Source organism: Phaseolus vulgaris, chromosome 11, assembly GCF_051622355.1.
Source record: "Phaseolus vulgaris cultivar YP4 chromosome 11, ASM5162235v1, whole genome shotgun sequence".
In the NCBI taxonomy this organism is placed as follows: domain Eukaryota; kingdom Viridiplantae; phylum Streptophyta; class Magnoliopsida; order Fabales; family Fabaceae; genus Phaseolus; species Phaseolus vulgaris.
In genome coordinates, this window is record NC_143508.1 from 51386208 (window position 1) to 51489888 (window position 103681).

General features: G+C 37.7%; 6 protein-coding genes and 1 long non-coding RNA gene across 12 annotated transcripts; 1 reads left to right on the plus strand and 6 right to left on the minus strand.

The window, feature by feature from the left end:
- Positions 1-30463: 30463 nt before the first annotated feature.
- Positions 30464-33857, plus strand: LOC137827997 (LEAF RUST 10 DISEASE-RESISTANCE LOCUS RECEPTOR-LIKE PROTEIN KINASE-like 2.1). Its single transcript, XM_068634393.2, is given in 5 exon segments — positions 30464-31372; positions 31459-31512; positions 32308-32331; positions 32430-33632; positions 33635-33857. Coding segments are annotated over 5 exon segments (2160 nt in total). The 5' UTR covers positions 30464-30540; the 3' UTR covers positions 33682-33857.
- Positions 33858-36990: 3133 nt separating this feature from the next.
- Positions 36991-37977, minus strand: LOC137809799 (cytosolic sulfotransferase 15). Its single transcript, XM_068610877.2, has one exon. The coding sequence runs from the start codon at positions 37975-37977 to the stop codon at positions 37009-37011; it is 969 nt and encodes a 322-aa protein (XP_068466978.2). The 3' UTR covers positions 36991-37008.
- Positions 37978-41044: 3067 nt separating this feature from the next.
- LOC137823740 (cytosolic sulfotransferase 15) lies at positions 41045-42163 on the minus strand. The gene has a single exon (XM_068628995.2). It carries the CDS (start codon positions 42147-42149, stop codon positions 41133-41135), a length of 1017 nt encoding a protein of 338 aa, XP_068485096.2. The 5' UTR covers positions 42150-42163; the 3' UTR covers positions 41045-41132.
- Positions 42164-56403: 14240 nt separating this feature from the next.
- On the minus strand, positions 56404-58139 carry LOC137809811 (isoflavonoid 7-O-beta-apiosyl-glucoside beta-glycosidase-like). Its single transcript, XM_090297370.1, has 6 exons — positions 58027-58139; positions 57415-57632; positions 57198-57229; positions 56997-57099; positions 56757-56865; positions 56404-56658 (listed from the first exon to the last, which is right to left on the minus strand). The coding sequence occupies exons 1-6, from the start codon at positions 58035-58037 to the stop codon at positions 56472-56474; spliced, it is 660 nt and encodes a 219-aa protein (XP_090153496.1). The 5' UTR covers positions 58038-58139; the 3' UTR covers positions 56404-56471.
- A 1804-nt stretch (positions 58140-59943) lies between these two features.
- On the minus strand, positions 59944-63672 carry LOC137823721 (putative disease resistance RPP13-like protein 1). Of its 3 annotated transcripts, none has more exons than XM_090297362.1 (2): positions 62920-63655; positions 59944-62833 (listed from the first exon to the last, which is right to left on the minus strand). In XM_090297362.1, the coding sequence occupies exons 1-2, from the start codon at positions 63031-63033 to the stop codon at positions 60020-60022; spliced, it is 2928 nt and encodes a 975-aa protein (XP_090153488.1). In that variant the 5' UTR covers positions 63034-63655; the 3' UTR covers positions 59944-60019. The 3 variants fall into 3 exon arrangements, with proteins under 3 accessions (XP_090153488.1, XP_090153489.1, XP_068485063.2); XM_090297363.1 differs by having other exon boundaries at positions 59944-62843; positions 62920-63654; XM_068628962.2 differs by having other exon boundaries at positions 59944-63672.
- A 1654-nt stretch (positions 63673-65326) lies between these two features.
- LOC150023379 (uncharacterized) lies at positions 65327-66928 on the minus strand. Of its 4 annotated transcripts, XR_016517394.1 has the most exons (3): positions 66613-66928; positions 66415-66493; positions 65327-66331 (listed from the first exon to the last, which is right to left on the minus strand). It is a non-coding gene; the product is annotated as an uncharacterized LOC150023379 (long non-coding RNA). The 4 variants fall into 4 exon arrangements; XR_016517391.1 differs by lacking the exon at positions 66415-66493; XR_016517393.1 differs by having other exon boundaries at positions 65327-66493.
- A 27564-nt stretch (positions 66929-94492) lies between these two features.
- On the minus strand, positions 94493-95827 carry LOC137830511 (putative disease resistance RPP13-like protein 1). Its single transcript, XM_068637916.2, has one exon. The coding sequence runs from the start codon at positions 95825-95827 to the stop codon at positions 94493-94495; it is 1335 nt and encodes a 444-aa protein (XP_068494017.2).
- Between the last annotated feature and the right edge of the window lie 7854 nt (positions 95828-103681).

A 103681-nucleotide genomic window follows, 5' to 3' on the forward strand; every position in this document is an offset into this window, starting at 1 on the left:
TGGAGCATCATCAACCGGTTGACATGCGGAACTATTCGATCCTGCCTGTCCAGAGAGCATAAGTATGCTGTAAAAAACGAGATTTCTGCACACAAACTGTGGAAGGCATTGGAGGACAAGTTTCTGAAGAAGAATGGTCAGAACAAGCTCTTGATGAAGAAAAGGTTGTTCCGATTTGACTACCAACAAGGTACTATTATGAATGCACACATCACTATGTTTAATCAATTAGTTGCAGACCTGTTGAATTTAGATGTGAAGTTTGAGGATGGGGATTTGGCTTTGATGTTGTTATCATCTCTTCCTGATGAATTTGAACATTTGGAGACTACGCTCCTTCACGGGAAGGAGAATGTGTCGTTAGATGCTGTTTGTTCTGCTCTATATAGTCATGAATTGAGAAAGCAGGATAAGATGAAAACCAAATCAACGACATCAAAAGAAGCATTGGTGACAAGAGGTCGTCAGCAAAGCCAAACAAAGGGGAGAAGAGAGAGGTCTAAGTCTAAAGGTCGAGCCGTTGCCAAAGATGAGTGTGCTTTCTGTCATGAGAAAGGACACTGGAAGAAAGACTGTCCAAAACTGCAGAAGAAAGGGAAGGCTCCACAAGATGCAAATGTTGAAGAATGCAAAAGTGATGTGAAATCAACTATTTCTTTAATTGTCTCGCTTTCAGCATCATTGTATCCAAATGAGTGGATATTGGATTCAGGTTGTACCTATCATATGTGTCCCATTCGGGATTGGTTCTTTGAATTTCAAGAACTTGATGACGGGGTTGTTTACATGGGTAATGATAATCCATGCAAGACAGCTGTGATAGGTTCAATCAAGCTGCGGAATCATGATGGATCCACCAGAATTTTGCGAGATGTACGGTACGTGCCAAAGTTGAAGAAGAATCTCATCTCATTGAGGCTTTAGAATCTAAAGGCCTAGTTGTGACGATGCGAGATGGAATTCTTAAAGCAACTTCAAGAGCACTGGTGATGTTGAAAGGCGTGAGGAAGAACAATTTGTATTACTACCAAGGTAGTACAGTGGTGGGGACAGTAGCGGCAACAACTTCTAACTCTAAGAAGGATGCTGAGGCAACGAAGTTGTGGCATATGAGGTTGGGACATGCTGGAGATAAATCCTTGCAAATTCTTACCAAGCAGGGATTGTTAGAAAGGTACGAAGGCTTGCAAACTTGAATTTTGTGAGCATTGTGTTTTGGGAAAACAACGAAGAGTGAAGTTTGGCATTGCAATTCACAATACCAAGGGTATTCTGGATTATGTGCATTCAGATATGTGGGGACCTGCCAAGACTCCGTCAATCGGAGGTAGGCATTATTTTGTCACTTTTGTGGATGATTTTTCCAGGAGAGTTTGGGTGTTTACTATGAAAAACAAAAATGATGTGCTTGAAATTTTCCTTAAGTGGAAAGCTCAAGTTGAAAACTAGACAGGAAGGAAGATTAAGGTTCTCCGAACAGACAATGGAGGAGAATAAAAGAGTGATCCGTTCCTGAAGGTATGTCAAGATTGTGGCATAGTTCGACACTTCACTGTTAGAAAAACACCACAGTAGAATGGGGGTGTCGGAGCGTATGAACAAGACACTTGTGGAGAAAGTTCGTTGTATGTTGTCTAATGCTGAGTTAGGCAGAGAGTTTTGGGCTGAGGCTGTGACATACGCTTAACATCTCGTCAATCGTTTTCCATCATCTGCTATAGATGGCAAAACCCCGTTAGAGGTATGGTCTGGAAAACCTGCAACTGATTATGATTCTTTGCATGTTTTTGGTTCTATTGCATATTATCATGTGATTGAATCAAAGTTGGATCCACGGGCAAAGAAAGCTCTTTTCATGGGCTTTAGTCCTGGAGTGAAGGGATACCGTTTGTGGTGTCTAGAGGCAAAGAAGACGATTATCAGCAGGGATGTTACCTTTGATGAATCTGCCATGTTAAAGAAGGTAAATCCAGAAGGAGCTGATAGTACTCCGCAACAGGTGGAGTATGACCAGAAGCAGGTGGAGTTTGAGCTGACAGTGGTGATCCCAACACGAAATACCACAAGTGACTCTCCTATGGCAGAAGAAGAGTCAGATGAGGAAGAGGTTCCTACCTAAGAATCTCAACAGCAATCAGCGCCAATTGCAGTTAGAAGACAGAGACAAGATATTCAAAAGCCTGCTCGTTTCATGGATATGGTTGCCTATGCACTTCCAGTTGTTGATGACATTCCATCCACTTACCCAGAAGCCATTATGAGTTCAGAGAGTGGTAATTGGGTAGGTGCGATGGAAGAGGGGATGCAGTCTTTGAAGAAGAACAAGACGTGGAAGCTGGCACAATTACCAAAAGGTAAGAAGCAATTGGGTGCAAATGGGTATTTGAAAAGAAAGAAGAATTTCCTATTAAAGAAGATGTTCGCTACAAGGCAAGGTGGTTACAAGGGCCAAGTTTGAACACTGTTTAGACTTGGTTAATATCTTGCACATTTGAAGTTGGCGCCTGGAGGCGCAAATTTGAAGCACTGCAAAGTTTGGTTTTGTTATGTTTTGAGAAGATTTGTTTTAGGTGGGACTTGAAATTAAGCCAAGGTGGAGATTTGTTGATTTTGGCTTAATCCCAAGTCCCATATCGGTGGGTTCATTGTTTGGGAAGGAGGTTTGAGGGTTATAAATTAAACTCTTCTCCTTCACTGTTATATATCCCAATTTGTAATATCTTCTCCCATAATAATAAAAGTGAGTTGTTTTTGCTGTGCTCGGAGATTAGGCTAAATTGGCCGAACTCCGTTAACAATTTTCTGGTGTGTTTTTTCTCTTTATCTCTTTTATTATTCCGCTCTGTTTATTCAATATTATTTGTCGGGTAGCTCTGTTAGGGTTCTGTTTTAGTGGGGAAATTACCCGTTTTTCCCAACAGACTGTACGTCCAACTTTACAATGAACAATGCTTCTAGAGAGGGATTGTCTCCAAAAGATTAGTGAGATACATCCTTTTTATATTTCAGTTCTGATTAATGGAAGCCCTGCTCGGAAATTATTGCCCACAAGGGGTTTAAGACAAGGGGATCCGATTGCTCATTTTCTCTTCTTGGTAGTTATTGAAAGTTTAGATGGCCTAGTAAGACAAGGTGTAATTCAAAATAGATTACACGAGGTGAAAATAGGTACTAATCAGATAGAGGTTTCAATATACTCTGGTCTCAATTTAGAGGCCCCTATCATCATTATGATGCCATGACTGAGAGGATAAACTATCATGATGGACGAACTTTAAGGTAATTTTAATTTTTAAGTATAATTTCATACAAATAAACCAAAATGGCAAAATTGAATGTTTTCTTGTTTTTTACAAAGTAGAGTCACTTGGGCACCTCAGGATGAGTGGTAGATTAAAAAGGTCTACGAGTCCAAAGTCAAAAAACGGCTTTGTGACATGTTGACCAAAGTTAGGACAAAGGCCATCTGACCTACATGGATAGGCGAACATACATGGGCTGAACTTCTGAACTATGGGGATACCCAAAAGTTCAAATAAAAATCAACTTAGAATAAAATTAATAGGGCTTCAACTCATGTTGGAACATTGCATTCCACAGGTTGAAAATCACATTTAGATATTGCAGTGACATTGGTAAGTACTCGTTTCTTTCTTACATGTAATTCATTTTACTTCTACAGCATATACTGTTTCTAATTGTACAACATTATTAGAAGCGCCAATATGGTCATCCCCCTGAACTTGATGAACTCTTTATGGTTACCCACACAAACAAGAAGGGTGATTGGATTGATACTCATGCTCGTGAAACTTATATAAGTTATTGTCTAAGGTTTTTTTTAATTTCCTAACATTTCCATCTCCTAATGACCTGTGTAGAAAAGCTATCATGAGCGCTTGAGAACCCTTCAAGCAAATAGTTCTCAGGACTCAAGCACTGATGTCCATCAAGTAGATCATACAACAAAGCTTCAAGCTTGAAAGGAAGTTGTTGGAAGAAAGAGTAGAGGTTAAGTTTATGGTACGACAGACTTGGCTGGTAACTTCCGTCAAGGACTCTCTTCCCTCTCGGCCTTCCTCTGGTTTTGATGCTTCTCAATCTGATCAATTGATTGAAAATCAACAACTTCGTGCAGAAGTTAGTATGTGGGGTCAAAAGTATGCATTCTTGGTAACAACGTAGTAATGGTTTCATTTTTACAAGTCAATTGCACCATCAATATGCTCTAGAGTATGATGACCAACTCATTCCTTGAAGTACATCCCAGATTGTAAGTTGAATTATTTTACTATTCTATTATATACTAAATATTTTAGTTATTCACACTGTTGGTACATTTTTACAAGTTTTTATGGATCACATAAGTGGTATTTCTACTTCATAGGACACATTTCATATTTTTATTTGTAGTACTTTTTTATGAGTATCCCAACCCATATACATAACTACAAGGTTAATTTTTTATGACTTAGATAAAAAACAAATATTTTAAAACTTAACCTACAGTTTTACAGATCCAAAACTAGTATAAAGGAGCATAAACAAGTCTGCATCAGCTCTTACAAAAATCCTACATCTATTTTTTTTTGAGAGAGGCCCTCTTGATATTTGTAAAGATATTTTTTGTGGTTATGCAGATGATTAAAGTTGTAATAAAAAAAATAACTTACAGAGTAACATTCTCGTGAAATCATTTATCACAATAATTATTAGTTATGGAGCTACAAAGAAGGAGCAGCAACAAGTTTCCTTGCACATCTAAGTGCTTTAGCGGTGCTGTAAATGTTGTGCCAATTATGGACTTGGTGGTTTTTTGTTAGCAGTAAACGCCTCTCTAGGTAGCAGTAATCGCACTCCAGTGACACTAGAAGAGTAAGTGAAAGGCAACATCGTTGGAGATGTGAACATGGAAACAGTAGAGTAGAACCATGCTGGTGCTGGTATAGGTGGTGTTGGTAATTTTTTAAGAGTGTAAAATGCATCTTTGGGTGCAGTTTTCTGTGAGGGCCGAGAATGGGACTGCAGTGCCAAATCCTCAGGAAGCTGTGGCCAGGAAAGTACCTTTCACAAAGCTTGCTAGTTCAAGCTTCACTTCAATATCATTGCCAAGCTGCTGAGGCTGCTGGAAGCATACGCTGCTGGATTTTTGAGGTCTGCACCACATTCAATTCCATCTCCCGATGGTGTTGGAAAGAAAAATTTTGGGTCATAAAGAATGCTCAATGTGTTGTGGGTGCAGTGGATACTAGGTGACTATCCTTAGTGAATTGTTCAAGGGGTTTTTTAATCTCTTTTAAAAAGATATCTTGGGAGATGTGTTGAATTCATGTAGAATAAATTCAGGCAAGTGTGCAGGTGCAGGTTCGGGGAAGTTTTTTTTTATGAAGTGGAGTTTGGGTTTAAGTGTTCTTTCACTTTTTTTTTTACCTTGGGCTTGGTCTAAAGTAGATTTTAGATGGGTTTGGTCTATTTTTAAGGGGGAATTGTTATGTAAAGTTTGAATTTTTTTAGGAGTTTTAGGATACTTTTGGTATGTCCTAAGTTCAATAGTGGTTGATTTTGTTGATTTTTTTTTTACGGTTGAAATATCTCTTTAATTCAATTTTATTCTTTATCGATAAAAAAAATTATAAATATAATAAAGTAAAATATTATTTTATCAATAATAAATAAATAAATTAAAAAAATATTTCAGAGTGTCACAACGCACTCATCTTTTAAATTACAAATAAAAAAATATAACAAACATAAAGCCTAGATTTCATTGACACTTCTCCTCTTGCTTTAATATAACAATAATAAAGTGAAATATTACTTTAAAATACTATTTATATTGAGAAAACAATTGGACAATTAGTTAAATTCTGGAGATAGATTATTACAATAAATATTATTATTAAAATAAGAGTTATAGGCCTGTTCACATAAATAAAGAGAAAATAAAATTTATGACTCTGCATTGTCAAACCAAATTTATTTTTTTAAAGAAAATAAAAGTCATAATCCCCTTGTTAACACATAAAAGAAGATTATTTTTGTGCTTTCTCTTCATCAACAAGCTCCCAAAAAATAAACGTGTATTATTATAATTGCGTACAAATATCATTACGATAGAAAAAGGTTTTAACAAAATTATTTAGCCGACTTAATATAAATGTAAAAATTGATTTAATTAATGGAGAATCTTTTAACATAACTTTCAAAAAGGTAATTTTAAAGGTTTCAAATGTTATTTTAAAATAGTAAAACAAGACAAATTTTTTTATAACTTTACTTAAAAAAAAATCAAGAATCAAACTATTAGAGCAATATTGAATTCCAGAAGCAGTGAGAACAAGAATCCTAATCATAGAGAACATAGAGAAGAAAGTATATATAGAAAAGCAGTGCCTAAACAGTTGAAAAAAAAACAGAAAAATAATATGGGCCTAAAGGACCAGAAGCTTTAACAATAAATATTACTGGAATATATATATATATACCATGGGAATGAAAACAACATTGGGGAATTAACCATTTTTTGTTAGCATTATACAACATCATGACTAGTATTGATTCCTATGCAATGAGTTCAAAAAGCAATCCGAGTAACGTAAATACCTAAATCCAATTGAAAGGTGAAAATTACAACGAATGAAGATATGTTATGTATAGTACTCAAGTCAAAGGGAAATGGAAAGATATCATCTTATCTAAGTATGGCATGGTGCATAGACATTATCAGATTCCTTCGAAGTATCAGTCATGGTGGTGGAGAGATCTTTGTAAAAGCTGTGGTGAGGATAAGGAAGAGGATTGGTTTCGAGGTGCATTAGAATGGAAAGTGGGAGGTGGGGATAAGATTAGATTTTGGGAGGATGTTTGGTGTGGTGGTGGTTCTCTATTATCTAAGTATCCCAGGATGTTTTTCCTTTCATTGGATCAAGGGAAGAAGGTAGCAGAGGTAGGAGGGTGGGAGGATTCAGAGTGGAGGCGGCGACTTGGGTGGAGGAGAGCTAAGTTCCAATGGGAAGAGGAACAAGAAGAGAAAATGTACCAGTATATATCCACTGTCTGGTTCAGTAAGGAGGTTAAGGATGCTCAGGTATGGGGAGGTGATGCATCAGGGGAGTTCTCGGTAAGATCTGCTTATGCCTGCCTAGCTAAGCCCCTATAATAGTTTATTCAAGATTCTCTGGCAAGCCAAAGCTTTTCCAAATATATTGACAACAGCATGGAGAGCCCTCATGGATAGAATTCCTACAAGAACGAGTTTATCTAGAAGAGGAGTGTTAACTCTTTTAAATTGTGTGATGTGCCAAGACTCGGATGAATCCTCGCAACATCTTTTTCTTGGTTGTATCATTGCTCAACGGATTTGGGTTCAGTGTTTCAGATGATTTGGGATTACGTTTGTCCAACACAATGATTTGAGGAGTCATTTTGAGAATTTTGTCTTACCTTACGACTCTCTCAAACAGAACCTGGTGTGGAAAGGTATGTGGGCGAAATTTGTGTGGTGTATATGGGATCAAAGGAACCATATTGTTTTTAGGCAAGGAAAGGTGGACGCGGAGGAGATTTTCCAAATGGCACAATTAAAAACATGGCTTTGGATGAAACACAAGATGGATGTTTTTAACTACTCCTTTTCTGACAGGCATTTGAATCCCCTAATTTGCATTAAGAGTGTCCTATGAAAGAAAAGATTAGTGCCAGTTTGTAGAGTACAGATTTGATGGGCAGGGAAGAGTTGGTTTATGCTGCTGGAACCTGTTTTTCTTGAAGGAAAAGCACAAAGGGGAAACCCTCTACTGGTTTTGAATGATGCAATTCTTTGTTGTTTGATTCTTTTTCGGCTAAAGAAGATATGTTGTTTTTTTTTGCTGTTTAGATGTTAGTTTTCTGCTGCAGTTTTGGTGCTAGTTTTACTGGTTTTATGTTCTACAAATGCTGGTTTTGTGCTGCAGTTTTGGTACTGTTTTGTGCTGCAGTTTTGGTGCTGGTTTTGCTGGTTTTATGATGTACAAATGCTGGTTTGCTGCTGTAGTTTTGGTATTGTTTATGCTGGTTTTATGCTAAAGTTTTGGTGCTGGTTTGGTGCTGTTTTGATGCTGGTTTTGCTACAGTTAAGGTGCTTCTTGATGTTCTTTTTGGAGCCTAGGCACTATTGTTTTCAGGTTTAGTAGCAAGGTGTTAAACATAGTTTGTTTGAGTGTGTCCTTGTTCTTTGGGAATGTTTGTAGTCATCTGTTATGTAGATGATCTCTTTAGTTTTAGGCTCTTTCTTGTTATGTTAAAACAAGAGCCAAAGGAACCTAGATCGTTATGCTTGTTGTTTTGTAAGATTTCTTTGTATAAGGGTTGAGACACCCCTAAAGTGTTCCTCTTTAATTCATTTGTCTATTGCTGATAAAAAAAACTCAAGTCAATATTCTCCAAGCATTAGGACATAAAGGTACAAAAAAAAGTTTGATTGATTCTTGTTGATTTTTCTCGGCAAGTGTACCGAATCAACTGTAATATAGTACTCTTTAAAGTACGAATGTCGAACCCACAGGGAACAATTCTAATTAAGATGTTCTGTTTTAAAACTCATCAAGTATAGACAATAATTTTGATTGTTGAGAACTTGTTCATTACCAAATTAAAGATTTCACAAATAACTAAGAGATATAGGGTTTGATTCAACCAAATACAAAACTAACTTACCAATTATAGAGAAAGATGCTTGGGATTGAATTGCGTTTATCTCAATCATCTGTATTTTGAATAATACAATATATAATACTCAAAACTACTTATTATTGATGCTTAATTTAAAGTCATTCATCTTGATTCCTCACAGATGAAATTCATAAGATAATTTCTCAAACACTGATTCCTCAGATATTTAACAAATCATCCAGCTTTAGGAACAGAATTATAATGCAATCAATAACCTGGAATCTATTCCTAGCATTACAAGTTATCAAGTATTTTCGTTTATTTCAGATCCTTAAAGGTACTTTCCAGTTAAATTTAAGGATCAAAATCAAGACTCTATTGATCAGACAGAATCAAGCAATAAGCATAAAACGAAAATACCAAGAACAAGTAGAAAAGAGAATTTTATATATATATATATATCACCAAGAATACATTTGATCAAGATAAATTACATTCAATCCCAAGTTAGAAAGACTTAGCCACTCATGACAGCTCCTCCAATCTTCATTCTTGATCTGAATTGCTTAAGAAGGGTTGATCTGAGCAAGTTCTTCTCCTAAGAACAGAGGTTTCTTCTCTTTCTCTCACTAGTCTCTCTCTATAAAAACCTAATTTGTTTTCCACCGCTGGTTTTGAGATATGTTTCAGAATTTATATAATCAACTTTAGCTTAAGCTAGCCCGTTTTAGCTTAAGCTAGATCTTTCGATGCATTTTTAGCTTAAGCCAGCGATTCTAGCCTGAGCTAGATCAGTACTGCACCTTTAATCATCTCTGGACAGTTTTAGCTTGAGCTAGCGATTCTAGTCTGGGCTAGAATTGTACTGCACCTTTAATCAACTCTGGACAGTTTTAGCTTGAGCTAAATCTTCTTGTGATCCAATTAAGTTTTTACCTTTTTTTCTTTCAATGCCAGCTTGAATACATTCTTTCAATGCTTCATATTCATTTGCAATTTACACAAAAATTGAGATTAAATTTCTTCATTTGTTTCTTGGTTCAAAAAATATAAAATCAGATTCAATAATTCTCAGATTAGGATAATTTTCTTACATTAAGCAACAATTAAGTTCCAAAGTGTTCAATTGTCTCAATCATAAAAACTACACATTGGCACTTATCAATTCTGATATAAAAATGGCAATTTGAATGAAGAACAATGAGCTAGATTATAGTTAGCATGTTGAACTCTTATAAAGGTGATGTCACTCAATGGTTGATAGGCAAAAAAAAAAATTATTATCATGGATTATTGACACATGGGCTTCGCCTCACATTATATTGTGTCATGTTTGGTTGGGTTTTTACATGGTGCAAAGGCCACATTTTTTAATGAAGGAACTCTGGTTTTGGAAAAGAATTTGAAACTAGAGTATGTTCTTGTGTCTTAAATTGAAATGCAGTTAGATTTATGTTTAGTTCCTACTTCATTCACTACAAGAAACAAGAAACAAGAAACTAGGTAAATAGTGTAGGTTATAAACGGACACAAACAGCCAAAAGTCGACACAAAATTATTGTTAGCGTCCGTTTAACGTCATAAATAAATTGGAAACTAATACCTTGGATGTTAACACTTTAGTGTGGGCTTCAGTAGAGGACACAATTTGAGTAGGCTAAACCTTCGCAATTTGGAAGGTAAATACACTAGCGTCACCTAGGCCACCACAAAATTAAAATTTTTATTTTATAAATTTAGGCTAGCGTCGGTGTAAACTACGCTTCTTGGATGCTAATTAAAATAATGAATGGGCTTAACCCACACTATGGAAAAATAATTTAAAATGTTAGTGTAGGTTAAGCCTACTATAAAAGTGAATATATATATATATATATATGATAGAACGTTATTGCTAAAAAAAAACATATATAATAGACGATATATATAATCTTGCACTAATCTTCCATAAAGCTGGCTTCATCAAAATTGGTGTGAATGTTCCATTATCTTTTAATAATCACAGTCATTGGTGGATTTCAACAAGGTATGGGAGTTGAATAATCCAAAGGGACATCATTAAATTAAATGAGTTATTTCTTCTCTCAAGTTGTGACTCGAATTATCTCTAGATCTATTTGAAAAATAAAAATCCATCATATAATTATAATTGTAATAATAACTTCTAAAATAAAAAAATCCACAATGTAGTATATATTTCTAATTGAGTTAAAAAATCCAAATAAAAATTCAAATTCAAGTCAATATCTAATGCAATTGAAAGTAAACAATATTTGAAAACTAAAATGAATACAAACAAATAAGTAAGAAAATAACATGTCCATCATCATCACCAGAGTGAATACAAAATTAATAGGACCTGTGAAAAAAAATGAAACGATTAGTAGAATAAATAACAATTAGTACATTAAAAGAAATATATAAACCTTAAGTAAATAAAAGGCCAACTTTTATTTCTTAGAGTAACAACATAATGTAAATTGAAAGCTAGGAATAGAGAGAACTTCAATCACATGATTTCTCATATTCTCCAAAGCATCAAGTTAATTGGACTAAAATCTCAATTTGTTAACATCAATGAAAAAAGATTGACTGAATCACTACATTTTTAGCAAATTTAATTTGAACTTCCTTAATAAGTAAATCACCTGATTTGTGTTATGAAAACAACAATCCTTTGACAGTAGCCTGAACATTTTGTACGCATCCCTTCCATATCTTTTTAACTCAATTGACTCAACCTGCAACATGGAACATAAAATAATTTTATAAACAACACAAAGATTAAAACCTCCTCATTTTGAGCCCCTTCAATAATTTTCTTCAAATCTCAAAAAAGGAAGACTTCTAAATTACAAAGTATTGAAGGAATCATAAACCAAGACTATGAAACAGTTCTTCGACATTAACAAATAAGAAAATAAAATTATAAATATTTTATATCACAACACAATTAGTACTTAAGATATTTCATGAATAAAATGTTGTGTGAGAGGCATGGATTCGCATGACATTTCTCACCACTACAGATATTTCGCAACTATAGTGTTGAATGAATACTAATGTCTTTGTGCCTGTGTGATTATTTAAGAGCAAAATATTAATCTGGTGAGAATATATATATAAGAGTCTTCTGAAATCCTGAGCAAAAGCTACACTGACATACACAGACTATTTCACTTGTGTTTTATAAATTGTTTTTTAAAAATAAATATACAAAAAACTAGTATTAGGCCCTAATAAAATATATTCATTGTGCAATTTTAAATTAAGACGTTTAAGAGATATTTTAATCCGTGTAAAAAAAACAAAAACAAGTAAGGTTAATGAACCTGATATCATCAATCTCTTACAAAATATTCCATTATCAAAATATATATATTCTTTCGTAACACTAACCAACTTGTATTCCACCCAATTCAAAATGAGCCCCTGTTCTAATTACATGCACTGACATGTTGACTCTGTTTTGATATACATCTGTATGAATATTAAACCTCTAGTGTAACATCTGCCATTTTGCATCTACTATTTCTCACTTCCATTAGCTATCTAGCACATTTTCTACAAATGATGAATGCGTTTAAGTGTAGAGGAGCTTGCTTTGTCACCACTTACATAAAATTGTTGATTTGATCAAACTTAGTCAAATATCTTTGCCGGTACTTTCGTTGTTCTAGAAACCTGCATCTATATGCCACTAACCTACATAAAACATCGTTGTACATGTTGTCCAGCTCTCAAATACTAATTCCCCCTAAATTGACATTGGCTACACTCTTATATGCTAATCTAAACTTATCCTAAAACTTTTGAACTAGTAAAAAACTTATCCCCAAAGTTTAAAGTGATTTTAGATTGGACAGAGAAACCAATCAGAGAACGAATGAGAATGAAACATCACATGAACTGCATCAACACAAAGTATGCACAACAAAAGAACAAATTTTGAGCATTAAACTTCTCAACCTATTAATCAAAAAAGGAAAAATAGAAACATGTACCTCAAAATTACATTAACATTAATTAAATATAGCACCTCATAAACATTTACTTAAATAAACATATTGAGTTCTAATATCAGTCCACTTAAGGAATTATTTCCCTTTACTTTCTGATTTATGCTTCAAGCACCATTAAAGTAAATAACATAGTATATATAAGTGCTAATATTACATATAAGGTAAGTTTATTATGAGTATGAAAAATATTTCATACTATGCAATAACAGATAAGGAACTGATTCTTAGCAAGTAAGCGAAAAAGCCTTAGATAGTGTATGAATAAGCAACATGTTCTTTATTAAGTAATACAGCCTAAATATAAGAAAGTAGCCTAAGGAATCTGGTTCACCTGAATTCTCCATTTTCACTTTTTTCTCTACAGTTTTTGTCGCCTCCAATACCGCACTCAAGACAATAGCAGTTTCATCTTCATGCTGATTTTTATATTCTCAATCATTGCCTACAATACGCATATTTAATATTCAATATTATAAAAATAATATTATAAACATATTTTCATTTGGAAGTACATGAGGAATTGCATGAAGGATTCAACAAAATTGGAGAAAAAAAAGATGAAAGTAACAAGAAAAAAGAATCAAGACTATGCATATTGCTATACTGTTAAATTTTTCACTGAAATCAATATTTAACAGTAACATGTTCAAAACATAACCAAATCCCAATCGTAATTGCAATTCATCACAATAATTTCAGTAACTCCATCTAATTCATTCTTCGACATGCAAATTTTTTAAAATATTACAAACTATTTTCGATTCCTAAAACTAACTTGCTATAAACTAACCTTTATAGCACTCCCAACACAACTTCCGGTTCCAAACGACAATCCTCATACAGCGCCTGTGTTGATTTTGGCTTAATCCCAAGTCCCACATCGGTGGGTTCATTGTTTGGGAAGGAGGTTTGAGGGTTATAAATTAAACTCTTCTCCTTCACTGTTATATATCCCAATTTGTAATATCTTCTCTCATAATAATAAAAGGGAGTTGTTTTTGCTGTGCTCGGAGATTAGGCTAAACAGGCCGAACTCCGTTAACAATTTTCGGGTGTGTTTTTCCTCTTTATCTCTTTTATTATTCCGCTTTATTTATTCAATATTATTTGTCGGGTAGCTCTGTTAGGGTTTTGTTTTAGTGGGAAAATTACCCGTTTTTCCCAACAAGTGGTATCAGAGCCGAAGGTTCGCCTTGGGTTGTTTGAAATTATTTGTAATATTGAATATTATATTTTGAGTTTGTAATGGCAAATCAAGAAGAAGAAGCCAAGGATGTATCCAGAGTGTCGGGCTCCTCTTCATCATGGTCGAGGTTCCCGGTGTCCACCTTGAAATTGGCGGTGGAAATATTTGATGGCACTGGACATTTTGGCATGTGGCAAGGAGAGGTCTTGGACTCTCTTTTTCAGCAGGGTCTTGATATTGCTATTGAAGGAGAGAAACCAAAAGAGGTAGAGGAGAAAGATTGGAGCATCATCAACCGGTTGGCATGCGGAACTATTCGATCCTGCCTGTCCAGAGAGCAGAAGTACGCTGTAAAAAACGAGACTTCTGCACACAAACTGTGGAAGGCATTGGAGGACAAGTTTCTGAAGAAGAGTGGTCAGAACAAGCTCCTGATGAAGAAAAGGTTGTTCCGATTTGACTACCAACAAGGTACTACTATGAATGCACACATCACTATGTTTAATCAATTAGTAGCAGACCTGTTGAATTTAGATGTGAAGTTTGAGGATGAGGATTTGGCTTTGATGTTGTTATCATCTCTTCCTGATGAATTTGAACATTTGGAGACTACGCTCCTTCACGGGAAGGAGAATGTGTCGTTAGATGCTGTTTGTTCTGCTTTATATAGTCATGAATTAAGAAAGCAGGATAAGATGAGAACCAAATCAACGACATCAGAAGAAGCATTGGTGGCAAGAGGTCGTCAGCAAAGCCAAACAAAGGAGAGAAGAGGGATGTCTAAGTCTAAAGGTCGAGTCGTTGCCAAAGATGAGTGTGCTTTCTGTCATGAGAAAGGACACTGGAAGAAAGACTGTCCAAAACTGCAGAAGAAAGGGAAGACTCCACAAGATGCAAATGTTGTAGAATGCAAAAGTGACGTGGAATCAGATATCTCTTTAATTGTCTCGCTTTCAGCATCATCGTATCCAGATGAGTGGATATTGGATTCAGGTTGTACTTATCATATGTGTCCCATTCGGGAATGGTTCTTTGATTTTCAAGAACTCGATGGCGGGGTTGTTTACATGGGTAATGATAATCCATGTAAGACAGTCGGGATAGGTTCAATCAAGCTGCGGAATCATGATGGATCCACCAGAATTTTGCGGGATGTACGGTACGTGCCAAAGTTGAAGAAGAATCTCATCTCATTGGGGGCTTTAGAATCTAAAGGCCTAGTTGTGACGATGCGAGATGGAATTCTTAAAGCAACTTCAGGAGCACTGGTGATGTTGAAAGGCGTGAGGAAGAACAATTTGTATTACTACCAAGGTAGTACAGTGGTGGGGACAGTAGCGGCAACAACTTCTAGCACTAAGAAGGATGCTGAGGCAACGAAGTTGTGGCATATGAGGTTGGGACATGCTGGAGAGAAATCCTTGCAAATTCTTACCAAGCAAGGATTGTTGAAAGGTACGAAGGCTTGCAAACTTGAATTTTGTGAGCATTGTGTTCTGGGAAAACAACGAAGAGTGAAGTTTGGCACTGCAATTCACAATACCAAGGGTATTCTGGATTATGTGCATTCAGATGTGTGGGGACCTGCCAAGACTCCGTCAATCGGAGGTAGGCATTATTTTGTCACTTTTGTTGATGATTTTTCCAGGAGAGTTTGGGTGTTTACTATGAAGAACAAAAATGATGTGCTTGGAATTTTCCTTAAGTGGAAAGCTCAAGTTGAAAACCAGACAGGAAGGAAGATTAAGGTTCTCCGAACAGATAATGGAGGAGAATACAAGAGTGATCCGTTCCTGAAGGTATGCCAAGATTGTGGCATAGTTCGGCACTTCACTGTTAGAAAAACACCACAGCAGAATGGGGTTTCGGAGCGTATGAACAAGACACTTGTGGAGAAAGTTCGTTGTATGTTGCTGAGTTAGGCAGAGAGTTTTGGGCTGAGGCTGTGACATACGCTCAACATCTCGTCAATCGTTTGCCATCATCTGCTATAGATGGCAAAACCCCGTTAGAGGTATGGTCTGGAAAACCTGCAACTGATTATGATTCTTTGCATGTTTTTGGTTCTATTGCATATTATCATGTGATTGAATCAAAGTTGGATCCACGGGCAAAGAAGGCTCTTTTCATGGGCTTTAGTCCTGGAGTGAAGGGATACCGTTTGTGGTGTCTAGAGGCAAAGAAGACGATTATCAGCAGGGATGTTACCTTTGATGAATCTGCCATGTTAAAGAAGGTAAATCCAGAAGGAGCTGATAGTACTCCACAACAGGTGGAGTGTGTTCGGAAGCAGGTGGAGTTTGAGCCGACAGTGGTGATCCCAACACGAAATACCACAAGTGACTCTCCTATGGCAGAAGAAGAGTCAGATGAGGAAGAGGTTCCTACCCAAGAATCTCAACAACAATCAGCGCCAATTGCAGTTAGAAGACAAAGACGAGATATTCAGAAGCCTGCTCGTTTCATGGATATGGTTGCCTATGCACTTCCAGTTGTTGATGACATTCCATCCACTTACCCAAAAGCCATTCTGAGTTCAGAAAGTGGTAATTGGGCGGGTGCGATGGAAGAGGAGATGCAGTCTTTGAAGAAGAACAAGACGTGGAAGTTGGCACAATTACCAAAAGGTAAGAAGGCAATTGGGTGCAAATGGGTATTTGCAAAGAAAGAAGAATTTTCTAATAAAGAAGATGTTTGCTACAAGGCAAGGTGGTTACAAGGGCCAAGTTTGAATATTGTTTAGACTTGGTTAATATTTTGCACATTTGAAGTTGGCGCCCGGAGGCGCAAATTTGAAGCACTGTAAAGTTTGTTTTTTGTTATGTTGTGAGAAGATTTGTTTTAGGTGGGACTTGAAATTAAGCCAAGGTGGAGATTTGTTGATTTTGGCTTAATCCCAAGTCCCACATCGGTGGGTTCATTGTTTGGGAAGGAGGTTTGAGGGTTATAAATTAAACTCTTCTCCTTCACTGTTATATATCCCAATTTGTAATATCTTCTCTCATAATAATAAAAGGGAGTTGTTTTTGCTGTGCTCGGAGATTAGGCTAAACAGGCCGAACTCCGTTAACAATTTTCGGGTGTGTTTTTCCTCTTTATCTCTTTTATTATTCCGCTTTATTTATTCAATATTATTTGTCGGGTAGCTCTGTTAGGGTTTTGTTTTAGTGGGAAAATTACCCGTTTTTCCCAACAGCCTGCACCACCTCAACCAAAAACAGAAAAACGCAAAAATTAAAAATCAAACGCTAAATCAACAATGAACTCACTGAAACCAAAATCAACTAACCTTTTAAATTAACCTTAGAGGTTAAGCTACAAAGAATCGAAGCCAATACAAAAATTCAACATCATCCTCTCAATAGCCTCACTAGCTCACTCACTACAAAAACAAATCATCCGTGCAACAATAGATGGGGACAAGAAGAAATCCAGGTTTTAACAACTGCTTGATTAGAAAATCGCGGCAGGAACAAATGGTTTGGCCAAAAACGCAGAAAAGGGGTAGGGTTTGCTCTTAAGAAAGAAGAGAAAAGGGGAGAAGATTCTAACTCGCGCTAAAAACGAAAAAGAGGAGAAGATTTTATCTCACGTAGGAAGGCCAAAAATGAAGAAGAGGATCTAGGGTTTGCTCTGAAGAAAGAGTGAAAAAAGGAAAGATTTAACCTTGCGAGTTTAGTTTGAGAAAAAAAATGAAAGTTGGAGAAGATTGAACTTGCGGGTGCTCTGAAGAAAGAGGTGAAGGATTTATTCTTTCACAGGAAAAAATAAAATAACTAACGGTTTCCAAAATACACTCTAAGTCTAATAATATTATTTAATTAACTGAAATAAATTTTGTAATAATTTATTATTTTTAAAACTGCTAACGTGGGTTCAGAGTGTTTTTTTTGACCCATACGAATTATTGTTGGGTCGCTGTAGTGTGGGTGGTGTTGTCTCTAATAGTATCTGCAGTTTGGTTCACACTAATTTTTTTCAGCTAATTCAATGATTTTTTTTAGTGATTATTTTTGTTTTGTTATCCAATTAATTAAAAAAAAATTGTGTTAATCTATAGGTGTATGTTAAACTTTTTTCAGTTTTTTAAAGTTTATAATTAATCACGGAGACTATAAAAATGACCAAATGAAAAATACTTATTTTGTGAGTTTCCACTGTACTCAAGCCAGTGGTAAGCAGAATCTGGTTTGGAAAGGCATATGGATCAGAGAAACTCAATCCTTTTTAATCAGGAAGTTGTGGATGTAGAAGAGATGTTCCAGATGACTCAGCTCAAAACGTGTTCTTGGCTCAAACATAGGACTAAATCCTTTAATTACAAAAGATTGGACCATTAATCCGCTCACTTGTATAAAGAGCTTTAAATAATATGGAGTGAATGGCAGAGGGATATGTACAAGGTTTAGGTACAAGGCTGAGAGGGATCATGGGTGCAGTTTTGGGTGATACGAAGGGCAGGCGTCAGTGAGAAACAGATCTGGAATGTTCTGTTTCTACCTAAAAGCTGGTAGGGACTAAGTTGGTGTGGGTAGCTTTAGCTGATTGCTGGGTGTTTGGAAAGTAAACAGATGTTGATGTGTGTATAGCAGAAGGTATGTTAGAAGCTGAATAGGAATCCAAAGACAAGGACGAATGTAGATGATGGTTGGAGGGGGTTATAACTGGTTCAATTGGCAGTTGCAGGGCTGTTTTTAATTCATAAGCACTGAAAGTCTGATAGATGCTAAAATAAATTTGCAACATTGACTTGGTCTGGTGTATGAAATGCTGGATGGTGTTTGACTGGTAGAGTAAGGTCAGGAAGTGCAGCTCACAGTGGTAAAGGCAGGGTAGTTTCTATTCACAACATTGATAGACTGGCAGAGGATGTTGCAATGCTGTCAAAGATGCTGTCAAAGATAGCTGGGTATTGGAGAATGAAAAGCTGGTTTGTGCTTACAGAAGGAGATTAAGGCTTAACCAACAAGTGCAATAAGAGTACTGTCTTCTCATGTGTTAGGGACTCTCGAATCAATTTTGGAGTTGAATGGAGTTGCTGGTTTTAAGGTTGTATGCAACGCTGGTGCCTGGCAGGTAGTATGAGGCCAGGATTGCAAATCTAAGTGGCAGAGGCAGAGCAGGTTTTGAGTCATAAGCATTGGTGGAGTTTAAGGTGTAACTAGTAAGTGCAACAAGTGCTGGCTTCCCCCTGAGTTAGAGGCGTCTTCAATATTGTTTTGAGTTGAAAGGAGCTGCTGGTTTAATTGGTGTTACCGGTGTTCGTTAGTCAGCAAAGACAGTAATCAACAAGCCTATTATGGGCTTGTTTCTTGGCAGGTTCATTTTGTGGCACGGAGGTGTTGACTTGCCAGATAATGGTTATGGCGCTGACACCAAGATAACCAAATTTCCAGGACCAGCATTTCAAGCACACTATGGCAGGCCTAACCAACCGCGTCTGTTCTTTGTGTAAAGCCAAGAAAATGTTCTGGCAAGATGGAGGTGAACAACGGAAACACTATTGGATATGAGGTGAGATGTATTTGAAAAAAGCCAGATGGGAGATATAACAAAGAAATCAAGGTTACAATCCAAAGCACCAGGGAGGAGCTGAAGGAATATGAAATAGGTGGCAGGTACTTGGATTATAAGGCAACAATCCAAGTGAAATTCTGGCTGGTGATTACTGATAGCTGGTTTATGCAGGTCTGCTTGTATGTCTCTGGTCTTGGTGGATTTCGGGAAGCATGTTGTCAGCTGAAGTAGTCTCTGAATACAAGCCACTCTTTTGGGTTTGTCATGTAAAGGTGGCAAGCAAGGTGGCACGAGGTTTGTATGTAAAATGGGAGGTCCAACTCAGGTGTTGTGGCTATGTTTTTGAAGGGAACTCCGAAAGGTGAAGCTGCAGGTGTTGTAATAAAAGGGCCCCCGTATAATCTGCTACATGGAAGATGCATGAGGAGGATGCACATGGAGGGTGAATTCTTTAGTTCGCTTTGTTGAGTGAAGAACGGGGAGTAAATCTTGGCCAGGATCATAATTCTAAAGGGTTGTTTGGTGCTGTGTGGTGAGAAGCAACCTTTTAGTAGTTGTAGGTTGGACGTTTTTCTGTTATCACAGTCTTTAGAAGAGCAGACGGACTGCCTGAATTGAAGGTGTAGGCCTGTTGGTTTTTGGTGAAGGTCTTCCCAACTTTCAAGTTCTTACCTATCTAGGAATAGGGAAGAAATCTCTATGTTATGAATTATATTCTGTATTATGCTTTTCTATGTATTTTGTTCTTAATATGAGAGAAGAGCGTTGGTTATTGTATAAGGGTTGGGATACCATGAAGTATCCCATAATTTAATTCATTATTTGATGATAAGAAAAAAGTGATTTTAGTAAGATTTTTTCTTTTTGAAATTAGAATAATTTGTAAAATAATTTAAACGTATCCTTAAAGAAATATGGAGTGTAATTTCCACTGTTTTTCTATTAAGATTGTTGAGTTCCTCTTAACTGACTTCCATTTTTTGGTCCAATCATTATGATATTCAAAGTTTTTTTTTTCACTTCTAAAGAGTTAGGTAACAGTATATATAGTTGTCCAAGTTCCGTCTTGTTAATATTTGCATTTGTGTTATTTGTTATGATTTACCAACCTGAACTCCTAATCCACCAACTTTCTTATTTTTTAGAACACTATCAAACGCTTTATTACTATTTGGCTTCGCTATATCTCTTTGGCACTAGTGAAAGACCTATTCTAACCTCTCTTCTCTTTCTAAATACAGTTCTGAGATTCATACTCATCTCTGTGTGTGTTCAAAGTGGCAGGATAGGAAGACTGCTATGGTCTGTGTGCTTCTTGGTTTCTAATGATATGTGTTAACTTGTTCCTCCTTCTAATGAATGGTACTATCTGTTGTAGTCCTAGTAAACAGATTTCAATTTGCAGCAAATGAAACATGTTACAGTGTGATGCATGCATGTGATTGCAAGAAAATGTGCAAATAAGGGGAATTTTTTTTAATCTTAAAAATCACAAAAATAGATGTTCTTAGACATGTTACTTTTATGAAAATTATTTTCCATATAATTTGAATATTAATAATGTCAAAGATCCAAACAGTCTTTCACTTTCTATTTCTCAACATTATGCTTAGATTTATGATGATGTTAATATGCAACCTCACAATCATGATGTTATTCATAATAATTCTGATGATGACAGAGATATTTTCAACAATAATATTGCTCTCACTACACCTCCCAGATAGTTTTCCTGCATCAGGAGACCTCCCGCATACTACTTAGAAGACTTTTAAATATCAACTTCCATAATAATATTGTAAGTACTAAATACCTTATTTTTTTTAAAATTATAACTCTTTATATGATGTTTTTTAAAAATACAATAATGTCTTTCATCCAATGTTGAGCACTACAATTATGAGGAAGATGCTAAGGATCCCCACTGAATACGAGCTATGAAAGATGAACTCGCTGCTATTGAAATCAATCAAATTTGGATACAAAACTTCTATTGAGAAGAAAACTATTTGTTGCAGATGGATATACAAAATTAAGCATCATGGATGGTTTTATAGAGAGATACAAAGCAGCACTTGTAGTTAAGGGCTATATTCAGTTAGAGGGATTAGATTATCTAGACACCTTTACCCTTCCGGCAAAATTAACCACCTTACATCTTCTTTGAGCTTTTGTACTGCCGATAATTGGGTCATCAAACAATTTGATGTCAATGGTGACCTTCTTGAAGAAGAATACATGAAGATTCTGTTGATTTTGGCTTAATCCCAAGTCCCACATCGGTGGGTTCATTGTTTGGGAAGGAGGTTTGAGGGTTATAAATTAAACTCTCCCCCTTCACTGTTAAATATCCCAATTTGTAATATCTTCTCTCATAGTAATAAAAGGGAGCTGTTTTTGCTGTGCTCGGAGATTAGGCTAAACAGGCCGAACTCCGTTAACAATTTTCGGGTGTGTTTTTTCCTCTTTATCTCTTTTATTATTCCGCTTTATTTATTCAATATTATTTGTCGGGTAGCTCTGTTAGGGTTTTGTTTTAGTGGGAAAATTACCCGTTTTTCCCAACAAGTGGTATCAGAGCCGAAGGTTCGCCTTGGGTTGTTTGAAATTATTTGTAATATTGAATATTATATTGTGAGTCTGTAATGGCAAATTCGGATCAAGAAGGGAAGGCTCTGCAAGATGCAAATGTTGCAGAAAGCAAAAGTGATGTGTTGATTGTCTCGCTTTCAGCATCATTGCATCCAGATGAGTGGATATTGGATTCAGGTTGTACCTATCATATGTGTCCCATTCGGGAATGGTTCTTTGATTTTCAAGAACTCGATGGCGGGGTTGTTTACATGGGTAATGATAATCCATGTAAGACAGTCGGGATAGGTTCAATCAAGTTGCGGAATCACGATGGATCCACCAGAATTTTGCGGGATGTACGGTACGTGCCAAAGTTGAAGAAGAATCTCATCTCATTGGGGGCTTTAGAATCTAAAGGCCTAGTTGTGACGATGCGAGATGGAATTCTTAAAGCAACTTCAGGAGCACTGGTGATGTTGAAAGGCGTGAGGAAGAACAATTTGTATTACTACCAAGGTAGTACAGTGGTGGGGACAGTAGCGGCAACAACTTCTAGCACTAAGAAGGATGCTGAGGCAACGAAGTTGTGGCATATGAGGTTGGGACATGCTGGAGAGAAATCCTTGCAAATTCTTACCAAGCAAGGATTGTTGAAAGGTACGAAGGCTTGCAAACTTGAATTTTGTGAGCATTGTGTTCTGGGAAAACAACGAAGAGTGAAGTTTGGCACTGCAATTCACAATACCAAGGGTATTCTGGATTATGTGCATTCAGATGTGTGGGGACCAGCCAAGACTCCGTCAATCGGAGGTAGGCATTATTTTGTCACTTTTGTTGATGATTTTTCCAGAAGAGTTTGGGTGTTTACTATGAAGAACAAAAATGATGTGCTTGGAATTTTCCTTAAGTGGAAAGCTCAAGTTGAAAACCAGACAGGAAGGAAGATTAAGGTTCTCCGAACAGATAATGGAGGAGAATACAAGAGTGATCCGTTCCTGAAGGTATGCCAAGATTGTGGCATAGTTCGGCACTTCACTGTTAGAAAAACACCACAACAGAATGGGGTTTCGGAGCGTATGAACAAGACACTTGTGGAGAAAGTTCGTTGTATGTTGTCTAATGCTGAGTTAGGCAGAGAGTTTTGGGCTGAGGCTGTGACATACGTTCAACATCTTGTCAATCGTTTGCCATCATCTGCTATAGATGGCAAAACCCCGTTAGAGGTATGGTCTGGAAAACCTGCAACTGATTATGATTCTTTGCATGTTTTTGGTTCTATTGCATATTATCATGTGATTGAATCAAAGTTGGATCCATGGGCAAAGAAAGCTCTTTTCATGGGCTTTAGTCCTGGAGTGAAGGGATACCGTTTGTGGTGTCTAGAGGCAAAGAAGACGATTATCAGCAGGGATGTTACCTTTGATGAATCTGCCATGTTAAAGAAGGTAAATCCAGAAGGAGCTGATAGTACTCCGCAACAGGTGGAGTGTGCCCGGAAGCAGGTGGAGTTTGAGCCGACAGTGGTGATCCCAACACGAAATACCACAAGTGACTCTCCTATGGCAGAAGAAGAGTCAGATGAGGAAGAGGTTCCTACCCAAGAATCTCAACAGCAATCAGTGCCAATTGCAGTTAGAAGACAGAGACGAGATATTCAGAAGCCTGCTCGTTTCATGGATATGGTTGCCTATGCACTTCCAGTTGTTGATGACATTCCATCCACTTACCCAGAAGCCATTTTGAGTTCAGAGAGTGGTAATTGGGCAGGTGCGATGAAAGAGGAGATGCAATCTTTGAATAAGAACAAGACGTGGAAGCTGGCACAATTACCAAAAGGTAAAAAGGCAATTGGGTGCAAATGGGTATTTGCAAAGAAAGAAGGATTTCCTAATAAAGAAGATGTTCGCTACAAGGCAAGGTTGGTTGCTAAAGGCTTTGCTCAGAGGGAGGGAATTGATTATAATGAGGTATTTTCTCCAGTTGTAAAACATTCCTCCATTCGAATTTTGTTGGCCTTGGTAGCACAGTTGAATTTGGAGCTTGCTCAACTTGATGTAAAGACCGCGTTCCTACACGGTGATTTGGAGGAGGAAATCTATATGACTCAACCAGAAGGATACAAGGTTGATGGTAAAGAAGATTGGGTTTGTAAACTTAGCAAATCGTTGTACGGACTGAAACAATCTCCGAGACAGTGGTACAAACGATTTGATAAGTTCATGAAGGATCAGAAGTACAAGAGAAGCAAATATGATCACTGTGTGTATTTGCGCAGACTTGAAGATGGTTCCTACATTTACTTACTCTTATATGTTGATGATATGCTGATTGCAGCAAAGAGCCAAGTTGAGATTGACAGGTTAAAGGCTCAGTTGAGTAAAGAGTTCGAGATGAAGGATTTGGGGGAAGCCAAGAAGATTCTCGGCATGGAGATAAACAGGGACAGAGAGAGGGGAAAACTTTGGCTGTCACAGAAGCAGTATTTGCAGAAGGTACTACAACGTTTTGGTATACACGAAGATACAAAACCTGTAAGTACCCCACTTGCTCCTCATTTGAAATTGAGTAGCCGTTTATCTCCGACGACTAATGAAGAACGAGAATACATGGCGAAAGTCCCATATGCAAATGCAGTTGGAAGCTTGATGTATGCAATGGTGTGTACAAGACCAGATATTTCACAGGCTGTGAGTGTTGTTAGTAGGTACATGCATGATCCGGGCAAGGGTCATTGGCAAGCTGTGAGATGGATTCTACGGTACCTCCAAAATACCTTAGATGTTGGATTGACATTTGAGCAAGATGAATCACTTGGTCAATGCATAGTTGGATATTGTGATTCTGATTATGCAGGTGATTTGGATAAGCGACGGTCTACTACTGGTTATTTGTTCACTTTAGCAAAAGCGCCAGTTAGTTGGAAGTCTACCTTGCAGTCTACGGTGGCTTTGTCTACGACAGAGGCAGAGTATATGGCGATTACAGAGGCTGTGAAGGAAGCAATTTGGCTTCATGGGTTGCTTAAAGACTTGGGAGTTGGTCAGAAACAACTTGAGTTATATTCTGACAGTCAGAGTGCTATTCATTTAGCAAAGAATCAAGTCTTTCATGCACGGACGAAGCACATTGATGTTCGCTATCACTTTGTGCGTGAGATTCTCGAAGAAGAGGAGATTGTTCTCCAGAAGATTCACACTACGGAGAATCCTGCAGATATGCTCACCAAGGTGGTTACAAGGACCAAGTTTGAACACTGTTTAGACTTGGTTAATATCTTGCACATTTGAAGTTGGCGTCCGGAGGCGCAAATTTGAAGCACTGTAAAGTTTGTTTTTGTTATGTTTTGAGAAGATTTGTTTTAGGTGAGACTTGAAATTAAGCCAAGGTGGAGATTTGTTGATTTTGGCTTAATCCCAAGTCCCACATCGGTGGGTTCATTGTTTGGGAAGGAGGTTTGAGGGTTATAAATTAAACTCTCCCCCTTCACTGTTAAATATCCCAATTTGTAATATCTTCTCTCATAGTAATAAAAGGGAGCTGTTTTTGCTGTGCTCGGAGATTAGGCTAAACAGGCCGAACTCCGTTAACAATTTTCGGGTGTGTTTTTTCCTCTTTATCTCTTTTATTATTCCGCTTTATTTATTCAATATTATTTGTCGGGTAGCTCTGTTAGGGTTTTGTTTTAGTGGGAAAATTACCCGTTTTTCCCAACAGATTCCTCGTGGCTTTCATTTCAACAATAAACCCTAAACCCTAAACCCTCTATGTTCTCAAATAGGCAGGTCTCTAATGGTAGGCTAAACTCTCTCAATTTTTAATTTTAAAACATTATAATTTTCCCTTTGTAACCATTCTTTGTTTTTGAAACATGATGGTGCTTCTATTACTGCTCTCACTACAAGAAAATATGGTTTTAACGACGGTTTATTTTTACATTATCTATGGTTAAGACCTCCATTAAATCATTTACCTAGGGTTGCAGTTTCCCTTGCTAAACCATCATTGGGAAACATGTTCCCCGGGGGTTTGTTAAACCTCGGGAAAAGTCTTTCAGAACCCTTGTTAAATACCATGGGTTTAAGAACCTCCATAAAATACCATGGGTTTCAAAACTTTCGTTAAATACCATGGGGTTTTTAAACCTCTGTTAAATACCATAAGTTTCAACCCCTTATATGAAAATACTGTTGAAATACTTATTATCCAAGATTAGTTGTTCAAATACTTATTATCTAAGATTATTTTTGAGTTTTTAAAATAAATTTTTGAAACTTTAGAAAACTTATTTGTAATGTAAATTTACACTTTCAAAATTTTAGAGAATTTAGTTATAAAATATATTAAAACAATGTAGTTTTTAATTATTTATTTATAAATAGATTTAATTATATTTATTTATAAATAGATTTAATTATATTTATTTTATTGAAGTTTGGAAAATTTGGAGTGTTTTATTGAGGTTTTAGAATAAACCTTTGAAACTTAACAAAGGTTAAAAAGACTTCCGTTAATTTGTAGAGTTGTAGAATAAACTTTTGAAACTTACAGAAAGTTAAAAAAACCCTCTATTATTTTGCTGAGGCTTTAGAATAAACCTTTGGAATTTAATGAAGGTTAAAAGAACCTTCACTATTTTGCCGATGTTTTAAAATAAACCTTTGAAATTTAACGAAGGTTAAAAAACCTCCGTTATTTTGCTAAGGTTTTAGAATAACATTTGAAACTTAACGACAGTTAAAAACCTCCGTTAATTAAATCAATTTCTAAGGTTATATTAACCTCCGCTAAATAACATCCCTTAAAACCTTTTTCTCTTGTAGTGTCTCCTCATATATGTTGATGACATCGTGTTGTGTTGACTTAATTCGGAAAGTGTGTCAAAGTCAGAAGTAATAATTTGTCTCAAAAGACGAATATCGAACTCACAAGAAATATTTATCTTAAGATTTTAATGTGTAAAACTCACTAAATGTTGAAATATGTGCAATAAATTGATTCAAGATATATGAACATTGTTTGAATAAAATGTGTTTGTAATTTAAATAAAAAGCATAGTAAATTATTATAAGAATTTGATTGATAAAATTGGGATTGAAATTAATCTTTCTCACTCATCTGTATTTTGGTAAATAAAAACATACAACATTCTTACTTATTTGATATTGATGCAACAAAAAGAGTCATTCACAGTCATTCACATTGATTCCTCAAATATGAAATTATTAAGATTATCTCATAAACATTGATTCTTCAACTATTTAGAAAAGTTCTTATCATTAAGAAAATATGTTATAAATCATTTTATATATTATAATCTATTCCTAATATTAAAATACCATCAAGTATTTTTATTTAGGTAAGATCATTAGAAATACTTCTCATTCAATTCCAAATATCTAGATCAATAATAAAAATTCAAGCTTTAAGCATAAAATGAAAATAACAATATCAAATAAGAACAAAAAGATAACTATCATCTCAATACATAGGAGTTTGAAATGACTACATTCATTCCCAAATGAAAGGAATTAGCCACTCATGGTAGTCATTACATGAACCAAATGAGATGGAAAGAAAAAGAAGAAGATCAATTTCGACTTGTCTTATGCACACATACCAGATCAATGAAGAACGAAGCTCGAAGACAAAAGCAAAAGGTATATTTTGATTGGATATGATGAGAAGATAAAAGGGTACAAGCTACTTGACCCGATAAGCAAGAAGGTGGTGGTGAGTCATGATATGCGAATAAATGAAGCAAGCGAGTGGGATTGGAACAATTTTTCGGAGGTTATCATTGAAGTTGGAGAATCATCGGTCGTTGCACCAACAAGTATACAAAAAAATTCTGAAACTACCGATGATGAGGATGAACCACGACAGCCCTAGATGGGAAGTTTTCAAGATTTGAATGATGTGCTTGAAGAAAAATTTACATCGAGCAACCACCCGGGTACATGAAAATCAGAGAAAAGAAGGTGCTAAAATTGAAGAAGGCAATTATGGGTTGAAGCAAGCACCGCGGGCATGGAATACTCGTATCGATACATATTTCAAGAAGAACGGGTTCAGGCAATGTCCTTATGAGCATGCCCTTTACACAAAGAAGAGTGGAGGTAACATGATATTTGTTGCTCTTTATGTCGATGATCTCATTTTTATGGGTAACAATGATGATATGAGAAAAGAGTTCAAGTTCACAATGACACAAGAATTTGAGATGACAGATTTGGGATTGATGAAGTATTTCCTTGGTTTGGAGGTTAGACAAGAAGAGATAGGTATTTTTGTATCACATGAGACATATGCAAAAGAGATTTTGGAGAAGTACAAGATGGAAAATTGCAACCCAATATCAATACCAATGGAAGTAGGTGTTCGATGGAGAAGAACGTGTCAATGCAAGTAGATACCAGAGTTTGGTAGGAAGCCTTCGCTATTTCACATGCAAAAGGCTGGACCATAAACCCTAAACTCTAAATCCTAAACCTTAATTTTTTTCCTTGGTTTGGAGGTTAGACAAGAAGAGATGGGTATTTTTGTATCACATGAGACATATGCAAAAGAGCTTTCGGAGAAGTACAAGATGGCAAATTGCAACCCAATATCAATACCACTGGAACCAAGGGCAAAACTCTCAAAATTCGATGGAGAAGAACGTGTCAATGCGAGTAGATACCAGAGTTTGGTAGGAAGCCTTCGCTATCTCACATGCACAAGGATGGATCTTTCATTAAGTGTTGGCATTATAAGTCGATTCATGGAGGAGCCTATTTACTCACATTGAAAGACATTGAAGCGAGTCCTACGGTACATCCAAGGTATTGTATCACTCGGGTTGTTCTACTCGAAAGAAAAAGATTATTAGTGGGTGGTGATTGGTGCGAAGACATAGACGATCGAAAAAGTACATCGGGATATGCATTCTCTATGGGCAACACAACATTTTCTTAGCTTTCAAAGAAGCAACCGATCATTATGCTATCAACGTGTGAAGTTGAATATGTGGTAGCATTTTGGTGTGTATATCATGCGATATGGCTTAAAAACTTGTTGAGCAAGATGGAGCTAAAGCAACTAGGTGCAACTGTGATACCAGTTGACAACAAATCAACAATTGAGTTGGCAAAGAACATAGTGAACCATGAAAGAAGCAAACACATTGAGTTCGTTTTCACTTTATCCGTGATCATGTGAAGAAAGGAAGTGTGGAATTGGTGCATGTGGCAAGTCAAGATCAAGTTGCCGATATTTTCACAAAACCGCTACCGAAAGTACTTTTCGACAAATACAAAAAGATGATTGACATGATGGATGGTAGAAAGATTTAAGTTTATGGGGGAGTTTTGGTAAATAAACTTTAAATGCTATTTTGTGGGTTTTAAATTTAGAAGTTAGTGGAAAATAAAAGAATGAGAGTTTCAATAGATGAAATGCCAGAGTTGTTAGTGGGGTTTTATGACCATAATAAAATTTTATTATGTTTTTAGTGGAGTTTTAAGGCCATAATAAGGTTTTATTATTTTTTGTTTTAGAAGAGCTTGCTAATCCTATTAATAGGTTGTTCTCTCAATTGTAAGATGTACAATGAAAAGATATACAATAGAGAGTAAAAGAAGAGTATTTTTTTCAGAAAATAGACTGTGACTGTTAACGTTGGCCAAATTGATTGCTTTTACACTGGCATGGTAAGAATAGGAAAGGGAGTGGATAAATGAAACTGATAAGGGACTGCAATGGAAATAATAGTAATAAGCTAAGTTTTGAATAATAGTAATAAGCTTGGTGGGCATTTTTCCACGATGGCTCGTCAACAAGCAATAGGTATCGAGTCTTTCCACGGCTCTGTCATTGACAAACATTACTGAATTACCTTTTTTATATTTTCTAAGACTTGTGAGTTATTACGTACAAGAGTAGAAAATGAATCACATGCATCCTTCTCCTCTTCGATTGAATGGGGTCCATGGAAGAACAAGATAAATAAAAAGAGACTGATTCATGATTACAGAGACTACTGAGATAATAATAAAAAAAGAAAGCTAAGAAAAGATAGAATAGAGAAAATAGTTGTATTTCCTTCTAAGTTAGATTTTAATCCATGGAAGTTTCACCCTTAGTAACCCCATAACAACGTAAATCTAGCATCATATTTGGTATATCTTTAGAAAACTACAAACAACATTGTTTAGTTTGTGTAACTAACCCCGAACTAATTAAAATAAGGATTATGTTATTGTTGATGTCACCATTGTTGACTTGGTGGATGTTATTATTTACAGTATATTACTCAAGTTATTGTGCCACGTGGGAGTCATAGATTTGAGAATCCCTTTCTGTAACATCACTTGTTATGAAGCTTGTTGTTTCCTAGAAAAAATGAGAATTGAATTGGGACGTGCACTTGTTCTTGCTTATCACACGCTTCCGTAGCAGAGACGTTGAACCACTTTGAAAGTTCATGATACTTGGTGGGTTAGTATTTAGTAGTTGTTTTGTATCAAAATTTCAACAAGTGCTCCTGCGTTATTAGTTGACTTTGGTGAATCATTTAAATCAGATCCTGTCCACTTACACGACCAGAGGTAAACCATGGTGGTCTTATCTTCTTTCTGCTGCTCTGCACAATCACTGCTTGCCCGTTTGGCTATCATTATTGTGCTATTCCCGCAAATTCACGGTGCCAAGGATCGTCCATTCTGTGCTCCTTCTTCCTGTGGGAAAATTGGCAACATAAGTTATCCTTTCCGACTGAAAGGCGACCCACCTGGTTGCGGCCTCCCAAGGTACGAATTAGATTGCGTAAAGAATGTGACAGTCTTCACTTTGTTTTCAGGCAAATACCATGTTCAGCATATCAACTACCAAACATACAACATCCAATTGACTGATGCAGGTCTTGAGGAGGACACTGCTTGCTCCATTCCTCGCTATTTCATCTCTACATGGAACTTCACTCCCATTCGTGGTCCTGAAAATTACGCCACCGATCCACTAACTTTCTGGAAAGGGGATAAGATTTCTGTTTGGCCTCCGTATGTAGCGTTTCTAAACTGTAGTGATGGAGTGAGTGATGATCCTCGATACGTGGAAGTGAATGGCAGACTTTGTGATTCTGGAGGCCATGTTTATGCTGTTCTTTCTTCTTCTTATGGTAAATTCACAATGATGGACATCAAGGTTGGGTGCCATTTAAAGGCTGCTACCTTTACAAACAATAACCATTGCAACAACGTTTCCTATGCTCATATCCATGACTGCCTGCATAATGGGTTTTCGTTGAATTGGGTGACACCAGTTATTTGTACAGACCAATGTGGAAAGGGTGTGAACTGCCTCATCAATCAAACCACTCATCAAATTACATGTCAACAAGATTACTATTGCAAAGTTTTGCGCTTAGAATTGGAAAAGAACCAGTGCGGTGAGAAAACATTATTCTACCTGCAATTTTTCTTTGTCTCTTTTGTGAAGTACAATATAAGCTAATGATTTCTTTTTCTGTTCAAGGAATTCAACACCAGATTCTTATATATACAGTTGCAATTCTATCCTATATAGCACGTAAGAGCTCTCTCCCATATCTCTGTTCTTTCAATTACTACTGTATTGACTACTTAAGTTCATCATTTTCATTTTGATTAATTAGCAAGCTATACAACTTCTGTACCATTCGTAAGAAATTTTGAAACCCAAATCGTTCTATACTGAACTCAACAAGTAGTTGACAGGATTTTCTAAACAAAAGCCTTGAAGGGATATTCAATGGGAGTTTTCAGAGCATTTCTATATTGCCATAATGCATCATCTTTTTTTTCTCAGAAAAAGTTAATTAAATAAAAAGGAGCATTTGAGGATGCTCAAACCCTTTTACACAAAAGAGGTAAAAAACCTCCTAAACAAACAAAACCACCAAGGCTATGATCCAAACTCAGAAAATTCTTCAAAACTCCTATACCAAATTCTGCATGAAATGGTTTGTACAGATCCTATTCCCCAGCTCCACAAAAAACTTACAATCCTAAAAACAAAGCTAATAATTCCCCAACCATAAGGCATCATCTATATTGCCATTATGCATTCACGATATTCCAAATTCATTTCAACATTAACCAAGCTATATTTGTTCGAAAAAGATTTTGGGAAAGAACCATCAACTCCATCCCCCAAACACCAGACAAATCAGAAACCAAAAAGTTATTTGAATGCATTGCATGACGCTAGAAATGCATAAAATCCTTAGAAATAGACGTTTGGTGGAAAAAAAAAACTTATTTTTTTTATACTGTATCCAAAGTATATATCCTTTGAATATTGAGTGTTCTTTTCTTTTGATGTTATTTTATTGCTATTTTGCAGGTTATGTTGCACTCGTCATAATGGGTAATGACTTCTCAACTGATTTCATATTTGAATAAACTTACCTATTAGACCAAGCATGGTTTATTTCCTTATACATTCCATGAAATTTATCCTCACAGGACTAATCTACAGAATAACACGTTTACATTACTTTTCGGAATGGGAAGGAGATTTTAATTCATTAGGCCCTATTTCAATATTTGTGGCTCCCAGATTTCTATTTGGAGTCGCAATTTTGTTTGCACTATTTATCCATACGTGGCGAAGTAGGCATTACTCGATGTATGAAAACATTGAAACTTTTTTGCTACACAACAATCTAAATCCTATTAGGTACGGATACAGAGAAATTAAGAAAATGAGCAGAGGTTACAAAGTTAAATTGGGTGAAGGAGGTTACGGATCTGTATACAAAGGAAAACTTCGAAGTGGGTCAGAAGTAGCAATAAAGATGTTGAAAAAATCGAAAGCTGATGGACAAGATTTTATGAATGAAGTGGCTAGCATTGGAAGAATACATCATGTGAATGTGGTAAATCTGATTGGATATTGTGCTGAAGGACAAAAGCGTGCTCTAGTTTATGACTACATGCCAAATGGTTCATTGGATAAATACATCTTCTCCAAAGAGGAAAGTATCCCTTTAAGTTATGAGAAAACATATGAAATATCTCTTGGCATAGCTCGTGGGATTGCTTATCTCCATCAAGGCTGTGATGTGCAAATTCTACATTTTGATATTAAGCCTCATAATATTCTTCTAGATGATGACTTCATTCCAAAGGTTTCAGATTTTGGACTTGCAAAGCTATATTCTTGCGAAGATACGTCTGTTGCTTTAACTATGGCTAGAGGAACTTTAGGTTACATGGCTCCAGAACTATTCTACAATAATATTGGTGGAGTATCCAATAAGGCCGATGTGTATAGTTTTGGAATGCTTTTGATGGAAATTGGAAGTAGGAGAAGGAACTCAAATCCTCATGCAGAACATTCAAGCCAACAGTACTTCCCCTTTTGGATATATGATCAAATTAAAGATGAAAAAGAGACTCACATAGAAGATGCCTCAGAAGAGGATAAGATTTTGGTGAAAAAAATGTATGTAGTTGCGCTTTGGTGTATACAACTGAAACCAAATGACCGTCCTACAATGAAGAGAGTTGTGGAGATGCTTGAAGAAAAAGTTGAAAGTCTTGAAATGCCTCCTAAGCCTGTTTATTATCCCCATGAAACAGTTGAACATGACTGTGGAGACAACTCAAACCAAACATCATGGAGTGGTTCAACTAGTTCTAGCGAATATGTTGGCAAAACCAACACTAACATCCATGGGAGAGCAACGATTTGACGAACAAGAAAATTGCTTAGAGCTAAATGTTGGTCGTCCTTTAACAGTTTGATTTGGAAGGACTTAGCTGTTAACAGGGAAAAAGGTTTTTAATTTTAGAGTTGTTGCTATTATATTTATTGTTCCCTAGTATACATCATGACCAAGAAAGTTTCATTTGATAATATATTTGAATAAATTGATTCTCCAAATTAAATGTACGTGAAGCTGTTGGCAAAACTTTGGGTTTCAAAGAACTATCAGTTGCACTTATGGATGACTAAAGACTCTCAGATAAAGTGAGTTTAATTGGACATGAGATAAAATCATGTCTATTTTGCCAAATTTATATATGCATACAAGTCTTTAGTTTTGGCATTTTGGCAATCTGTGCAGGCAAAGCTTCTTGAGTTCAGTTTTACATCATTCACCAAGTTTGCTGCCATGCTGATAATTACTCATTTTTCACTCCCTTCTGTTACACTTGCTGCACCTTTAATCATTTTTCTTTTTATATATGAACACTATGATATATGAAGATTCCCTAGTGATAGACACTTAAACACAAATGAATCATCTCTTGTTAGTTGTTTTCCAAAAATATGTCATTGTTTTTGTTCCAATTATCAGTGGCCTTTTTTCTGGCTGATGAACCAGCATTTAAAAAGGTTCCCCTCTCGATGTTGCAGTGCCTAGGGATATCCGGAATTAGCATGTTCATCAAATTTTATTTGAAATACTGGCTTTGGGGCCATAATACCAGATTTCTTCAATATCTCAAGATGAAATGTGACATGAAAGAATGGTGGACCTTTATCCTATTTACATAGATATTTTACTTTTATTGAATATAATACTTCAAGTAATATTTATTCATTTTATATAATTCTAATATCTTGAAAATAAAGAGTTATAAAATTAAATCCACACAAGATCTTGCTCAACTAAGTTTCAGACTCAAGCGAGAAAATCAAGAATGGAAACTATTTAAAACTTTCGACTCAAACTAGTTTTAAGATTTTTTTTCTCCTATTCTTGGAATAAATTATGCCATATTCATGTCAACGACAGTCTCCTATAATGCAATGAAATTAATTTCACATTACTCAACATATATGCATACTTCAATCAGAAATAAAAATGTACAAGGTAAAACCACTTTTGGCTATATTTAAGCTGTGTTGTGGCATAAAAAGAACGTTTTTTTTTTCTTGAAAATCAATTCTCATGCAATTTTGGAAACAAAATTAAAAAGTGGATTATTTTGTCTCAATAAATTCCCAGATCAGTGTAGCACATGAAAACCCTTTGATGATTATTTACAAAATCTACGAGTCCAAACCAAAAAACAACTTTGTGACATGTTGACCAAAGTCATGACAAAGGCCAGCTGACCTACATGGATAGGCGAATAGACATGGGTTGAACTTCCGAACTATTGGGATACTCAAATGTTCAAATAAAAATCAACTTAGAATAAAATTAATAGGGCTTCAACTCATGGTGGAGCATTGCACTCCACAGGCCGAAAATCACATTTAGATATACATTTAGATATTGCAGTGATCTTGGTAAGCACTCATCACTTTCTTACATGTAATTCATTTTACTTTTACAACATATACTGTTTCTAATTGTACAACATTATTAGAAGCGCCAATATGGTCATCCCCCTGAACCTGATGAACTCTTTATGGTTACCCACACAAACAAGAAGGGTGACTAGGTTGATACTCATGCTCGTAAAACTTATATAAGTTATTGTCTAAGGTTTTTTTAATTTCCTAACGTTTCCATCTCCTAATGACCTGTGTAGAAAAGCTATCATGAGCGCTTGAGAACCCTTCAAGCAAATAGTTCTCAAGACTCAAGCACTGATGTCCATCAAGTAGATCATACAACAAAGCTTCAAGCTTGAAAGGAAGTTGTTGGAAGAAAGAGTAGAGGTTAAGTTTATGGTACGACAGACTTGGTTGGTAACTTCCGCCAAGGACTCTCTTCCCTCTCGGCCTTCCTCTGGTTTTGACGCTTCTCAATTTGATCAATTGACTGAAAATCAACAACTTCGTGTAGAAGTTAGTATGTGGGGTCAAAAGTATGCATTCTTGGTAACAACGTGGTAATGCTTCCACTAATACAAGTCAATTGCACCATCAGTATGCTCTAGAGTATGATGACCAACCCCTTCCTTGAAGTGCATCCCATACTTTAAGTTGAATTATTTTACTATTCTATTATATACTAAATATTTTAGTTATTCACACTGTTTGTATTTTTTTACAGGTTTTTATGGATCACATCAGTGGTATTTCTACTTCATGGGACACATTTCATATTTTTAATTTGTAGTACTTTTTTATATAATTGTATCATGGTACATTTAGAGTTCTAGAACTTTTGGTTAATTTTTAATTTACAATTTTATTTTATACTTTATTTTATAGTAACATTATACATTTTAATTGCCAAGTTTTCTTTTATGCATTAATATTTAGTTTGACTAGAAATTATTTCGATATTTGAATGATTTTAATGGTTTGAATAAGTGGAATGAAATAGATAATTATCTAGATATTTAAATGAATTGGATGATTTTTCTGAATGAATATGAAAACTTTTTATCGGTGAAAACGAGTAGAGAAATAAAAATAAATTGCATTTTTTTCCAGATTTTATGCGTAAGCCAAACCCACACAAATCATTATTAATCCTTAATATATTTTTCTAGCTTGCATTTTTGTGTGGGTCAGACCCACGCTAGCTTTTATTTTTATTTTTATTTTTATTCTTTTTGCATTCTGCTTGGTCGACGCATTTTAGTGTTTTTGATACATTGCGTCGGTCTGACCAACAATATTTCATCCTCGTTTACGTCGATTATGTCACAATATTCGTGTTTGTCTCACTTCGGTTTAATCCATGCTATTTGCGTCATTCTCACTGGCCGACACAAATTAACTTTGCTTCCACGTTTTTCTTGTCGACTTCTTGATCGACGCATAACCAACGTTTATTTGTCGTTTTTTTCTTTAATTTTCGTCCATCTTTTACCATTGAAAAATGATGTTTCTGTTGTAGTTATTTTACTATTCCGAAAGAATTGTTTCTTCTCTATTATATTGCCTTATATACAACATTGAACAATTCTTAATACAGAACTCGAGAGTCATAGTTAAAAAAATTGTAAGAGACAAGAAGTTAGAAGGTAGATAATTTTTTTTATTGGTCTGAAGATATAAAAACATAGTTCTTTATTTATCCAAAGCGTAAAAACACATCTTTATTTATGAAAAGTAAAGATCACAATATCATTTGTTCTACACAATACGACATGTTGGCTCTTGTGGACTCGCATATTACATTGGAATCTAGGAATGCACTTTAAATGATAGACCTGATCCACCTAATTTTTCTTCAATGATTTTGGATAATTTTTCTATCATAGAAGGAGAAAAGTAATTCATCCAATCTCCTATTTCACCCTTTCGAAAGAAATTTTTCTTCTCAAGAACATCGAATATACATCCTGATTTGTTCACTTCCAAATCCTTCATCTTCTCAAATCTACATAGTTTTATTATGTTTTCAATCACTGTGCTACTCTCTTCTCCTTGAATGATAGGAGAGTCCAAAAACTTTGCAATTCTTTTCACATGAAATACTGTATCCTCTTTAAGATCTTCATACTTTAAGAACAAAACTTTGTTTGGTGTAGTTATGCTCTCATTCCAGTAACCTAACATATGACTCCACCATGGACCAAACACGGTTATTCCGTTACAATACTTTTCAAATGCTTCCTCGAAAGTGAATTCAGGCTTTATTTTAGTAAAGAATTCCCATGCTGAAACAAAAGTATCAAATGGATTTCTACATATATAAATGATCTTGCAATTGGATTTTGTGATGGATTCAGGTAATGAATGGAATGGTAAGTGGGTAGAAAGAAGTCTTGGCTCACTCATGTTGGAGAGGGAAAGAATTTGGTCATGCATATCATTAGAATACATAAATTCAGGGTAGGGCACAAGTTCATGAGGATTGGAAGAGAGTAATGGATGGTTGTCCACAGAGGAAAAACGTTGATGGTTTGCAATTGCAAAAGTAAGAGCTTTCAACCAGGTAGTACCTGACTTCGGAAAGCTGGCAACAAAAACATCGTTGTCTTTTGCATCAAAATGTTTTTGAAACTTGTTAACTCCTTCAACATAAAATGTTGGGCACCAAAAATCTTGAAATAGATGGAGATAGGGAGTTGAACTCAAACCCGTCTCCTTCGGAAGGGAGAGGATGAACTCATTTTCTTCATTTGCTTCTTTGTGACTTGCCAAAGCCATTGGAGTAGCTTCAATATGAATGATGAGTGAATACTAGAATTGGATGAAAACATAGTTTAGCACGAGATAGCTTTTATAGAACTTTTTAAATTAATTTCTAGATTTTCAGCTTTTTACTTGCATTAATTATGGTATTTAGTTTTTTCGGATTTACCTTTTATTCTTCCATATGATAGAAAAATAATTTTTATTCATAATCACAACCAATATTTATTAAATATTTTTTCTATAAAAAATATCAAAGAAATAAAATATTCCAAAAAATTGTGAATATATATTAATTTAAAAATGCAAATAATATTATAAAATATTATGTATAAATATTTTAATTTTAAAAGAACGTGAAATAAAATAATAATTTAAATATTTTTTTTATAAAAAATACTTTTTAAATTTTTTTAAAATTAAGTAAACTTTAAATCCTAAATCTAAATTAACTAACTTTAATTTTTTTTTTTTTCATAAAACCTAATCAAATTAATTAAATCTGGTCAAAAATTAGTTAAAGAAAGGGGTGGCAGACATATAATTGATAGGTTGGGTAAATGAGCAATCATCAACAAATAAATAAATTAAAAATAATATTTCAGAAATATCATAACCTGTTCATCTTCTAAATTACAAACCAAAAAATATAACAATCACAAAGAACTAGATTTCATTGACACTTCTCCTCTTGCTTTAACATAACAATAATAAAGTGAAATATTACTTTAAAATACTATTTATATGAGAAAAGAATTGGAAAATTAGTTAAATTTTGGAAATAAATTATTATAATTGCGAACAAATATCACTACAAGAAGTTATTTAACGGAAATTAATATGACTGTGAAAATTGATTTAATTAACTGAGATTCTTTTTAACATTTCTTATGTAGATGTTTTTTAACCTTTGTTAAATTTTAAAGGTACATTTCAAAATCTTAATAAAATAACAAAGGTTTTTTTTACTTAAGTTAAACAAAATCAATCAAGAACCAAACTATTAGAGCAATACTGAATGCGAGAAGTAGTGTGAACAAGAACCCTAATCATAGTGAATGAGAGAGAACATAGAGAAGAAAAGAATGATAAAAGTGAAAGTGAGAATGAAGAGTATTATATAGAAGCGTAAAAGTAATTCAGTGTCAAATAGAAAAATGAAAGAGTATATATAGAAAAACGGTGCCTAAAAAGTTGGCAAAAAAACAGAAAAATAGTATGGGCCTAATGGAGGTCCAGAAGCTTTAACAATAAATATTACTAGAATTATCATATATATATATATATATATATATATATATATATATATATATATATATATCATGGGAATGAAAACAACATTGGGGAATTAACCATTTTTTGTTAGCATTATACAACATCATGACTAGTATTGATTCCTATGCAATGAGTTCAAAACACAATCCGAGTAACGTAAATACCTAAATCCAATTACAATGAATGAAGATATGTTATGCATAGTACTCAAGTGAATGTTCTCCAAGCACTAGGAGCTAAAGGTAGAAAAAATATGTTTGATTGATTCTGATATAAAATTGGTAATTTGAATGAAGAACAATGAGCCACATTATAGTTAGCATGTTGAACTCTTGTAAAAATTTATTATCATGGATTATTGACACATGGGCTTCGCCTCACATTATATTGTGTCATCTTTGGTTGGGTTTCTAAAGGCAATTTCTTCCTCCACCATATCACTTTTAACCTGCACCATATCACTTTTTTTAAATTTCCAAAATTACCCTTATTTTGTATTTAAAAATCTAAAATAATAAATAAAATTTAAAACTAAAAAAATACATTCCAGATAAAAAAATCCAAAACAAAAAATTGAAAATATATTCCAGATAAGAATTTCTTAAATTTAAAAATGTGTTCTGGAAATTTAAATCCAGAATATTTCCGTAAAAAGAGTTTTGAAAGTAATTTTTATCCACACCCTCTTTATATCTAAGGTTATTTTCGTCATTTGTGGGGGTATTTTTGTCATTTTAAATAGTAAATTGGGTGTATGTTAGAATTGATATGGTGCAGGAAGAATTTGCCATTTCTAAATGGTGCAAAGGTCACATGTTTTTGACTGTTTCTTCCTACACCTCCATATTTTCTTCTGGCACCTCCATACACAACATGAAAATACATTTTTACCCTTCTTGTGCCACCTCATAGAATAACTTCCAGATTATGTAATCCGGAAACGCATTTGAAAAAAGACTTCCGAATTATGTAATCCGGAAGTTAAAAAAGACTTCCAGATTATGTAATCCGGAAAGTAATCATGCATCTGAAAAAAGACTTCTAGATTATATAATCCAGAAGCTAATTACAAATTTGAAAAATAACTTCCGGATTATGTAATCCGGAATATTATAGAGGAGCATTTTTGGAAATACGAAAATCTATGGAGGTGAGAGAAGAAGGTATGGAGGTGCAGGAAGAAGCAGCCCATGTTTTTTAATGAAGGAACTCTGGTTTTGGAAAAGAATTTGAAACTAGAGCATGTTCTTTTGTGTCTTAAATTGAAGTGTAGTCAGATTTATGTTTCGTTCCTAGTTCATTATTCTGGTTTTCTTATCCAATTAATTGAAAAATATTGTGTTAATCTATAGGTGTATGTTAAACTTTGTTCAGTTTTTTAAAGTTTATAATTAATCGCGGAGACAGTAAAAGACCAAATGAAAAATACTTCTTATTAAGTGATTTTAGTAGCTTTTATCTTTCAGTAGAGAAGATTTTTTCTTTTTGAAATTAGAATAATTTGTAAAATAATTTAAACGTATCCTTAAAGAAATATGGAGTGTAATTTCCACTGTTTTTCTATTAAGATTGTTGAGTTCCTCTTAACTTAACTGACTTCTATTAAGTAATGTTTTACCTTCAAATCTTTCAATGTAACCTCAACTACAATTTTCCGTTGAGCCTAAACTCATAATGACCATCAAATTTTGGGATGACAGGTTGAACAAATTTACGTGACTTAGACATCCTTCTTTCCTTTGTTTATGCACTCATAGTGTCTCCCAAACCTCACATAAAAATGTAAAAATAAACTAACAAACACATCTTTATTTAGCAAAAAGAAAGATCGAATATCATTTCATCTGCACGATACAACATGTTAGCTCTTATCTAGTTTCATATTACATTGGAATTTAAGAATGCACTTTAAATGATAAACCTGATCCACCTAATTTTTCTTCAACAATTTTGGATAACTTTTCTATCATAGAAGGAGAAAAGTAATTTATCCAATCTCCTATTTCACCCTTCCGAAAGAAGTGCTTCTTCTCTACAATATTGTCTATATATCCTGATTTGTTCACTTCCAAATCCTTCATCTTCTCAAATCTACATAGATTGACTATGTTTTCAATCACTGTGCTACTCTCTCCTCCTTGAATGATAGGAGAGTCCAAGAACTCTACAATTCTTTTCACATGAAATACTGTATCCTCTTTAAGATCTTCATACTTTAAGAACAAAACTTTGTTTGGTCTAGTTTTACTCTCATTCCAGTAACCTAACATATGCCTCCACCATGGACCAAACACGGTTATCCCGTTGCAATAGTTTTCAAATGCTTCCTCCAAAGTGAATTCAAGTGAAGACACTGACTTCATTTTAGTAACAAATTCCCATAACGAAACAAAAGTATCAAATGGATTTCTACATATATAAATGATCTTGCAACTGGATTTTGTGATGGATTCAGCTAAAGAAGAAAATGGTAAGTGAGTACCAAGAACTCTTGGCTCACTCATGTTGGAAAGGGAAAGAAGTTGGTCATGCAAATCATGAGACAAGATAAATTCAAGGATGGACACAAGTTGATGAGGATTGGAAGAGAGTAATGGATGGTGGTCGAAAGAGGAAAAACGTTGATGGTTTACAATGGCAAAAGCAAGGGCTTTCAACCATGTAGTACCTGATTTTGGAAAGCTGGCAAGAAAAACATCATTGTCTTTTGCATGAAAATGTTTTTGAGAGTTGTTCACACCTTGAATACGAGATGGTAGGCACCAGAAATCTTGAAATAGATAGTGATAGGGAGATGAACTAAAACCCCTCTCCTTGGGAAGGGAGAGGATGAACTCATTTTCTTCATTTGCTTCTTTGTCACTTGCCAAAGACATTGGAGTGGCTTTGATACTAGAATTGGATGAAAACATAGCTTAGCAAGAGGTAGCTTTTATAGAACATTTTCAACTAGTTTCTAGATTTCCAGCTTTTTACTTGTATTAATTGTAGTATTTAGTTTGTTCGGAATCACAACCAAATATTTATGAAATAATATTTTCTATAAAAGTAAAAAATCAAATTAAAAGAAATAAAATAATATTATAAAAAATTGTGAATATATTAATTTAAAAATGCGAATAATATTATAAATATTATGTATAAATATTTTAATTTTAAAAGAACGTAAAATAAAGTAATAATTTAAATATCTTTTATAGAAAATAATTTTTTAAAAACTTTTGAAATTAACTAACTTTATCCAAAAAAATGCTAACCCTACAAAAAAACTGACCACAAATGCAAATTAAATATGGTAAAAAAATTAGTTAAAGAAAGGAGTGGCAGATATATAATTGATAGGTAGAGTAAATGAGAAATAATGAAGAACACCTACCACTACTGTGGGGGCAACAAGCTAATGCTCACACACTTTTCTTTTTTGCTAATGTTGAAGGAATTGGAACCAAGAATCAAGTGGAATGGGGAGGCAATGACATTACCCCTCCGTGATGACTTTTTACGGTACGTGCATCCGTTGTCAGAATTAATAATTAGATAATGAAAGATATCAAACCAAACAAAAAAATATCAAGTAAAATATTTAGTAAATGTAAAATAGAATAATAAAAGTTTGTAAGTTTGTTGAGAGTTGTTATGATGGCATCGATTAACAAGAAAATAAGTTACATAGTTGTTACTTCAATTGGGAAAATAGGAATTTGATTTCATCCTTTTCACTTTTTTGTATTTTGATTAGCATGAGAATATTGTGCTCTTTGATTGATATTGATGTGCGTATAAAAATAATTTATATCGATTTCTCGTATATAAAATTATTAAGATGCTTCCTAACATGGATTCTTAACACTCAAATATGTTAAATATTATTTATAGTTTAGGTCAGAACCCTAAAATGCTTTCCAGTCAAGTATAAGATTCAATATTATGAAAACCAATAGCATTTAAAAGAAAAACAAAAATACCAAACATCAATCAAGAACAAAATATTATGTTTAGATATCACCTCAATACATAAGAGTTTGAACAGATTACTCTCAATCCTAAAGGGTAGAATTAGCCACACATGATGACTGTTACCAGGGAGATTGACGACTGACTGTCTCCTCTAATGTTTCTCACACTTCCTATTCTCCTAATTGGGTTACAAGTCACTCAATGATGTTTTCCTCTCAATCTTGCACACTAGGGTTGTGCCTCAAGCCCCCTATTTAACCTAATTTGATTGGGCTTAAGTGAATTCTCACTCAAGCGAGAATGGGCTCGCTTGAGCGAGCAAAACGTCGTTCAACCCAATTTCATTGGTGCTATCTCATTCAAGCGAGATATAGCTCACTTGAGCAAGCTCAACAGGTGGTGAGACGACTCTTTTGCTCATTTGGGCAACATTAGTGAGTGTTCATGCATTCTAGCTTTCTCTTTTTAGTTTTGTATATTTTTCTTTTACCCAATTATCTCCATTCTTCTCTAGAATGGTTAAATTAACTCAAAATCTAGAAAAAAATTGTTCCTATTCAATTAAAAATCACAAAATATGTAAAAATGTATAAATTAATAAACTATTAATTATTTCATACTTATTTTAACAATTAATATTCATAAATATCTATATTTTAATATAAAATATTACTAAAATTTAACATTACCCACAGAGACAACCTCAATTAGACCACCGTTAGTATCTAATTTCTTGAGTAATTTCTGAGGGTGACAATATTATTAATTATAATAGAAGGTTTTGGAACTCACTAGACATACTTGAACTTAAATTATAGGAGATAATTATAAACAGATAAAGATAAAATGGTCACTAGATATAGTTAAGTTATAGGAGATAGTTAAATAGATAAGGATAAGATGTGGTGGGAATGAAGAAGAGGTAATAAGTTAAATTAAATATCCAAAAACTGACAATAAATGTAATGTTTATCTTAAAAACTCAAACAGCCAAAAACTGAAATTTTTGAAAATGCAAATTAAATCTGGTCCAAAAATTTGTTAAAAAAAGGGGTGGCAGACATATAAATAGGTGGGGTAAATGATAAATAATGAACAACACCCCTGCTGCTACTGTAGGGACACCAAGTTAATGCTCACACACTTTTTTTTTTTTTTGACTGATAAAAATTAATAAATTAAATAAAATATTTATAAGATGTTAACCTTAGAGATATATGTGTTTCTTTCAAATAACAAGATACATCTTCTTCAACTAACATATATTTTTATGAAATCATTTACCACAAAAAAATCCTCACTATTAACATTATAAAAAAATTATAAAATAAAAACTAATTTTAAAGATCAAAATAATTAATTATTATACAATTAAATTAAATTTTTTATAAATTAAAAAAATTCTTAATTCTAAATTACTTTCTATTATTAATAAAATTTTATAAAATTATTTTGTTATTAAGATTTTAGTTACTTACCATTTTATATTTTAAATTAGTTTCTAATAATTTTTTTAAAGATTAACTTAAAATTTAAAATATTAATCGCTAAAATTTAGGTAATTAATTTAGATACAAATTTATAAATTATTTTATTAAATTTTATTAATAATTAATAAAAATGATTTAGATATAAAAAAATTTAATCTCTAATATCTAATTTAATTAATATAATTAATTAATTTTAATTTTTAAATTCGGTTATTATTTTATGATTTTTTTTATTATATAATAATATAAAGAAAATATTACATTAAATGATGTGTATCAGAAAACAGTTTAGAGACTAACATTGTCATCAAATCATTTATCAGAAAATCCTCTATTAATGATATAATAAAGTAAAATATTACTTTAAAGTACTATTTTTATTAGAAAAGAATTGGAAAAATAGTTAAATTTTAGAGATAGATTATTACAATAAATATTATTATTCAAATAAGAATTATAACCTTTTTCACACAATTGAAAGAGAAAATAAAACCTATAACTCTGTCCATTGTCAAACCAATCTCTTTTTAAAGAAAATAAGTCATAATCACCTTGTTAACACGTCTAGCCAACGAAGAAGATAGATTTTGTGCTTTCTCTTCATCAAACCAATTCATAGCTCCCAGAAAATAAACGTGTATTATTATAATTCCGTACAAATATATTAATAAGATTACTAACAAAGAAAAATTTATCAAAATTATACGCGTAGCATTGGTAAAAAATATATTTCCAACAACTATTATAATTTTATATAAAATTATATAGTAATAATAAGAATAAATCAAATTTTTTTTACCAAGATTTATGTTTAAAATAAAGGTTTTGCCAACTAAAATAATGAAATATATGATATTTATAATCTTAAAATTCAAAGGGTAAATATTAGGATAAACAAACTTCAAATTCCATAAAAAAACTTCAAAGGGTGATAACTTTTTTCCGAGAAGTCAGACAAAAAATGAATATTGCTCGGAACGGGGGTGGCGATTTGCATGTGTTATGTGCTGATTTGTCAGTAGTTTGAGGTTTGTGGAGACTTCATCTAGTAAATATTAGGATAAACAAACTTCAAATGACCATAAAAATACTTCAAAAGGTGATAACTTTTGACGGAGAAGTCAGACAAAAAATGAAAGTTGCTCGGAACGACGATGGCGATTTGCATGTGTTATGTGCTGATTTGTCAGTAGTTTGGGGTTTGTGGAGATTTCATTTAGTGAGTATTAGGTTAAAAAAACATCAAAATATGATATCTTTTGACGGAGAAGTCAGACAAAAAATGAAAGTTGCTCGGAACGGATTTTTCAACACTTTTGTGCAAACCAAGGCTATCCTCTACCTAAACTTGCGAAATTTCTCCCTACTCTCTGCAATTTTATTCTGGGTCCGTATTGCGTTGAAAAAATTCACACAAGTACTTTCATATGTTTTTTGCACCCAGGTAACGAGGCAGATCCATAAACAAATCACAAAAAGAAAATGCGGGGAAGAAAAGCTAGGACTTTTTGTTTTTGGAAAACCAGTTTTGTTCACTCTCGGTCTGGGACTTACTATGCCTGATTCCTTGGGTATTTTGGTCTGAAATTTTTACCAAACATTTGTCATTATATCCATTGAGTGTTGGCCGAGACTTGAGCACCAAATTCGTCCCAGAAGATTTGTAATAAATTTTTTATTCATCACTGCCAGGGCTGAAAAGAAGTTTCGTTTGTGTGTGAAACCGTTTGATTTTTTTGCTACGTGAATACTCATCCATTCCACCTGAAATTTGTCGCGTTTTGTCTCAAATTCAGTCAAGATTCTTACCTGAAATTTCAGGAAAAAACTATTTTGGGAGAATTTTACACAAACCAAGGCTATCTCCTCTACCAAAACTTGCGAAATTTCGCCTACTTTCTGCAATTTTATTCTAGGTGCGTATTGCATTTCAAAATTTCACACAAGTACTTTCATATGTTGTTTTCACCCAGGTAAGGTGGCAGGTCCATAAAAAAATCACAAAAAGAAGATACGGGGAAGAAAAGCAAGGACGTTTTATTTTCGGAAAACCAGTTTTGTTCACTCTCGGTCCGGGACTTACTACGCCTTACTCCTTGAGTATTTTGGTATGAAATTTTTACCTGACATTCGTCATTGTTTCCATTGAGTTTTGGCTGAGGCTTGAGCCCCAAATTCGTCTCACAAGATTTGCAATAAATTTTTTATTCATATCTGTCACGGCTGAAAGGAAGGTTCGTTTGTGTGTGAAACTGTTTGATTTTTTGGCTAAGTGAATACTCATCCGTTTGACCTGAACTTTATCGTGTTTTGCCCCAAATTCAGTCGAGATTCTAACCTGAAATTTCAGGAAAAAACATTTTTCGGAAGAATTTTCTAGAAATTTTGTGCAAACCAAGGCTATCCTCTACCAAAACTTTCAAAATTTCGCCCTACTTTTCGCAATTTTATTCTGGGTTTGTATTGCGTTGAAAAATTCACCGAAGTACATTCATATGTTTTTTTGCACCCAGGTAAGGAGACAGGTCAATAAAAAAATCACAAAACGAATATACGGGGAAGAAAAGCCATGACGTTTTGTTTTCGGAACACCAGTTTTGATCACTCTCGGTCTGAGACTTACTACGCCTTACTCCTTGGGTATTTTTGTCTGAAATTTTTACCAGATATTCGCCATTGTTTCCATTGAGTTTTGGCTGAGCCTTGAGCCCCAAGTTCGTCTCACAAGATTTGCAATAAATTTTTTATTCATCACTGCTGGGGTTGAAAGAAAGTTTCGTTTGTGTGAAACTGTTTGATTTTTTTGCTACCTAAACACTCATCCATTTGACCTGAAATTTTTCGCATTTGGTCCCAAATTCAATCGAGATTCTTACCTGGAATTTCAAGAAAAATATATTTTGGGAGAATTTTACACAAACCAAGACTATCCTTTACCAAAACTTGCGAAATTTCGCCTACTTTCTGCAATTTTCTTCTAGGTCCGTATTGCATTTAAAAAATTCACACAAGTACTTTCATATGTTGTTTCCACCAAAGTAAGGTGGCAGGTCCATAAACAAATAACGAAAAGAATATATGGGGAAGAAAAGCCAGGACATTTTGTTTTCGGAAAACCAGTATTGTCCATTCTCGGTCTGGGACTTACTACGCCTTACTCCTTGGGTATTTTGGGCTGAAAATTTTACCAGACATTCGTCATTGTGTCCATTGAGTTTTGGCTGAGACTTGAGTCCCAAATTCGTCCCACAAGATTTTCAATAAATTTTTTATTCATCACTGCTAGGGTTGAAAGAAAGTTTCGTTTGTGTGTGAAACTGTTTGATTTTTTTGCTACCTAAACACTCATCCGTTTGACCTGAAATTTTTCGCGTTTGGTCCCAAATTCAATCGAGATTCTTACCTGGAATTTCAAGAAAAATATATTTTGGGAGAATTTTACACAAACCAAAACTATCCTTTACCAAAACTTGCGAAATTTCGCCTACTTTCTGCAATTTTCTTCTAGGTTCGTATTGCATTTAAAAAATTCACACAAGTACTTTCATATGTTGTTTCCACCAAAGTAAGGTGGCAGGTCCATAAACAAATAACGAAAAGAATATATGGGGAAGAAAAGCCAGGACATTTTGTTTTCGGAAAACCAGTTTTGTCCATTCTCGGTCTGGGACTTACTACGCCTTACTCCTTGGGTATTTTGGGCTGAAAATTTTACCAGACATTCGTCATTGTGTCCATTGAGTTTTTGCTGAGACTTGAGTCCCAAATTCGTCCCACAAGATTTTCAATAAATTTTTTATTCATCACTGCCAGGGCTGAAACGAAGGTTCGTTTGTGTGTGAAATTGTTTGATTTTCTAGCTAGGTGAATGCTCATCCCTTTGACCTGAACTTTATCACGTTTTGCCCCAAATTCAGTCTAGATTCTAATCAGAAATTTCAGGAGAAAAAATTTTTCAGGAGAATTTTCCAGAAATTTTGTGCAAACCAAGGCTATCCTCTACCAAAACTTTCGAAATTTCGCCCTACGTTCCGCAATTTTATCATGGGTCCTTATTGCATTGAAAAATTCACCGAAGTACTTTCATATGTTTTTTGCACCCAGGTAAGGACGCAGGTCCATAAACAAATCACAAAACAAATATACGGGGAATAAAAGCCAGGACGTTTTGTTTTAGGAACACCAGTTTTGATCACTCTCGGTGTGGAACTTACTACTTCTTACTCCTTGGGTATTTTGGTCTGAAATTTTTACCAGACATTCGTCATTGTGTCCATTGTGTTTTGGTTGAGACCTTAGCCCCAAATTCGTCCCACAAGATTTGCTATAAATTTTTTATTCATCACTGCCAGGGGTGAAAGGAAGGTTCGTTTGTGTGTGAAATTGTTTGATTTTTTTGCTAGGTGAATACTCATCCGTTTGACCTGAAACTTCTAGTTTTTTGCCGCAAATTCAGTTGAGATTCTTACCATAAATTTTAGGAAAAAACTTTTTTCGGGAGAATTTTTCAGAAATTTTGTGCAAACCAAGGCTATCCTCTACCAGAAGTTGCGAAATTTGGCCCAACTTTCCACAATTTTATTCTGGGTCCGTATTGCGTTGAAAAAATTCACTGAAGTACTTTCATATGTTTTTTGCACCCAGGTATGGAGGCAGGTCTATAAACAAATCACAAAACGAATATCCGGGAAAGAAAAGTCAGGACGTTTTGTTTTCGGAACACCAGTTTTGATCACTCTCGGTCTGGGACTTACTACGCCTTACTCCTTAGGTATTTTTGTTTGAAATTTTTGGAAGACATTCGCCATTTTTCCATTGAGTTTTGGTTGAGACTTGAGCCCCAAGTTCGTCCCCCAAGATTTGCAATAAAATTTTTATTCATCACTTCCAGGGCTGGAAGTTTCGTTTGTGTGTGAAACTGTTTGATTTTTTTGCTACCTGAATACTCATCCGTTTGACCTGAAACTTTTCGCATTTGGTTCCAAATTTAATCGATATTCTTACCTAAAATTTCAAGAAAAATATAATTTGGGAGAATTTTACACAACCAAGACTATCCTCTACCAAAACTTGCGAAATTTCGCTTACTTTCTGCAATTTTCTTCTAGGTCCATATTGCATTTAAAAAAATTCACTCAAGTACTTTCATATGTTGTTTCCACCCAGGTATGGTGGTACGTTCATAAACAAATAACAAAAAAAATATATGGGGAAGAAAAACCAGGACGTTTTGTTTTCGGAAAACCAGTTTTGTTCATTCTCGGTCTAACACTTACTATGCCTTAATCCTTGGGTATTTTGTTCTGAAATTTTTACCAGACATTCGTCATTGTGTCCATTAAGTTTTATTTGAGACTTGAGCCCCAAATTCGTCCCACAGGATTTGCAATAAATTTTTTATTCATCACTGCCAGGGTTGAAAAGAAAGTTTGTTTGTGTGTGAAACTGTTTGATTTTTTTGCTACGTGAATACTCATCCGTTTGACCTTAAACTTGTCGTGTTTTGCCACAAATTCAGTTGAGATTCATACCATAAAATTTATGAAAAAACTATTTCGGGAGAATTTTTCAGAAATTTTGTGCAAACCAAGGCTGTCCTCTACCAAAACTTGTGTAATTTTGCCCTACTTTCTGAAATATTATTATGGGTCGCTGAAAAAATTTCACGCATGTACTTTCATATGTATTTTGCACCCAGGTAAGGAGGTACGTCCATAAACGAATCACAAAAAGAAGATACGGGGAAGCAAATCCAGGACGTTTTGTTTTCGGAAAACCAGTTTTGTTCACTCTCGGTCTGGGACTTACTACACCTTACTCCTTTGGTGTTTTGGCCTGAATTTTTTACCAGACGTTCGTCACTGTGTCTGCTGAGTTTCGGCTGAGATTTGAGTCCTAGATTCGTTCCACAAGATTGGCAATAAATTTTTTATTCATCACTGCCAGGGCTGAAAGGAAGGTTCTTCTGTGTACGAAACTGTTTGATTTTTTCGGTGGGTGAATACTCATCCGTTTGACCTGAAATTTGTCGCGTTTTGTCCCAAATTCAGTGGAGATTCTTACGTGGAATTTCAGGAAAAAACTCTTTCGGGAGAATTTTTCAGAAATTTTGTGCAAACCAAGGCTAACCTCTACCAAAACTTGTGAAATTTCGCCCTACTTTATGCTATTTCATTTCAGGCTCGTATTGCGCTGAAAAAATTCACACCATTACTTTCATATGTTGTTTGCACCTAGGTAAGGAGGCTCGTCCATAAACAAATCACAAAAAGAAGATACGTGGAAGAAAAGCCAGGACGTTTTGTTTTCGAAAAGCCAGTTTAGTTCACTCTCGGTCTGGGACTTACTACACCTTACTCTCTGGGTGTTTTGGTCTGAAATTTATACCAGACGTTCGTCATAGTGTCTGCTGAGTTTTGACTGAGATTTGAGCCACAGATTCGTCCCACAAGATTGGCAATAAATTTTTTATTCATCACTGTTAGGGCTGAAAGGAAGGTTCGTCTATGTGCGAAACTGTTTGATTTTTTTCGTGGGTGAATACTCATCCGTTTGACCTGAAATTTGTCGCGTTTTGTCCCAAATTCAGTGGGGATTCTTAGGTGGAATTTCAGGAAAAAACTATTTTGGGAGAATTTTTCAGAAATTTTGTGCAAACCAAGGCTATCCTTTACCAAGACTTGGTGAAATTTTGCCTTACTTTTTGCAATTTTATTCCGGGTCTGTATGGGGCTGGGAAAATTCACACAAGTACTTTCATATGTTGTTTGCCCTTAGGTAAGGAGGCACGTCCGTAAAAGAATCACAAAGAGAAGATATGGGGAAGAAAAACCAGCACGTTTTATTTTTGGAAAACCAGTTTTGTTCACTCTCGGTCTTGGACTTACTACACCATACTCCTTCGGTGTTTTCGTCTGAAATTTTTACCAGACGTTGGACACTGTGTCTATTGAGTTTTGGCTGAGATTTGAGCCCATATTCATCCCACTAGATTGGCAATAAAGTTTTCTTGATCACTGCCAGAGATGAAAGGAAGGTTCGTTTGTGTGTGAAACTATTTGATTTTTCTCGTGGTCTAATACTCATCCGTTTGACCTTAAATTTGTCGCGTTTTGTTTCAAATTCAGGGAAGATTCTTAGGTGGAATTTCAGGAAAAATATATTTCGGCAGAATTTTTAAAAAGGTTTGTGCAATACAAGGCTATCCTCTACCAAAACTTGTGAAATTTCGCCCTACTTTCGGCAATTTTATTCCGGGTACGTATTGCGTTGAAAGAATGCACACAAGTACTTTCATGTGTTGTTTGCACCCAAGTAAGGAGGCACGTCCGTAAACAAATAACAAAAAGAAGACACGGGGAAGATAAGCCAGGGTGTTTTGTTTTGGGAAAGCTAGTTTTGTTCACTCTCGGTCTGGGACTTATTACGTCTTACTCCTTTGGAGTTTTGCTTTGAAATTTTTACCAGACGTTCGTCACTGTGTCTGCTAAGTTTTGGCTGAGATTTGAGCCCCAGATTCGTCCCACAAGATTGGAAATAAATTTTTTATTCATCAATGCCAGGGCTGAAAGGAAGGTTTGTCTGTGTGCGAAACTCTTTAATTTTTTTCATGGGTGAATACTCATCCATTTTACCTAAAATTAGTCATGTTTTGTCCCAAATTCAGTGGAGATTCTTACGTGGAATTTCAGGAAAAAACTATTTCAGGAAAAAACTATTTCAGGACAATTTTTCAAAATTTTTTGTGCAAACCAAGGCTATCATCCTCTACCAAAACTTGTGAAATTTCTCTCTACTTTCTGGAATTTTATTCCGGGTCCGTATTGCGCTGAAAAAATAAACACAAGTATTTTCATATGTTGTTTGCACCCAGGTAAGGAGGCACGTCTGTAACCAAATCACAAAAAGAAGACACGGGAATGAAAAGCCAGGACGTTTTGTTTTCGGAAAGCTAGTTTTGTTCACCCTCGGTCTGGGACATAATACGCCTTACTCCTTGGGTGTTTTGGTGTGAATTTTGTACCAGACGTTCGTCACTGTGTCTGCTGAGTTTTGGCTGAGAGTTCAGTGCGAGAAATGTCCCACAAGATGGGCAATAAATTTTTTATTCATCACTGTCAGAGCTGAAATGAAGGTTCGTCTATGTACGAAACTGTTTGATATTTTTCGTGGGTGAATACTCATCCGTTTGACCAGAAATTTGTCGCGTTTTGTCCCAAATTCAGTGGGGATTCTGACGTGGAATTTTAGGAAAAAACTATTTCGGGATAATTTCTGAGAAATTTTGTGCAAACCAACTACCAAAACTTGTGAAATTTCGCCCTACTTTTTGGAATTTTATTCCGGGTGCTTATTGCGCTGAAAAAATTCACACAAGTACTTTCTTATATTGTTTGCACCCAGGTAAGGAGGCACGTCCGTAAATACATCACAACAAAAAGAGATGGGGGAAGAAAAGCCAATTTTGTTCACTCTCGGTCTAGGACTTACTACGCCTTACTCCTTGGGTGTTTTGGTATGAAATTTTTACCAGACGTTCGTCACTGTGTCTGCTGAGTTTTGGCTGAGATTTGAGCCCCACATTCATCCCACATGATTGGCTATAAATTTTTTATTCATCATTGCCAGGACTTAAAGGAAGATTCGTCTGTGTGCGAAACTGTTTGATTTTTTTCGTGGGTGAATACTCATTCGTTTGACCTGAAACTTTTTGCGTTTTGTCCCAAATTCAGTGGAGATTCTTACGTGTTATTTCAGGAAAAAACTATTTCAGGACGTTTGGTTTTCGAAAAGCCAGTTTTGTTCACTCTCGGTCTGGGACTTACTACGCCTTACTCCTTGGGTGTTTTGGCCTGAATTTTTTACCAGACGTTCGTCACTGTGTCTGCTGAGTTTCGGCTGAGATTTGAGTACTAGATTCGTTCCACAAGATTGTCAATAAATTTTTTATTCATCACTGCCAGGGCTGAAAGGAAGGTTCTTCTGTGTGTGAAACTGTTTGATTTTTTCGGTGGGTGAATACTCATCCGTTTGACCTGAAATTTGTCGCGTTTTGTCCCAAATTCAGTGGAGATTCTTACGTGGAATTTCAGGAAAAAACTCTTTCGGGAGAATTTTTCAGAAATTTTGTGCAAACCAAGGCTAACCTCTACCAAAACTTGTGAAATTTCGCCCTACTTTCTGCTATTTCATTTCATGTTCGTATTGTGCTGAAAAAATTCACACAATTACTTTCATATGTTGTTTGCACCAAGGTAAGGAGGCTCGTCCGTAAACAAATCACAAAAAGAAGATACGTGGAAGAAAAGCCAGGACGTTTTGTTTTCGAAAAGCCAGTTTTGTTCACTCTTGGTCTGGGACTTACTATGCCTTACTCCTTGGGTGTTTTGGTCTGAAATTTTTACCAGGCGTTCGTCACTGTGTCTGCTGAGTTTTAGCTGATATTTGAGCCCCAGATTTGTCCCACAAGAATGGAAATAAATTTTTTATTCATCACTGCCAGGGCTGAAAGGAAGGTTCCAATGTGTGCGAAACAATTTGATTTTTTTTGTGGGTGAATAATCACCCGTTTGACCTGAAATTTCTCGTGTTTTGTCCCAAATTCAGTGGACATTTTTACGTAAAATTTCAGCAAAAAAGTATTTCGGGAGATATTCTAAAAAATTTTGTGCATATTTTATTCTGCAATTTCGCACTACTTTCTGCAATTTTATTCTGGGTCCGTATTGCGCTTAAAAAATTCACACAAGTACTTTCATATGTTGTTTGCACCCAGGTAAGGAGGCACGTCCGTAAACAAATCACAAAAAGAAGATATCGGGAAGAAAAACCAGGAAGTTTTGTTTTCGGAAAGCAAGTTTTGTTCACTCTTGGTCTGGGACTTACTACGCCTTACTCCTTGGGTGTTTTGGTCTGAAATTTTTACCAGACGTTCGTCACTGTGTGTTATGAGTTTTGGCTGATATTTGAGCCCCATATTTGTCCCACAAGATTGGAAATAAATTTTTTATTCATCACTGCCAAGGCCGAAAGGAAGGTTTGTCTATGTGCGAAATTGTTTCATTTTTTTCGTGGGTGAATACTCATCTGTTTTACCTGAAATTTTTCCCGTTTTGTCCCAAATTATGTGGAGATTATTACGTGGAATTTCAGGAAAAAAATATTTCGGGAGAATTTTTCAGAAATTTTGTGCAAACCAAGGCTCTAGCAAAACTTGTGAAATTTCGCTCTGACTTTCTGCAATTTTATTCCAGGTCCGTATTGTGCTGAAAAAATTCACACAACTACTTTCATATGTTGTTTGTACCCAGGTAAGGAGGCACGTTCGTAAAAAAATCAAAAAAACAATATACGGGGAAGAAAAGCCAGGACGTTTTGTTTTCGGAAAGCCAGTTTAGTTCACTCTCGGTCTGGGATTTACTACACCTTACTCCTTGGGTGTTTTGGTATGAAATTTCTACCAGACAATCTTCACTTTGTTTGCTAAGTATTGGCTGATATTTGATCCCCAGATTCGTCCCACAAGATTGAAAATAAATTTTTATTCATCATTGCCAAGGCCCAAAGGAAGGTTCGTCTGTGTTCAAAACTGTTTGATTTTTTTCGTGGGTGAATACTCATCCGTTTCACCTGAAATTTGTCGTGTTTTGTCCCATATTTAGTGGATATTCTTACGTGGAATTTTAGGAAAAAACTGTTTCGGGAGAATTTTTCAGAAATTTTGTGTAAACCAAGGCTATCCTCTACCAAAACTTGTGAAATTTCGCCCTACTTTCTGCAATTTTATTCCAGGTGCGTATTTCGCTGAAAAATTTCACACAAGTAGTTTCATATGTTGTTTGCACCGAGGTAAGGAGCCACGTCCGTAAACAAATCACAAAAAAGAAAATACGGGGTAGAAAAACCAGGATGTTTTGTTTTCGGAAAGCCAGTTTTGTTCACTCTCGATCTGGGACTTAGTACGCCTTACTGCTTGGGTGTTTTGGTCTGAAATTTTTACCAGACGTTCGTCACTGTGTCTGTTGAGTTTTGGCTGAGATTTGAGCCCCAGATTCGTCCCACAAGATTGACAATAAATTTTTTAATCATTATTGCCAGAGCTGAAAGGAAGATTCGCCTGTGTGCAAAACTGTTTGATTTTTTTCGTGAGTGAATACTCATCCGTTTTACCTGAAATTTGTTGCGTTTTGTCCCAAATTCAGTAGAGATTCATACGTGGAAGTTCAGGAAAAAACTACTTCGGGATAATTTTTCAGAAGATTTGTACAAACCAAAGCTATCCTCTACCAAAACTTGTGAAATTTCGCCCTACTTTCTGCAATTTTATTCCAGGTCCGTATTGTGCTGAAAAAATTCACACATGTACTTTCATATGTTGTTTGCACGCAGGTAAGGAGGCACGTCCGTCAACAAATCGCAAAAAGAAGATACGGGGAAGAAAAGCCAGGACGTTTTGTTTTCGGAAAGCCAAGTTTGTTCACTCTCGGTCTAAGACTTACTACGCCTTACTCCTTGGGTGTTTTGGTCTGAAATTTTTACCAGAAAATCTTCACTGTGTCTGCTAAGTATTGGCTGATATTTGAGCCCCAGATTTGTCCCATAAGATTGGAAATAAATCTTTTATTAATCACTGCCATGGCCGAAAGGAAGATTCGTATGTGTTTGAAACAATTTGATTTTTTTCGTGGGTGAATACTCATCCGTTTGACCTGGAATAAATTGAAGAATAGAAGTATGATGATTTGATCCGTACAAATACATTGTTGAAATTAATTTTCTTAGCAGCAATTAATTGTCATATGTATCTATTTTGCCTTGTAGGAAATCTCTAAACCAAATGGCAGATAACTTTGGATATCTTTTGAGGTTATGGTAATCTACAAAGATTGTTCCAAACCTTGAAATGTACCCTAAATTCCATTCGAAGCTGTCAGTTAAAGACCATGCAAAATATCCTTTCACATTCACGCCATTCCTAATAAAATCAAACAAAAAAGTAATACATTATCATCATATAATTAGGAAGCTTTTTTCTGCCCTTAGCACATTTTGAACATGGTGTAAAGTACTTACTCGATTGCACTTTGAAGATAATAGAGGTGATCATAAAAGTAATCAATTCTTGAAGTATCTGCTAAGGCTTCTTCAAGTGATAGAGTGTGATCATTGAATTCATCTATACCTATATACACAAGTGAATAAATTGTTTCAGTATGAGAAGGGAAAACACATTATATCAATTCTCTCTCTTACTTCAATGATTTAAACTTTCATACATGAAAATTTCATGATTAAACTCAACTGCTACATTACCATTTTCAGTGATGTAGATCAAAGGGTTGTTGTACTTTTTTTTTATATACAGCAACAGATCATGAATTCCTTTTGGACAAACATACAACCATTTTGAAGTAGTCTGCAGAATACAACTTTCATTTTCTTCATTGAAAAACTAATTGAAATGAAGCTTTGATATGTAGTTACAGTTTCAATAAAATGTAATCACAAATTTACCATTTTACCAATAGGTGTTCCATTTCGCTCACCTGTCAATATTCTACATCATTCTCTACTATTAACAAAAATTAACAATATAAATACTTGATTTTGATTCATCAGCTGCAATTTGTGTTGGACCTCAAACATATATATAACTAAATTCCGTCATTTATCTTCTTTCACACGTTAAAGTCTATAATCAATAATGAGATAGATATTAAGGAGCCCTTACTTGTAAGAATAAGAAGAGAATCTGTGAGGTAGCTAGGCCTTGCTTCACTTAACTCAGGTGTATCAGTAGCATAATAAGAAGTATAGTAGTTTAATCCAATAAAATCAAAGGACCCTCTTACAAGTTTGATCTCATCAGCAGAAAACTTTGGTAATCGACTCCCTACCAAAGATTGCAAGGATTTAGGGTATTCTCCAATTGTCAATGGCTCCATAAACCTAGTTGAATAAATTAGTTATAGAGATTATTAGTTTAATCCTATCATTATAGTTGAGTAGATAATGAGTATTTATTGTAGGATTTTTCATCTGAATAACCTGTCATGGATTGGACTGCTCTTTTGGTGTTCTTCATGATAAGTTTTGTGTTCTTATCTGACCACTATATCAAGCTTTTGTCCCTTTAGTCAGACTATATATGTCTCTGACTAATCATAAAATGAAAGTAATTTCTCTAAGTACACACACATTCTATAACGTTCCAGAGTTAAATTGTTATGAGGAAAACATATTTCTCCTACAATATATTGACTTAAAATGAAAAAATAAGTTAGAATCACTATCATACTGTAGTTGAGCTCCACATAAGAATTTAGGTTCATAAAGTAGTTACCATCCAAACATAAAATCAAGGGCTCTTTCTGCAGCAAACTGATCGGACTCTGTATCATAGAGTGGTACTATCCAATGACATGACAGTGATATCCCATCACACCCTTTTGAGACACCTACATACATGAAGCAAAATTTAAGTTTAGGACTAGTTTATTATGACTCTTTGATTGAATAAGGAAACCAATACACTTATTTTGATTGCATTTCAAAATACAAAATTTGTAATTGAACCTGATATTTTGTCTTATAGACATTGAAAGCAGCCGCATGAGCAAGTAATTGATTGCAACTCACTGTGTAGGGTTCAATGGCTGAATCACCATCAGTACAAGATAAGTTTTGCCAGGTTGAACAAATTCTAGGTGGTGAAATAGCATCAGCATACCCATATTTACTAAAGGTCCATGGTTCATTTAATGTAATCCAATGTTTTACCCTGTCTCCAAATTCTTTAAAACAAAGTTCTGAAAATCTTGAAAATCATTCCTAGATAATGGTAAAAAAAAGTAGATATCAGTTAAAGTATGTTTACACAAATAATATATTTTGACTATTAAATATAAGAAATGTGAATTACACTATATCAAGACTTAAAAAACCATCATATTCGTAATGGTCACAAAGGTTTAAGACCTGCATTATGCCAACTCTATCGACATCTTGCAATGCCAACTCCAATCTGTTGGCATAAATGTGTGTAACCTTTCAACATCATGTACACTTCCAAACTCATCAAAATATTCTACATAATTGTTTGCAAATGTAAAATGACGGGTTGTTTTGGAATACCTTTTGCTTTGTCAACTCCCAATCTGAAACAGACGTCCTCACAAACATATTTTGCCAGATCGGTCATGCATGACAAAACATGTTTTATAACTGTTTGATTGTTGAAAGAAAGACCTCGATAATAGATCATTAAAATATTGTTCACCTGTATCTTCTGGACTCTTCTTAGCATGTTTATGACATTGTACAAAATTTTCAGCAATCCACTCCACAATTGAATTAAGCACTCCTTATCAAACTCATAATCTTTATGAAATAACGCACAATAAGCAATCTCTTGAGATGGGAGGGAAGATGGTTATATCTCAGTGATAAAGCAAGAATAACATCACTATCCTATAATTCCCAAATTTCACATTCTAATACATTTTTCCATTCTGAAACGGATGATTTATTCCATAGCAGTCTGTATTTGGTTGAGTATCATTTTGAAATACATGTTTTGCAAACAACTGCCAGCAATAGTCTTCTTGTAATTCCTTCAGGTGGTGTTCTTCTGAGTGCATGGGGAGAGCAACTTTCTTACTGCGTGTGGTCACAAGAATCCAACTTCCATAAGCCCTAGAATCAAGAGTTTTCTGCATTTGTTCCCATCTAGACCTTGTAGAGAAGCCAGCCTGTGAAATGCAACCTGAAGGAAAGCAGAGAGAAGAGCAGCACCAACCAACTCTGCAGCCATGGTAGGAACTCGGAAAGGGAGTAGAGTAGATGAATGAAAATTGCAGCTAGTGGCAATGGCTCAGTGCAGGGTTAATGTTCTGAGTCAATTGATCTTCTTTAATGCTGCTGAATCAACATAATCATCTTTTTCTTTGATTCCCAATCAATCAATAATAATGGTCAATTTTGGTGGAAACTAGTCAATAAATAAACCCAAATGATATAACATTGCGTTTATATCTGAAAACACCATATTATATATGACAAAGAGATTGATTTTAAATTTAAAAGTATTATTAACTAAAAATATAATATGATATTAAAACAAAAATACAAATAAACACAATTTTAAAATATATTAAAAACATAGAATTTATTTAAGGTTTATAAGTATTGCATTTATATTTCCTAATTAAAATGATGGAGGGTGAATGGTTACAAACTTTCTGCAGCACTACCAACAAAAGAGAAAAATAGTTGATACACAATCAAAACAAAAATAAATTGTTGCTCACCAAAACCACATTATTTAAAATAGTTCTCTATATATCTAGGCGTTGAATGTGAGCAATCTTTTCCCAGTCTTGGCCTCCTTCTTCGCAACGCTGTTTGAGCAAAGGACACTTGTATATTTCAAGATATGAAATTGATTTTGGAAGACCCTCCTTCGGTAAGCGTTGGAGGTTGCGGCAGACCAAAAGTCTGAGTGATTGAAGGGATGAGAGTTGATGGAGACCCTTGTAATCCAGTTTTTCTAGATTTGTACAATGAGAGATGGTTAGAGAAGTAAGAGAGAGTGGAAGCAAACCTTCAACAGGAAAACATTTTGCATCCACTTCTTCAATGCTCAACCTTTCAAGAGAAGAACTGTGTACGATAGCTCCTTTCGGTGAGCCAACAAGTCTAGAGCAGTTATTGATTTTCATCTCTTCTAGATTTGATGGCAAACCTCTGTCAGGGAACGACTCAAGTCTTGGACAGTCTTCTATGGATAGATACCTGAGAGATGGAAGCAGCATATGCATGTTTGCAGGCAATGATTCTAATTTATGGCACCTACTGATTTCCAGATGCTTCAGATGATTATGGATGAGACTCTGTGAAATCATCTGTAAATTACAAATCCCATTTAGTTGAAGGGTCGTGAGTGTTTGGAAGAAATCCAGTGGAAAGATACACAGAGAGACACAGTCATCAGTTATTGACTCCACAATTGAATATATCCGTAACTGATCAAAAGTGTTGGACGACCCTACAATTTCCCGAAATGATGCTTCCATGATGTGCCAACCAATTGTAAGCCATCTCATTGTAGCCAACTCCAACAGCAGCTTTCCACAGTCATGTAGTTTTAAATATATAGCCCTGGGAGCGCAACCCTCAAGTTGTTGGCAGTCTTCAATTTGTAGTCTTTCCAAAGGAACATCTGGCAGCTGTCCTTTCAGCTTCGGACAATTTCTTATGGAAAGCTGTCGTAGACATGGAAAAGCACCTGTAAGAGCTTGGCACTCCCATTTTTCCCATTGACTCATATTGGAGAACTCCAATGTTTCAAGCGATTTAAATGAACAAGAGTTGTTCCCATGAAAATCACCATCAATTCTCACTATCTCATCAAACCCTGAAATCTCCAGCTTCTTCAGAAATGGCAAAAGACCAAGCGGAGGAAAATGTTGGCAACATGTACATTTCATCAACGCTAAGGACACCAGATTCAGTAACGAATTATCGAGTAACCAATTTGGAAGTTGTTTACCAACATAGTTCCTTACTGATAACTTCTTCAAGTGTTTTGAAGGTCGTAGATTCTCAATTACATCCCCAGCTTTGGTTGAATCAACAGAGGAGTTGCCCATAATATTCCATTGTAAGTGTAGCTCCACAAGGTCTGGTTTGTTCTTCAAATCTGCTTCTAATGCATAAGAGGGATTCTCTATATTCTCCAGCTCAAGAATTCTTAGACTTCCATGAAGATTGAGTTCTCCTAATTTCTGAATACTGAATTCCTTATTTTTCTCAACGTAAAACGAACTCATCGATACTTGGAGATTCTTCTGCTTTCCCAAATATGCTGGCACAATTTTCACTCCAGTATTCATAAATTCAAGGCATATCAAATTGTCCAGTTGTTGCAAATATGAGGGAAGCTCCTTCAATCTTAGACAATGGTTCAACTTCAGTATTTGCAACTTGTAGAGTAAACTTATGGAGTCAGGTAGTTTTTCTATGTTCGTAGAAGAGAGATCTAATGAACGGAGATGCTTAAGATTTCCTATAGATTTAGGCACCTCATAAAGGTTATGACAATGAGACAAAGAGAAGACGCGTATGAACTTAAATTTGGAGAACAAGTCATCTATCGACATCTTACAATACCAAGGGTTATACATTCTCCTGTCAGTTGGCAAAAATGTATGCAACTTTTGAGTATCAATCAAACTTCCAAACCCATCAAAATATTTGACAGGGGTGGTTGGAAATGAAAAATGACGGCTAGTCTTGGGTATACCTTTTGGTTCATCAACTTCTGATCGGATGCAGATGTCCTCACAAACGAATTTTGCCAAATCATTTAGAAGGTCATGCATGATAAAATTCTTTTTCTCCTCGTTTCCTGATTGTTGAAAGAAGGACCAAGATAACAGATCATTGAAATACTGTTCTCCAACCTCTTTAGGACTCCTTTTGTGTAGAGGGCTTTCTAGAAAATTTTCAGCCAACCACAGTTGAATTAAAAACTCCTTGTCAAACTCATAACCTTTGGGAAACACCGCACAAAAAGCAAAGCATTTTTTCAGATGAGAAGGAAGGTGGTGATAACTCAGTCTTAAAGCAGGGAGAACATTACTTTCATTTTCTGAAAAATCCCATATATCACTTTTCATAATGTTTTCCCATTCCCAAAAGGATGATTTATTGTGTAATAGACTTCCCATTGTTTTCAAGGCTAAAGGAAGCCCATTACATTTTTCAACTATCTTCTTACCAATCTCCATCAAGTCTGGATCCGGTTGAGGACTACCACTTTGGAATGCATGTTTTGCGAACAAATCCCAGCAATAATCTTCTTTTAATACCTTCAAATGGTGTTCTTCTGACCGCATGGCAACAGCAACCTTCTCACTTCGTGTAGTGACAATAATCCTACTTCCTTGGTCCCCAAAACGAAGAGCTTTCTGCACTTGTTCCCATTTAGATTGGTTTTCGTTCCAATTGTCATCCAAAACCAGAAGAAATTTCTTCCCCGTCAATATTTCTTTCAGTCTTCTCTGAACCACTTCCTGCTGTATACTATGATCAGTTGAACTTGTAATAGTGTCAAGAATTGCTCTTGATACATTGAGAACATCAAATTCCTGTAAAACACTGACCCAAGCTTTAATATCAAATTTACCTTCAATCCTTGGGTCATTGAATACATGTTGAGCAAGTGAGGTCTTACCCAATCCACCCATGCCCAGAACAGAAAGTATAGAAAGGTTGCTGTGAGTGTCAGATGTGAGCCAGTTAAGGACAAATTCTTTGTCATCATCTCTGCCATAAATAACACTTTCATTTGGCAAGGATGTATATGTTAATTTACTACTCGATCCTGATCCAACCCCAACACCACTAGTCTTTTTCAAACCTAGAAATTCGCTTTGGGTTGCAAGATCTTCTAGGTCCTCAATGACTTGTTCCATCTTGGATTCAATTTCATTTTCAAGGAAAGTGACAAAAGAAGATTTGAGGGAATTCCACACCTTGTTAGTAGCACTCTGAGACTCAGCTTCCACTTGCCGGCTTTTGGAGAGTTCATAATCAATTTCTTCCAAGAGATCTTCTGCATCAAACACAACATCTTTGGCCCTGAGAAGCCAATCTCTCACACGTGGATCTGTGAACTGCTTTTGCTCTGCATCAAAAGCCACAGCATCAATGGCTAGGAGTTTCATCTTCAAGTCGCTGAGTTGCTTCTTTTTGTGTTTTCTTGCACGAAATATGTCGACAAAACGGGAAGCCAAAGTGTCAATAGTCCTCTCGATGAAAGTAGAAAGAAGAGCACCAGTAACCATTTCTGCTGCCATGGTAAGAAAGAGGAAAGGGAGTGGATGAATGAAACTGAGTAATTTGGTGTGAAGCTTAGGCCTTTGATTGGGTGCAGTGCAATGGAAATAATAGTAATAAGCTAATTTTTGAATGATGGGCTTAAGTTAAGGTTGTTGAACATTTATTTCTTCAACGCTCTGTGAATAATGAATTGGCATGAATGAATGAGTGGTTATGATATAGTCAAGGTCTTAACCTTTCTTATATTTTCCTACACTTGTCAGTTATTACGTACAACAGTACAAAATGAATCACATGCATCCTTCTCCTTGGATTGAATGGGGTCCATGGAAGAACAAGATAATAAAAAGAGACTGATTCAAAATTACAGAGAATACTGAGATAATAATAAAAAAGAAAGCTAAGAAAAGATAGAAAAGATACAATAGAGAAAATAGTTGTATTTTCTTCGAAGTTATATTTTAAGTTTCACCCTTAATAACCCCATAACAAGGTAAATCTAGCAACATATTTGATATAGTTTTAGAAAATACAACAACATTGTTTAAGTTATGAAACTAACCCGAAAGTAGTGAAAATAAGGAGTGTGTTATTATTGATTTCACCATTATTGCCTTGATGGATGTTATTATGTACAGTATATTACTCAAGTTATTGTGGGATGTGGGAGTCATAGATTTCAGAATCCTTTTTCTGTCACATCACTTGTTATGAAGCTTGTTGTTTCGTAGAAAAAGATGGGAATTGAATAGGGACTGAAGCTTGTTGTTTCCTAGAAGAAGATGGGAAATGAATAGGGACCCGGCACTCACTACAAGAAAAAATGATTTTAGCAAGGGTTTATTTTTACATTACCCAGGGTTAAAACCTTCAATAAGTCATTTACCCAGGATTGTAGTTTCCTTCGCTAAACCATCCCTGGAGAATGTGTTCTCCAGGTTTTTTTAAACCTCAGGAAAAGCTTTTCAAAACCCCAGTTAAATACCATGGGTTTAAGAACCTCCATAAAATACCATGAGTTTCAAAACCTCCATAAAATACCATGGGTTTCAAAACCTCCGTAAAATACCACAGGTTTTAGAACCTTCGTAAAATATCAAGGGTTTTAGAACCTCCGTAAAATATCATGGGTTTCAGAACCTTTGTAAAATTCCATAGGTTTCAAAACCTCCATAAAATATCACAGGTTTCAAAACCTCCGTAAAATGTTTCATAACTTTCGTAAAATACCATAGGTTCCATAACCTCTGTAAAAAATAGCATAAGTTTCAAAACTATGAAAATTTGTTTTTCTTTTATTCATTTATTATTTAGGCATTCATGTGTTTTTTAAGCCACAAATATTTACATCTATTGTATTTATTTATCAATGTTTTTTAAAGTACTTTTTCAATAAATAAAACAAATAAGTAGATATAACATTCATTAATTAACATGTTATACATATATAACTAAATTAGAATTTATACAAAAAAAAATATATCAAGTAGACACATACTGTTATGAAGTACTACAAATAAAAACCTAACATTGTTTACAAAACGTAAAATAGGACAAAAAAAAGTCATTTCCACATGATATTATATTCTGCCGCGATCATATATGTTCTTCTTGATGTCCAGAAAGTTGGCACACTTCCTTAATGAGAAACCTACAATATAAACATGTACCACAATTAGAAATGTAAATCTGAAAAATAAATTATTTTTCAACCACTTCTATGCTACCATAAATTCAAAGAAGTACAACTAAAAATACTATGAACAATAAATCAACATAATACAACAGGAAGAATACAATAGGGAAACATTAACAAGAATATACTACAAAGACGTTTGTTACAGCTCAACCAACAATAGTGGGAGTGCACATTTACAAACCCTCCATTTAGAAAATCAAACACACGCACACCCGAAGCTATCAAGTAAAGGTGCATTCATCAAGTAAACGTGATTGCGAATTTCCAGCAATCACCTATACTTTGCTATTTCCAAATTACTTCTTGTGGATTCGCACCAAATTTCGTCAATTGCCACCACTAGAATTTGCTTTCCAAATTCTATTTTCGCTTGAACACTGAACCATTATCCTATAACTAATTGAATCCAACTTCCACTTTGTAATTTTACCAAACACCTTTTCTGCAGTACTTTCAAAGCTCAAAACAGATTCACAGTCACATTTAATTTTTCACCAAATAAAAAATTTAAAACAAGAAAAACAGTAGCTCTGCTTCACCAGAAACTCAGTTAATGAATCGTTTCACAACTTCTCCCCAACACTTCCACTAAATCACCAATGATTCACTCAAAAAATTTATAGAATCATTAATCAAATCTAGATGAGAAGAACAAGGAGATTATCTTGAGAAATCAACTTATCTCTTTTTCAAACTTCAAATTGCAGTTTCGAATCCAACTCCTACGTCGTTCATAGTTGAAGACGAGATCGCGTGCCACTCCTTTGTCGCACCATTTCAATGTTCTCCAATCAAACTGACACGCCTATTTAAGATGAAAAACGCAAACCGTTCACCAATTTCGTTCACCGGAAACGCCGCTTCCGTTCATCGATTTAGGTTGCCGGAAACAAAAAAAACCTTTGTTCTTGACTCTTCCAACACCACACTGCTTCAATTGGATTTCGCACCGAACTGACATTCACCACCGTTGTTTGCACCGTTCGAAGGCGAACCACCGATCACCTATTCTCCACCTCGCGCACCGATTTCATTCACACCGGAGTTGTTCCGATTCCAATTTCATGAACGCTCAGAAGATGAAGAACAACAACGCAAAATGCATCTGAAAAGTCATCATCGATCAAATTGTGAGGTAGAATTCAAATTCCAAGATTAAAAGAAATGACAATACATTATTTGACTTACTTGAGCGTCGCAAGCATTGTGAGGAAATGAAAAATTGGGAGAGGAATTGAGAATTAAGAAGACGAATCAGTACCTTTTGCTAATGAGGTGGAAGGAAGTGAGGGAATAAAGATGGAATTGAAAAACTTGCAATATTAGAATAATGAGGAATGAATTGGATATAGATAGTGAAATTGAGTTGTGAGAAAGAGAGGTTACAGAGAAATTTGGCGACCGAAGCCAGTACAAGTCTCCGCCATCGTCATCTTCGTCAATCCTTTTCCTCCCTCATTAGATATCGTCACTCTCCTTATCGCCTTCATTAATATGTAGAACTTCATCTTCGCATTGGAGGTGAAATTGTCGACATTGCAGAATGGGGCAACGTGGCAGAAGAGAGTAGCGGCGTGTCAAACGAGAGGTAGAGGATGGCGTCAAGGTGGAAGGATGGATGGCTTTGATAGGATGGAATGATCGGAGGGACGGAGGAAGAGAAGGGGGAAATGAGAGGATGGTTAACGAAAAAAAGAAGAGGGAAATGAGAGAATGGTTAACGGAAAAGAGAAAAGTAAACAAATAAAAAATTGGGGGAAATAAAAAGTAAAACAAAATTTTAAGTAAATTTAGATTATTTTCCTGAGAGAAAAATTAAAAAATAAATAAAATTAAAAATAATGTAGGTTTTTACTGAGGTTTAGAAATCAACCTGTGATAGTTTGTGAAAGTTTTGAAATAAATATTTGGTTTTTAATGGAGATTAAAAAAATATTTATTAATTAAATTTATTTTTGAAGGTATATTAATCTTTCGTTAAAATTATTATTTTGTTTAATGTATATTAAAAATATAATTAATAATATTTATAGTTTACGATAATTTTTATTAAAATTATTTATATAAAATAAAATAAAAACTAACTAGTTTTGATTAAATAAATATTTATAAATTAAAAATATTTTTAAAAAATTTTATATGTCTAAACTTATACTTTCAAAGACTTTAAAGAATTTAATTACCAAATATATTAAAACTATATTTTTAATTATTTATTTATAAAAAAAATTAATATATTTATTTATTCAAATTTAAAAAAATGAAGGTTAAAAAAATCTTCATGAAGATTTTAAAATAAATCTTTGAAAATTAACGAAGGTTAAAAAAATCTCCGTTATTTTGCTGAGGTTTTAGAATAAACCTTTGGAAATTAACGAAAGTTAAATAAATCTTTGTTATTTTGCGGAGGTTTTAAAATAAACCTTTGGAAATTAACGAAGGTTAAAAAAACCTCTTTTATTTTGTTGAGGTTTTAGAATAAACATTTGAAAATTAACGAAGGTTAAAAAAACCTTCGATTTTGCATAGGTTTTAAAATAAACCTTTGGAAATTAACGAAAGTTAAAAAAAACTTCCGTTATTTTGTTGAGGTTTTAGAATAAACCTTAAGAATTTAACTAAGGTTATATAACCTTCGTTACTTTGTTGAGATTTAAAAGAAAAGCCTCCATTAATTAAATCAATTCTTAAGGTTATACTAACCTCTATTAAAACTTTTTTTCTTGTAGTGACTGGTTATTGCTTATCACACGCTTCCGTAGCAGAGACGTTTCTTAACATTCAGATTCGTTTTTGTTTGTGTGCTGCATACTGTAAAACTCTACACACATTCAACATGTACCATAGGAGCCCACAGATATGAAATTGAGTGCCATATGTTGGTTTTATATTGGTTTTTACGCTGTGTTCTGATTGTTCACTGTGTTTGTGGTACCTCGCCTTGTCTTTGCCCATATTCGCCTGTCTTAGCAGCAATTAATTGTCATATGTATCTATTTTGATTGGGTGCAGTGCAGTGGAAATAATAGTAATAAGCTAATTTTTTAATGATGGGCTTGAGTTAAGGTTGGTGACCATTTCTGCTGCCATGGTAAGAATAGGAAAGGGAGTTGATGAATGGAACTGACTAATTTGAAGTGAAGCTTATGCCTTTGAATCTGTGCAATGATATGTAAATAACAGTAACACCTATTTTTTGTAATGATGCCTTTGAAGACTAGTGAGCCAATTATTTTTTTTAATGATGACTTTGAAGGCTAGTGAGCCAATAGTTGATCAATTTCGGTGGCTAACTAATCAATAAATAAACTCAAGGTGTCCTGGGGATTAAAAGGAGGTTGTAAAGGAATATTCGTGTATGGAAACAAGAGACTTGGAGTTTATGGGAATTGTCGAGGAGGATACGAAGGATGGGTCTTTATGATTATAGTAAACTTAAACATTAGAGGTTTAGGGGGAGGCACAAAGGCACGGTAGTTAATTGGCTTTAATAGTTTCATTGACTCCACCTTTCTACTAGATTTATCTCTAGTAGGTAAGAAGTTTACATGGTTTAAACCTGATGGAACGGCAAAGAGTAGAATTGATAGAGTGTTTGTAAACGAAGAGTGGTTGCAGCTTTGGCCCATGAGTAAGCAATATGTATTAAGAAGGGAAGTGTCAGACCACTTTGCTTTGGTGGTTAAGTCTGTAGAGAAAGACTGGGGTCCCAAACCCTTCAGAACCATTGATGCTTGGTTCCTGGAGAGAGATTTCAGCAGGATGGTGCAAGACAAATGGCAGTCTTACTCGGTGCAGGGGTATGTCTTGACAAAGATTAAAGAAAAGCTGAAACTCCTCAAATCAGATCTGAAGTCCTGGAACAGGGATGTTTTTGGCAACCTTGACACTACCAAGAGAAGGATATTTCAGGATCTGAAGGCTCTAGATTGTCAAGATTGCTCGGGGGCTTTAGTGGAAAATGATAGATTGAAAAGATTGGAGTTGGTTAGTCACCTGAAAGAGAATGATAAGAAAACTGAATCTCTTAGTTTCCAAAAGGCGAGAGCTAACTGGTTCAAGAATGGTGATTCCTGTATTAGGTTTTTCCATTCCTCCTTGAGGTAGAGAAGGCTCAGAAATAAAGTGAAGGGCGTCCAGGTGGGGGACCATTGGTGTGAGGAACCAAGCATTGTCCGTTCAGAAGCAAATAAGCTTTTCGAAGCTAGATTCAAAGCAACGAAAGATTTAGGGGTAAGACTGAATGAAGTTGAATTCAAGTCGTTATCTCCGACTGATAACGAGGGTCTCCTAGCATCTTTCTCTGAGAAAGAGATTAGGGATGCAATGTGGCAGTGTGAAGGTACAAAAAGTTCGGGCCCAGATGGTTATAACTTCAACTTCATCAAAAAGAATTGGGAGTTGCTAAAAAAAGATTTTGTGGCAGCGCTATCCCTGTTTCATGAGACGGGATGTATCCCGAAGGGCTATAACGCCTCTTTCATAGCTTTGGTTCCTAAAGTTAGGGACCCGTCCAAGCTCGAGCAATATAAACCCATCTCATTAGTTAGAGCTATGTACAAGATTATTTCGAAGGTTTTAGCTAGTAGAATGACGAAGGTGTTGCCCTCTTTGATAGATGAATGCCAATCAGTCTTTGTGAAAGGAAAAGGGATCTTAGACAGTGTTCTTAAGGTCAATGAAGTTGTTGAGGAATTAAGGAGAAGTGGGAGAAGAGGGTTGTGCCTAAAAGTGGACTTCGAAAAAGCATATGACTCAGTTAGATGGGCGTTCTTATATGATATGCTATCCAAGATGGGGTTTCACAACCTCTGGATCACATGGATTAAAGGATGTCTGGAATCCGCCACTGTGTATGTGTTAGTCAATGGGAGCCCTACGGAGGAATTCAAGCCGACTAGAGGGTTAAGGCAAGGAGACCCACTTGCACCCTTCCTTTTCCTAGTTGTAGCTGAAGGCCTTGCTGGGATAGTTAGAAGTGCTAGCAAAACCACTTTACTGACGGGCCTCAAGTTTGGAAGGAAGGAGATTGAGGTGTGCATCCTCCAGTTTGCGGATGACACTATTTTTCGATGTGAAGACTCCTTCAACAACGTGGTAACCTTGAAGGCCATCCTAAGGGGGTTTGAATTAGCCTCAGGGTTGAAGATCAACTTCCATAAATCAAAGCTTGCAGGCATCAATGTTCAAAGTAGTGATGTAGCATGTTATACAAAGACATTGAACTGCAAACAAATGGGAGTACCGTTTAAATATCTGGGCCTTGAAGTGGGAGGTAACCCCAAGGAAAAGCAGTTGTGGGATCCAGTCGTTAACAAGTTAAAAGCGAAGCTCAGTGTGTGGAAAGGGAGATTTTTATCCATGGCAAGGAGAATTTGTCTTATCAACTCTGTCATATCTGCTATACCTCTGTATTATCTCTCCCTTTTCAAAGCCCCTGACTCAGTTTGTAAGAGGATTACCTCTATCCAAAGGAGATTCTTGTGGGGTTGGGGGAAAGAAAGCAAGCCAATTTGCTGGGTTAGTTGGGAAGATGTGTGCAAACCTAAAGAGGAGGGAGGATTGGGTTTAAGAGAAATACGAAAGTTAAACCATGCTTTCCTAGCAAAATGGAGATGGCGCTGTATCTCTCAAGAGGAGGGAAGGTGGAAGGAGTTATTGGACTCAAAGTATGGGATGGAGCCTGGAAGCATCCATTCACTAGTCAAACTCCAATCTTGGTGGTGGAAAGATCTCTATAAAGTGTGCAAGGAAGGAGGAGGAAAATGATGGTTTCAAGAAGAACTAAGCTGGAAACTAGGCTGTGGAGACAAAGTAAAGTTTTGGGAGGAGGTGTGGGTTGGGAGCTCTGATCTCAAATCCTTGTTTCCTAGACTGTTCTCCCTATCCTTAAACCAGGGGCAAACAGTGGGTGAAGTTGGCGTGTGGATTAATTCGGATTGGAGATGGAGGTTGACATGGAGGTGTGCCAGATTTGAGTGGGAATCATCACTGGAAGCAGACCTCTTTACACTGCTATCGGGGGCACTATTGAGAAGGAATGATGTGGATGTGCAGGTGTGGGGGAAGGAAGAACCAGGCCTTTTTTCTGTGAATTCTGCTTATGAGTGCCTTACCAAGCAGTCTCGTGGAACCCAATCTGATGTGTTTAATTTCCTTGGGAGGATTAGGGCATTCCCAAATGTCATCGTGACAGCTTGGAGAGTGCTGCTGGATAGAATCCCAACAAGGGTGAGTTTGAGTAGGAGAAGGGTGATGATGGAATCTACGTTATGTGCAATGTGTTAGCTTAAGGAGGAGTCTTGTCAACATATCTTCTTGGAGTGTAAATATGCACATTGGGTATGGTCCTTGTGCTTCAAATGGATAGGTATCTCTTCTGTTCAACAGAATGATTTAAATCTGCACTTTATGAGTTTTTATCTGAGCAATGCTAGCAAGATGCAAAACTTGGTATGGAAAGGTGTTTGGGCATATGTTATTAGGTGTATCTGGGATCAAAGGAACCTGATTGTATTCAAAAAAGGTCTAGTAGATGTGGAGCAGGTGTTTCAGAAGGCTCTACTCAAATCCTGGCTTTGGATGAAGCACAAGGTGCATTCCTTTACTTATTCTTTTGTAGATTGGATTCTTAATTCAATGCTTTGCATTAGAAGTTATAATTAGGACTCCCAGATGCCAAGAGTTTTAAGACTACAGCCTATACTGGATTTATAGTTGGTTGGAGGTGTTGGTGGGTTTGTCCGGCCTGCAACTGGTGTGTAAGATGGAAAGGACATATGTGCTTGTATGCAAGGGAGTCAAAAGGAATGTTAATGACATGATGGAGGATTCTGTTTTGATGTGTCTTATAATAAGATCAATAGAGGCAAGGTGTTTTTGATGGTTTTGTATAGCTGCAGTTTGCAATGCTAATAGCATTCCAATACGAGCACGATGCTAGCTGGAATAGGATGTCTAGCTTATGCAGCAAACATTATCTATCTATTGCTTCTGGGGTGTTTGTTCATCTCTTTTTTCTTGGAGATTCTTAATGTGATTTGGTTTATGTAAAAGGGTTGGGATACCCCTTTTGTATCCCTCTTAATTTAATTTCATTCTTTGCTGATAAAAAAAGAAAAAAATCACGGAAGCAGACCTCTTTACACTACTATCAGGGGCACTAATGATAAGGAATGATGTGGATGTGCAGCTGTGGGGGAAGGAAGAACCAGGCCTTTTTTTTGTGAATTATGCTTATGAGTGCCTTGCCAAGCAGTCTCGTGGAACCCAATCCGATGTGTTTAATTTCCTTTGGAAGACTAAGGCATTCCCAAAGGTGATCGTGACAGCTTGGAGAGTGCTGCTGGATAGAATCCCAACAAGGGTGAGTTTGAGTAGGAGAGGGGTGATGGTGGAATCTACGTTATGTGCAATGTGTCAGCTTAAGGAGGAGTGTTGTCAACATATCTTCTTGGAGTGTAAATACGCACAATGGGTATGGTCCTTGTGCTTCAAATGGATAGGTATCTCTTTTGTCAACAGATAGATTTAAATATGCACTTTATGAGTTTTTATCTGAGCAATGCTAGCAAGAAGCAAAACCTGGTATGGAAAGGTGTTTGGGCATCTGTTATTAGGTGTATCTGGGACCAAAGGAACCTGATTGTATTCAAAAAAAGGGCTAGTAGATGCGGAGGAGGTGTTTCAGAAGGCTCAACTCAAATCCTGGCTTTGGATAAAGCACAAGGTGCATTCCTTTACTTATTCTTTCGTAGCCTGAATTCTTAATCCAATGCTTTGCATTAGAAGTTATAGTTGGGACTCCCAGATACCAAGAGTTTTAAGACTACAGCCTATACTGGATTTGTAGTTGGTTGGAGGTGTTGGTGGGTTTGTCACGGCCTGCAGCTGGTGCAAGATGGAAAGGACATATGTGCTTGTATGCAAGAGAGTCAAAAGGAATGTTAAGGACATGATGGAGGATTCTGTTTTGATGTGTCTTATAATAAGATCAATAGAGGCAGGGTTTTTTTGATGGTTTTGTATAGCTATGCACTGGGCAGTACCATGCATAGGTAACTTAGCCAAAATAAGAGTAGAAGCAGCGCCAAGTCAGGGAGCCTCCAGATGATGGCACGTGCACGGTTGGATGCGGGCCACGTGTCCAAAGTCTGCAACTGCCAGGAGAGAGAAAGCCACCAGGTATATAAGAGCTCTTAACAAACTTTCTGAGGTACGCACGTTCAGTTCATACACTTTACGCTTGCGAGTGAGAGAGGATTTGCACGGTTCTCGCTCTTAGTATTTGGTGATACCGTCACTGACTTGAGCGTCGGAGTGCGATCGGCCGCAGCGGCGCCGTATCGTTTCTTTGCAGGTTCTTGAGATAGATCCCGAAGAGGAACGGAGGTGAGAAGCGGTGCGCACGTCGATCCTTTGACGAGGCATTCTCCAGCGCTCCGGTCAACAGGCAGGATCATCAGGCGCCCACCGTGGGGCCGTGTAAAACTTGCTCCCATCCACAGCGTGAGTTCGTGGAAGTTTTCGAGGTTTTCTGCACGGTTGTGTGTTGGTGCAACCGTCGTTCGCAGTTTCTTTGAGTTTCGTTCGGTGAGTTTGCGTTTTGTACCGTTTGTTTGGCTTTCAATCGGTGGGGTGAGGTCTTTTGTTGCTTGCGCGCAATCTGTTTGGTGGAAGTTCGAGTTCTTTCGTGGTTTTCTGCGAAGGTTTGCGGTGTTCTTGAGTTCTTGCGCAGTTTCTTGAGTTTTCTCCGATTGATCGCTGGTTCGATCGTGGTTGAAGTGTTGTTTGCTGTATTTCTGTGGTTCGCTGAAGTTAATGAGAAAAATGAGAAGCAATCGCTCCAGTCCCGTGGCGCCTGTCGCTGCTGAAGGCGACGCCGCCATGACCATGGCGCAGATGGCAGAAATGATGCGCTCGTTGCAGGCAACCGTGGAAGCCTCGCGCGTAGAGCAGGCAAGGATACATGAGGACTTGGTCGCCTCTCGCGCCAGGAACGAGGAGCTCAGCAAGGTAACTGAGGAGCTGCGTCGAGCTCTTCAGGAGCAGCAGGGACGTTCTTCTGCTGAAGAGGTGGCACCGTCGACGCCACCTCGTGTTTTCCCAATGCCTTTTGTTCAGGCGATTACCGACACGCCTATTCCCACGAGCATGGTTCCGGTTAAAGCTGTTTTTACCTGCGTGGAGGATCCAGAGGCTCATCTGACCATGTTCCACACGCAGATGATGCTGTCGGGAGGGTCAGACGCCGTCTACTGCAAGATGTTCGTGAGTACGCTCCAGGGAACGGCGATGGAGTGGTTTGTGAGCCTGCCTAACGGCCACATAACCAATTTTCAACAATTCTCGAAAATCTTTGTCGAGCAGTACATTGTGAATAAGGCACCGCCCAAGGTGTCTTATGATCTGTTTGATATAAGGCAGTACCATGGGGAGTCCCTCAGAGACTACCTCAATCGCTTCGGAGGGCAGATGGTCAGATCGCCGGCCAAGGATGAAGAAATGCTGGTCTATGCCTTCAAGAAGGGCGTGCAGCCGGGGCCATTCTGCGAGGCCTTGATCAGGGCTCATCCAGCGACGTTTGCTGAAGTCAGGCGACTTGCGGTGGCCCACATCGCCGACGAGAGTGAAGTCGCCGAGAAGAGAGGCAACGTGGCTCCCGCCAGACCACGCGCCCAGACCAGGATCCAGCCGCAGAGGGTGCTGGAAACGGCGGCGGCGGCCAGGAAAGACCAAAGGACTCGCTATCCTTACGATAGGAGAAATAAGGGAAGAAGCCAAGCGCGCCAACAACCAGCACGCCGGGAATACAATCGCCCGCCTAAGCACAAATTCGTCATGGGACTAGCGGACCTGATCGCTATCCCTAACATATCTGCTAGGTTGAAGGCGCCCGAGAAGGTGGGAGACAAGGTGCTGGGGTCAAAGCCGGACGCCTGGTGCGAGTTCCACCAGTGTTTTGGCCACAACCTGGACTCGTGTTTGTCTTTAGGATACCAGCTCGACGATCTGGTTAAGAGCGGGTTCCTAAATGACTATCTGCTGGACAGGAGGACGGGGGGAGCATCGAGTTCCCAGCCAGCAGGTGGAGAAGCCCAGCAACACGAGATGCCAATCCACGGGGAGATCCACACCATTGCAGGGGGTTTCTCAGGTGGTGGATGCACCGCATCGCAGAGGAAAAAGTATGCGCGATCGGTGATGGCAGTGGACATGTTTGAAGATCACTCGCCGGAAGTGGACATTACGTTCACAAAGCAGGATCTTCGGGACGTTGTGCCTCATGACAACGATCCCATAGTTATTTCGTTGATAACAACAGGGAGGAAGGTCCACCGAGTTCTGGTGGACCAAGGAAGCTCGGCAGACGTGATGTTCTGGCCGACTTTCACGCAGCTGGAATTGCCCCTTGACCAGCTAAGGCCCTATGGAGGGTGCTTATATGGATTCGCTGGTGACCAGGTGGAGGTCAGGGGGTACATTGAGCTGAGAACCACGTTTACAGATGAGGCCGGGTCGAGGACGGAGAAAATCAAGTACCTCATCGTAAACGCCCCTTCAGCATATAACATCCTGTTGGGTAGGCCCACTCTTAACAGGATAGGCGCCATTCCATCGACTCGGCACATGAAGGTGAAGCTGCCGTCCATGGAAGGGGTGGTGATCACGATCAAGTCGGATCAGAAAGAAGCGAAAAGGTGCTATGAGAATAGCCTGAAAAACAAAAGATCAGTGAGCTATGTAACAACCACCCCACCTCCCGGCGTGAAGCCCAGACCGCCGGTATCAGAGGAGGCCGCCGGAAGGGATGTAGAGATGATAGACGCTGAGCTAGGGGAGAGAAATGCTGGCCTGGAGGAGGAAGAGGCGCGGAATCGCCCCGAGGAAGCGAGAGAACTGGGAATCGCCAAGGCGGTGATCGCCAGAGAATCCAGGCCCAAACCTGTCGAGCAGTGGCTCGAGAAGGAGATCGGAGGGAAAGTTTTCAAGCTCGGAAGATCTCTGGAGGTCGATCTCCAGGACCAGATCGCCAAGGTGATTGAGCGGCATCTGGACGCGTTTGCTTGGTCCGCTTCGGACATGCCCGGGATCGATCCCGACTTCTTGTGACATCATCTGGCGATGGACAACATGGTGAGACCGGTGCGACAAAGGAGAAGAAAATTCAATGAAGAGAGGAGGCAGGCGATTAGGGACGAAACACAGAAACTCCTCGCTGCAGGCCACATCAGGAAAGTCCAGTACCCTGAATGGTTGGCAAATGTCGTACTGGTGAAGAAGAGTAACGGGAAATGGCGCATGTGCGTCGATTTCACCGATCTGAACAAAGCTTGCCCAAAGGATTCGTATCCTTTACCAAGCATTGATGCCCTGGTTGATAGTGCTGTAGGGTGCAAGCTGCTGAGTTTCCTGGATGCCTTCTCGGGCTATAATCAGATCAAGATGCATCCCATGGATGAAGAAAAAACAGCCTTCATGACGGAGAGGTCGTGCTACTGCTATAAGGTGATGCCGTTTGGGCTGAAGAACGCAGGGGCCACGTACCAGAGGTTGATGGATCGAGTACTTGCACCAATGCTGGGAAGGAACGTGCAAGCCTACGTCGATGACATGGTCGTGACCTCGCAGGAGAAAAGCAAGCACGTTGCAGACTTGGAAGAATTTTTCACGACGATCGCCAAGTTCAAGTTAAAGCTCAACCCGGAGAAATGCATTTTCGGCGTGGAGGCTGGAAAGTTCTTGGGTTTTCTCTTGACTGAAAGGGGGATAGAAGCTAACCCAGACAAGTGTGCCGCCATCTTGGCGATGAGAAGCCCGGCTACAGTAAAAGAGGTCCAGCAGCTGACAGGTCGGATGGCAGCCCTATCTCGCTTCGTGTCAGCTAGCGGAGAAAAGGGGCACCCCTATTTTCAATGTCTGCGGCGCAATAACAAGTTCGCTTGGACGAAAGAATGCGAGGAAGCTTTCGTCAAGCTAAAAGAGTATCTGGCGAGCCCGCCGGTTCTGTGCAAACCGCTGGCGGGAATCCCTCTCAGGTTGTATTTCGCTGTGACTGAGAGGGCGGTGAGTGCGGTGCTCGCCCAGGATCAAGATCAGGCTCAGAAGCCTATTTATTTTGTGAGCAAGGTGTTGCAGGGCCCAGAAACGAGATATCAGGCCCTGGAGAAGGCTGCGCTGGCTGTGGTGTTTTCGGCGAGGAGGTTGCGCCACTACTTCCACAGTTTCACAATACTGGTGATGACTGACCTGCCCATCCAGAAGGTCTTGAAGAAACCTGACGTTGCGGGAAGAATGGTGAAGTGGGCAGTGGAGTTGTCAGAGTTTGACATTAAATATGAGCCCCGAGGCCCGATCAAAGGGCAAATCTTTGCAGATTTTGTGGTCGAGCTCTCATCAGAGGCGACGAGGGTTGAAGGAGACGGTTTCCGTTGGGTACTTTCGGTGGATGGATCGTCGAACCAGCAGGGTAGCGGTGCTGGAGTCATATTGGAAGGGCCCAACGGCGTGCTGATTGAGCAATCTTTGAGGTTTGCCTTTAAAGCCAGCAACAATCAAGCAGAGTATGAGGTGCTGATCGCCGGGATTTTGCTGGCCAAGGAAATGGGAGCTAGGGTGCTAATGGCTAAGAGTGACTCGCTGCTAGTCACAGGGCAAGTAACAGGCGAGTTCCAGGCTAAAGATCCACAAATGGCGGCTTACTTGGCGTATGTGCAGGAATTGAAGAGTTCCTTTGCCTCTTTTGAAGTAGTACATGTGCCCCGAGAGCAGAATGCCCGAGCTGACTTGCTCGCTAAGCTCGCCAGCTCAGGCAAGAGGGGAAGGCAGAGGACGGTGATTCAAGAAACTCTAAAGACGCCGAGGGCATTTGTAGCAGATCACCTGGTCCTTCAGATAAGCAGGTCGACGGAGAGAGCAGCGAGAAGCCATAAGTCCTTGACACAAGAAACTCTGAGATCGCCGAGAGTTAGAGCATGTCGAGGAGAGAAGGTGGACGTGATGCAGGTCTGCGCCGCCCATGAGCCAGACACTTGGATAACACAGTACAAGCGGTGCTTGGCAGATGGCCTCCTCCCGCTGGATCCAACAGAAGCTAGGAAGGTAAAGAAAAATTCCAGCAAGTATACATTGATTGATGGCGATCTGTACAGGTTTGGGTTCACTCACCCACTCCTGGAATGTATACACGGCGAGAAGTGCACGAGAATTATGGCAGAGCTCCACGAAGGTATATGCGGAAGCCACGTCGGGGGTCGAGCTCTGGCCGCGAGGACTCTCCGCGCAGGCTACTACTGGCCATCCATGAGAGAAGATTGCAAGAAATATGCCCAATGTTGTAAACAATGCCAGCAGCACGCCGATTGGCATAAGGCACCTCCCGAGGAGTTGAAGTCGATCTATAGCCCTTGGCCGTTTCCTACTTGGGGAATCGACATCCTGGGACCTTTCCCGCTGGTGATCAGGCAAATGAAGTACTTGGTGGTGGCGATTGAATATTTCACCAAGTGGATTGAAGCGGAACCAGTGGCCCAGATCACCGCACACAAGATCGAAGGTTTTGTATGGAAGAACATCGTGTGCCGGTTTGGAGTGCCTAAGCGCCTGGTGTCAGATAATGGGACGCAGTTTGTAAGCCACCTGTTGAAGAAGCTTTGCGAAGGGGTAGGAATTCAACAAGTGTTTGCATCCGTCGAGCACCATCAAACGAATGGCCAGGTGGAATCAGCTAATCGGGTGTTGTTGAGAGGTTTGAAGAGAAGGCTTGAGAAAGCCAAGGGAAGTTGGGCTGAGGAGGTGCCCCGTATAGTCTGGGCGTACCACACCACCGAGCAGTCAGGAACCCATGAGACCCCGTTTAGCTTGGTCTATGGGTGTGACGCCATGATTCCGGTGGAGATCCAGGAGAGCTCGCCGAGATTCCAGAACTTTGTAGAGGAAGACTCGAATGAAGAGAGAAGGCTGAACCTGGATCTGCTGGATGAAGTCAGGGAAGAGGCGAGGCTGAAGGCTGAGGCGGTGAAGAGGAGGATCGAGCGAAGATACAACTCAAAGGTGATGCCAAGGCAGTTTAGAGAAGGCGATCTGGTGATGAGGAAGGCCCACCAGTATGAGATGGAGAATAAACTATCACCCAAGTGGACTGGACCGTTCAGAATAACCGAGGCGCTCGGGAACGGAGCCTACCGCTTAGAAACGCTGGAGGGAGGGGCGATTCCTCGCACCTGGAACGCCACACACCTGAAGTCGTACTATAGTTAAGAGCTTTGTAAGTAAAGACAAACACAATGTTATATTACAATGTCTCTGTCAAAACAGTTTGAAGGGGGCACTCTTTTTTCCCTAAGGAGGGTTTTTAATGAGGCCACCCAATAAAAGAAGAGTTTTCGAAGTATAAGGTGTTTCCAGATTGCATGTGTGCTATTTTCAAAAGTTTTGAAGAAAGACCTTGTCATTTGTACATGATTTAAGGCAAGAAAAGATATATCGCGTGCTTTCTAAAAGGTTTTAAGTCCTCATCGTTTTTCGGCGATTAGAGGCACCAGTTAAGTTTTAAGTCCTCATCGTTTTTCGGCGATTGGAGGCACCAGTTAAGTTTTAAAGTCCTCATCGTCTTTCGGCGATCGGAGGCACCAGATGAAAGACCTCAACGCCCTCGCGCGTCCTGAGGCCAGTTAAAGACCTCCTCGCCGTCGAGCGAGTGCAGGCGAGAAAGAGAAAAAGTCCTCCGTGTTTCTGGGAGCGAGAAGATGTAACTCCTGGGGCAATGTAGAGGCAAGTTAAAGACCTCCTCGCCGTCGAGCGAGTGCAGGCGAGAAAGAGAAAAAGTCCTCCGTGTTTCTGGGAGCGAGAAGATGTAACTCCTGGGGCAATGTAGAGGCAAGTTAAAGACCTCCTCGCCGTCGAGCGAGTGCAGGCGAGAAAGAGAAAAAGTCCTCCGTGTTTCTGGGAGCGAGAAGATGTAACTCCTGGGGCAATGTAGAGGCAAGTTAAAGACCTCCTCGCCGTCGAGCGAGTGCAGGCGAGAGAAAGAAAGGTCCTCAGTGCATCCAGGGGGGAGGAGATGTACACCTTGGGCAAGTTGAGGCACCAGATAAAGTCCTTCTCGCCGTTGAGCGAGTTAAGGCCATTTAAAGACCTTCTCGCCGATGAGCGAGTTCAGGCGAGTAAAAAGTCCTTCTCGCCGATGAGCGAGTTCAGGCGAGTAAAAAGTCCTTCTCGCCGATGAGCGAGCTCAGGCGAGTTAAAGACCTTCTCGCTTACATACGAGCGTAGGCAAGATAAAATCCTTCTCGTCTCGAACGAGTTCAGGTATGGCGAAGCGGGTGGAAGAAGCTTGAAAGGTGGCTAAGGTAGGTTCGAAGAGAACGCCTAGTCAGCCGGCTTTTGTTCTGAAGTCCAGGAGGGTAAAGAGAGGACCCCGAAGGGCGTCCCTACTCCCAGATAAAGAAACGATCGCCAAAGCATAAGGCTAGGAAAAGCTGGTGTTACCAAGAGGTCTTGGCGATCGGGAAAAGTTCAAACACGACGAGAAGGTTGAAAGACTTGTTTGATAGAGCAGGTCGAGTGGGACGTTGTTTGAGCCAATGATTGAGTTACAGTTCGTTGCTCGGAAGGTATTCTTATGATAAGGTCAGTGCCTCAAGAGTACAAGTTGTTTAAAGCGATTATTGCTTAAATTTGAAGTGGTTCGAAGCAGTTACAGTCAAAAGGTTGTGTTTGCGAAATCGTTAAGTTAAGGCCGACAAAGTTAAACATACAAAGAAGGTGAAAGCGCTTATAGAAGTCAGAAGAAAGAATATCCAAGTTTTGTGATTGAAATAAGTATCTGTTCAAAACACATATGCACGAGTTTTTATTACAAGGTATATACAAGCGAATTTATAAAGTAGCAGATGAGGTGGAGTTGGTTAAGTCTTCGGCGGGAACGACCTTTCCATCTACTACTTCGTTGTTTAACGACACCATGCTGAGGTCGAGATCGGGGAATAGGCATGCGAATTTTTCCCGAGCGGCTTCGAATCCAGCAACCGGAATCTGAGCAGAGCTTAGCTTAAGTTCTTCAATTTGCCCTTGAAGTTCTTCAACCTGTTTCTTGAGCTCCTTGTTCTGCTGCTCCAGCTCTTCGACCTGTTTTCGGAGTTGTTCGTTGGTCTCTTGAGCATGGAGAAGGTCGTCAGCAACCTTCTTGGATTCCGTTTGAGCTTGGGTCAACTCGGCAGCCATCTTCCCTTTTTCCTTGTTTGCCTCGGTGAGATCAGCCATGGCGTCGTCCCTTGCTTTTTCTACTTGCCCAAGTAGCTTCTCGCGGTCGATCGACCTCTGCTCCAGTCTTTGCAGCTTGGCGGCGTCAGCTTGAATGTGAGCCTCCAGGTCGCTCGCCTTGGTGCGAAGAGGTACGATTTTGCTTTCCAACTCGACTTTCTCTTGGGCGAGATCGTGGATTTTGCGGCGAAGGTCAGCAGCTTCCTTGCGCGCCAGCCTGAGCTCGGTATTCAGGGCATCCTCCACTCGGGAGTGTTCTATTTCTGCGAGCGTCAGGCTGAATGACATCTTCTCCACCTCAACCTTCATAGTGCTTTTTTCGGTCTTGAGGTTGAAGAGTTCATCTTGAAGCCTCCTGGTGGAGCTCTCCACAGCCCTCGTTATGATTGCGGGGATATCCTCCGCTATGGTTTTCAACTTAGCAGTCAGAGGTTCCCACATCCTTGTGACCTCAAGGGGAAGGTTTGCTGCTTGGAGAGGCGCCAGGGGGGCTTGTTGAGGGTTCTCGCCGCCACCTTCCTTAGCAGGATTTTCAGTGTTTGCTTCCTGGCGTGGCGACGGGATCGGGGATTCGGTGATTATAATCGGAGAGGTATGAGCAACCTCATCCCCGATCGGAACGTTTCCTGCAGCTGAAGTGTTTGAAGGGGGGCCCCCTCCCGCTGACACATGTGGCGTAGAGGCGCTTGGGGGGTCCTCCAAGAAATTTGGCTCTTGGGCCTCAGCTGCAGGTGGCGCAGTGGCCAATGGAACTGCTTGGACTGGTGATGAAGGGGCTTGTGGTGTTGGCGATGAGGGAGGAGGAGCAGGCGTTGATGGTGGTGTTGAGGTTGGAAGAGGGGGTGGAGCAGATGGGGAGGATGGTGCCACCCTCTTCCTTTTCGTGACAAGGCCATCCTCAGTGACCTCGTCGTCCTCTTCTTCCTCCTCTTGGACGATTTAGGGGGCTTTTCGCCTAGGCCTCTTAAGGACCAGTTTCTTGCGCTGGGTGGGTTCCTTGGGCGGTGATCGCCCATGAACGATGGCCTTCTGGACCGCCGAGTTGGGCACCGTTTGGGAACCGGTCGCCAACCCGTGGTTTCGGGCGAGCGCCTTTAAGTCGGCGAGCATGTTTTTACCCAACATGGTGTCTGCATGAAACGAAAGTGCATGAGTTAGCTCAGAGAAGAAAAGGATAAGTGTATGAGGTAATGAAACAGCAAAACAGGTATATGCAGAAAAGGTAAAACCAAAGTCTTGTGCGTATCGCACAAGACGCCCAGAAGCAGTATCAGAAGTAATATCAAAACAAGAGTGTAGCGTCCTAACCTATTTGGAATTCTAACTGGTCCTCAAAGAATTCGAAGGAGATCAGGGTGGGGGTCAGGAATGTTATGTTGGCATCTGCCACCCTCTTCCAGAATAGACAGAGGTCTCGGTCCAAAGCTCCCATGCTATCGGGACTTCTGGGCCTCCTGAAGCAGCTCTTGGACTCCTTTTTCCCCTTGTCCACCCAGTACAAGGGGAAGCCATCGAGAAGGGAAGTGTCTTTATCGTTGCGCGTACTTGGATGAACTTCCCCTTCCAGTCTTTGTACGATTGCTGGAAGATGGTAAAAATGGATCTCCCAGCAATGGCATTCAGGCTGACGCACAGGCGGTCTCCTGGGTGCTTGGCCTCAAAAAGGAACAAAAACACGTCCACCGACGCGGGCAACCTCAGGTGGTCGCACGTTATTTCAAAGGCTCGAACAAACGCCCAGCTGTTGGGGTGAAGCTGGGCGGCAGCGATGTTGAGCTCGGTCAAGAGTTCCCTCTCGAATCGGGTGAGAGGGAACCTGAGTTTGACCTTCTTGAAGAAAGTTGTGTAGACAAAGCAGAAGGGCCCGTCGGCGCTTACTTTGTCATCGGCACACACTGGCAGAGCGGCGGGGCAAGGCAGCACCATCATCCTCTTGTCGTGCTCCTTGTGAAACGATTGATAGGCCTCGTCCCCTTTAGTCAACCGCAGAACTGCTCCCGCAGTGTTCACCGACGAGGTCTCCTTTAGAAGGGTTGGGTTAGCCCAGGGGTATAGAGTTTTGAAGTCTGGCAGAGGGGCGGGGGCTCCTCCAGCGTTAGATGGAGTCGCCTGAGCCAGGGCAGATTGGGAAGATGCAGGCCTCTCAGCCTGCGAAAAGGAAGCACCACGAACTTGTGTTGGGTCGTGTGCTTGTGAAGGAAGGTTTCGTGCTGAAGGAGGTGGGTTCGGGGTAATCTTGGTGCGAGTCATGATAGCAACTGCAAAGGAAGAAGAAAGAAAAAAAATAATCAGGAGGGTTACAAAGGCTGACTCGATCATAGAAGGAAGGTGAAAGACGAACGAATGTGAGTTCGTTGCGACGATCGACAAAGCCCTAAGTTACGCAGAAGGAGAAATGGAAAAACAACCCACAGCGTATGCACCAGGCAGTTACAGGATGATGCAAATCGGTGAAAATGCAAGGAAACCCAGCAGATGAAGGAAAGTAGTTACCTTTCGATGATCAGGAAGACGGTGAAGGGAGATGGTGATCTAGAGCGTCGAGGAACGTCGAGAGCTTTCGCAGAAAGAAGTGAGAGCGTTTGCAAGCACGAAGGAAAGTGATGGAACAGTGGAGCGTGATGGGTTTAAGGGTTTTCGAAATGATTTTAGGAAGCGCTAACGGCAGATGAAGATAGCCGTTGATGAAAGCCACGTGTCGAACGATGAGTGAAGGGGTTGGTGGAGCGTCAGAGCAGCAGAAAGTACAATCGCTTGGAATTCTGCGTCAGTGCCACGTAGGTCGGTGTTAACGAAGGCTCTTTCAGTCTTTTCGCTAGACAAGTCTTCGCTTAAGACTGGGGGGCTTGTGTACCGCCCTGGTGGTCGGGTATGATGACGTGGCATCCTGCTACAGTGTAGGCGTGTTGACAAGGCGCCAGGTTGGCAGCTAGGAAGGAAGTCGGGAGGCACGTGTAGTCGCCGATTGTTAAGTTGGCGTGTTCCGATTTCCAGTTTACCAGAATAGGCGATCGCCAGGTTGAAGATGAAGTCGCCAGATGCAGACCCAGTCGGAGATCGCCAGAACAAGCACATCGCCGAAGATGAAGGAGAAGCAGATTATGAAGGCGGCCGGCGAGACCACAGGGAAGGTGTATGAAGGCCCTAACTCGCCAGTTCCAGTAGGGATCGCACTCCTAAGTTAGCTATGCACTGGGCAGTACCATGCATAGGTAACTTAGCCAAAATAAGAGTAGAAGCAGCGCCAAGTCAGGGAGCCTCCAGATGATGGCACGTGCACGGTTGGATGCGGGCCACGTGTCCAAAGTCTGCAACTGCCAGGAGAGAGAAAGCCACCAGGTATATAAGAGCTCTTAACAAACTTTCTGAGGTACGCACGTTCAGTTCATACACTTTACGCTTGCGAGTGAGAGAGGATTTGCACGGTTCTCGCTCTTAGTATTTGGTGATACCGTCACTGACTTGAGCGTCGGAGTGCGATCGGCCGCAGCAGCGCCGTATCGTTTCTTTGCAGGTTCTTGAGATAGATCCCGAAGAGGAACGGAGGTGAGAAGCGGTGCGCACGTCGATCCTTTGACGAGGCATTCTCCAGCGCTCCGGTCAACAGGCAGGATCAGAAAACTTAGTGTAGTCTATCTCCCATATCTCTTCTATAAACCCATAGTATGCCATTGATCCAAGTACTGGATTTGTATCTTTCGAAGTCGAAAACTGCATTGACTCGGCTTCAAGAGTAACACCAAAATTTTGAACTGTACTCTTTTCATCCAGGGACTTCGTGTAAAATATACAATTATTCACTTCGTACGCTGTACATGAGATGACATCAAACTTCAATCCAGCAGCCAACCAAGTCAAGGTCTCTAATGCCGTTGAATCCTTGAACACCTCATCTTTAAACCAAGGCATGAAATTTCTATTATGTTCCATCAAGACCCATTTCTCTGCTTGTCTTGGGTTATTTGCCTTCACAATGGCTTTATGAGCTTCTATGTAAGGTACAACTTCATCTGTGTTATTCAATATGTACAAATGTGCTTGCAAGACTTCTGATCGAGATTTGCTTACAATATTCACACCACGTAAACATTTACTTGTAGAACGCCTGTGGTGCCATGAATTAGCTGGAACACCTATTGGATTTGCTTTTGTCATGTACTCTGAACAAAATTCAATACTTTCTTCAGCTATGTACCTTTCAATCATTGAAGCCTCTGGACGATAATGATTTTTCACATAACCTTTCAAAATTTTCATATACCGCTCAACAGGATACATCCATCTTAAGTACACTGGTCCACACAATCTAACCTCTCTTACCAGATGCACCACTAGATGAACCATGATGTCAAAAAAAGACGGAGGAAAAAACATTTCCAATTCACACAAGATAACAACAATTTCATTTTGAAGTTCATCTAGTTTTGAGGGATCAATGACTTTACAACAGATGGAAGAGAAGAATGAGCACAAACGGGTTATGGTGTGTCTAACATTTTTTGGTAAGATCCCACGGATAGCTACCGGCAACAACTGTTGTATCAAGATGTGACAATCATGAGACTTCAACCCAATTAACTTCAAATCTTGCATTGACACTAGACTCTTCACATTTGAGGAATGTCCTTGTGGCACTTTCACACCCTTTAGACATTGACAAAAACTAATTTTTTCATCTTTTGACATTGTGTAACAGGCTGGGGGCAAATATGTACGCTTACCCATTTGTATGGGTGCCAACTCGCCGCGTATGTTCATCTCAATCAAATCTAAACGAGCATTTAGACCATCCTTCGTCTTCCCGTTAATGTTAAGAAGTGTACCAATTAAGCTATCACACACATTCTTCTCAACATGCATTACATCTATACAATGTCTGACTTCTAACCTCGACCAGTACGGAAGATCAAAGAAGATTGATTTCTTCTTCCAAATATTTGTCACAGATGACTTTTTTTTGGACTTGCCGAAGGTGTGGTCTATGTTATTTACCTTTTCGTAAACCTCAACACCGGTTAATGGAGTTGGTGGACCACTACCCTCTTGGTGTCTATTAAAGGTTTTTTTCAACCTCCGGTAAGGATGATGACTTCTAAGAAACCTCTGATGCCGAAGATATACTATTTTCCTTCCATGTTTCAATTGTTGAGAAGCAGTGTCTTCTTCGCATATTGGACACGCTTTGTGACCCTTAACACTATAACCTGATAAGTTACCATATGCCGGAAAGTCATTGATGGTGCAAAATAACATGGCATGAAGCTTGAAAGTTTCATTAGCAAATCCGTCAAATACTTCGACACCCTGGTCCCACATTAACTTCAAATCTTCAATTAGGGGACTTAGATAAACATCAATATCATTCCCTGGTTGTTTCGAACCGGATATCATCATAGACAACATCATGTATTTTCGCTTCATGCACAATCCAGGAGGTAAGTTGTAAATAACTAGTAATACAGGCCATGAACTGTGATTTGTACTCATATTACCAAACGGATTCATTCCGTCTGTAGCTAAACCAAGTTGAATATTTCTTGATTCTTTACCAAATTCTGGAAAGTCATCATCAAATTTCTTCCATTGAATAGAATCAGCTGGATGTCGGTACATGCCATCGCATTTCCTCTCATCTGCATGCCATCTAAGATTCTTAGCATCGTCTGGGTTTGCAAACAAACGCTTCATCCTTGGAATGATGGGAAGATACCACATAAACTTCATTGGGGGTCCATGCTTTTCCATGTCATCAATAGAATCATCTACTTTTTGTTTCAACTTATAACGTGATAACCCACACCTCGGACAACTTTTCAACAATTCAAAATCTTTCCGGTATAATATACAATCATTAGGACATGCATGTATCTTTTTGTACTCCATACCCATTGGACAAAGAATCTTTTTTGCCTCGTAATTACGATTAGGTAGACTATTTCCCTCTGGAAGCATATCCTTCAACAGCTGGAGCAATTCCGTGAAGCTTTTATCAGTCCATCCGTTTATTGCCTTCAAATTCATCAATCTTAACACCGCCGACAACCGTGTGAAGTTAGTTGATCCAGGATACAAAGGAGTCTCTGCATCTTTTGACATACTTTCATATCCATGCGCTTTTGCAAAACACTCAGCTCCCACATCACGAATCATGTCCTCCAATCGATCATCATCTCCATCATCGTGTACTGCTTCATCCATGGTAGAACCCACATATTCTTCAGTTACGGAAACACGTGGTAAATTTAATAATTCACCATGCTATGTCCAAGTTGTATAAGATCGAAGAAACCCATCACATAGCAGGTGTTCCCTCATGATATTCACATCCAGTATCCTTCCATTCAAACAGTTAACGCACGGACACCTGATCTTTGCTCCATCATGACCACTAATAATCGCGTTACGCTGCGCAAATTGTATAAATTCCTCTACTCCCCTTTCGTACTCATCACTTATACGAAGAGCATTAATCCAACTTCGATCCATTATATATTCTGGAATATAGTTAGGATTTTCTAATAATTAGTATTCTCTTCAATCTCACACATTTGCCGAGGGTCGAACACCCCCAGACTCAATCCAAACACGATATTTCTATTCTAAAAGTAACAATAACTAACATAACATAAAACTTTTATTAAAATGTAATTAACAACTAACTAAATATGTCACTTCTAAAATTAAAATTCTAGAACAAAGTTTAATACACTATAGAATTATAATTCCATAAAGATTAATATCATATTCATTTTTATTTAAGTAAAAGTAGTTTAAAGTGACAATTATAAAAAATAAATGATGTCAGGGAAAAAAAGAAAGATATGCAAAGAGAAAGTGCAAAAAAATAAAAATAATTACATGCAGAATTAGTGTTGTATGCTCATATTCTAGTTATTTGTTATTTATTATATATACTATAAAAAAATTATTAAATAAAAATTAAAGATAAAAAATAAAAAATTATTAAATAAAAATTAAAGATAAAAAATAAAAAATTACTAAATCAAAATTAAAGATAAAAAATAAAAAACAAAAATAGAATTTATATATAATATAAATTTAAGAAAATAGAAATTATATAATACAAAACTTCAAAATACACACAAATATATAAATTATTAGTTATTAGTTATACATTCCAAGTTGTATTAGTTATTAATTAAATATATATTATAATACAGAAAAATAAAAATTCAAAATATTAAATATGAATTCAAAATTTTAAATATAAATTCAAAATATTAAATAAATACAACACCAACCTTTAGGTTGATGGTGATCGGAGACGAAGACGAAGGCGTAGGCGAAGGTGGTGGCGGAAGCAGTGGCGGTGGCAGAGCAAAAAAAACCAGCGAACCCAATAGAACAGTAACCACCTATATGCAGAAAACGAGTAAGGAAACGAAATGACAATGCCAAGGAAGTGAATAATGACAATGACAAAAACGAAAGCGAAAACAAACGTTGAAGCAGAGAGAGCTGAAACTTACAATGCAAAGCGGAGAGAGCTGAGAACGTTGAAACGAAGAGCGGAGAAGACGAAAGTGAAAGTGAAAACTAGTGGCGCGCTTCTATTTTTAGGGTAAAATTGATTTACAAATGCGGTTCTAGGGTAAGACGAAGGTGTGGTTTGTTCTTCAAATCTGCTTCTAATGCATAAGAGGGATTCTCAATATTCTGCAGCTCATGAATTCTTAGGCTTCCATAAAGATTGACTTCTCTTAATTTTTGTATACCGAATTCCTTATTTTTCTCAATGTCAAACGAACTCATTAATACTTGGAGATTCTTCAGCTTTCCCAGATGTGCTGGCATAATGTTCACTTCAGTATTTATAAATTCAAGAAATCGCAAATTGTCCAGTTCATGCAAATACGAGGGAAGCTCCTTCAATCTTCCACAATGGTTCAACTTCAAGTATTTGCAAATTGTAGAGTAAACTTATTGAGTCAGGTAGTTTTTCTACGTAAGTAAAAGAGAGATCTAACGAACGGAGATGCTTAAGATTTCCTATAGATTTAGGCACCTCTGTAAGGTTAAGAAAATGAGACAAGACAAGACGCGTATGAACTTAAATTTGGAGAACAAAGTCATCTATCGACATCTTACAGTACCAACAGAAACATAAAGGATTATTCATTCTCCTGCCAGTTGGCATAAATGTATGCAACTTTTGAGTATCAATCAAACTTCCAAACCCATCAAAACACTTAACACGAGTGGTTGGAAATGAAAAATGACGGCTTGTCTTGGATATACCTTTTGGTTCATCAACTCCTAACCTGAAGCAAATGTCCTCACAAACGAATTTTGCCAAATCATTTAGAAGGTCATGCATGATAAAATGTTTTTCGTCTTCATTTCCGGATTGTTGAAAGAAGGACTTGTTGATTTTGACTTAATCCCAAGTCCCACATCGGTGGGTTCATTGTTTGGGAAGGAGGTTTGAGGGTTATAAATTAAACTCTCCTCCTTCACTGTTATATATCCCAATTTGTAATATCTTCTCCCATAATAATAAAAGTGAGCTGTTTTTGCTGTGCTCGGAGATTAGGCTAAATTGGCCGAACTCCGCTAACAATTTTCTGGTGTGTTTTTTCCTCTTTATCTCTTTTATTATTCCGCTCTGTTTATTCAATATTATTTGTCGGGTAGCTCTGTTAGGGTTCTATTTTAGTGGGAAAATTACCCGTTTTTCCCAACAAGTGGTATCAAGAGTCGAAGGTTTGCCCTTGGGTTGTTTGAAATTATTTGTAATATTGAATATTATATTTTGAGTTTGTAATGGCAAATCAAGAAGAAGAAGCATTGGTGGCAAGAGGTCATCAATAAAGCCATACAAAGGGGAGAAGAGGGAGGTCTAAGTCTAAAGGTCGAGTCGTTGCCAAAGATGAGTGTGCTTTCTGTCATGAGAAAGGACACTGGAAGAAAGACTGTCCAAAACTGCAGAAGAAAGGGAAGGCTCCACAAGATGCAAATGTTGCAGAATGCAAAAGTGATGTGGAATCAAATATCTCTTTAATTGTCTCGCTTTCAGCATCATCGTATCCAGATGAGTGGATATTGGATTCAGGTTGTACCTATCATATGTGTCCCATTCGAGATTGGTTCTTTGAATTTCAAGAACTTGATGGTGGGGTTGTTTACATGGGTAATGATAATCCATGTAAGACAGCTAGGATAGGTTCAATCAAGCTGCGGAATCATGATGGATCCACCAGAATTTTGCGGGATGTACGGTACGTGCCAAAGTTGAAGAAGAATTTCATCTCATTGAGGCCTTCAGAATCTAAAGGCCTAGTTGTGATGATGCGAGATGAAATTCTTAAAGCAACTTCAGGAGCACTGGTGATGTTGAAAGGCGTGAGGAAGAAAAATATGTATTACTATCAAGGTAGTACAGTGGTGGGGACAGTAGCGACAAAAACTTCTAGCTCTAAGAAGGATGTTGAGGCAACGAAGTTGTGGCATATGAGGTTGGGACATGCTGGAGAGAAATCCTTGCAAATTCTTACCAAGCAGGGATTGTTGAAAGGTACGAAGGCTTGCAAACTTGAATTTTGTGAGCATTGTGTTCTGGGAAAACAACGAAGAGTGAAGTTTGGCACTGCAATTCACAATACCAAGGGTATTCTGGATTATGTGCATTCAGATGTGTGGGGACCTGCCAAGACTCCGTCAATCAGAGGTAGGCATTATTTTGTCACTTTTGTTGATGATTTTCCAGGAGAGTTTGGGTGTTTACTATGAAGAACAAAAATGATGTGCTTCAAATTTTTCTTAAGTGGAAAGCTCAAGTTGAAAATCAGACAAGAAGGAAGATTAAGGTTCTCCGAACAGACAATGGAGGAGAATACAAGAGTGATCCGTTCCTGAAGGTATGCCAAGATTGTGGCATAGTTCGACACTTCACTGTTAGAAAAACACCACAGCAGAATGGGGTGTCGGAGCGTATGAACAAGACACTTGTGGAGAAAGTTCGTTGTTTGTTGTCTAATGCTGAGTTAGGCAGAGAGTTTTGGGCTGAGGCTGTGACATACGCTCAACATCTCGTCAATCGTTTGCCATCATCTGCTATAGATGGAAAAACCCCGTTAGAGGTATGGTATGGAAAACCTGCAACTGATTATGATTCTTTGCATGTTTTTGGTTCTATTGCATATTATCATGTGATTGAATCAAAGTTGGATCCACGGGCAAAGAAAGCTCTTTTCATGGGCTTTAGTCCTGGAGTGAAGGGATACCGTTTGTGGTGTCTAGAGGCAAAGAAGACAATTATCAGCAGGGATGTTACCTTTGATGAACCTTCCATGTTAAAGAAGGTAAATCAAGAAGGAGCTGATAGTACTCCACAACAGGTGGAGTGTGCCCGGAAGCAGGTGGAGTTTGAGCCGACAGTGGTGATCCCAACACGAAATACCACAAGTGACTCTCCTATGGCAGAAGAAGAGTCAGATGAGGAAGAGGTTCCTACCCAAGAATCTCAACAACAATCAGTGCCAATTGCAGTTAGAAGACAGAGACGAGATATTCAGAAGCTTACTCGTTTCATGGATATGGTTGCCTATGCACTTCCAGTTGTTGATGACATTCCATCCACTTACCCAAAAGCCATTCTGAGTTCAGAGAGTGGTAATTGGGCAGGTGCGATGGAAGAGGAGATGCAGTCTTTGAAGAAGAACAAAACGTGGAAGCTGGCACAATTACCAAAAGGTAAGAAGGCAATTGGGTGCAAATGGGTATTTGCAAAGAAAGAAGGATTTCCTAATAAAGAAGATGTTTGTTACAAGGCAAGGTTGGTTGCTAAAGGCTTTGCTCAAAGGGAGGGAATTGATTATAATGAGGTATTTTCTCTAGTTGTTAAACATTCCTCCATTCGAATTTTGTTGGCCTTGGTAGCACAGTTGAATTTAGAGCTTGCTCAACTTGATGTAAAGACCGCGTTCCTACACGGTGATTTGAATGAGGAAATCTATATGACTCAACCAGAAGGATACAAGGTTGATGGTAAAGAAGATTGGGTTTGTAAACTTAGCAAATCGTTGTACGGACTGAAACAATCTCTGAGACAGTGGTACAAACGATTTGATAAGTTCATGAAGGATCAGAAGTACAAGAGAAGCAAATATGATCACTGTGTGTATTTGCGTAGACTTAAAGATGGTTCCTACATTTACTTACTCTTATATGTTGATGATATGCTGATTACAGCAAAGAGCCAAGTTGAGATTGACAGGTTAAAAGCTCAGTTGAGTAAAGAGTTCGAGATGAAGGATTTGGGGGAAGCCAAGAAGATTCTCGGCATGGAGATAAACAGGGACAGGGAGAGGGGAAAACTTTGGTTATCACAGAAGCAGTATTTGCAAAAGGTACTACAACGTTTTGGTATACACGAAGATACAAAACCTGTAAGTACCCCACTTGCTCCTCATTTGAAATTGAGTAGCCGTTTATCTCCGACGACTGATGAAGAACGAGAATACATGGCGAAAGTCCCATATGCAAATGCAGTTGGAAGCTTGATGTATGCAATGGTGTGTACAAGACCAGATATTTTACAGGCTGTGAGTGTTGTTAGCAGGTACATGCATAATCCGGGCAAGGGTCATTGACAAGCTGTGAGATGGATTCTACGGTACCTCCAAAATACCTTAGATGTTGGATTGACATTTGAGCAAGATGAATCACTTGGTCAATGCATAGTTGGATATTGTGATTCTGATTATGCAGGTGATTTGGATAAGCGACGGTCTACTACTGGCTATTTGTTCACTTTAGCAAAAGCGCCAGTTAGTTGGAAGTCTACCTTGCAGTCTACGGTGGCTTTGTCTACGACAGAGGCAGAGTATATGGCGATTACAGAGGCTGTGAAGGAAGCAATTTGGCTTCATGGGTTGCTTAAAGACTTGGGAGTTGGTCAAAAACAACTTGAGTTATATTCTGACAGTCAGAGTGCTATTCATTTAGCAAAGAATCAAGTCTTTCATGCACGGACGAAGCACATTGATGTTCGCTATCACTTTGTGCGTGAGATTCTAGAAGAAGAGGAGATTGTTCTCCAGAAGATTCACACTACAGAGAATCTTGCAGATATGCTCGCCAAGGTGGTTACAAGGACCAAGTTTGAACATTGTTTAGACTTGGTTAATATCTTGCACATTTGAAGTTGGCGCCCGGAGGCGCAAATTTGAAGCACTTCAAAGTTTGTATTTTGTTATGTTTTGAGAAGATTTGTTTTAGGTGGGACTTGAAATTAAGCCAAGGTGGAGATTTGTTGATTTTGGCTTAATCCCAAGTCCCACATCGGTGGGTTCATTGTTTGGGAAGGAGGTTTGAGGGTTATAAATTAAACTCTCCTCCTTCACTGTTATATATCCCAATTTGTAATATCTTCTCCCATAATAATAAAAGTGAGCTGTTTTTGCTATGCTCGGAGATTAGGCTAAATTGGCCGAACTCCGTTAACAATTTTCTGGTGTGTTTTTTCCTCTTTATCTCTTTTATTATTCCGCTCTGTTTATTCAATATTATTTGTCGGGTAGCTCTGTTAGGGTTCTGTTAGGGTTCTTGTAGAGTAAACTAATTGAGTCAGGTAGTTTTTCTATGACAGTAAAAGAGAGATCTAAGGAACGGAAATGCTTAAGATTTCCTATAGATTTAGGCACCTCTGTAAGGTTAAGACGCGTATGAACTTAAAGTTAGAGAACAAGTCATCTATCGACATCTTACAGTACCAACGGAAACATAAAGGATTATTCATTCTCCTGCCAGTTGGCATAAATGTATGCAACTTTTGAGTATCAATCAAACTTCCAAACCCATCAAAACACTTAACACGAGTGGTTGGAAATGAAAAATGACGGCTTGTCTTGGATATACCTTTTGGTTTATCAACTCCTAACCTGAAGCAGATGTCCTCACAAACGAATTTTGCCAAATCATTTAGAAGGTCATGCATGATAAAATGTTTTTCGTCTTCATTTCCGGATTGTTGAAAGAAGGACTAAGATAACAGATCATTGAAATATTGTTCTCCAACTTCTTTAGCACTCCTTTTCTGTAGAGGGCTTTCTAGAAAATTTTCAGCCATCCACAGTTGAATTAAACACTCTTTGTCAAACTCATAACCTTTGGGAAATAAGGCACAAAAAGCAAAACATTTCTTCATATGAGAAGGAAGGTGGAGATAACTCAATCTTAAAGCCGGGAGTATATCACTTCCATTTTCTGAAAAATCCCATATCTCACTTTTCATAATGCTTTCCCATTCCCAAAAGGACGATTTATTGTATAATAAACTTCCCATTGTTTTCAAGGCCAAAGGAAGTCCATTACATTTTTCTACTATCTTCTTACCAATATCCATGAACTCTGGATTCGGTTGAGGATTAACACTTTGGAATGCATGTTTTGCAAACAAGTCCCAACAATAATCTTTTCTTAACACCTTCAGAAGGTGCTTTTCTGATCTCATGATAACAACAACCTTCTCACTACGTGTAGTGACAAGAATCCTACTGCCTTGGCCTGCAAAAATAAGGGGCTTCTGCACATCTTCCAATTTAGATTGTCTTTCATTCCAAACGTCATCCAAAACGAGAAGAAATTTTTTCTCTGTCAAATTTTCTTCCAGTCTTCTCTGAACCACTTCCTGCAGTATACTATGCTCAGTTGAACTAGTAATTGTGTCAAGAATTGCTCTTGATACATTGAGAACATCAAATTCCTGTGGAACACTGACCCAAGCTTTAATATCAAATTTACCTTCAATCCTTGGGTCATTGAATACTTGTTGGGCAAGTGAGGTCTTACCCAACCCACCCATGCCCACAATAGAAAGTATAGAAAGGTTGGTGTGAGTGTCAGATGTGAGCCAGTTAAACACAAATTCTCTGTCTTCATCTCTGCCATACATAACACTTTCATTTGGCAAAGATGTATATGTTAATTTACTACTGGATCCTGATCCAACCCCAACACCACTAGCCTTTTTCAAACCTTGAAAACCGCTTTGGGTAGCAAGCTCTTCTAGGTCCTCAATGACTTGATCCATCCTGGATTCAATTTCATTTTCAAAGAAACTGAAAAAAGAAGATTTGAGGGAATTCCACACCTTGTTAGCAGCACTCTGAGACTCAACTTCCACTTGGCTTTTGGAAAGTTCATAATCTATTTCATCCAAGAGATCTTCTGCATCAAACACAACATCTTTGGCCCTGAGAAGCCAATCTCTCACACGTGGATCTGTAAACTGCTTTTGCTCTACATCAAAAGCCACAACATCAATGGCTAGGAGCTTCATCTTCAAGTTGCTGAGTTGCTTCTTTTTGTGGACCATTTTGGAATATAAAAAAAAGGGTTCAAGAAAAGATGTTCTAGAATGATTTTTTGCCTTCCAGATTTCCTATTTTGGAAACACACTTAGCTTATGGAATCCCTATTCCAGAAACACCTTTTGCTTACGAAACCGTTATTCCAGAATCATCCAAAATCTGTAATATTATTTTGGGTGCATATTGCGCTGAAAAAATTCACACCAGTACTTTCATATGTTGTTTGCACCCAGGTAAGCAGGCATGTCCATAAACAAATCAAAAAAAGAAGATACGGGGACGAAAACCCAGAACGTTTTATTTTCAGAAAACCAGTTTTGTTCACTCTCGGTCTGGGACTTACTATGCCTTACTCCTTCGGTATTTTGGTCTAAACTTTTTACCAGACAATCGAAACTATGTCTATTGCGTTTTGGCTGAGATTTGAGCCTTTGATACGATATTTTATTCATCACTGCCAGGATGAAAGGAAGGCTCATTTGTGTGTGAAACTATATGATTTTTTCGTGGGTGAATACTCATCCATTTGACCTGCAATTTGTCGTGTTTTGTCCCAAATTCAGTAGAGATTCTTACATGGAATTTTAGAAAAAAAACTATTTTGGAAGAATTTTCAGAAATTTGGTGCAAACCAAGGCTATCCTCTATCAAAACTTGTGAAATTTCGCCCTACTTTCTGCAATTTTATTCTAGGTCCGTATTGCGCTGAAAAAATTCAGACAAGTACTTTCATATGTTATTTGCACCCAGGTAAGGAGGCACGTCCATAAACAAATCACAAAAAGAAGATACGGGAAAGACAAGCCAGGACGTTTTGTTTTCAGAAAACCAAGTTTTTTCACTCTCGGTCTGGGACTTAATACGCCTTACTGCTTGGGTATTTTGGTCTGAAAATTTTACCAGACGTTCATCACTGTGTCTATTAAGTTTTGGCTAAGATTTCAGCCCCTGATTCGTCCAACAAAATTGGCAAAAAGTTTTTTATTCATCACAGCCAGCGCAGAAAGGAAGGTTCGTTTGTGTCTGAAACTGTTTCAATTTTTTCGTGGGTGAATACTCATCCGTTTAACCTAAAATTTTTTGCGTTTTGTCCAAAATTCAGTGGAGATTCTTACGTGGAATTTTAGGACAAAACTATTTCGGGAGAATTTTTCAGAAATTTGGCGCAAACCAAGGCTACCAAAACTCTTTAAATTTAACCCTACATTCTGCAATTTTATTCTGGGTTCGTATTGCGCTGAAAAAATTCACACATGTACTTTCATATGTTTTTGGTACCTAGGTAAGCAGGCACGTCCATAAATTAATCAGAAAAAGAAGATACGGGGAAGAAAAGTCAGGACGTTTTGTTTCGGAAAAAAAATTTAGTCCATTCTCGGTCTGAGATTTACTACGCCTTACTCCTTGGGTATTTTGGTTTGAAATTTTTACCAAACGGTCGTCATTGTGTCTATTGACTTTTGGTTGAGATTTGAGCCCTAGATTCTTCCCACAAGATTGACAATAAGTTTTTTATTCATCACTGTTAGTGTTGAAAGGAAGGTTCGTTTCTGTGTGTAACTGATTGGTTTTTTTCGTGGGTGAATACTCATCCGTTTAATATAAAATTTGTTGTGTTTTGTCTCAAATTCCGTGGAGATTCTGACGTAAAATTTCAGGAAAATCTATTTCGGAAGAATTTTTCAGAAATTTGGTGCAAACCAAGGCTATCCTCTATCAAAACTTGTGAAATTTCGCCCTACTTTCTGCAATTTTATTCTGGGTCTGTATTGCGGCGAAAAAATTCAGACAAGTACTTTCATATGTTGTTTGCACCCAGGTAAGGAGGCACGTCCATAAACAAATCACAAAAACAAGATACGGGGAAGAAAAGCCAGGACGTTTTGTTTTCAGAAAACCAAGTTTTTTCACTCTCGGTCTGGGACTTACTACGCCTTACTGCTTGGGTATTTTGGTCTGGAAATTTTACCAGACGTTCATCACTGTGTCTATTGAGTTTTGGCTAAGATTTCAGCCCTTGATTCGTCCAACAAAATTTGCAAAAAGTTTTTTATTCATCACAGCCAGTGCAGAAAGGAAGGTTTGTTTGTGAGTGAAACTGTTTCAATTTTTTCGTGGGTGAATACTCATCTGTTTAACCTAAAATTTTTCGCGTTTTGTCCAAAATTCAATGGAGATTCTTACGTGGAATTTCAGGAAAAAACTATTTCGGGAAAATTTTTCATAAATTTGGCGCAAAACAAGGCTACCAAAACTCTTTAAATTTAACCCTACTTTCTGCAATTTTATTCTGGGTTCGTATTGCGCTGAAAAAATTCACACATGTACTTTCATATGTTGTTTGTACCCAGGTAAGCAGGCATGTCCATAAATTAATCAGAAAAAGAAGATACGGGGAAGAAAAGTCATGACGTTTTGTTTCGGAAAACAAATTTTCTCCACTCTCGGTCTGGGATTTACTACGCCTTACTCCTTGGGTATTTTGGTTTGAAATTTTTACCAAACGGTCGTCATCGTGTCTATTGAATTTTTACTGAGATTTGAGCCCTAGATTCTTCCCACAAGATTGACAATAAGTTTTTTATTCATCACTGTCAGTGCTGAAAGGAAGCTTCGTTTCATTTGTTTAACCTAAAATTTTTCGCGTTTTGTCCAAAATTCAGTGGAGATTCTTACGTGGAGTTTTAGGAAAAAACTATTTCGAGAGAATTTTTCATAAATTTGGCGCAAACCAAGGTTACCAAAACTCTTTAAATTTAACCCTACTTTCTGCAATTTTATTCTGGGTTCGTATTGCGCTGAAAAAATTCACACATGTACTTTCATATGATGTTTGTACCCAGGTAAGCAGGCATGTCCATAAATTAATCAGAAAAAGAAGATACGGGGAAGAAAAGTCAGGACGTTTTGCTTCGGAAAACAAATTTTGTCCACTCTCGGTCTGGGATTTACTACGCCTTACTCCTTGGGTATTTTGGTTTGAAATCTTTACCAAACGGTCGTCATCGTGTCTATTGAATTTTGGCTGAGATTTTAGCCCTAGATTCTTCCGACAAGATTGACAATAAGTTTTTTATTCATCACTGTCAATGCTGAAAGGAATGTTCGTTTCTTTGTGTAACTGATTGGTTTTTTTTGTGGGCGAATACTCATTCGTTTAATCTAACATTTGTTGGGTTTTGTCTCAAATTCAGTGAGATTCTGACATAAAATTTCAGGAAAATCTATTTCGGAAGAATTTTTCAGAAATTTGGTGCAAACCAAGGCTATCCTCTATCAAAACTTGTGAAATTTCGCCCTATTTTCTGCAATTTTATTTTGGGTCCGTATTGCGCCGAAAAAATTCAGACAAGTACTTTCATATGTTGTTTGCACCCAGGTAAGGAGGCACGTCCATAAACAAATTACAAAAAGAAGATACGGGGAAAAAAAGCCAGGACGTTTTGTTTTCAGAAAACCAAATTTTTCACTCTCGGTCTGGGACTTGCTACGCATTACTTCTTGGGTATTTTGGTCTGGAAATTTTACCAGACGTTCATCACTGTGTCTATTGAGTTTTGGCTATGATTTCAGCCCCTGATTCCTCCAACAAAATTGGCAAAATGTTTTTTATTCATCACAGCCAGCGCAGAAAGGAAGGTTCGCTTGTGTGTAAAACTGTTTCAATTTTTTCGTGGGGGAATACTCATCTGTTTAACCTAAAATTTTTCGCGTTTTGTCCAAAATTCAGTGGAGATTCTTACGTGGAATTTTAGGAAAATCTATTTCGGAAGAATTTTTCAGAAATTTGGTGCAAACCAAGGCCACCAAAACTCTTTAAATTTAACCCTACTTTCTGCAACTTTATTCTGCGTTCGTATTGTGCTGAAAAAATTCACACAAGTACTTTTATATGTTGTTTGTACCCAGGTAAGCAGGCACGTCCATAAATGAATCAGAAAAAGAGATACAGGGAACAAAACTCAGGACGTTTTGCTTCGGAAAACAAATTTTGTCCACTCTCGGTCTGGGATTTACTACGCCTTACTCCTTGGGTATTTTGGTTTGAAATTTTTACCAAACGGTCGTCATCGTGTCTATTGACTTTTGGTTGAGATTTGAGCCCTAGATTCTTCCCACAAGATTGACAATAAGTTTTTTATTCATCACTGTTAGTGTTGAAAGGAAGGTTCGTTTCTGTGTGTAACTGATTGGTATTTTTCGTGGGTGAATACTCATTCGTTTAATCTTAAATTTGTTTGTGTTTTGTCTCAAATTCAGTGGAGATTCTGTCGTAAAATTTCAGGAAAATCTATTTCGGAAGAATTTTTCAGAAATTTGGTGCAAACCAAGGCTATCCTCTATCAAAACTTGTGAAATTTCGCCCTACTTTCTGCAATTTTATTCTGGGTCCGTATTGCGCCGATAAAATTCAGACAAGTACTTTCATATGTTGTTTGCACCCAGGTAAGGAGGCACGTCCATAAACAAATCGGAAAAACAAGATACGGGGAAGAAAAGCCAGGACGTTTTGTTTTCAGAAAACCAAGTTTTTTCACTCTCGGTCTGGGACTTACTACGCCTTACTGCTTGGGTATTTTGGTCTGGAAATTTTACCAGACGTTCATCACTGTGTCTATTGAGTTTTGGCTAAGATTTCAGCCCCTGATTCGTGCAACAAAATTAGGAAAAAGTTTTTTATTCATCACAGCCAGCGTAGAAAGGAAGGTTCGTTTGTTTGTGAAACTGTTTCAATTTTTTCGTGGGTGAATACTCATCCGTTTAACCTAAAATTTTTCGCGTGTTATCCAAAATTCATTGGAGATTCTTACGTGCAATTTTAGGAAAAAACTATTTCGGGAGAATTTTTCAGAAATTTGGCGCAAACCAAGGCTACCAAAACTCTTTAAATTTAACCCTACTTTCTGTAATTTTATTATGGGTTCGTATTGCGTTGAAAAAATTCACACATTTACTTTCATATGTTGGTTGTACCCAGGTAAGCAGGCACGTCCATAAATTAATTATAAAAAGAAGATACGGGGAAGAAAAGTCAGGGCGTTTTGTTTCGGAAAACAAATTTTGTCCACTCTCGGTCTGGGATTTACTACGCCTTACTCCTTGGGTATTTTGGTTTGAAATTTTTACCAGACGGTCATCACTGTGTCTATTGAGTTTTGGCTAAGATTTCAACCCCTGATTTGTCCAACAAAATTGGCAAAAGGTTTTTTATTCATCACAGCCAGCGCAGAAAGGAAGGTTCGTTTGTGTGTGAAACTGTTTCATTTTTTCTTGGTCGAATACTCATCCGTTTGAATTTCAGGAAAAATCTATTTCGGGAGAATTTTTCAGAAATTTTTGTGCAAACCTAGGCTATCCTTTACTAAAATTTGTGAAATTTCGCACTCTTTTCTGCAATTTTTATTTTGCGTCCGTATTGCACTGAAAAAAATTCACGAGAGTACTTTCATATGTTGTTTGCACCCAGGTAAGGAGGCACGTCCATAAACAAATCAGGAAAAGAGGGTACAGAGAAGAAAAGTCAGGACGTTTTGTTATCGGAAAACCAGTTTTGTTCACTCTCCCTCTGGACTTACTACGCCTTACTCCTTGGGTATTTTGGTGGAAAATTTTTACCAGACGTTCATCACTGTGTCTATTCAGTTTTGGATGAGATTTGAGCCTCATATTCGTCCCACATGAGTGGCATTAAATTTTATATTGATTACTGCCAAGGCTAAAAGAAAGGTTCGTTTGTGTGTGAAACTGTTTGATTTTTTTCGTGGGTAAATACTCATTCGTTTGACCTGAAATTTGTGGCGTTTTCTCCCAAATTCAGTGGATATTCTTACATGGAATTTCAGAAAAAAAATATTTCCGGAGAATTTTTCAGAAAATTTCGTGCAAACCAAGGCCCTCTACCAAAACTTGTGAAATTTCGCCCTACTTTCTGCAATTTTTATTCTTCGTCTGTATTACATTGAAAAAAATCATGCAAGTACTTTCATATGTTGTTTGCACCCAAGTAAGGAGGAATGCCCATAAACTAATCACAAAAAGAAGATACGGGGAAGACAAACCAGGACGTTTTGTTTTCGGAAACCAATTTTGTTCACTATCGGTTTCGGACTTACTACGCCTAACTCCTTGGGTATTTTGGTATGAAATATCTACCAAACGTTCGTCACTGTTTCTATTGAGTGTTGGCTATGATTTGATCCCCATATTTATTCCACAAGATTGGCAATAAATTTTATATTGATCACTGCCAGGGCTGAAATGAAGGTTCGTTTGTGTGTGAAACTGTTTGATTTTTTTCGTGGTGAATACTCATCCGTTTGACCTGAAATTTGTTGTGTTTTTTCCCAAATTCAGTGGAGATTCTTACGTAGAATTTCAGGAAAAACAATTTCCTTAGAATTTTTCAGATATTTTCGTGCAAACCAAAGGTATCCTCTACCAAAACATGTGCAATTTCGCCTTACTTTTTGCAATTTTTATTTTGCGTCCGTATTGTGCTGAAAAATTCACGCAAGTACTTTCATATGTTGTTTGCACTCTGGTAAGGAGGCACGTCCATAAACGAATCACAAAAAGAAGATACGAGGAAGAAAAGCCAGGACGTTTTAATTTTGAAAAACCAGTTTTGTTCATTATCAGTCTGGGACTTACTACGCCTTACTCCTTGGGTGTTTTGGTCTGAAATTTTTACCAGACATTCGTCACTGTGTCTATCGAGTTTTAGCTGAAATTTGAGCCCCATATTCGTCCCATACTATTAGCAATAAATTTTATATTGATCACTGCCAGGGCTGAAAGGATGGTTCGTTTGTGTGTGAAACTGTTAGATTTCTTTCGTGGTTGAATACTCCATCGTTTGATCTGAAGTTTGTGGCGTTTTGTCCCAAATTCAGTGGAATTTCAAGAAAAAATTATTCCGGGAGAATTTTTCACAAATTTTCATACAAACCAAGGCTATCCTCTACCAAAACTTGTGAAATTTCACCCTACTTTCTGCAAATTTTATTTTGCATCCATATTGCGCTGAAAAAATTCACGAAAGTACTTTTATATGTTGTTTGCACCCAGGTAAGGAGGTACGTCCATAAACGAATCACAAAAAGAAGATACAAGGAAGAAAAGTCAGGACGTTTTGTTTTTGGGAAACCGGTTTTGTTCACTCTCGGTCTAGAACTTACTACACCTTACTCCTTTGGTGTTTTAGTCTGAAATTTTTACAAGACGTTCGTCCCTGTGTCTATTGAGTTTTGGCTCAAATTTGAGTCCCAGATTAGTCCCACAAGATTGGTAATAAATTTTTTATTGATCACTGCCAAGGCTAAAAGGAAGGTTTGTTTGTGTGTGAAACTGCTTGATTTTTTCGTTGGTGGATACTCATCCGTTTGACCTGAAATTTGTTGCGTTTTATCCCAAATTCAGTGGAGATTATGACGTGGAATTTCAGCAAAAAACTATTTCGGGAGGATTTTCCAGAAATTTTCGTGCAAACCAAGGCTATATCCACTACCAAAACTTGTGAAATTTCGCCCTACTTTCTGCAATTTTTATTTTGCGTTCGTATTATGCTGAAAAAATTCACGCAAGTACTTTCATATGTTGTTTGCACCCAGGTAAGGAGGAATATCCATAAAAGAATAACAAAAAGAAGATACGGGGAAGAAAATCCAGGACCTTTCAATTTCGGAAAACCAGTTTTGTTCACTCTCAGTCTGGGACTTACTACGCCTTAGTCCTTGGGTGCTTTGGTCTGAAATTTTTACCAGACTTTCGTCACTGTGTCTATTCAATTATGGATGATATTTGAGCCCCATATTCGTATCATATGATTAGCAATAAATTTTATATTGATCACTGCCAAG

Bases quoted from the DNA above. Each gene is read 5' to 3' on its own strand.
- LOC137809811 (XM_090297370.1), bottom strand. The intron at 57,230-57,414 runs GTAAGGGCTCCT...GAATATTGACAG, and splicing joins TTCTCTTCTTATTCTTACAA to GTGAGCGAAATGGAACACCT. The intron at 56,659-56,756 runs GTAAGTACTTTA...TGATTTTATTAG, and splicing joins TATCTTCAAAGTGCAATCGA to GAATGGCGTGAATGTGAAAG.
- LOC137823721 (XM_068628962.2), bottom strand. From the start codon at position 63,544: ATGGCAGCAGAAATGGTTACTGGTGCTCTTCTTTCTACTTTCATCGAG.
- LOC137809799 (XM_068610877.2), bottom strand. From the start codon at position 37,977: ATGGCTTTGGCAAGTCACAAAGAAGCAAATGAAGAAAATGAGTTCATC.
- LOC137823740 (XM_068628995.2), bottom strand. From the start codon at position 42,149: ATGTTTTCATCCAATTCTAGTATCAAAGCCACTCCAATGTCTTTGGCA.
- LOC137830511 (XM_068637916.2), bottom strand. From the start codon at position 95,827: ATGGTCCACAAAAAGAAGCAACTCAGCAACTTGAAGATGAAGCTCCTA.